Source organism: Bubalus bubalis, chromosome 16 (genome assembly GCF_019923935.1).
Source record: "Bubalus bubalis isolate 160015118507 breed Murrah chromosome 16, NDDB_SH_1, whole genome shotgun sequence".
Lineage (NCBI taxonomy): Eukaryota > Metazoa > Chordata > Mammalia > Artiodactyla > Bovidae > Bubalus > Bubalus bubalis.
In genome coordinates this window covers 3,859,593-4,003,771 of record NC_059172.1, presented here as the reverse complement: position 1 = coordinate 4,003,771, position 144,179 = coordinate 3,859,593, and the positions used below count along the sequence as shown (strand labels likewise).

The window sequence follows — 144,179 nt, the reverse complement described above, 5'->3', positions numbered from 1 at the left end:
ATAGTTTTTGGTCCCTCTCTATTGAAGGTGTAATGGGTTCTTCAGTAGTAACCAGAAGCTGTAGAACTCTAGGGGCTGAAAAACTTCCCATCACAAGGGTGGTCCCCAGTTTAGTGAGTATATTTCTTCCCAATAAGGGGGTAGGACACTCAGGGACCACCAGAAACTGGTGGGAAAATATTTGCCCATCCCAGCAATAAAGAAGTGCTTGGGTGAATCTTTTAGTAGTTGCTTTTCCTGTAGCACCCAAAATGGTACAGGTTTGGGAAGAGAAGCCTCCAGATTAGGAGATCAAGACAGAGTAGGTAGCCCCTGTGTCAACCAAGAAATTCTCGGACCTACCTGCCACATCCAGTTGCACCCTTGGCTCCAGCCCTGTGATGGTTATCTGTGACAGATGGGCTGGCTGGAGTGGGCCGCTTCAGTCCTCTTGAACTATCGTGAGGTAGGCTTAGCGCTTGACCTTGAGTCTCTTGGGTCCCGAGGGCAGAGTGCCACCCAATGTCCCAGTTGATGGCATTTGTGGCAAGCCGTTCTAGGAGACTTGTCACGGTTTGGACACTCTTTGGCCCAATGCCCCACCTGTCTACAGATCAGGCATCTGCCTCGTGCCTTGTCCCTCAAAAACTTGGGGTTTGCCATAGGGCTTCTCTGGAGGGCGGCCAGCATCTGGGCATGCCTTGTCTTTCTTTCTCTCCTTCTCCTGGGCCTTGGCCTCCTTCTCCTGTTCTCTGTTACAAAAGGTATTGGTGGCTGTCTGGACCATCTCGTCTAAAGAGGCAGCAGGGTCCTGCTGTTGTAGCTGCTGTAACTTAATTTTGATATCTGATGCACATTGGGACAGGAATTTGTCCTTTAAAATCACCCGTCCCTCGTAAGAGTCTAAGTCCAGGTTGGTAAACTTTTGGAGTGTCTCTTTTAGACTCTCCAGAAAGGCAGTGGGGTTCTCATTGGGCTCCTGAGTTATTGCTGAGACCCGGGCATAGCTAATTACTTTTTGTTGGGCTGCTTTCAGTCCTGCCTTCACACAGATTAGAAAATTATCTCTTCCCAGATGTGCTCAGGGTCATTATAATTTCAATTAGGATCGGAGGAGGGGACTGCAGTTTCCCCTACTGGGTATCTGTCACTGGACATGTGGAGCCCTGTTGCATACCTCTGGGCTTCCTTTAAGACTCTGGTATGTTCAGGATCAGATAAAGTTTGGCTAAATATGACCATGATGTCTTTCCACATCAAGTCAAAGGCCAAGGTAATATGTTGGAATGTATCTATATATTTGCCTGGGTCATCTGTATAGCTTCCCAGGTCTTGTTTGGTCTGCCTTAGTTCTAAGAGGGAGAAGGGCTTATGGACCAGGGTTGGTCCGAATTTTCCTCCAGTTTCAATTAAGGGACATACTCGACCTGGCTTTTGTGGAGGAGATGCTCCCGGATATGGAGGCACGTTTGGGTACGAGGAAGGAGCACCAGGCAACTCGGGAGCTGTGGGAGGTGAGCCTTCATGAGGGGGTTCCTTTTCTTGGTTGCCTGTGCCTAACACCATTTGCCTAGTGGGCTCACTTTTAGGGCGTACTACAATCCCATACTTAAGACAGAGTTCCTTCATATCTCTAAGTCGGAAGAAAATTTGGACATAAGGGATCTCTGTCCATTTCCCTCATCTTTTGCAGAATAATTCTAATTGCAGGATGGTATTGTAATTTAAAGTTCCATCCTCAGGCCAGTGTTCCTCGTCCCCCAGTGGATACTGTGGCCACGCAGTGGCACAAAAGAATTTCAAACGACTTCTCCTTAGAGCTAGAGGGTCAAACAGCTTCCAGTTATCAAGGATACATTTCAAGGGCGTCTGCCAGGAAGTGGATTGGTTATTTCCCATCTGAAAGACAGTCATGACAGGGAGAAAAGAAAAAGACCTCTTTCAATTTCCTTAAGGGTGAATCTTTCTGAAGCTTATCCTACCCAGAACTGTTGCAACCTGAGAGCCAGGCATCCCCGGGTCAGGGTGCAGATCCCCAGGCAGGCTGAGTCGTGACAGCCTCCTAGAGATCGAATTCCCAGGCAGGTCGAGGCTTGACGACCTCCTGGAATCCCTGGGACTAGAGGATCCCCGAGCAGGTTGAGGCGTGACAACCTCTCGAAGACTGATCCCTAGGCAGGTCAAGGCGTGATGACCTTCTGGGACCCCCCGGACTGGAGTTTGGGTGTCCCCAAGATCTCCAGTGTGACCAGTGCTGGGTAGAATTAAGAGGTTTGTAACTCATTGCTAGTTTGCCTACCATGGACGGGAATAGATATGATGTAAGTTCATCCTACCCAGAACTGGGCAGGTCGAGGCGTGATGACCTCCTGGGACCCCTGGGACTAGAGGATCCCCAAACAGGTTTAGGCGTGACAACCTTTCGAAGACCGATCCCTAGGCAGGTCAAGGCGTGATGACCTCCTGGGACCCCCGGGACTGGAGTTTGGGTGTCCCCAAGATCTCCAGTGTGACCAGTGCTGGGTAGAATTAAGAGATTTGACAGGAATACATATGATGTAAGTTCATCCTACCCAGAACTGTTGCAACCTGAGAGCCAGGCATCCCCAGGTCAGGGTGCAGATCCTCAGGCAGGCTGAGGCATGACAGCCTCCTAGAGATTGAATCCCCGGGCAGGTCGAGGCGTGACGGCCTCCCGAGGATTGGGTCCCTGGGCAGGTCAAGGCGTTATGACCTGTTGGGACCCCGGGACTAAAGGATCCCTGAGCAGGTTGAGGCGTGACAACCTTTTGAAGACTGATCCTTAGGCAGGTCAAGGCGTGATGACCTCCTGGGGCCCCCTGGGCTGGAGTTTGGGCGTCCCCAAGATCTCCAGTGTGACCAGTATTGGGTAGGATTAGGGGGTCAGATATTATAGAGTATTTCCCTCCCAAGGCCAGCTATTTTCTGGTTGTCTCTCTAGAAGATTGTAGAGGTAGTCTTGTGGGTCTGGATGGGGCTCAGGAAAAAAGCATGAAACAGGAGGGAAGGGGGCAGAGCACAACCTTTGAAAGAATGACATAGCACAAGGGTATAATGTAAACCAATTAAAATCAATTGGGTCCAAGATGACAAGTCAAATTCAAGTAAACCTTAATCCCCAATCTATAAGCCAACAGACCCACCCAGAGGTGGCAGGACAGCTCCAAGGCACAAGGTCAAAAGAGGGAGGAGTGGGTGGTTCCCCAATGGCTGGGATGATCCTCTCACTCATTAGCATATGAATTCCATCCCCTCACAAAACCTAGCCAGGCCTAATACCGTGGCCGCAGCCCTTGCCCTTGGCAATGGTTCACACCCTGAAGGGTGGCTTCTCTCTGGATCCTTACAAATCTACCTCGTATCACTTTGTCTCTCAATGAATTTTTGCAATGAGACATCAGAGCCTGAGTTTCATTAGTTTTGGCCGGGCTTGAGTCCTGGGAGTGAGCTGAAGGACAGGAGGAAAAAGCAGTGGGAAAAACGTGCCAAGGAATCCCTTTTATAGCCTGCCGGAAAATTTGCTAAATATCTGACCGGTGCTCACAGTTTCATTGGTCTGATCCTTGGCACAGAGAAGAAAAAGGACAGAAGAACGCCCACCGGCTTGTGTAACAGCTACTGGGGCTCAGCAGATAGAGCCTTTGGGACATGCTGAGGAGTAGCCTCTCCTGAGTCCCTCAATTGTGCCCCTGCCGCCTGCCTGTTCACGGGAGGTTTGAGGAAACAAGAAACGAGAGATTGTAAAGGTCCCTCCAGCCATAGGAGCGAGGACCTCTTACCTTAACCGGAGGTCTTCTGGAATCTGAGACTGGGCCACGTGAGCTTTCTGCTGAGTTCGTTTTTTGCTGTCCTATTTTCCAGCACGATGGGCCTTCCCTTGTGCTGGGTTTCTTCGCCTTCCGCTTGTAGCACAGGAGCTTCGCTGAGTTGGGCTCCTGTTGTGCTTGGCCTCTTCCACGCAGAGATTGTTTCAGCCAGGTTATATCCGAGTCACGGCACCATAGATGTCACGCGAGTGTATGTTCCTCGGTTCTTTGTCTTATCACAACAAAGATTTGGAGTGATGGACATTAAAGCCCTCGGCGTGTCACAGGTCTTGGGTCTTGGACCAACCGTGCTACAGCTCTTAGGCAAATCAGTGTTACAGCTCTATTTTATTTAGAAGATAGCAGGAGAGTGAGAGAGAGAGAGAGAGAGAGAAAAGAGCGCATGCACGCAGGAGAGAGAGTCCAAGAGAAAGTGCTTTGGCTCCTCCTTTTATATGTTTTTTCCTCCACCTGGGCCTGCCCTATGCAAATTGGGCTTAGCCAGGAGTGCTGTTTGTTCTGCCTGGAGTCTTCACTCTGGTCCTCGGACCTTCCTTTGACCTTCCTTGTCTTTTAGCCACCGCCATTTTGGACTCCTTTTCCCTATTCTACCTACCTAACATTTATATATACATATATAGCTTTGTATTATTAATATATGTTAAAAAGTAATAAAGTATACTTAGCTCAGAGAGCTATTTTTGAAAAAGTGGATTAAATAAAACATGCAAAATGCCTCCTATATATTAAGTGCTCACTAAAACTCACTGCTCCTTTTATTCTTTCATCTAGTAGGTTTTTCGTAAATCTGAGGTCACCATTTGTTTCTGATTCACTGTGATTCCATGGCATCATAACATACCTTTATTAAAGAATTTCAGATCATAATATTATTTCCCAACATAAAACAATGTGAGCTTCCCCAGTGCTTATCAGAGTACCTGGAGGGCGTGGGAGATGTGCTAGATACTTGAATAAATAAATTAGCAGTAGAGAAAATTAGCATTATAATTCCAACCATGCTTTCACCAATCACACATCATCCCTGGACAGTATCTTTGTGCAGTTATGAAGACAATACATATGTCTGATTCTCAACAAAGAAATATGGAGAGAGCAAGAGTACCAACAAAAGTACAAACAACAATAAAGTCAGTGACACAATCTTAGGTGTTGCTGTGATCTTACTGGAAATAGGAGCTTTAGGCTGGAGACAAGATTCAAAAACATGCCATCTTGTCTTCAAATACTGAAAGAGCTGTTATGACAAAGGGCTGTTGTGAACAACAATGGTTTCACTTTTTTCATTGAGCCACCCCCAAAGACAGATGGTATCCTTGAGGATTTCAGCCATAAGTTCATCTACTTAAGCTAAGAAGGTAAGGATATTTTCAACAATTAGAAAATTCCAAGAGTAGTTGCTTTTGGAGGTACAAAGATCCACAACATTTTAGGGGACCCAGACAGGCAGTGATTGGATGGCAATTTAACAGCAATATTTCAGAACCAATGAGGAAAAGAAGTTGAGAAATTATCAGCAGAACTTGAGCTTCTGTCATCTTATTAAGTACGTTATTCTAATTCAGAGTAACAGAATTATTTTATTTTCTCAATTCCATCTGAACATAATTCAAGATGTAATAGATACAGAGCCTATTAACATGGATAAATCCCTAATCAGTGTTTTCGACTCATCCAAGAGGAAAGGGAAAAGAGGAATGGATTATTTCAAATGACCAACAGAAAGTCAAGGCAGAGGACACTGGGAAGGTCATCTGAGCCCTGGAAGCCTCAGTACTCAGTGTGGGAGTCAGCTGCACCTGCATCGCTTGGAAGTGTATCAGAAATGCAGAATCTGAAGCTGTGCTCCAGCTTAACCGAACCTACATTTTAACAAGATCCACAGATGATACATACACACATTAAATATTTAAGCACAAGCATAATCACCCACATTTCCCTACATGTGAGCTTCCCAGTGAATCACCTGTGTAAACAAGGGTACTGAAATGTCATTGTCTTATGACATTGAACAATATTAAATATAAAATCGAATTCCCTTTATAGCGTAATCATGGTAGGCCAAAGTATTTGCAGTTGCATATTTTATCTCTGCCATAAATTATCTGTGGAAGATCCGTGGGGATTGTGTTTGCTTTAGTCAAATGGTGACTGTCATTTCATGATAGTTCTTACAGAAGTCTAAGCTTCCAACAGAAGCATGAGCCATTTCAGATTGTATTTTTATTTGCTTACAAATTAGTGAATATAATATAGGAAAAATAATGAAATACAGTTTTTAAATAATCAGTTTTGACAAAGCGTTTGTCAAAACACACCAGTAATGGAATACCAGTCAAGTTACATCCCTAGATCTTCATTAAAATGGAGAGATTTATGAATATTTTAACAACTCAAATAGGCCAAATTAACCTGCTATCCATGTTTAAGAATCACTTGTTTAGTGTGAAGCACACAAGAGAATATCTAAGTTAAGCTGTTCTGTTTGGAGGGCTTTTAAAACTAATTTTGGCCAAGTACTTATCATATCATTTTATGAATCTGGCTTATCAGCAAGCTCACCTCTTTGGTAAAGTCTTTTATTCATCTATTTTAATTACTTCAGAATGATACCAAAATGTGTGGACTTCTAGCCTTAGGCAAGCATAATTATCTCTAGTACACTGTTCTTTAAGCATCATCAATTCTTACTGTGTTCCCTTCAAGATGGGTGGCCTCTGTCCTGATTCACCTGGGTTCTCCTAACACATGCGAAATAATTCCTTGCCCTTTTCTGGCTCCCATACTGCACAGTATGATGCACATATTTTCCTTGAAAGTTTTGAGTCAATTGCACTTGTTCCCCAAAGAAACCTGAACCTCAAGGGTCTATATCCATAGAAGAGAAATTAAAGTAAAACAGATACAGAGTTTGACCCAACATTACCTCACAATAGGACTTTTTTTCTCAAAAGAAGATCTCTAAAGAAAAAAAATACTCTCATTTTGGGACCATCTTTGAAAAGTGAAGCAGATTTCTACTGAAAATGAAGCACTGAATGCTGAGATAAAAACTCAAAGTTAAAAAACTATTTCTGAAAGTTGATACAGATTGCTTTGGGAGATGGAACATAAATGAGGGAAAATCAAATATATAACACTAACTATACACAACACTTTGGAATATCTTGCTTTAGGTTTATTTAGACCGACTAGGGAAAGTCCATCCAGTAGTCATGTATAGATGTGAGAGTTGGATCATAGAGGCTGAGCACCAAAGAACTGACACTTTTGAACTGTGGTGTCAGAGAAGACTCTTGAGAGTCCCTTGGACTGCAAGGAGATCAAACCAATCAATCCTAAAGGAAATCAGTCCTGAATAGTCATTGGAAGGACTGAAGCTGAAACTCCAATACTTTGGCCGCCTGATGTGAAGAGCTGACTCAATGGAAAAGACGCTGATCCTGGGAAAGACTGAAAGCAGGAGGAGAAGGGGACGACGGAGGATGAGCTGGTTAAATGGCATCATGGAATGGATGGACATGAGTTTAAGCAAGCTCCAGGAGATGGTGAAGGGTAAGGAAGCCTGAGTGCTTCAGTCCATGGGTTCACAAAGTGTCGGACATGACTGAGCAACTGAACAACAACAGGGGAAATCCCCAGTTGAGGAATGGGCTCCCAGAGACCACTTGCCAATATACTTTTAAGTATATAATATACTCATACTAAGTTGCTTCAGTCATGTCTGACTCTTTGCAACCCTATGGACTTGTAATCCACCAGGTTCCTCTGTCCGTGGGGTTCACCATTCAAGAATAATGGAGTGAGTAGCCACGCCCTCTCCAGGGGATGTTCCCGATCCAGGATCAAACATGCATCTCTTGGGTCTCCTGCACTGATAGGCAGGTTCTTTATTACTAGCACCACCTGGGAAGCTGTTTGGGGTCAAAAACTTATTTTCAAATACACCACAGTACTTGGTACTTCTAGGAGAAACCAGTTAATCAAAGCCTAACTTGACAGGGTATTATTAGAGTTTAACTGACCTATGGGAAGGGAGAGGGCCCACTTCAGCTTCCTCTGAACTTCCACGTGGGAGAAGGGAAATACCCAACTCCAGCTCACTCTAACCTTCTTAGGCCAACTAATGGGCGTGAGGAGACCCTGTAAAACAATTGTGAAGTTTACAATTCAGATACATCAGTTCACTAAAAGACTGAGACCTAATCATAGGACATAGAATACTTCTCTCCCCACACACCTCACACCACAGTAGCAGAGACCTATTTACAGCAATTCCTTTTACTCAGTGCATTATGTCTGGCTATCAAGAGAGAAAAAAAAAAAAACACAGAATGTCTAAGGACTGTGGGATAACTCAAAAGGTGTAACACATGCACAATGGTAATATCTGGAGAAGTATTTCAAACAAAATGACTAAGAATTTCCCCACTAATGTCAGACACCAAACCACAGATCCAGGGAACTCAGAGAACAGAAGTGGGATAAATGCCAAAAATGAACGATAACTATACTTATAAAATTTTCAAACTTTGAAAATCAATAGTAAAGAAAAAAATCTGGAAAGAAGCCAGGGGCAAAAAAAATATCACCTACAGAGAAACAAAAGTAGGGATTACATCGGAACTCTTCTGAGAAACTATACCTTATGAAAATTATTACCTCCTCCCAGGCACTAGCACTGCCAATCAGGTGAATAAGTGTGTGGATGCCATAATTGACATTTAATTTTCCTGCTACTGATATTGAGACTCAGCCTTTTTTTTACAAAATAAGGAGAACCACTTACAGACTTATAGCGTGAACAAAAATGCAGCTCCAACTGAATTTCTGTCACTTCCTAACATGAAGAATCAGCTACAAACATTTCTCACTAATAAAAGCAAAGGAAAATAAAAATGATCTTAACAAACAACATGTTACACTTATAAAGTCTGAAGGAAAAGAATATGATGCTGTAAGGGAAAAATACAGACTGGCTCAAATGAGATTGAAATGTTAGGGTTATTCTCAGAATGAAAGCCACATTAGCCAGTATTTTTAAAAAGTAGTTATCCATGTAAATATGATACAAAAAGTATTCTAGACAGAAGATACATTAGGATTTCAGAAACAGCAACAGCTAGAGCTAGAGAGGACAGTTGGTTTTGAATATATTTGCATATACTTGGGGAAGGAACACAGAGACATTGAGAAAATTTATAATTATCATTTGTTTCCTATCATTCTTCTCTCAATCCCCTTTCAAAATATGTTGCATCATAAATATTTAAGTAAAAATTAAACAGACCTGAACTACTTCAGGTGTCATATTAAGAAATGGAAATCTCAAAAGGTAATGTGATTTGTGATATGCTATATAACAAATACACAGAACAGATGAATTTTAAGGTAAAATTTGATGGAAAAGAAGCTGTTGATCTTTCTAGATAAAAACAGGAAGAATGTATGTTTCCCCTTGTCATACCTTAGTCCACGTTTTAACAATTCTTGTAATATTTGTTTTATATTGGAGTATGTTTGATTAACAATGTGCTAATTTCAGATGTGCTACAAAGTGATTCAGTTATACACATACATATATCTATTCCTTTTCAAATTCTTTTCCCATTTAGGCTATTACAGAATATTGAGCAGAGTTCCCTCTGCTATACATAGGTCTTTATTGGTAATCCTTTTTAAATATATTTTAAATATAGTAGTGTGTATAGGTCAATTCCAAACTCCCAAATTATTCCTTCCCCCACCCACCTTTCCCCTTTGATAACCATAAGTTTGTTTTCTAAAACTGTGATCATGTTTTTGTTTTGTAATTAAGTTTATTTGTATCATTTTTTTTTACATTGTGCATATAAGTGATATCCTATGGTATTTGTCTTTCCCTCTTTGACTGTCTACACTTACTATGATAATTTCCAGGGTTAGTAAAATGATATTGGAAATTTTTACAAGACTGACAATTAGTGATGGTAGTTTCATATCTGGATAAACTTAAGATAATATTTTGTATACCATTCAAATTTCATATTTGCATTTTCACATGTTCAACAATTGTTGACTCACTTTCCATTGCTCAGCTTTTACCAAGGTCCATGAAACCTTTATTAATTAACTCTGGTGAACTTTCCCTTATACCATTTGACTTTCTGGGGAAGATTAGAATGTTATCAATCACTTTTTAATCAATTAATCACAATCTAATCAAAGATTAGAATGTTATCAATCACTTTTTAATCAATTAATCACAATCTAATCAAAGATTAGAATGTTATCAATCACTTTTTCTGTGACATTTCACCACTGCTTTCCCTAGCGTGCACAGACACCTCAGTGATTAAATGTACACTTTTCACCTTGGCTGGGGCAATAAGCATACTCAGTGGCCTGATCATCATGATCTCCTATGTTTGCATCCTGGTGGCCATCCTGAGGATCCAGACTGCCGATGGGAGGACGAAAGAATGCATTAATGTTCTTCTGGATTATGTTACATTTTTACTATATATATATATATATAATATTTTGTATTCCCTATTATTTTCCAAAGGAGAAGACTGAAGAAAAAACAATATAAACAGTAGTTTCAGTATATACAACTGTCAGACCTAGGGATTAAAAAGAGTCTATTTCTCAGTCCAGTATTCTTTTTACCACACATAATCAAATCAACATCTTTGAAGGAGCACAATTAGAATTCTATTTTATCCACCTTTAAAAATAGTTTTCCTTTCAAACTTTCTACTGAATGGATTCTTCACCTCTTTGTTCCTCAAGCTGTAGATAAAAGGGTTCAACATGGGAGTTAATACCGTGTAAAAGAGGGAAATTACTTAACTGATATCTAAGGAGGAACTTGAGCTAGGTTGAACATAAATGAAGAACAGAGTCCCATATAGGATGGAAACAACTCCCAGGTGAAAAGAACAAGTAGAGAAAGCTTTCCTCCTCCCATCGGCAGTCTGGATCCTCAGGATGGCCACCAGGATGCAAACATAGGAGATCATGATGATCAGGCCACTGAGTACGCCTATTGCTCCAGCCAAGGTGAAAAGGGTACATTTAATCACTGAGGTGTCTGTGCACGCTAGGGAAAGCAGTGGTGAAATGTCACAGAAAAAGTGATTGATAACATTTGGACCACAGAAGGGTAAGCAAAACGTCAGTGTGATATGGATCATAGAGCTTATAAGAGCCACAGGATAAGGGCCTATAACCAGCTACACCCAGGCCCTCTGGGATATAATGAGTGTGTACAAAAAGGGCTTACAGATGGCCGTATACCGATCATAGGCCATGGAAGCCAGCAGGAAACATTCAGTTGCCACAAAAAAAAAAAAAAAAAAAAAAAAAACAAGGAACCACATCTGTGCAGCACAACCCATGAAAGAGATGCCCTTTCTGTCCTCAAAGATATTACACAGCATCTTGGGGGCAACGGAAGAAGAGGAACACAAGTCTACAAAGGACAAGTAGCTAAGAAAAAAGTACATAAGAGTGTGGAGCCTGGGATCAATCCCTATGAGAGTGATTATCCCCAAGTTACCCCCTACTGTGACAAGATAGACAAAAAGAAGAATGAAAAAGAGAACAATCTGCTGATAGAGATGATCTGTAAGCCCCGAGAAAAGAAATTCAGTCACTGCTGTCTGATTCTGATCTTCCACTGGTCATTTGTAACCTATGTAAGAAATGAAAAACACATGGCTTTTTTTTAATCCATAAGCACATATAAAATAGTCTTTTAAACTAATTATAGTTTTTTTATTCTAATCTAGATAGGTGGCAGTTACAGAAATAGCATTAGACTGGTTGGCAATATTTCTAGGGACTAGACCCTGTCACTTGTGCACAGACCCTGTAAACTTGGGCAAGTTTATAGTTGATCTTTTTGGATTCAGCATTCTCTGCCTTCAAGAGTCTAACTGCAATATCAAAAACTCCCATGGGTTCTAAAATTGTATTCGATATGAGATTCAATCTTTGTATTTCATCTTTATTGCATGATAGAAAAGAACACCCCCTAAGAATACAGGTACCAGTGATATTGTAAGACACAAAAGAAAATTTAGATCTTGATAACAGACACTGGGATAAGCTAAGTAGAACAGAAATGAAACACTTTCAGTTCCTCTACTGATGGAATGAATAGTGTCATTCAGATATTATGAAGACAACATTCATATCTGTGTACATTAATCTATTCCCTTATGAAAAGAAAGTATTCTAAAGGTAAATGTATACAACTGCCAGAGTGTTGTTTAGCATGAAGAACATTATGTTGTAACACATGACAATTATATTTATGTTTATGTAGGGTTTTCTTGAAAATAGAGACTGGATTCGTTTACTCTTTGACAATTCTGAAGATAGGAGTGGCACAAAAAGCAAAAGGATTTAAAATCGGGGTTAGCCTGAAGAAAATTTCACCAACCATATAATTTGAATACTGGAATATAATGCCTTAGGAGAGACTTAGATGCCCTTCTTTCAAGATTAACTAATCTGTCAAAAAACACATAACAACTTTTTATGGAAACTATATTAAAAAAAACACCTGCATTAAGCTCATCTGACTTAATCTCTAGATTTCTTTTTTATAATTTTATATTATAAATTTATAAATTTATTATTATATTATATATTATATTATTATATTATATTCTAAATTTATAAATTTTATATTATAAATTTATATTATAATTAAATTTTATAATTTTAATTTTATAAATGTATAAATATATTCTGTTAACCAGAATAATAAGATTATTTCCAAAATTTTATAATATTTAAAAACATTTAAGATGTAGATTTTAACAGGTAATATCTCTGTTATTAGGAAAATGTATATAATGTCAAATGTTTAAAATTTTTATTTAGACACAATTTTTGCATGCGTGCATGCTAAGTCATTTCAGTCACATCTAACTCTTTGCAACTCCATGGACTGTAGCTCACCAAGCTCCTCTGTCCATCAGATTCTCCAGGCAAGAATACTAGAGTGGATCGCCACTTCCTCCTCCAAGGGATCTTCCCAAACCAGGGATCGAAACTGCATTGCCTATTATTCTGCTTTGGCAGGAGATTCTTTACCACTAGCACCACCTGGGAAACCCTGACACCATTTTAAGATAAATATTATTTTTCTGACTCATCAATTGAGGAAGACGATACCAAGCTGTTATAATTACAGTAAGAAGCCCAAGGTGTATCAGTATCCATAGCAAAGATTCTAGTTTCAAATCATGTGTATAATCAACTCACTTCCCTCTAAAAGTAAAACAAAACATACCACATTTTGAAGATACAATAATTAGGATGTGGAACATGAAATGCTATGGTATAAAACAATAGTTCAAAAAAGTCTACATCTCTATTTTATTTTTATAATTTAAGAAATTATCTATAGGATTCATTTCACAAGGCAATTGCCTATTAAATGTCAACTAATAATGTCAGTTATTATTTTTAGGAATTTAAACTTGGTTGGGGAGACAGGACTTAGAAAGAAAAAGAAAACTTACATTTCAGACAGATCCAAGACGAAACATGCCCTAGGGTTTCAGAAGAAGGAAGGGTCACTGTGAGCCGAAGTGGTTGGTGAAATTTCTCATCTGAAACGTTTCTCAAAGCATAGCTTTCAAGCAGTGGTTGTGGATGTTATGGGCATTGCAGGCAAGTGTGTGTCATGAGGGTAGGATGCCACACCTGCCACTAACCAGCATGTGAACCTGAACAGGACACATATCCACTTCTGCAAACAAGGAGAATGATCTCTATGCACTTTCCATTTCTGGCATCTATGACCTTAGAATTCTTCTTGGACATTATGCTATCTCTATAATGTTTAAAAAAAAAAAAAAAAGAACAAATTCAGTTTAAAAAGTCAGAAGATTAGTTGCTTAGTGCTCTGAAAAGCTGGACTAAACACCAAAGAGCACTCTCTTTGGAGTACTTGGAAGGTGAGTTTTATATTTCCTAAATCTCCAAGTTCATCCAAAGTCTTTCCACTATATTTCAAATTTTCTTTTTATTCCCAAACTATGGAATACTCACTTCATTAAAAGAATTGTTTTTCCATTCACTGCTTCAAGAGGAATAGCAAAACCCAGGGATTTCTGGTTTCCATCAGAAAGTCAGTGTGGAAGATTTAATTCCCAGCTTGGCAGACAGCTTCTGCAACAAGCACGACGCCCTCAACACTTGGTAAGGAAGATAAGTCTGGATGCTGATGAGTCTGCGGATCAAGAGAGGCACCTTGTCCTGAACACCGACTCACGTGCAGCGCAATTAAAGGATGCATGTCCCTATAGTTTTAACTGCTCTAAAGCCAGGTCTCTGAAGAACTAAGCCTCAAGAGTGTACACCTGAGGGACAAAATTAAAGCACTATCATTGGACTTTGTGCCAAGGTTATTTCCAAAATAATGTCTTTTCTCAAATAGAAGATTCCTGAGGGGGGGAAAAAATGTTTTTCCCCCTTTAAATACTCTTTGAAAAAAAACAGGACCTCATTTGCATCCAAGGAGAAGGCAATGGCACCCCACTCCAGTACTCTTGCCTGGAGAATCCCAGGGACGGCGGAGCCTGGTGGGCTGCCGTCTATGGGGTCGCACAGAGTCGGACACAACTGACGCGACTTAGCAGCAGCAGCAGCAGCATTTGCATCCATAGAGAGTGATGAGCTAAAAAACTGAGCACCGACAGAGATGAGTAGTGCTCTGCCTGGATCCTGAAGCCTAGGTTCAAATCACAGCTCCATGGCTTGTCCCTTTGAGCTAGTGGGGTTTTGCTTTTTTTTTTTTTTTTTTTTTTCTATTTTCTATTTGTTTTTAACTATCTGTTCCTCAGTATCCTTATCTATAAAATGGGGATGATGGATAGCTTGCTCACACTGGAAGAATTAGATGAATTATTACATGCAAAGCACTTACAAGATTACATGCCACATAAGCACTCATTAATGCCTAGAAAAAAAGATTCTATGTTTTATAAAAATAATTTCCTGAACGCCACATTGTTTTGATTAGGTCTTTGATTACTTAAGAATTCCATCTTGGCTAGACTTACCAAAAAAAAAAGAAAAAAAAGACTATGAGAGAAATGCAGTCTTTTAGTTTTACTACACGAAAGTAAGATTCTCTGTTGGCTTAGACAGTAAAGCATGTGCCTGCAATGCAGGAAGCTCGGATTTCACCCCTGGGCTGGAAAGAGAAGGGAAGGGAATGGATACCCAATGGGAGAAATATCAATAACCTCAGATATGCAGATGACACCACCCTTACGGCAGAAAGTGAAGAAGAACTAAAGAGCCTCTTGATGAAAGTGAAAGAGGAGAGTGAAGAAGTTGGCTTAAAGCTCAACATTCAGAAAACTAAGGTCATGGCATCCAGTCCCATTACTTCATGGCAAATAGATGGGGAAACAGTAGAAACAGTGGCTGACTTTTTCTGGGCTCCAAAATCTCTGCAGATGGTGCTTGCAGCCATGAAATTAAAAGACGCTTGCTCCTTGGAAGGAAAGTTATGACCAACCTAGATAGCATATTCAAAAGCAGAGACATTGCTTTGCCAACAAAGGTCCATCTAATCAAGGCTATGGTTTTTCCAGTAGTCATGTATGGATGTGAGAGTTGGACTATAAAGGAAGCTGAGCGCCAAAGAACTGATGCTTTTGAACTGTGGTGTTGGAGAAGACTCTTGAGAGTCTGCAAGGAGATCCAACCAATCCATCCTAAAGGAGATCAGTCCTGGGTGTTCATTGGAAGGATTGATGTTGAAGCTGAAGCTCCAATACTTTGGCCACCTGATGGAAAGAGCTGACTCATTGGAAAAGACCCTGATGCTGGGAAAGATTGAGGGAGAGAGGAGAAGGGAACAAAAGAGAATGAGATGGTTGGATGGCATCACTAACTCAATGGACATGGGTTTGGGTGGACTCTGGGAGTTGGTGATGGATGTGGGGCCTGGTGAGCTGCAGTTCATGGGGTCGCAAAGAGTCGTACATGACTGAGCGACTGAATTGAAATAAACTGAACCCACTCCAGTATTCTTGCCTGGAGAACAGGTTCACAAAGAGTCAGACACAACTGGGCAACTAACACTTTCAAAGTGAATTTAAAAGATTTTTTTTGTTAGAAACTTCCATGCCAATTCATTAGAAATAAACAAGGTCTTTTCCTACCATATAAGCTATAGTATTAAGATAGAAATAATAACAGAACAATTTTTCTCACTGTAATAAGTCTAAAATTTTGTAATCTTGTCCCTTGACACCAAGTTTTGCACTGTTAAGTAACGAGCTTTCACATTTTTGATAGAAAGCTTAAAATCAGAGAGGGGATTCTTTTTTTTTTTTTCATTGCAATTTTGTTTACAATAACCAAGATAGCCAAGACATAGAAACAATCTACATGTCCATCAGCAAATGAAAGAATAAAGAAGATGTGGTACATATATACAATGGAATATTACTAAGCTATTAAAAAGGATGAAATAATGCCAATTGCAACAACATCGACTTGGAGAATCTCATACTAAGTGAAGTAAGTCAGACAAAGACTTATATGATATTGCTTATATGTGGAATCTAAAAAGCATGATGCAAATGAACTGATTTATAAAACAGAAACAGACCCACAGGCTTAGAAAATGAACTTATACTAGGGATACTAGGGTTAAAGGGTGGAGAGACAGATGGACTGGGAGTTTTGGACTGACATGTACACACTGCTATATTTAAAATAGATAATCAAAGAGGACTTACTATATAGCACAGAAAACTCTGCTCAGTATTCTGTAGTAATCTAATTAAGAGTTTGAACTGCTAAGTCACTTCAGTCGAGTCCAACTCTGTGCCACCCCATAGACAGCAGTCCTCCAGGCTCCCCCATCCCTGGGATTCTCCAGGCAAGAACACTGTTGTGGGTTGCCATTTCCTTCTCCAATGTATGGAGTTTGAAAGTACATGTATAAATGAATCACTTTGTTGTACATCTGAAATTAAGACGACACTGTTAATCAACTATTGTGCATGTTCAGTCACTCAGTTCTATCAGACTCTGCAACACCATGGCCTGTAGCCTGCCAGGCTCCTCTGTCCATGGGTTTTACAGGCAAGAGTACTGGAGTGGGTTGACATTTCCTCCTCCAGGGGCCCTTCCTGACCCAGGGATCAAACCCATGTGTCCTGTGTTTCCTGCTTTGGCAGGTAGATTCTTTACCACTGAGCCATCTAGAAAGCCTGTTAATCAACTATACTCCAATATAAAATAAAAATTGAAAATAGTGCTAATAAAATGCTTAGAGAAACTTACGGTGTGAAACTTCAAACTACTGAAGGGCCAAACTTGTTTTGACGGCAAAAACCAACCAGTGCTTCTTCAGGATTCTGTCACCTTCCCAGGAGAAGACCAGGCTTGGCACATAAGAAATTGGTGGTCATTAACTGCTTGCCTTTGTAATAAAATAACTCACCTCTGAAATTTATTCTTTTTTTAATTAGGAAATTAAAGATTTTTTTAAATTGAAATATAGACTGACCTACAATATTACACTTGTTTCAGATGTATTGGGCTTCCCTGGTGGCTCAGCTGGTAAAGAATTCACCTGCAATGCGAGAGATCTGGGCTCGATCCCTGAGCTGGGAAGATCCCCCAGAGAAGGGATAGGCTACCCACTCCAGTATTCTGGCCTGGAGAATGCTATAGACTGTATAGTCCATGGGGTCGCAAAGATTCAGGCAAGACTGAGTGACTTTCAATTTCAGATGTGTGTTATATTATGTTGCTATCTGCCTACATTATGAAATTATCACCATGAAGATATGTCTAGTAACCATCTGGTCCTATACAAAGTTATTACATTGTTATTGACCATATTCCTTATGCTCTGTATCATATCACCATGACTTTTATATAACTGGAGGTGTGTACCTCAATCCCCTTCACTTATTTTGCCCACTCCTTTCAGCCTCTTTCCTTCTGGCATTTACCCATTTGTTCTCTGTATCTCTGAGTCTGTTTTTATATTGCTTTGGTTTGTTTGTTCATTTTATTTTTTAGATCCCATGTATAAGTGAGATCATGCAGTATTTCACCTAACATGACACCCTCTAAATCCATTCATGTTGTCACAAATGGGCACTTCATTTTTTATGACTGAGTAGTATTTCATAATGTGTGTGTATATATATACATACTTACATATCACATCTTCTTTATTCATCCATCCGTTGAAAGGCATGTAGGTTACTTTCATATGTTGGCTACCGTAAATAATGCTACAATAAATACCTTTTCAAATTAGAGTTTTTGTTTTCTTCAGGTAAATACCCAGAAGTGAAAATCCTGGATCGTATGACAGTTCTACTTTTAATTATTTGAAAAAATTCCATAGTGTTTTCCAAAGTACAATCGACACTAGTTTTCCAATCCACAATGCCACCAACAGTGCACGAGGGTTCCCTTTTATCCACATCCTTGCTAGCACTCGTTATTTGTCATCTTTTTCATATTAGCCATTTGGATAAATGTGAGGTGATGTCTCACTGTGGTTTTGATTTGCATTTCCCTGATGAATAGTGAGGTCTAGAGTTCTTAACTGAATTGATCTTTAAATCTGTAGCCAGTCTTTACAGGACAATATATGAGCTCAAGTCTTAAGTGATCTGTTCTTCTTGGAGTTCTTTCTTGAATTCAAGGGGTAAATAAGGACTAAAATTTCTTAGAGCAAGCCATTCCAGAAGGATAGTTTTCTGAAATTCAGTTTCCAAATTTTATCGGAAAGTGTTTTCCGTGTCTTTGTGTTAGAAATTCGCCGAACCATATATGTAAATAGATTGAGTTAATTCAGATTATTGAAATTATTCAGATGAAGCAGTGGCAGATTAACTATTTTAAAAATCCAAGCTTTCACCACATTAAACACTAATGTTTTTGTTTGTTTATAATATATGTAGAAAATTTTGTTTAGGTTTTGTAATTCTAACAACTTATCTTAGTAAATTGTTTGACTAGTTCATTCAGCAGATTCTTGGAATGGGATCCTGGAATCAGACCACTCACAGACAAATGGAAATGAGAGTCCATTGTTGGTGGAATGAGGTGGTCATAACCATCAGCATGCCCTAGCACAGCATTACTAAAACTCACCAGCATCGAAATGGGGTAGAGTACAGTTGAAAACTGTGCATTGGCTTTGGCAATTTTTTCTAACATGTGAGAACTATTGAGAGCAGTGGTAACCATTGCACAATGAAGCTGACAATTGTGAGATTCCACTAATATGATAAATGATGAGAAAATAACATTTAGGCCAGGTAATTTCCAACTCAAGGATGTAAGAGCAGAGAAGGTATTGGGTGACTATTTCCTGAGAAGGCATGTCTTCCACTAAAGGAATTTTTTAAAGACACTAATGGAAAGGACTCAAGTTTCATGAGAAACTCAGTGGTAGAAGGTTCTGTTGTGGATCTAAACTTCCTAGAGTCAATGGAGATGATAGGATTCCAGGATACTTGAAACGAGAAATTAATGCCTTCACCAAAGATATAAAGGCTGCTTCAGAGGTAGTCGCATTATTTCTCTATTTAATTCAGCAGTCTAGACCATCCAGAAACCAGATGACTCTAAAAGAATGCCTGTAACTGAACAACTACATGTAAAAGATGAAATTAGAAGATTCGAAGCACCAAATACAAAAATAAACCCAAAATGAACTAAAGACCTAAACGTAAGACTGGATATTCTAAAACTCTTAGAGAAAAACATAAGCAGAACACTCTATGACATAAATACATAAATTATAGCAATATTTTTTTCAAACTGCCTCCTAGAGTAACAGAAATAAAAGCAAAAATAAACAAATGGGACCCAATTGAACTTAAAAGATTTTGTAAAGGAAATGATAAAATGAAAAGACAGCTTATGGAATGGAAGAAAATATTTACAAATGATGTGACTGACAGGGGATTGACTAATTTCCAAAATATACAAACGTCTCATACAGTTTAATGTAAAAAAAAAAAAATCAAATAACTCAATCAAAAAATGGATGTGCATGCATGCTAAGTTGCTTCAGTCATGTCTGACTCTTTGAGACTCCATAGATTATAGCTATCCAGGCTCCTCTGTCCATGGAATTATCCACGCAAGAAAACTGGAGTGGGTTGCCATTCCCCTCTCCAGGGGATATTCCTGACCCAGGGATCGAACCCAGATCTCCTGCATTGCAAGTGGATACTTTACCTCCTGAGCCACTAGGAAGCCCTCACCTCAAAAAAAAAAAAAAAAAAAAAAAAATGGGCAGAAGACCTGAATAGACATTTCTCCAAAAAGGACATACATAGAGCCAACAGGCATGTAGAAAAACGCTCAGCATTGCAATTATAAAAGAAATGCAAATCAAAACTACAATGAGGTATAACCTCATGCCAGTCAGAATAGCTGTCATTAAAAAGCCTACAAATAATAAATCCAGGAAGTGATGTGGAGAAAAAGGAACTCTACTGTTGGTGAGAATATAAATTTGTTTAGCCACTATATAAAACAGTATGATGGTTCCCTAAAAGCTAAAATTAAAGTTAACATAAGATTCTGCAATAACACTTCTAGGCGTATATCCAGAAGAAAAAAAAAAAACATAATTCAAAAAATACATGTACCTCAATATTCACTGCAGCACTATTTACACTAGCCAAGAGGTGGAAGCACATTACTTGTCCATCAATGAATGGATAAACAAGATGTGATATTTATATATACAATGGAATAATACTTGGCCGTAAAAAGAATGAAATATTGCCATTTGCAGCAACATAGATGGGCCTACAGATTATCATATGAAGTGAAGTAAATAAGACAAAGAAAGACAAATATCATATGATATCACTGATATGTGGAATCTTAAGAGAATGTATGAAAATGATAAAAATGAATGCATTTAAAAACCAGAAATAGATTCACAGACTAGAGACATTATGGTTACCATAATGCAAGGAAAGTAAGGGCGTGAAACAAACGTAACATTGTAAATCAACTATACTTCAGTTGTTTTTTTTATTAATGAATTAAAAAAAAAAAAAAGGATGCCTGTAGACTGCTTCAAGTTCCAATAAGCATTAGTACCTCTGACAGTGCTCCACAAATACAGGATACTTTAATGGAGCTCCAGTACACGGCATGCAGTCATGATTTGAGGAATGTAGTCTTTTCCATTCTGATTAGAAAAAATAAATAATCAGAAACAGTTTACTTTCATGTAAGATGAACAAAAATATTCATTTACAATATTGCTTTAAGGCTGTGTTAACCCTATTTCATTGCTTGATATAGTCTGCAGATATCTGACCCCACTCCGCATCCACTACACTTAGTGGATACAACACTTAATGTCCTTTACACTGATAACATCACATTAATACAGCAGGTCACACAAACAGGTGCTCCAATATTGGAGGTCTTGGTAAAACGCATGTGGTACCCAGTTCAAGCTCGCTCTGCTCACTACATGACAGGCCAGTAAATCTGAGAGACCAGGAGTTGAAGCAAAGATTACTACTTTATTCACAAAGTCAGCTGACCGAGAACATGACTGACGTCTCAAAATAACCATCTTATTGTGGCCTGGATGCTAGTTTCTTTTATAGAAAAGAGATGAGGTAGGGAGAGGTGAGGAAACAAAGTAAAAAGACCATTAATCTTGTAAATATCTCTGGAATGGCAAGACTCAGGGAGGGGATGTGTTAATTTTTTCCTTCTTGTAGCCATTCACGGGTGGACAGGGTCCCAAACAAAGGCATTTTGGTTTAATTTTCTGGCAGAGGGGTAGGGTTCCCAGGCCCAGGCCATTAGGTATAAACAGTATCCTTTTAATAAACAAAAGGAATGGGAAGCAAGGTAAAAGTAAAAGAAACAGATCTAATGTGGAGTCACAATAGGCTCTTCCCAATTGGCAACATACATTCTCCAAAGGATGAGAGAAAACTCATTAAGATTCAGAAATTTGACACATTAGGTAAATATTTACAGATGTAGGGGTTAAGTCTAGTGCTCATGCTAGAACACCTCCTACAAAGAAAAATTCATGAAGAAAGAACTTGAGTGTCCAGGGAGGCTTCTTTCAGTTTGGAGACAGCATATTCCACAGTTGGGACTATACCTAGATGGCATATTGAAAAGCAAAGATATTACTTTGCCAACAAAGGTCCATCTAGTCAAGGCTATGGTTTTTCCTGTGGTCATGTATGGATGTGAGAGTTGGACTGTGAAGAAGGCTGAGCGCCGAAGAATTGATGCTTTTGAACTGTGGTGTTGGAGAAGACTCTTGAGAGTCCCTTGGACTGCAAGGAGATCCAACTAGTCCATTCTGAAGGAGATCAGCCCTGAGTGTTCTTTGGAAGGAATGATGCTAAAGCTGAAACTCCAGTACTTTGGCCTCCTGATGCGAAGAGTTGACTCATTGGAAAAGACTCTGATGCTGGGAGGGATTGGGGGCAGGAGGAGAAGGGGACGACAGAGGATGAAATGTCTGGATGGCATCACTGACTCCATGGACGTGAGTCTGAGTGAACTCCTGGAGTTGGTGATGGACAGGGAGGCCTGGCGTGCTTCGATTCATGGGGTCGCAAAGAGTCGGACATGACTGAGCGACTGAACCGAACTGAACTGAAGAGAGATACGATCCGTCACTTGGGTCACATGCATAAATATTCTCTTTTGTTTCATTATTTTTTCTTTAACACTGACTGTGGTACATTAAAGTTTCCTTGTAACATTGAGTTTTCCCAGTTTAAATAGAATTCACATATCCACAATTGTATAAATATTCAGTTTCTTCTAGTATATTTTTATATTTATATTCTCAATTCATTTCTATATTGTTTTTAAACCATTCTCATATGACAAAGAACAAGATTGGAACAGAAAAAAAAAAAAAAAAAAAAAACCTTGAGGACTACACCATTTCTCAAATCGTCTTCAACAGGCAGAACCAGGACTCACATGAAATCTCAGATTTCCAGGCTAGTGTTCTTATCACTAAATGTTCTGCACCAACATCTACACTAAAACATTAATAGACTTCTATTTCACCTACCAATTGGACAGTTTTTCTTTTCAAATTTTGTACTGAATGAATACTTCACCTCTTTGTTCCTCAAACTATAGATAAGGGGGTTCAACATGGGGGTAATCAGAGTGTAAAAGAGGGAAATCACTTTATTGATATCTAGGGAGGAACTTGAGCTAGGTCGAACATAATTGAAGAAAAGAGTTCCACCTAGGATGGAGACAACTGCCAAGTGAGAAGAACAAGTAGAGAAAGCTTTCCTCCTCCCATTGGCAGTCTGGATCCTCAGGATGGCCACCAAGATGCAAACATAGGAGATCATGATGGTCAGGCCACTGAGCACTCCTATTGCTCCAGCCAAGGTGAAAAGCACCAACTTATTGATCCAGGTGTCTGCACACGCAAGGGAAAGCAGTGGTGAAATATCACAGAAAAAGTGATTGATAACATTTGGACCACAGAAGGGTAAGCAAAAAGTGAGACTCGTATGAGTCACGGTGCTTATAAGAGCCACAGCATAAGGGCCTATAACCAGCTGCACACAGACCCTCTGGGACATAATGAGTGTGTACAACAAGGGCTTACAGATGGCTGTATACCGATCATAGGCCATGGAAGCCAGCAGGAAACATTCAGTGGCCACAAAAAGACCAAAGAAAAACATCTGTGCAGCACAACCCATGAAAGGGATGCTTCTTTTCTTTGCAAAGATATCACACAGCATCTTGGGGGCAATGGAAGAAGAGGAACACAAGTCTACAAAGGACAAGTGGCTAAGAAAAAAGTACATAGGAGTATGGAGTCTGGGATCAATCCATATGAGAGTGATCATCCCCAAGTTACCACCCAGAGTGGCAAGATAGACAAAAAGAAGAATGAAAAAGAGAACAATCTGCTGATAGAGATGATCTGCGAGGCCCAAGAAAAGAAATTCAGTCACTGCTGTCTGATTCTGATCTTCCATTGGTCATCTGCAATCTGTTATAAGAAAGATTTTTATTGATGAAAAACAATCATTGAGTTACAAATAACATATTAAGCCAATAAAAGGTTCTGTTAACTAGGTCTATAATAGACAATTACTGAAACACTCTGGAACTAGAAAATAATATTCCCAGATTCTAAGTTAGGCTTCCTAGTTGGTGCAGTGGTAAGGAATCCATCTGCCAATGCAGGAGACACTAGAGACGTGGGTTCAATCCCTGGGTCATGACGACCCCTGGAGTAAGAAATGGTAACCTGTTCCAGGATACTTGCCTGGAAAATCCCAAGGGCAGAGGAGCCTGATGGGCTACAGTATGGGGTCGCAAAAGTCAGACATGACTGAATGACTGAGCACACACACAGATACTAGATCAGGGCCGTTTGCCCAAGATCCTGTATAAACTTGGGTGATTCACCATTAATTCCTATTGTTTGCCACAAAGAGTCCAAGCCTGTTATCTAAAACTCTTTCAAGTTACAAATTTGTATGTGAACTACCTTTCATGTTTAATCTTATTGCATAATTGGATATAAAACCCGAGCTAGAAAAACCTTGCTAGGAATACTGTAAGATCAATGAGATATTCAGATCCTATTATATGACATCTGAGAAATGCAAAACAGGGAATTTCTTGATCTTACTGAATGATAACAACCATCCTAATATTATTAACATACAACTCACGTATGTGTTGATAATTCTATTCCCTACTCCCCCTTATACAAAGTTGTGGAAAGGGCAATATACACAAATGACAGTGTTTACTCATATATTTTATATCATATACAAAATGATATGATCCATGGAAGGAATGGGGATGCTTTGTCTGTAAAATCAAATTGATCTGACAATGTTAGACAGCAACTTGTCATGGAAATTTTATAGAAAATTAAGCATCTTTTACACCAAAATATCATAGAATTGTATTATGTGACTTACTTTTTCATATAAACTACTTTTTAGGGCACTTATCTTGAAATCTGTTAGGCAATATCAATTACAGAAATAATTTATGCAAAATATCAAATATATAATTTTTAATGCAGAGAATACATTTAATAATACATATGTTCTGACTCACTAGACAAGGAAGAAAATATCAAGTTGTTTAAAATTTCTAAGAGATTACTACATAGGTAATTCATATTTTAAAAATCTTGTTTTAAATACTATTTATTATTACTGTAATTAATTTCCTATTTAAGTAAAACAAAAACAGTGTACTATTATTCTTTATATAGTAATCATATGTGAAGTTTGATAAAAAAATCATGACTATATCTATTTGATTATTCATCATTTTCATGATTACTTGCTTAATGCTATGTGGGGTACAATTTCAGTGGTCACAAATACAATTCTAGGCTTGGATTAGGAGCATTAGCCATTGCATGAATGTTTTTGTTTATATCCATTCAAATATACCGATATAGGTGTATGGAGGTAAGGGGTTGACCATACTAATTCTATATTTGATCCAAATACTATTTATGTATTTTAATGTATGTCATGTTCAGGCTTCTATAAAACAAGGAGGATGGTCTTTATGCCACTTTACAGCTAACATTCTGTGACCTTAGAATTCCTTTCGTTGTATCTCTGTATTATAGAAAAATAAACAAGAAAATCAGTTCACAAAAAGTCACACACAAAAAAAGTTGCTTAGTCTGATAAAGATGTGAACAAAATGCCAGTCTGCTCTCTTTAGAGAACCTGATCCAGAATGGTTATATCCCCAAAGTTCAAACACAGCCTGAAGTTTCTCCATCACATTTCAAAAATGTGATCCAAAGCACAATGTACTCACTTCTTTAAGGATATCCTTTATGTAGGTCCTTTAATTGCTTCAAGGAATTAACCATTTTCTAGAAATAAGGATGGAACTTTCAACTTCGCTCATGGTGGCAACTTTTTCTAAAGAGGCATGACTTTCTAGGTACTTGGTGAAGCAGACAAATCCCTCATCTTGAACATCCTGGGAGTAAACAGATACTCGTTGACCTGCATATTGATTAACATACTGCATAGAATAAGGGACAGTTTCTTGGGAGTTTACAATAATTTAGAGCCATGTCCCTAAAGAACTAAAGCTTCAAGAGCTTATATCTGGAGGCACAAAACTAACATGATCTCAGTGGCATTTGGACCAACATTATTTCCTAACTGTATCTTTTCTCATAGGGAAGAGTCCTAGGAAAACAGTGTAGATGCTCTCCGTTGGGAGCCTCCCTTGCCAAAAAAGAGCTGTCTTTTTTATCCGTGAGGAGTGATGCATTAAGCCCCCAGCACCAGTTGGGATTTGCTGCCTGGGCATAGTCTTAATTTCATCACTTACTGCCTGTGTCAGTTGGAGCAAGTTTTTAAATCTCTCTGTAGCTTGCTCTCTTAAATATATAAAAGTGGTTTCTAGTTCACAAAGATGTTGGAATGATTTAATGAGGCAATAATTTTATTTAAAGGAGTATCCAGCACAGAATCAAAGTTTAGTATCAAAAGGGGTCTACAGGATAGTTAGGAGATAATAACTAGATATAAAAACAAAACATATGTTCAAAGTAACATTTGTCTATATCTAGGCAAAAGTAGAAAACAGTATCTGATTTAGGGAGCTGGGATATGGGGGTGGGGTGGAGTCCCAAGAAGGAGGGGATATACGTATACTTATAGCTGATTCACTTTGTTGTAAGGTAGAAATCAACACAATATTGTACAACAATTATCCTCCAACTAAACACAAATTTTAAAAAATAAATAAACAAAATAAGCAACAACAACAACAAAAAAAACACACACCAGTCTCTGGACTCCAAAGGAAGGACAGATCACTGCAAGCTGGAATAGACCAGAAATTTTTTAAAGAAGGAATTGGTCTGAAAAGATAACCATAATTTAGATAAATTGAAGTTAAGAGGAAAGGCATTCCAGGCAGTGCTATATGAGATGATCTGAAGCAGGGAAGCAGGACAAAGGAAAGAAGGTTATATGGAGTAGAAGGGTCACCAGAGAGAGAAGAATGTATAGAGTCTGATGACATGGGGTGAACTATCTCAATCACCATCTTCTCTGAGAACCTAGTTCTTTATACCTTCAAGAAGAGTGGATAATTCAATTTATCAACCCCCAAAACATTTCACTGATGGTTCACTTATAACTCTTATTCATTATCTATCTCAGAAGGCTGTCAATAATCGGTGTTGCATACATATTTGTTGAATTATTGGAAAACAAACCCATAAAATCTATATAATTCTTGATGGTTCATGTTTAGCAATTATGCTACATAACATTTTGATTAAAAATGTCAGGGGAAAAATATTTCTGCCTCTTATTCTTCTTAAAACCATTTAAAAACAATAAGAAAAGAGAAAAAACAGATTAAAAAAAAAAAGAAAATGATACTTCATTACACCTACCAAAAAATGGAATATAGAAAAAGAACAAGAAGAAGTTTCCCATTAGCAAAAAAAGATAGGAAAATAATTCTTTACTTCATTTTTATAAAAATCAAAAAATACGTTCTTTGAAACTGCAATATTGAAAAAAGAAATAGCAAACTTATATCATGTGATAGGAAGTTAACTGGCTAAGCCCAGAAAAGGAAAGACTATCAGAATTGTCAGTCACATGTAACAAAACAAAACAAAAGGAATATACGTACCGCTTAAAACAATGATGGAATATTTGAGAAATTAAAACACAAAATTTGAGTATAAACTACACATTTAGAGAGAAAATTATTAATATAGAGAAAGGAAGACATAAGATTCTAAAATCCATGAAAAAAGAACCAGAGGGTCCTGGAAGCTCTCTTTGCATTTCAGTGGCAGTGTATTCCACAGTTACGACTGTGTCTCTAGTCCATATGTTGAATGGCAGAGAAGGCTGCCAGTATTAAGCGAATCAGAGGAGGAAAGGGCTCTGTTGCAGGTCCCAGTCACAGTACAAGCAGTATGGCCACTTGGGCTACATGTTATAACAGACTCTGTGATCAAAGGTATACTGGGAAGAAAGAAGCAGTGTGGAGCTTATTACAAGCTTCAGTAAGGCAATAACTCAGGTCCTAGGGCTTCAGGAGCAATTCTATGCCATTTACAGCAAAGAATGCTATGGCTTCTGGAAAAGAACTTCAACACTTGAATAAATGACATCATGGGAATAAGCATACAGTCTGCCATAATAACCTGGAACCTGTCAGGTCCTCCCATTACCAGAAAGGCACAGCAGCAATCTGTAATAAGATGAAAGTGGTGCATCAAGATCACATCCAAGCAAGACCAGAGAGCATGTGCAGTTCAGTTCAGTAGCTCAGTCGTGTCTGACTCTTTGCGACCCCATGAATTGCAGCATGCCAGGCCTCCCTGTCCATCACCAACTCCCAGAGTCCACCCAAACCCATGTCCATTAAGTTGGTGATGCCATCCAACCATCTCATCCTCTGTTGTCCCCTTCTCCTCCTGCCCTCAATCTTTCCCAGCATCAGGGTCTTTTCAAATGAGTCAGCTCTTCGCATCAGTTGGCCAAAGTATTGGAGTTTCAGCTTCAGCATCAGTCCTTCCAATGAACACCCAGGACTGATCTCCTTTAGGATGGACTGGCTGGATCTCCTTGCAGTCCAAGGGACTCTCAAGAGAGCATAAATAAGACACAACTCAACTGCATATGTATAAGACCTCCTCAGACAATTACTTTGCCTTGGTTGCATTTCTTTTTCTTGGAGATGGTTTTGGATATCACCTCCTGTACAATGTTATGAACCTTGATCCATAGTTCTTCAGGCACTCTGTCTACCAGATCTAGTCCCTTGAATCTAGGAGGAGACCTTACAAATAGCTGAGAAAAGAAGAGATGCAAAAGGCAAAGGAGAAAGGAAAAGATATCTCCAACTGGATGCACAGTTCCAGAGAAATGCAAGGAAACATAAGAAAGCCTTAAGTGACAAATGTAAAGAAATTTTGGAAAACAACAGAATGGGAAAGACTAGAGACCTCTTTAACAAAATTGAAGATACCAAGGGAACATTTCATGCAAAGATAGGCACAATAAAAGACAAAAAAGGCAAGAACCTAACAGGAACAGAAGAGGTGGCAAGAATACAAAGAGGAACTATACCAAAAAGCCCAGTTAACCACAATGATGTGGTCACTTACCTAGAGCCAGACATCCTGGAGTGTAAAGTCACGTGGGCCTTAGACAGCTTTACTATGAATAAAGCTCCTGGATGTGATGGAATTCCAGCTGGGCTATTTAAAATCTTAAAAGATACTGTTGTTAAAGTGCTGCACTCATTATACCAATGAGTGCAGCAAATTTCCAAATTTGGAAAACTCAGCAGTGGCCACTGGACGGATAAGTTCAGTTTTCATTCCAGTCTCAAAGAAAAGCAATGACAAAAAATGTTCAAATTACCATACAATTGCACTCATTTCACATGCCAGCAAGATTATGCTCTAAATCCTTCAAGTTAGGCTTCAGCAGTATGTGAACCAAGAACTTCCAGATGTTCAAGCTGGATATAGAAAAGTCAGAGGAACCAGAGATCAAATTGCCAACAGCTGTTGGATGATAGAAAAAGCAAGGGAATTCAAAAAAAAAAAAAAAAAAAAAAATATATATATATATATATATATGTATACTTCTGTTTCATTGACTATGCTAAAGCCTTTGACTGTGTGGATCACAACAAACTGTGAAACATTCTTAATGAAATGGTAATACCAGACCTCATTACTTGCCTCCTGAGAAACCTGTATGCAGGTCAAGAAGCAACAGTTAGAACTGGACATGAAACCACAAACTGGTTCAAAATTAGGAAAGGAGTACATCAAGGCTGTATGTTGTCACTCAATTTATTTAACTTATATGAAGAGTACATCATAGGAAATGTCAGAGTGGATGTATCACAAGCTAGAATCAAGATTGCTGGGAGAAATACCACCAACCTCAGATATACAGATGATATCACGTTAATGGCAGAAAATGAAGAGGAACTAAAGAGCCTCTTGGATAAAGGTGAAAGAAGAGAGTGAAAAAGCTGCCTTAAAATTCAACATTCAAAAAAAAAAAATCATGGCATTTGGTCCTATCACTTCATGGTGAATAGATGGGGAAAATGTGAAAAAACAGTATCAGATTTCATTTTCTTGGGCTCCAAAATCAATCCAGATGGTGACTGCAGCCATGAAATTAAAAGAGGCTTGCTCCTTGTAAGAATAGTTATGACAAACCTTGGCAATGTATTAAAAAGCAGAGACATCACTTTGCTGACAAAGGTATGTATAGTCAAAGCTATGATTTTTCCAATAGTCAGGTATGGATGTTCTGAGAGTTAGACCATAAAGAAGGCTGAGCACTGAAGAATTGATGCTTTTGAACTGTGGTGTTGGAGAAGACTCTTGAGAATCCCTTGGACTGCAAGGAGACCCAACCAGTCCATCCTAAAAGAAATCAGTCCTGAATATTAATTGAAAGGACTGATACTGAAGCTGAAACCCCAAAACTTTGGCCACCTGATGTGAAGAGCTGACTCATTGGAAAAGACCCTGATGCTGGGAAAGATTGATGGTGGGAGGAGAAGGGGATGACAGAGGATGAGATGGTTGGATGGCATCACTGACTCGATGGACTTGAGTTTGAGCAAACTTAGGGAGATAGTGAAGGGCAGGGGAGCCTAGCATGCTGCAGTTCTTGGGGTTGCAAACAGTTAGATGCAATTTAGTGACCGAACACCAACAACAACTGTTTATGAGGAAGAGCTCTCCTTTCCTACCTCCAACGCCATTCACATTGAAATAATCATTGTCAGTAGCTCATTATATATTGTTTATAATTTTTCCTGTGCTCACTTACACCTACACACACATATACATTTTTTTCATTATATAGGTTTTGCTCTTTTCCTTAATGACCAGCATAAGCACTGATCTTCAACCTGATTTTTTTCTAAACTAGCAGTAGCCTGCCTGCAATAGGTCTTGCCAATTCAATCCATCAATACCTAATTCAGTCTTTATTTGCTGCACAACATTACACTGAAAAATATGTACCTTTCTTCCATGATTAGTATTCAAGTTATTTCTTTTATTTTATTCACCACAACACATAGCACTTAAATACGTGAAATCTTATGTTTTGGCATTTATACATCTGTAGTCTAGATTTTTTGGAGAAGGAAATGGCAACCCGCTCCAGTACTCTTGCCTGGAGAATCCCAGGGACAGGGGAGCCTGGTGGACTGCCATCTATGGGGTTGCATAGAGTCGGATACGACTGAGGTGACTTAGCAGCAGCAGCAGCAGTCTAGATTTCTAATAAAGGAATCTCTCAGTCAAAAGTCATATAAATGTATCATTTTAAATGAAAACTACCAAATGGCCTTGTGGAAATAGTGGAGTAGATTCTTGCTACCAGTAGAAAATAATGAATGCATCACTACATACCAAAAAAGATCTCTTCTTCCATCAGTGGCATGGAATGAAACTGTTAACATTTCACCTGCATTGAAAGGAACTGCCTTGGCATTCTAATTTTATTTCATTTACTTGACCAATCATGATGCTGAACATTTTCTCCATGCACCTTTGGCAGTTTGCATTTCCATCTTTGTAAAATGCCAGTTCATTTAGTTGACACTTACCTATTGTTTTTCTCATTGTGAACTTTAGACTTATTTGAATATTAGGGATATTATCCCACTCTTTGTTACAGGAGCACAAATATTTTCTCTCTTTTTTATTTGCCTTTTAATATTGTTTGTCATACTTTAAGCTTTCCATTATAACTTCTATTTTTCATGTCTAGATTAAACATGATTCACAGATGTATGACTGTACAATATTCACCTGAGTTCTCTTCTAGTATATTTATACATTTATATTCTCACACCATCTCTGTATTATTTTAAAGCCACTCTCATGTCACAGAGAACAAGATTGAAGCAGAAAATTATTAAAGAACTGCCCATTTCTCAGATTATCTTGAAGAGACAGAGCCAGGACTCACATGAAGCTTCAGATTTCCAGGCTAGTATTCTTTTTACTAAGCATTCTGTACCAATATCTATGGTACAATATAAGTAGAGTTCTACTTTACCTAGCTACTAAGCAATTCTTCCTTTCAAATTTCATACTGAATGCAGTTTTCACCTCTTTGTTCCTCAAGCTGTAGATGAGGGGGTTCAACATGGGGATCACCATGGTGTAAAAGAGGGAAATCACTTTATTGATATCTAGAGAGGAACTTGAGCTTGGTCGAACATAATTGAAAAAAAGGGTTCCATATAAGATGGATACAACTGCCAGGTGAGAAGAACAAGTAGAGAAAGCTTTCCTCCTCCCATTGGCAGTCTGGATCCTCAGGATGGCCACCAAGATGCAAACATAGGAGATCATGATGGTCAGGCCACTGAGCACTCCTATTGCTCCAGCCAAGGTGAAAAGCACCAACTTATTGATCCAGGTGTCTGCACACGCAAGCGAAAGCAGTGGTGAAATATCACAGAAAAAGTGATTGATAACATTTGGACCACAGAAGGGTAAGCAAAAAGTGAGACTCGTATGAGTCATGGTGCTTATAAGAGCCACAGCATAAGGGCCTATAACCAGCTGCACACAGACCCTCTGGGACATAATGAGTGTGTACAACAAGGGCTTACAGATGGCTGTATACCGATCATAGGCCATGGAAGCCAGCAGGAAACATTCAGTGGCCACAAAAAGACCAAAGAAAAACATCTGTGCAGCACAACCCATGAAAGGGATGCTTCTTTTCTTTGCAAAGATATCACACAGCATCTTGGGGGCAATGGAAGAAGAGGAACACAAGTCTACAAAGGACAAGTGGCTAAGAAAAAAGTACATAGGAGTATGGAGTCTGGGATCAATCCATATGAGAGTGATCATCCCCAAGTTACCACCCAGAGTGGCAAGATAGACAAAAAGAAGAATGAAAAAGAGAACAATCTGCTGATAGAGATGATCTGCAAGGCCCAAGAAAAGAAATTCAGTCACTGCTGTCTGATTCTGATCTTCCATTGGTCATCTGCAATCTGTTATAAGAAAGATTTTTATTGATAAAAACAATCATTGAGTTACAAATAACATATTAAGCCAATAAAAGGTTCTGTTAACTAGGTCTATAATAGACAATTACTGAAACACTCTGGAACTAGAAAATAATATTCCCAGATTCTAAGTTAGGCTTCCCAGTTTGTGCAGTGGTAAGGAAGCCACCTGCCAATGCAGGAGACACCAGAGATGTGGGTTCAATCCCTGGGTCATGACGACCCCCTGGAATAAGGAATGGCAACTTGCTCCAGGATACTTGCCTGGAAAATCCCAAGGGCAGAGGAGCCGGATGGACTACAGTATGGGGTTGCAAAAGTCAGACATGACTGAATGACTGAGCACACACACACATACTAGATCCTGGCAGTTTGTGCAAAGATCCTGTGTAAACTTGAGTAGTTTACCTTTAATCTCTATTGTTTGCCACCACAAAGAGTCTAACCCTGTAATCTAAAACTCTTTCAAGTTACAAATTTGTATACGAACTACCTTTCATGTTTCATCTTATTGCATAATTGGATGTAAAACCTCAGCTAAAGAAACCTTGCTAGGAATACTGTAAAACCAATGAGATATTCAGATCCTAACATATGACATCTGAGAAATGCAAAACAGGGGATTTCTTGATTTTAATGATCACACGCATCCTAATATTTTTAACACACAATTCACATATGTGTTTATCAGTCCATTCCCTACTACCACTTATACAAAGATGTGGAAAGGGTAATATACACAAATGACAGAGGTTACTAATTTAAAAGAATATGACCCATGGAAAGAATGAGGATGCCTTGCCTGTAAAATCAAATGATCTGGCAATGTTGGACAGCAAGTTGTCATGGAAACTATATATAAAATTTAGCATCTCTGCACCAAAACAATGGAGAATTATTTTATATGATATATTTTATATAAACTTCTTTTAGGGAATTTATCCTGAAATCTACCAGGCAATATCAATTATGGTAATGTTATGTGTAATATATCAAATGCATGAGACTTTATGCATGAAATACATTCAAGGATATGTTGCTTTCAGACTCATTAATTAAGGAATTAGGAATCAAACTGTTTAAAATTCCTACAAGAAGATCACTATGTAGGATAATTTATATGAAAAATAACATTTTAAATAACATTTATTATCACTACAGTGATAAATAAATACAACAAACTACTCGAATTATATAATAGTTATATGTAGAGCTTGACAAATGAAAAACAAAAGTGACTCAATTTGTGATTATCTATCATTATGATTTTCTGCTAATGCTAAGATGGAGTATATTTTCAGCAGTCACAAAGATATTTCTCAGCATAGATTAAGAGCATTATCCATTGCATAAATGCTTTTGTTTAGTTCAAGTTTTAGTCCAAGAACTTTTTATTTATTTGAATGTGAGTCAATTTAGGTCCTTTATAAAGCAAGGAAGATGGTCTTTATGCCACTTTCACAGCTAACATTCTGTGACCTTAGAATTCTTTATGGATTTTGTAGTATCTCTATATTATACAGAAATAAACAAGAAAATAAGTTCTGGAAAAAGTCACAGAAAACAGTTACTTTGTCTGTTTAAGGAAGTAAACAAAGTGCCAGTCTGCTCTCTTTAAAAGAGAACTTGGTCTGGAAGGGTTATATTCCCAACTTTCAAGCGCAGCCTGAAGCTTCTCCATCGTACTTCAGAAATGTCATATTATCTAGAATGCAATGTACTCACTTCCTTAAAGATATTATTTATGTAGGTCCATTGATTGCTTCAAGTAAATAACCATTTTCTTTATATAAGGATGGAATATTCAATTTCCTTCATGGTGACAACTTTTTCTAAGAGGCATGACTTTCGAGTATTGGTGAAGAAGACAAATCCGTCATCTTGAACATTCTAGGAGTAAAGAGATACTCTTTGACCTGCATATTGATTCATATACTGCCTAGAAGAAGATACTTTCCCTTGGGAGTTTACAATAATTTAGAGCCAGGTCCCCAAAGAACTAAAGTGACAAGAGTTTACACCTGGAGTCACAAAATTAACATGATCACAGAGGCATCTGGACCAAGTGTTATATCCTGTCTTCCCTGGAAAGAAGATTCCTAGGAAAACAGTGTATGTTTTTCCCCTTTTGGATCCTCCCAAAAGACAGCTCTCTTTTCTATCAGTGAGGAGTGATCCATTGAGCACCCAGCACCAGCTTGGATCTGGTGCTACCAGATAACAGTCTGCTATCTGATTCTAGAGCCACACTGCCTGGGTGTAAATCTTAATTTCATTGTTTACTGGCTGTGTCACTCTGAGCAAGTTTTTAAATCTGTCCATGCCTCATTCTCTTAATATGATAAATAAATAAATAAAAATGGTTTCTAGCTCACAAAAATGTTGGAAGGACTTAACAAAGCAAAACATTAAAAGAAATAAAAACAAGGTCCATCATAGAATCACTGTTCACTAGTCATTTACTATCATAAGGGAATGATAAGAGTATTTAGGAGACAATATCTAGATATAAAACAACAGAATGATCTTTGTTCATTTCCAAGGCAAACCATTCAATATCATGATACCAACTCTATGCCCAGACCAGTAGTGCTGAAGAAGCTGATGTTGAACGGTTCTATGAAGACCTACCAGACCTTCTAGAACTAACATCCAAAAAAGATGTCCTTTTCATTATAGGGGACTGGAATGCAAAAGTAGGAAGTCAAGAAACACCTGGAGTAACAGGCAAATTTGGCCTTGGAGTACAGAATGAATCAGGGCAAAGGCTAATAGAGTTTTGCCAAGAGAACACACTGGTCATAGCAAACACCCTCTTCCAACAACACAAGAGAAGACTCTACAGTGGACATCACCAGATGGCCAACACCAAAATCAGATTGATTATACTCTTTGCAGCCAAAGATGGAGAAGCTCTATACAGTCAGAAAAAAACAAGACCAGGAGCTGACTGTGGCTCAGAACATGAACTCCTTATTGCCAAATTCAAACTTAAATTGAATAAATTGGGGGAAACCACTAGACCATTAAGGTATGACCTAAATCAAATCCTTTACCATTATACAGTGGAAGTGAGAAATAGATTTAAGGGACTAGATCTGATAGACAGAGTGCCTGATGAACAAAGGACGGAAGTTCATGACATGGTACAGGAGGCAGGAATCAAGACCACCCCATGGAAAAGAAAGGCAAAAAAGCAAAATGGCTGTCTGAGGAGGCCTTACAAATAGCTGTGAAAAGAAGAGAAGCGAAAAGCAAAGGAGAAAAGGAAAGATATGCCCATTTGAATGCAGAGTTCCAAAGAATAGCAAGGAAAGATAAGAAAGCCTTCCTCAGAGACCAATGCAAAGAAATAGAGGAAAACAATAGAATGGGGGGGAAAATAGAATGGAAAAGACTAGAAATCTCTTCAAGAAAATTAGAGATACCAAGGGAACAAATATTTCATGCAAAGATGGGTTCGATAAAGGACAGAAATGGTATAGACCTAATAGAAGCAGAAGATATTAGGAAGAGGTGGCAAGAATACACAGAAGAACTGTACAAAAAGATCTTCATGACCCAGATAATCACAATGGTGTGATCACTCACCTAGAGCCAGATATCCTGTAATGCGAAGTCACATGGGCCTTAGGAAGCATCACTACAAACAAAGCTAATTGAGGTGATGGAATTCCAGTTAAGCTATTTCAAATCCTAAAAGATGTTGCTGTGAAAGTGCTGTACTCAATATGCCAGCAAATTTGGAAAACTTAGCAGTGGCCACAGGACTGGAAAAGGTCAGTTTTCATTCCAATCCCAAAGAAAGGCAATGCCAAAGATCGCTCAAACTACCACACAATTGCACTTATCTCACACGCTAGTAAAGTAATGCTCAAAATTCTCCAAGCCAGGCTTCAGCAAAACGTGAACCGTGAAATTCCAGTTGTTCAAGCTTGTATTAGAAAAGGCAGAGGAACCAGAAATCTAATTGCCAACATCTGGATCATCGAAAAAGCAAAAGAGTTCCAGAAAAATATATATTTCTGTTTTATTGACTATGCCAAGGCCTTTGACTGTGGGGATCACAATAAACTGTGGAAAATTCTGAAAGAGATGGGAATTCCAGACCACCTGACTTGCCTCTTGAGAAACCTATATGCAGGTCAGGAAGCAACAGTTAGAACTGGACATGGAACAACAGACTGGTTCCAAATAGGAAAAGGAGTACGTCAAGGCTGTATATTATCACCCTGCTTATTTAACTTCTATGCAGAGTACATTATGAGAAATGCTGGGCTGGAAGAAGCACAAGCTGGAATCAAGATTGCCGGGAGAAATATCAATAACCTCAGATATGCAGATGATACCACCCTTATGGCAGAAAGTGAAGAAGAACTAAAGAACCTCTTGATGAAAGTGAAAGAGGAGACTGAAAAAGCTGGCCTAAACTCTACCTTCAGAAACTAAGATCATGGCATCCAGTCCAATCACTTCATGGGAAATAGATGGAGAAACGGTGGAAACAGTGGCTGACTTTACTTTTCTAGGCTTCAAAATCACTGCAGATGGTGAGTGCAGCCATGAAATTCAAAGATGCTTACTCCTTGGAAGGAAAGTTATGACCAACCTAAACAGCATATTAAAAAGCAGAAACATTACTTTGTCAACAAAGGTCTGTCTTGTCAAGGCTATGTTTTTTCCAGTAGTCATGTATGAATGTTAGAGTTGGGCTATAAAGAAAGGTGAGCACCGAGAATTGATGCTTTTGAACTGTGGTGTTGGAGAAGAGTCTTGAGAGTCCCTTGGACTGCAAGGAGATCAAGCCTGTCCATCCTGAAGATCAGTCCTGGGTGTTCATTGAAAGGACTCATGCTGAAGCTGAAACTCCAATACTTTGGCCACCTGATGTGAAGAGCTGACTCATTTGAAAAGACTCTGATGCTGGGAAAGATTGAGGGCAGGAGGAGAAGGGGACAACAGAAGATGAGATGGTTGGAGGGCATCATCGACTAAATGGACATGAGTTTGGGTAAACTACAGGAGTTGGTGATGAAGAGGGAGGCCTGGCATGCTGCTGTTCATGGGGTTGCAAAGAATCGGACATGACTGAGCAACTGATCTGAACTGATCTAGATATAAAAATAAGACACCAGTTCAAAGTAGCATATTCTTATCTCTAGACAAAAGATGGGGAAAAAAAAAAAAAACAGTCTCTGGATTTGAAAGGAGGACAGGTCACTGTAGGAATAAAGAAGGAAATTTTCAAAAAAAGAAGTTGGTCTGAAAAGTACAATTTAGATATACTGAAGTTAAGAGCAAAGGCATTCCAGGCAGTGCTGATGAGTTGATAAGAAGCAGGGAGGCAAGAACAAAGGCAAGGGTTTTGTTTTGCATAGAATGGTTGCAGAAGAGAGAGAAGAACATGCAGAGTCTGATGACATTGGGTGAATTCTCTAAATCACCACTTCTCCGAGAATCCTAATTGCTCATCCCCCTCAACAAGGGCAGATATCACTGCCATAACACTTCACTATTAGTTCATTGATAACTCCTCTTAAGTATCTAACTCAGAAGGCTGTCAATAATTGTGTTCTGTACATATTTGTTGAATTTATGGAAACAAACCTATAAAATCTATATATTCATAATGGTTCATGTTTTGCAATTAAAATTATGCTATATTCTTTTTAAATTGGAGGATAGTTGCTTTATAATGCTGTGTTGATTTATGCTTTACAACAATGTGAATCAGCTATAAGTACACATAACTTTTGCTATAATTAAAGATACTGATGGAAAAATACTTCTGCTATTTTTCTTAAAATGATCTAAAATCAATGAGAAAGCAATGAAAACAGATTTTTAATAGAGAATGATAGTACATTAAACCAACCAAAAAAAGAATATGAAAAATAACAGAACATTTTCAATCAATTAAACAATTTTGGGGAAATCCTTGTTTGTCACATTAAAATAAAAGTAATATCTACTCAATGGAATAGCAAGGTTAAAAAAAGAAATAGCAAAATGATATCAGGTAATGCAAGGTGAGCCAGCTGAGCCCAAGAAAGAAAATTATATGAGAATTTTTTAGTCACATGAAACAAAACAAAAAAAGGAGCATAGATGCTTCTGAAAGCAATCATGAATGACACATAAGATCTCTGTGGAGTAAAAGTGTACAAATTGTCTTGAAAGAAAAAAATATAAATTAAATAGCTCATGGTTTATTCTAGTAAAGTGTGTGGACTTCATTTTTTTCTTAACTGTAGGATAAAACTCAAACTGTTCTCAGACTTCTCCACGATATCATTCCACACTACATTCTTTGCAATGAATACTCTTATTGATGGAACCAAGACTGAAAAACTCCGTTTACAGGAAATGGTGGTATGACAATAATAATTTAACCAGTAAAGACTAATAATATAGTAATATAATCAAACAACAAACTTGAAATAAAAAAGAAGGAATTTTGCAGGCACTCTGTACAGCCCACCAGCCTCCACCTCTTGTGTGTGCCCGACTCTGTTACCCCATGAACTCTAGCCAGCCAGGTTCCTCTGTCCATGGGATTTTCCAGACAAGAATACTGGAGTGGGTTGCCATTTCCTTCTCCACCTCTTGGTGTAGGAAATAGTTAAATATTGCTTAAGTGTAACACATATCATTTTATATGTAAGTATATTCTAAGATGGAAAATTTGCCACTGGGGCATTGAAAAGTGAAAGTGAGAGTGGCTCAGTCATGTCCGACTCTTTGTCACCCCATGACAAAGAGTAGCTTGCCAGGCTCCTCTGTCCCAATACTGGAGTGGATGGCCGTTCTCTTCTCCAAGGGATCTTCACAACCCAGGAATCACACCTAGTTCTCCCGCATTGCAGGTGGATTCTTTACCATCTGAGCCACCAGGGAAGCCCAAACATGGAGCCCCACCACTAAGAGCAGAGAATCCTAACCACTGAACTGCCACGGAAGTCCCTAGGGGCATTAGGGATAATAATGTAAACTATCAAAATCAGGCTATGGAAAGAACATAAAGAATGTAAATGTACTAATATTAAGATCTTTCATACCAATATGATCTTAAGGTAATAATTCTAGAAACCAAAATGTATAATATTGCTTCTAAAGATTAATATCAGAATGGATAAAAATGAATTGTAAAATTTTCAAATTACCAGAAGAAATTCACATATTTTATACATGCCAAAAACATGAAAAATTTATACTATAAAGTAAAATATTTTTAAAAGAAATACTAAAAGCAAAAAAGCTTTTAAATGAAATAGCACATTTAAAACAGAACGTATTTATTGTTGCAGCACAATCATTTATAATAACAAAAGATTGGGAGTATCAATAAGGGATATATTAAATAGTTCTCAAAATGAGTTAGAGCTATGTGTATTGATTCAACATAATATCCTAAAGTATTTGACTCTAAAAAGGAAGGAGTAGAAGTGTGTACAAGGCAAGCTTTCATTTGTGTTATTATAAAAGCACACAAATTTACATCTGTGTATGCTTTTACTCAATGGACATGGGTTTGGGTGGACTCCAGGAGTTGGTAATGGACAGGGAGGCCTGGTGTGCTGTGGTCACAAAGAGTCAGACACGACTGAGCAACTGAACTGAACTGATGCTTTTATATGCAGAGAAAAACTTCTTGATAGGAAATCTCTCCATAGGAATCTATGTAAAGTGGATGGGAAGCAGCATTTATTTACCTTTGCTGTCATGCAATTTAATTTTGTACTAAGTGCAATCATACTGCATAACTGAAAAGGAACAGACACTAAAAGTCTTGTTGGAAGTAATATTTAATATTTGATATTTAATATTTAATCAGATGTATTCATGTATTTATGAAAAACAGAAGAAGAAACAGCATGTATAATATGCATGATCAAAGGGATTTTATTCAAATTTACTATTTTACCTATGTCTTCACCTCTAAACCTTATAATTTACTTTCTTCCTACAGCTTTACCAAAAATAAATGTAACATGTAAGCTACCATCCCTAAAACAATAAATTTACTTTTCTAAAAAATGTATATGTGTTAGTAGAGGTGGTCCTAGTTTAGAGTGCTTCTGATTGTCAATTTCTCACATTACATCACCATCTTTAATTCTTTGCTCTATAATCCCTTTCATATTCACTATCTATTCTGGTATGCAGCCAAGTAGTAGTCATAAAGCTAGTGCAGCTGACATGATAAATTAAACTAATGCCACATCCTAATATTCTCAGCAGTTTATTGGAATCATATTTGTAGTTTCTTCCAAACTGAAACAATAATTTAAAAGAAGCCTCAGTTACTTACTCATTGGGCTGTCTACTACATCATGAGATTTCCTTTTCAATTATTAGCCAGTGAGATTTTAAAATCACAACTAAGTTAACTTCAGGCACTAAAGAAAGTGTAGTGCATACACTGCTCCCCATGGTTACATTGGTTAGCATGGCAGACTCGCTGTCTCACTCATCATTTCAGTGCACACCACCTGCATTTCTTTACTTGAGAATTTGTCTTCCCACTACTTTTCCTCCAGGGTTCCCAGGTGACTCAGTGATAAAGAATCAGCCTGCCAGTGCAAGAGACCTAGAAGACACAGGTTTGATCCCTGGGTCAGGAAGATCCCCTGGAGGAGGAAATGGCAGCTTGCTTCAGTATTCTTGTTTGGAGAATTCCATGGGCAAAGGAGCCTGGCAGGCTACAGGCCAGGGGGTCTCAAAGAGTTAAACACAACTGAGAAAACACAAACACATGTATTTCTCTACCACCCAACAAGCCAGATGTGCCAAAAGAATAAAGTTCTCAGGAATAAACTTCAGCCAAATACTGATTCAAAGAAATGAGAAAATGAAGCAAAAATGAACCAACTACAGATGAGGCAAAAAGCAAACAAGAAGAAAGAAGGCAGATTTAAGTCTAAGCATATCAATAATCACTCTAAATCAGTTCAGTTCAGTCGCTCAGTCATGTCCAACTCTTTGTGACCCCATGGACTGCAGCATGCCAGGCTTCCCTGCCTATCACCAATTCCCAGAGTTTACTCAAACTCATGTCCATTGAGTCAGTGATGCCATCCAACGATCTCATCCTCTGTCATCCCCTTCCCCTCCCGCCTTCAATCCTTCCCAGCATCAGGGTCTTTTCACTCTAAAGAGCCCCAACTGAAAGTCAAAATTTTTATCACTGTGAATAAAGCAAGATCATCAATACAAAAACTCCTAAGAAAAACCTACTTCAAATATGAAGACACCAATAGGTCATTAAAAGATTATACTATACCAAACATTTAGAGACAAGTTAACACTTATCCTTCTGAAACTATTCCAAAAAATTTTCAAAATAAGGTAGACTTCCAAACTTATTCTATGAGGCCACCATCACCTTGACACCAAAACCAGACAAATATGTCACACACAAAAAAAAACGAAAATTAGAGGCCAATATTACTGATGAACACAGATGCAAAATTTCTTAATAAAATACTGGCAAATGGAATCCAACAATACAGTAAAGAGATCATACATCATGATCAAGTGGGATTCACCCCCAGGGATGCAAGAATTGTTCAATATCCATAAATCAATCAATGTGATACACCATATGAACAAATTGAAGAATAAAACCTATATGGTCATTTCAGTTGATGCAGAAAAAGCTTTCGATAAAATTCAACATCCATTTACCATAAAAACTTTCCAGAAATCAGGCATATAGGGGATATCAGTCAGTCAGTTCAGTCACTCAGTGGTGTCTGACTCTTTTCGAACCCATGAATTGCAGCACGCCAGGCCTCCCTGTCCATCACCAACTCCTGGAGTTCACTCAGACTCACGTCCATCGAGTCAGTGATGCTATCCAGCCATCTCATCCTCTGTCGTCCCCTTCTCCTCCTGCCCCCAATCCCTCCCAGCATCAGAGTCTTTTCCAATGAGTCAACTCTTCACATGAGGTGGCCAAAGTACTGGAGTTTCAGCTTTAGCATCATTCCTTCCAAAGAACACCCAGGACTGATCTCCTTTAGAATGGACTGGTTGGATCTCCTTGCAGTCCAAGGGACTCTCAAGAGTCTTCTCCAACACCACAGTTCAAAAGCATATATAGAAAATCCTAAAGATGCCACCACAAAAAAAAAAAAAACTATTAAACCTATTAAATGGATTCAGTAAAGTTGCAGACTACAAAATTGATATACAGAAATCCATTGTGTTTTTTGATAAAAACTATCAGAAACAGAAATTAAGGAAGCAATCCCATTTACAATGCACCAAAAGAAGAAAATAACTAGAAATAAATATTACCAAGGAGATAAAAGACTTATACTTGGAACACTATAAGGCACTGATGAAAGAAACTGAAGATGACACAAACCAATGGAAAGCAACTGGATTAGAATAATTAATATTGTTAAAATGATCATACTACCCAAATCATTCTACAGATTTAGGGCTATCCCTATCAAAATCCCAATGACATTCTTCACAGAACTAGAATAAATGATTCTAAACTTTGTATGGAAATACAAAACACCCCAAATAGTCAAATCGATCTTGAGAAAGAACAAAGCTACAAATATCACACTTCTTGATTTCAACTTATTCTACAGAGCTACTGTAGTCAGTACCATATGGTGCTGGCACAAAAACAGACATGTAAATCAATGGGACAAAAGAGAAAGCTCAGAGACAGGCACACTTATATAGGCAATTAACCTACAACAAAGGAGGCAAGAATATACAGTGAGGAAAAGACATTCCCTTCAGTGAACTGTGTTAGGAAAACTGGACAGCTATATGCCAAAGAATCGTGGGCTACTTCCTTACACCACATTCAAAAATAAACACTAAGTGGAGAAAAGACTTATATTTAAGACCAGAAACCAAAAGTTTGCTAGTAGAAAGCATAGGCAGTGCCATCTTTGACACTGGTCTTCACAATATTCTTTTGGATATGTCTCAGGCCAGAAAAAAAGAAGCAAAATTAAACAGATAGGACTGTATCAAATTAAAATGATTTTCACAATGAGGGGAACTCTCAAAAAAAAAAAAATGGCAGCGTACTGGGTTGGAGAAGAAATGCAAATGAGAGTTTGATATTTAAAGAACTCATATAACTCAACAACAAAAACAAAATCTGATTTTAAAAGGGAAGATAAAAAAATAGATATTTTCCAAAGAAGACATACAGATGGCCAACACACACATGAAAAGATGCTCGACATTACTAATCAACAAGGAAAACCAAATGAGATACCACCTCACACTTTTCAGAATAACTATCAAGAAAAAGATAAAAAATAACAAGTATTGGTGAAGATACAGAGAAAACGAACACTTTGTGCACTGTTGGTGGGATTATTGATCAATGTAGCCATTATGGAAAAGAATATAGGCGTTGCTCAAAAAATTAAAAAAAATAAAGCTGCCATTTGATCTGAATCTTCTGGATATTTACCCAAAGGAAAACAAAAACTAATTCATAATACATATACAGGGAGGTGGGATGGAGGTTCAAGGGGGAGGGGATATATGTATGCCTATGGCTTATTCATGTTGATATATGGCAGAAAACCACTCAATAATGTAAATCAATTAGCTTCCAAATAAAAATTAAGTATAAAAAATACATACACACCCAATATCATTGAAGTATTATTTACATTAGCCAAGATAGGGAGACAACTTAAGTGTTCACAGCTTGGTGTATATACAGACATATATATATAGAAATATGTGTATATATACCCATACTCACACACTCAATGGAATATTATTCAGCCACAGGAAGGCATGAAATCTTGACATTTGTGAGAACCCAAATGGATCTAGAGGATATTATGCTAAATGAAATAAGACAGCAATAAACAAAACAAATACAGCATGATTTCACTTATATATGAAATTTAACCAAAACAAACCAAAATTAAAATAATCTCATAGAGAACAAAATGATTTCCAGAATGGAGGAGGGTAAAGTTGATATGGGTGAAACAGATGAGGCAGATTAAGAGGTATAAGCTTCCACTTATATAATAAATAAACCACAGTTCAGTTAAGTTCAGTTGCTTACTCATGTTAGACTTTGTGATCCCATGGACTGCAGCACGCCAGGATTCCTTATCCATCACCAGCTTCCGGAGCTTGTTCAAACTCATGTCCATCCAGTCGGTGATGCCACCCAACCATCTCATCCTCTTGTCATCCCCTTCTCCTGCCCTCAATCTTTCCCAGCATGAGGGTCTTTTACAGTGAGTCAGTTCTTCCCATCAGGTGGCCAAAGCATTGGAACTTCAGCTTCAGCATCAGTCCTTCCAATGAATATTCAGGATTCGTTTCATTTAGGATGGACTGGCTTGACCTCCTTGCAGTCCAAGGGACTATCAAGAGTCTTCTCCAACACCACTGTTCAATAGCATCATTTATTCGGCACTCATCTTTCTTCACAGTCCAACTCTCACATCCATACATGACTACTGGAAAAACAATCTAGCTTTGATTAAATGGACATTTGTTGGCAAAGTGATGTCTCTGCTTTTTAATATGCTATCTAAGTTGGTGAGCAAGTGTCTTTTAATTTCATGGCTGCAGTCACCACCTGCAGTGATTTGAAGCCCAAAAAAAAAAAAAAAAACAAAGTCTCTCACTGTTTCCATTGTTTCCCCAACTATTTGCCATAAAGTGTTGGGACCAGATGTGATTACCTTAGTCTTTTGAATGCTGAGTTTTAAGCCAGTTTTTTCACTCTCCTCTTTCACTTTCATCAAGAGGCTCTTCACTTCCTCTTTGCTTTCTGTCATAAAGGTGGTGTCATCTGCATATCTGAGGTTATTGATATTTCTTTCAGAATCTTGACTCCAGATTATGCTTCCTTCAGTCTGGCATTTTGCATGATGTACTCTGCATATAAGTTAAATAAGCAGGGTGACAATATACAGCCTTGTTGTACTCCTTTCCCAATATGCAACCAGTCTGTTGTTCCACGTTCGGTTCTAACTGTTGCTTCTTTACCTGCATACAGGTTTCTCAGGAGGCAGGTAAGGCAGTCTGGTATTCCCATCTCTTGAAGAATTTTATACAGTTTGTTGTGATCCACACAGTCAAAGGCTTTGGCATAGTCAAAAAGCAGAAGTTTATGTTTTCCTAGAACTCTCTCGCTTTTTCGATGATCTAGCAGATGTTGGCAATTTGATCTCTGGTTCCTCGGCCTTTTCTAAATACAGCTTGAACATCTGGAAGTTCTTGGTTCACAAACTGTTGAAGCCTGGCTTGGAGATTTTTGAGAATAATTTGCTAGCATGTGAGATGAGTGCAATAGTGCAATAGTTTGAACATTCTTTGGCATCACAAGATGAAATGTACAGCATAAGCAATATGGTCAATAATACTGTAATATCTGAGTATAGGTGCAGATATTAGACTATCATGGTGATCATTTAATAAGCATGCAGGAGGGAGGAGCCAAGATGGTGGAGAACACTTTCTCCCCCACAAATTCATCAAAAGAACATTTAAACATCGAGTAAATTCCACAAAACAACTTCTGAATGCCGGCAGAGGACATCAGGCACCCAGAAAAGCAACCCAACTCTTCGAAAGGAGGTAGGAAAAAATATAAAAGACAAAAAAAGCGACAAAAGAGGGAGGGACGGAGTTCCGTCCTGGGAAGGGAGTCTTAAAAAGAGAGAAGTTTCCAAGCACCAGGAAACCTTCTCACTGCCGAATCTGTGCCGAGCTTTGGATGCACAGAGGGCAACATAACAAAGAGAAAAAATAAATAAACAATTAAAACTCACAGATTGCGAGCCCTACGGTAACTCCCCCAGCGGAGAAGCAGTGCAGACGCCTGCACACACCATTAGCAAGAGGGGGCTGGGCAGGGAGGGGTGGCGCGGGCTGCATCGCTTAGAGTAAGAATCTGGCCTGAATACCCCGAGCGCTATCTGAGCGAAATAATTTGGGCTAGCAAACCAGACTGTGGGATATCTACCATGCGAAAAGCCAGCCCTAACCTAAGACACCGCCAGGCCTACGCACAGAACAAAGGACTGAACAGAGATAGCCGGCTGCAGACCTTCCCCCTCCGGTGATAGGCAGCCAGAGCTGGAAGGGGGCAATCGCAGCCCCAGAGAGACGTTATCTATAAAACTGTAAGCAGGCTTCTTTGCTAACTAAAACTTCTTGGGGGTCTGGACGGTCAACATCTGCCTGAGAAGGTGCACCGGTTTTACACCCAGATAACCAAGCAGCAGGGAGGCGATAAGTCGCAGCATTGGCGCTTGCCAAACACCTCATCACCTGAGCTGCTTGGACCTGGGAAGGGCACAAAACGCAGGCCCAACCGAGTCTGTGCCTCTGAGGACTACCCGAGTGCCTGAACCTGAGCGGCTTGGACCTGGGAGGTGCATGCAGCCCAGGGCTGGCCTCGGATTGTTCCCGGCGGAACAAACTAGAGCCCGAGCAGTGTGGGCAGGGAGGCTACACGCACCGTGAGCGGGGGCAGACCCAGTGTGGCTGAGGCACTGCGAGCACACGCCAGTGTTTTTGTTTGCAGAGTCCCTTCCTCCCCACAGGGCGACTGAATAAGTGAGCCTAAAAAAAAAAAAAAAAGTGTCCTCCACCGTCCCCTTTGTGTCAGGGCGGAAACCACACACTGAAGAGACCAGCAAACAGAAGAAGCTATAACAGAGGGAAACGCCTTGGAAGCCACAGGCAATAGATTAAAACCCTGTGGTTACTATGGACTACATAGGAAGAGGCCTATAGATCTTGAGAAATATAAGTTGGACCAAGGAACTAGCCAAAAATGAACTGAACCCACAATACTCACAACAAAACCAGAGAAAGTCCTAGATATATTTTTACTATTCTTACGATCATTCTTTCTTTCTTTCTTTTTTTAAATTTTTAAAAAAAAAAATTTTTAAGTCCTCTATTGTTCCTTTAATTTTCACTTTTATAACCTATTACTTTGCAAAAAAAAAAAAAAAAACTATTTTTTTCTTCTTCAGCAAACTTCATATATATATATTTTATAATTTTTTGACCTTGTTTTTTTTTTTGTTTTTTTTTCTTCTTTTCTTTAACATTGTATTTTTGAAATTCCAAACTCTACTCTCGATTTTTAATTTTAGCTTTTTGGTATATGTTATCAATTTTGTACCTATAGTTGTTTTTATAATTTCTGTGACTTTTTTTTTCCCTCTGTTTCTTTCTCTTCTTCTTTTATATAATATTGTATATCTGAAATTCCAAACTCTACTCTAGATTTTTATTTTATGCTTTTTGGTATTTGATATCAATTTTGTACCTGTATTTTCTTTATAATTTTTGTGACATTTGTTTTTGTTTTTTTGTTTTCTCTCTTTATTTTTCTTCTTCCTTTTTTTTAACATTGTATTTTTGAAATTCCAAACACTACTCTAGATTTTTAATTTTTGCTTTTTGGTGTTAGTTATCAATTTTGTACCTGTATTTTCTTTACAATTTTCGCAACCTTGTTTGTTTTTCTTTGTTTGTTTTTTCTCTCTTTCTTTTCCTTCTTCATATTTTTAACATCGTATTTTTGAAATTCCAAACTCTAGATTTTTAATTTTTGCTTTTATGTATTTGTTACCAATTTAATACCTTTAAGAACCCAATCTACAGGACCCATTTTTCACTAGGGAGCGAGATTACTGGCTTGACTGCTCTCTCTCCCTTTGGACTCTCCTTTTTCTCCACCAGGTCGCCTGTGTCTCCTCCCTAACCATTCTCTACTCTACCCAACTCTGTGAATTTCTGTGTATTCCAGACGGTGGAGAACACTTAGGGAACTGATTACTGGCTGGATCTGTCCCCCTCCTTTTCATTCCCCCCTTTTATCCTTCTGGCCACCTCTGTCTCCTTCCTCCTCCTTCTCTTCTCTGTATAACTCCATGAACATCTCTGAGTGGTCCAGTTGTGGACTGCACATATGGAAGTGACCACTGGCTAGCCCACTGTCTCCACTATTGATTCCACCTCATCTCATTTGGGTCACCTCTAACTCCCTCCTTCCTCTTCTCTTCTCCATGTAACACTGTGAACCTCTCTGAGTGACCCTCATGGTGGAGAAACTTTTCATCTTTAACATAGATGTTTTATCAATGGTGCTGTATAGAAGGAGAAGTTTTGAAACTACTGTAAAAATAAGACCGATAACTGGAAGCAGGAGGCTTAAGTCCAAACCCTGACTCCAGGGAACTCCTGACTCCAAGGAACATTAATTGACAGGAGCTCATCAAACTCCTCCATACCGACACTGAAACCAAGCACCACACAAGGGCCAACAAGTTCCAGGGCAAGACATACCAAGCAAATTCTCCAGCAACGAAGGAACACAGCCCTGAGCTTCAAGATACAGGCTGCCCAAAGTCACCCCAAAACCATAGACATCTCATAACTCATTACTGGACATTTCATTGCACTCCAGAGAGAAGAAATACAGCTCCACCCACCAGAACACTGACACAAGCTTCCCTAACCAGGAAACCTCAACAAGCCACCTGTACAAACCCACACACAGCGAGGAAATGCCACAATAAAGAGAACTCCACAAACTACCAGAATACAGAAAGGACACCCCAAACTCAGCAATTTAAACAAGATGAAGAGACAGAGGACTACCCAGCAGATAAAGGAACAGGATAAATGCCCACCAAGCCAAACAAAAGAGGAAGAGACAGGGAATCTACCTGATAAAGAATTCCAAATAATGATAGTGAAATTGATCCAAAATCTTGAAATCAAAATGGAATCACAGATAAATAGCCTGGAGACAAGGATTGAGAAGATGCAAGAAAGGTTTAACAAGGACCTAGAAGAAATAAAAAAGAGTCAATATATAATGAATAATGCAATAAATGAAATTAAAAACATTCTGGAGGTGACAAATACTAGAATAACAGAGGCAGAAGATAAGATTAGTGAATTAGAAGATAGAATGGTAGAAACAAATGAATCAAAGAGGATAAAAGAAAAACGAATTAAAAGAAATGAGGACAATCTCAGAGACCTCCAGGACAATATTAAACGCTACAACATTCGAATCATAGGGGTCCCAGAAGAAGAAGACAAAAAGAAAGACCATGAGAAAATACTTGAGGAGATAATAGTTCAAAACTTCCCTAAAATGGGGAAGGAAATAATCACCCAAGTCCAAGAAACCCAGAGAGTCCCAAACAGGATAAACCCAAGGCGAAACACCACAAGACACATATTGATCAAATTAACAAAGATAAAACACAAAGAACAAATATTAAAAGCAGCAAGGGAAACACAACAAATAACACACAAGGGAATTCCCATAAGGATAACAGCTGATCTTTCAATAGAAACTCTTCTAGCCAGGAGGGAATGGCAAGACATACTTAAAGTGATGAAAGAAAATAACCTACAGCCCAGATTATTGTACCCAGCAAGGATCTCATTCAAATATGAAGGAGAAATCAAAAGCTTTTCAGACAAACAAAAGCTGAGAGAATTCTGCACCACCAAACCAGCTCTCCAACAAATACTAAAGGATATTCTCTAGACAGGAAACACAAAAAGGGTGTATAAATTCAAACCCAAAACAATAAAGTAAATGGCAACGGGATCATACTTATCAGTAATTACCTTAAACGTAAATGGGTTGAATGCCCCAACCAAAAGACAAAGACTGGCTGAATGGATACAAAAACAAGACCTCTACATATGTTGTCTACAAGAGACCCACCTCAAAACAGGGGACACATACAGACTGAAAGTGAAGGGCTGGAAAAAGATTTTCCATGCAAATAGGGACCAAAAGAAAGCAGGAGTAGCAATACTCATATCAGATAAAATAGACTTTAAAACAAAGGCTGTGAAAAGAGGCAAAGACGGCCACTACATAATGATCAAAGGATCAATCCAAGAAGAAGATAGAACAATTATAAATATATATGCACCCAACACGGGAGCACCACAGTATGTAAGACAAATGCTAACAAGTATGAAAGGAGAAATTAAGAATAACACAATAATAGTGGGAGACTTTAATATCCCACTCACACCTATGGATAGATCAACTAAACAGAAAATTAACAAGAAATACAAATTTTAAATGATACAATAGACCAGTTAGACCTAATTGATATCTATACGACATTTCATCCCAAAACAATGGATTTCACCTTTTTCTCAAGCACACATGGAACCTTCTCCAGGACAGATCACATCCTGGGCCATAAAGCTAGCCTTGGTAAATTCAAAAAAATAGAAATCATTCCAAGCATCTTTTCTGACCACAATGCAGTAAGATTAGATCTCAATTACAGGAGAAAAACTATTAAAAATTCCAACATATGGAGGCTGAACAACACGCTGCTGAATAACCAACAAATCACAGAAGAAATCAAAAAAGAAATCAAAATTTGCATAGAAACGAATGAAAATGAAAACACAACAAGCCAAAACCTGTGGGACACGGTAAAAGCAGTCCTAAGGGAAAAGTTCATAGCAATACAGGCATACCTCAAGAAACAAGAAAAAAGTCAAATAAATAACCTAACTCTACACCTAAAGCAACTAGAAAAGGAAGAAATGAAGAACCCCAGGGTTAGTAGAAGGAAAGAAATCTTAAAAATTAGGGCAGAAATAAATGCAAAAGAAACAAAAGAGACCATAGCAAAAATCAACAAAACCAAAACTGGTTCTTTGAAAGGATAAATAAAATTGACAAACCATTAGCCAGACTCATCAAGAAACAAAGGGAGAAAAATCAAATCAATAAACTTAGAAATGAAAAGGGAGAGATCACAACAGACAACACAGAAATGCAAAGGATCATAAGAGACTACTATCAACAATTAGATGCCAATAAAATGGACAATGTGGAAGAAATGGACAAATTCTTAGAAAAGTACAACTTTCCAAAACTCGACCAGGAAGAAATAGAAAATCTTAACAGACCCATCACAAGCACGGAAATTGAAACTGTAATCAAAAATCTTCCAGCAAACAAAAGCCCAGGTCCAGATGGCTTCACAGCTGAATTCTACCAAAAATTTAGAGAAGAGCTAACACCTATCCTACTCAAACTCTTCCAGAAAATTGCAGAGGAAGGTAAACTTCCAAACTCATTCTATGAGGCCACCATCACCCTAATACCAAAACCTGACAAAGATGCCACAAAAAAAGAAAACTACAGGCCAATATCACTGATGAACATAGATGCAAAAATCCTTAACAAAATTCAAGCAATCAGAATCCAACAACACATTAAAAAGATCATACACCATGACCAAGTGGGCTTTATCCCAGGGATGCAAGGATTCTTCAATATCCACCAATCAATCAATGTAATACACCACATTAACAAATTGAAAAATAAAAACCATACGATTATCTCAATAGATGCAGAGAAAGCCTTTGACAAAATTCAACATCCATTTATGATAAAAACTCTCCAGAAAGCAGGAATATAAGGAACATACCTCAACATAATAAAAGCTATATATGACAAACCCACAGCAAACATTATCCTCAATGGTGAAAAATTGAAAGCATTTCCTCTAAAGTCAGGAACAAGACAAGGGTGCCCACTTTCACCACTACTATTCAACATAGTTTTGGAAGTTTTGGCCACAGCAATCAGAACAGAAAAATAAATAAAAGGAATCCAAATTGGAAAAGAAGAAGAAAAGCTCTCACTATTTGCAGATGACATGATCCTCTACATAGAAAACCCTAAAGACTCCACCAGAAAATTACTAGAACTAATCAATGAATATAGTAAAGTTCCAGGATATAAAATCAACACACAGAAATCCCTTGCATTCCTATACACTAATAATGAGAAAACAGAAAGAGAAATTAAGGAAACAATTCCATTCACCATTGCAACAGAAAGAATAAAATACTTAGGAATATATCTACCTAAAGAAACTAAAGACCTATATATAGAAAACTAAAAAACACTGGTAAAAGAAATCAAAGAGGACACTAACAGATGGAGAAATATACCATGTTCATGGATTGGAAGAATCAATATAGTGAAAATAAGTATACGACCCAAAGCAATTTATAGATTCAATGCAATCCCTATCAAGCTACCAACAGTATTCTTCACAGAGCTAGAACAAATAATTTCATAATTTGTATGGAAATACAAAAAACCTCGAATAGCCAAAGCTATCTTGAGAAAGAAGAATGGAACTGGAAGACTCAACCTACCTGACTTCAGGCTCTACTACAAAGCCACAGTCATCAAGACAGTATGGTACTGGCACAAAGACAGAAATATAGATCAATGGAACAAAATAGAAAGCCCAGAGATAAATCCATGCACCTATGGACACCTTATCTTTGACAAAGGAGGCAAGAATATACAATGGATTAAAGACAATATCTTTAACAAGTGGTGCTGGGAAATCTGGACAACCAACGGTAAAAGAATGAAACTAGAACACTTTCTAACACCATACACAAAAATAAACTCAAAATGGATTAAAGATCTAAACATAAGACCAGAAACTATAAAACTCCTAGAGGAGAACATAGGCAAAACACTCTCTGACATACATCACAGCAGGATCCTCTATGACCCACCTCCCAGAACATTGGAAATAAAAGCAAAAATAAACAAATGGGACCTAATTAACCTTAAAAGCTTCTGCACATCAAAGGAAACTATTAGCAAGGTGAAAAGACAGCCTTCAGAATGGGAGAAAATAATATCAAACGAAGCAACTGACAAAGAACTAATCTCAAAAATATACAAGCAACTCCTGCAGCTCAATTCCAGAAAAATAAATGACTCAATCAAAAAATGGGCCAAAGAACTAAATAGACATTTCTCCAAAGAAGACATACAGATGGCTAACAAACACATGAAAAGATGCTCAACATCACTCATTATCAGAGAAATGCAAATCAAAACCACTATGAGGTACCATTTCACACCAGTCAGAATGGCTGCGCTCCAAAAGTCTACAAGCAATAAATGCTGGAGAGGGTGTGGAGAAAAGGGAACCCTCTTACACTGTTGGTGGGAATGCAAACTAGTACAGCCACTATGGAGAACAGTGTGGAGATTCCTTAAAAAACTGGAAATAGAACTGCCTTATGACCCAGCAATCCCACTGCTGGGCATACACACTGAAGAAACCAGAAGGGAAAGAGACACGTGTACCCCAATGTTCATCGCAGCACTGTTTATAATAGCCAGGACATGGAAGCAACCTCCATGTCCATCAGCAGATGAATGGATAAGAAAGCTGTGGTACATATACACAATGGAGTATTACTCAGCCATTAAAAAGAATACATTTGAATCAGTTCTAATGAGGTGGATGAAACTGGAACCTATTATACAGAGTGAAGCAAGCCAGAAAGAAAAACACCAATACAGTATACTAACGCATATATATGGAATTTAGAAAGATGGTAACAATAACCCTGTGTACGAGACAGCAAAACAGACACTGATGTATAGAACAGTCTTATGGACTCTGTGGGAGAGGGAGAGGGTGGGAAGATTTGGGAGAATGGCATTGAAACATGTAAAAGATCATGTATGAAACGAGTTGCCAGTCCAGGTTCGATGCACGATACTGGATGCCTGGGGCTAGTGCGCTGGGACGACCCAGAGGGGTGGTATGGGGAGGGAGGAGAGAGGAGGGTTCAGGATGGGGAACACAGGTATACCTGTGGCAGATTCATTTTGACATTTGGCAAAACTAATACAATTATGTAAAGTTTAAAAATAAAATAAATTAAAAAAATAATAATAAAATGTGCTATGTCCTCAAAAAAAAATAATAATAATAAGCATGCAAATGTTAAATCATTAGTACATCTGAAATTAGCATAGTATTGTATATCAACTATATTTCAAAAAATAAAATATGTAATAAATGTCATTTTGTAAACACAATGAAAATTTGATTCCCATGATCAATCTTTGGCTAATTTTCAAATGGGAATATAACCATACAAAACCACTGGGATTTGTCCAGGATCATGAAGCAAATTAGTACCATTGTTGGAACTAGAATCCATGTCTCCTGATTCTCACACAGTGCAAAAAAGACATTGAGGAGAATGTTAAGATCTCTGGACAAAAAGTGGTAACTGGAGTGAATCTAAATCTGCACCTCAATGTTCATCGCAGCATTATTTAATACAGCCAAGATATAGAAGCAACCTAAATGTGCATCAGCAGAAAAATGGATAAAGAAGACATGGTGCATATAACGCAATAGAATGTTACTTAGCCACAAAAACCATGAAATCTTGCCATTTGCAACATCATGGATGGATCTAGTAGGTTTTTTCCTGAAAAAAATAAGTCAGAGAAAGACAAATACCATAAGATTTCACTTATATGTGGAATCTAAAAAGAAAAACAAACATAATAAAAACCAAAGCAGTCTCATATATAGAGAGAACAAACTTACAGACAAGAGGAGTGTGGTCAATTGAGCAAAATAAGTAAAGGGTATTAAGAGGTGCAAATGTTAGTCGCTCAATCACATCTGACTCTGTGATCCCATGGACCAGCAGGCTCCTCTGCCCACGGTATTTTCCAGGCAAGAATATAAGAGTGGGCTGCCAATCACTTCTCCAGGACATCTTCCTGACCCAGGGATCGAACCCGGATCTCCTGCATTTCAGGCAGATTCTTTACCAACTGAGCCACCAGGGTAAACTTCTAGTTATAAAATAAATAAATCATGGCGCTATATGGTGACTATAGTCAATATAATATTGTAATAATGTTGTATGGCAATAGATCGTGATTAGACTGACTGTGATGGTCATTTAGTAATAAAATCATTATGTGTATACCTGAAATAATATAATACTCTGGGACAATTATATTTCAACACACACAAAAAAGCCACTGAAACAGGAGCCTTCAAAACCTGATCAATGACAAGAAAAGACCAATAGATGGCAGTATATCCACATACAAAGAGGTCAGCTGTGCTTCCTTTCTTCAAATGTTTTTTCTCTCCCTTCTCAAAAACACAACAGAACATCCAAACTAGCCATTGATATCCTGACCACACCATAGTTTCTCCTTTGCCTGAGTAAGCTTCAGTTCAGTTCAGTCTAGTTGCTCAGTCGTATCCGACTCTTCACGACACTGTGGACTGCAGCACATCAGGATTCCCTGTCCATCACCAACACCCGGAGCGTACTCAAGTCAGTGATGCCATCCAACCATCTCATTATCTGTCGCCCCTTCTCCTCCCGCCTTCAATCTTTCCCTGCATCTGGGTCTTTTCCAAGAGTCAGTTCTTCGCATCAAGTGGCCAAAGTACTGGAGCTTCAGCATCAGTCCTTCCAGTGAATATTCAGGACTGATTTCTTTTAGGATTGAATAGTTTGATCTCCTTACAGTCCAAGAACTCTCAAGAGTCTTCTCCAGCACCACAGATCAAAAGCACCAATTTTTTGGTGCTCAGCTTTCTTTATACTCCAACTCTCACATCCATACATGACTACCGGAAAAACCATAGCTTTGACTAAACGGACCTTTGTTGGCAAAGTAATGTCTCTGCTTTTTAACATGCTGTCTAGGTTGATCATAACTTTTCTTCCAAGGATCAAGCGTCTTTTAATTTCATGGCTTCAGGCAGCATCTGTAGTGATTTTGGAGCCCAGAAAAATAAAGTCTGTCACTGTTTCCATTGTTTCCCCAACTATATGCCTTGAATTGATGGACCAGAGGCCATAATCTTAGTATTCTGAACGTTGAGATTTAAGCCAACTTTTTCTTTCTTTTCTTTCTTTCTTTCTTTCTTTTTTTTTTTTTTTCATTTAGCACCCATTTGGGATTGTCTCTATTTTTTATATAAATTTATTTATTTTAATTGGAGGCTAATTACTTTAAAATATTGTATTGGTTTTGCCATACATCAACATGAATCCGCCAGGGGAATAACACGTGTTCCCCATCCTGAACCCTCCTCCCACCTCCCTCCCTGTACCATCCCTCTGGGTCATCCCAGTGCACCAGCCCCAAGCATCCTGTATCCTGCATCGAATCTGGACTGGTGATTTGTTTCTTATATGATATTATACATGTTTCAATGCCATTCTCCCAAATCATCCCACCCTCTTCCTCTCCCACAGAGTCCAAAAGACCAAAAGACTATTCTATACATCTGTGTTTCTTTTGCTGTCTCGCATACAGGTTTATCATTACCATCTTTCTAAATTCCATATGTATGTGTTAGTATACTGTATTGGTGTTTTTCTTTCTGGCTTACTTCACTCTGTATAATAGGCTCCAGTTTCATCCCACCTCATTAGAACTGATTCAAATGTATTCTTTTAAATGGCTGAGTAATACTCCATTGTGTATATGTACCACTGCTTTCTTATCCATTCATCTGCTGATGGACATCGAGGTTGCTTCCATGTCCTGGCTATTATAAACAGTGCTGCGATGAACATTGGGGTACACGTGTCTCTTTCCCTTCTGGTTTCTTCAGTGTGTATGCCCAGCAGTGGGATTGCTGGGTCATAAGGAAGTTCTATTTCCAGTTTTTAAAGGAATCTCCACACTGTTCTCCATAGTGGCTGTACTAGTTTGCACTCCCACCAACAGTGTAAGAGGGTTCCCTTTTCTCCACACCCTCTCCAGCATTTATTGCTTGTAGACTTTTGGAGCGCAGCCATTCTGACTGGTGTGAAATGGTACCTCATAGTGGTTTTGATTTGCATTTCTCTGATAATGAGTGATGTTGAGCATCTTTTCATGTGTTTGTTAGCCATCTGTATGTCTTCTTTGGAGAAATGTCTGTTTACTTCTTTGGCCCATTTTTTGATTGGGTCATTTATTTTTCTGGAATTGAGCTGCAGGAGTTGCTTGTATATTTTTGAGATTAGTTCTTTGTCAGTTGCTTCATTTGCTATTATTTTCTCCCACTCTGAAGGCTGTCTTTTCACCTTGCTTATAGTTTCCTTTGTTGTGCAGAAGCTTTTCATTTTAATTAGGTTGCATTTGTTTATTTTTACTTTTATTTTCAATATTCTGGCAGGTGGATCATAGAGGATTCTGCTGTGATTTATGTCGGAGAATGTTTTGCCTATGTTCTCCTCTAGGAGTTTGTTTCTGGTCTTACATTTAGGTCTTTAATCCATTTTGAGTTTATTTTTGTGTATGGTGTTAGAAAGTGTTCTAGTTTCATTCTTTTACAAGTGGTTGACCAGTTTTCCCAGCACCACTTGTTAAAGAGATGGTCTTTTCTCTATTGTATATTCTTGCCCTCTTTGTCAAAGATAAGGTGTCCATAGGTGCGTGGATTTATCTCTGGGCTTTCTATTTTGTTCCATTGATCTATATGTCTGTCTTTGTGCCAGTACCATACTGTCTTGATGACTGTGGCTTTGTAGTAGAGCCTGAAGTCAGGCATGTTGATTCCTCCAGTTCCATTATTCTTTCTCAAGATTGCTTTAGCTATTCGAGGTATTTTGGATTTCCATAAAAATTGTGAAATTATTTGTTCTAGCTCTGTGAAAAATAGTTGGTAGCTTGATAGGGATTGCATTGAATCTATAGATTGCTTTGGGTAGTATAATCATTTTCACTATATTGATTCTTCCGATCCATGCATAGAAATGAATGAAAATGAAAACACAACAACCCAAAACCTGTGGGACCCTGTAAAAGCAGTGCTAAGGGGAAGGTTCATAGCAATACAGGCATACCTCAAGAAACAAGAAAAAAGTCAAATAAATAACCTAACTCTACACCTAAAGCAACTAGAAAAGGAAGAAATGAAGAACCCCAGGGTTAGTAGAAGGAAAGAAATGTTTAAAATTAGGGCAGAAATAAATGCAAAAGAAACAAAAGAGACCATAGCAAAAAATCAACAAAGCCAAAAGCTGGTTCTTTGAAAGGATAAATAAAATTGACAAACCATTAGCCAGACTCATCAAGAAACAAAGGGAGAAAAATCAAATCAATAAAATTAGAAATGAAAATGGAGAGACCACAACAGACAACACAGAAATACAAAGGATCATAAGAGACTACTATGAGCAATTATATGCCAATAAAATGGACAACGTGGAAGAAATGGACAAATTCTTAGAAAAGTACAACTTTCCAAAACTGAACCAGGAAGAAATAGAAAATCTTAACAGACCCATCACAAGCATGGAAATTGAAACTGTAATTAGAAATCCTCAAGCAAAAAAAAGTCCAGGTCTAGACGGCTTCACAGCTGAATTCTACCAAAAATTTAGAGAAGAGTTAACACCTATCCTGCTCAAACTCTTCCAGAAAATTGCAGAGGAAGATCAACTTCCAAACTCATCCTATGAGGCCACCATCACCCTAATCCCAAAACCTGACAAAGATGCCACAAAAAAAAAGAAAACTACAGGCCAATATCACTGATGAACATAGATGCAAAAATTCTTAACAAAATTCTAGCAATCAGAATCCAACAAATCATTTAAAAGATCATATACCATGACCAAGTGGGCTTTATCCCAGGGATGCAAGGACTCTTCAATATCCACAGATCAATCAATGTAATACGCCACATTAACAAATTGAAAAATAAAAACCATATGATTATCTCAATAGATGCAGAGAAAGCCTTTGACAACATTCAACATCCATTTTTGATAAAAACTCTCCAGAAAGCAAGAATAGAAGCAACATACCTCAACATAATAAAAGCTATATATGACAAACCCACGGCAAACATTATCTTCAATGGTGAAAAATTGAAAGCATTTCCCCTAAAGTCAGGAACAAGACAAGGGTGCCCACTTTCACCACTACTATTCAACATAGTTTTGGAAGTTTTGGCCACAGCAATCAGAGCAGAAAAAGAAATAAAAGGAATCCAAATTGGAAAAGAAGTAAAACTCTCACTGTTTGCAGATGACATGATCCTCTACATAGAAAACCCTAAAGACTCCACCAGAAAATTACTAGAGCTAATCAATGAATATAGTAAAGTTGCAGGATATAAAATCAACACACAGAAATCCCTTGCATTCTTATACACTAATAATGAGAAAATAGAAAGAGAAATTATGGAAAGGAAGAGAAATTAAGGAAACAATTCCATTCACCATTGCAATTAAAATAATAAAATACTTAGGAATATATCTACCTAAAGAAACTAAAGAGCTATATATAGAAAACTATAAAACACTGGTGAAAGAAATCAAAGAGGACACTTATAGATGGAGAAATAAGCCAACTTTTTCACTCTCCTCTTTCATTTTCATCAAGAGGCTCTATAGTTCTTTACTTTATAGCATAGGGGTGGTGTCATCTGTATGTCTGAGGTTATTGATATTTCTCCCAGAAATATTTATTCCAGCTTGTGCGTCATCCAGTCTGGCACTTTGAATGATGTACTCTGCACGTAAGCTAAATTAGCAAGGAGACAATATACAGCCATGATGTACTCCTTTACCAATCTGGAACCAGTCTGTTGTTCCATGTCCAGTTCTAAATGTTGCTTCTTCACATGCATACAGATTTCTCAGGGAAAAGATCAGGTGGCCTGCTATGCCCATCTCTTGGATAATTTTACAGTTTTTTGTGATCCACAAAGTCAAAGGCTTTGGTATAGTGAATAAAGCAAAAGTAGATGTTTTTCTGGAACTCCCTTGCTTTTTTGATGATCCAACGGATGTTGGCAATTTGACCTCTGGTTCCTCTGCCTTTTCTAAATCCAGCTTGAACAGTCGGAAGTTCATGATTCACGTAATACTGAAGCCTGGCTTGGGGAATTTTGAGCATTACTTTGCTAGAGTGTGACAAGAGTGCAATTGTGTGATAGTTTGAACATTCTTTGGCATTGCCTTTCCTTGGAATTGGAATGTCCTTGGAATTCCAGAACTGTGGCCATTGCTGAATTTTCCAAATTTGTGGCATATTGAATGCAGCACTTTCGCAGCATTCTCTTTTAGGATTTGAAATAGCTCAACTGGAATTCCATCATCTCCATCAGCTTTGTTTGTAGTGATGCTTCTTAACGCCCACTTGACTTTACATTCCAGGATGTCTGGCTCTAGGTGAATGATCACACCACCGTGATTATCTGATTTATGAAGGTTTTTTTTGTTTGTTTGTTGTTGTTGTTTTTTAGTTCTTCTGTGTATTCTTGCCACCTCTTCTTGATATCTTTTCCTTCTGTTAGAAGCATTTCTGTCCTTCATTGTGCCCATCTTTGCATGAGATATTCCTTTGGTATCTCTAATTTTCTTGAAGAAATCACTAATCTTTCCCATTCTGTTTCCTCTATTTCTTTGCATTGATCACTGAGGAAGACTTTCTTATCTCTCTTTGTTGTTCTTTTGAACTCTGCATTCAAATGGATATATCTTTCATTTTCTCCTTTGCCTTTCACTTCTGTCCTTTTCTCAGCTATTTGTAAGGCATCCTCAGACACCCATTGTGCCTTTTTGCATTTCTTTTTCCTGGGATGGTCTTGACCCTGTCTGCTGTACAATGTCAGGAACCTCTGTCCATAGTTTTTCAGGCACTCTATCATATCTAGTCCCTTGAATCTATTTGTCACTTCCACTGTATAATCGTAGGGATTTGACTTAGGTCATACATGAATGGTCTAGTGGTTTTCCCAACTTTCTTCAATTTAAGTCTGAATTTGGCAATAAGGTGTTCATCATCTGAGCCACAGTCAGCTCCCCGCCTTGTTTTTGCTGACTGTATAGAGCTTCCCCATTTTTGTCTGAAAGGATATAATGAGTTTGATTTCAGTATTGACCATCTGGTGATGTCCATGTGTAGAGTCTTCTCTTGTGTTGTTGGAAGAAGGTGCTTGATATGAACAGTGTGTTCTCTTGGGAAAACTCTATTGGCCTTTGCCCTGGTTCATTTCGTACTCCAAGGCCAATGGGTCCGGTCCCATCACTTCATGGGAAACAGATGGGGAAAGAGTGGAAACAGTGTCAGACTTTATTTTGGGGGGCTCCAAAATCACTACAGATGGTGACTGCAGCCATGAAATTAAAAGACACTTACTCCTTGGAAGGAAAGTCATGACCAACCTAGATAGCATATTCAAAAGCAGAGACATTACTTTGCCAACAAAGGTTCGTCTAGTCAAGGCTATGGTTTTTCCTGTGGTCATGTATGGATGTGAGAGTTGAACTGTGAAGAAGGCTGAGCACCGAAGAATTGATGCTTTTGAATTGTGGTGTTGGAGAAGACTCTTGAGAGTCCCTTGGACTGCAAGGAGATCCAACCAGTCCATTCTAAAGGAGATCAGCCCTGGAATTTCTTTAGAAGGAATGATGCTAAAGCTGAAATTCCAGTACTTTGGCCACCTCATGCGAAGAGTTGACTCATTGGAAAAGACTCTGATGCTGGGAGGGATTGGGGGCAAGAGGAGAAGGGGACAACAGAGGATGAGATGGCTGGATGGCATCACTGACTCGATGGACATGAGTCTGAGTGAACTCCAGGAGTTGGTGATGGACAGGGAGGCCTGGTGTGCTTCGATTCATGGGGTCGCAAAGAGTCAGACACGACTGAGCGACTGATCTGATCTGACCAGGTATCTTTTGCATTCCAGTCCTCTATGATGAAAAAGACGTCTTTTTTGGTGTTAGGTCTAGAAGGTATTGTAGGTCTTCATAGAACCACTCAGCTCCTTTGGCATTAGTACTTGAGGTATAGACTTGAATTGCTGTTATATTGAATGCTTTACATTGGAAATGAACAGAGATCGTTTTGTCCTTTTTGAAATTACACACAAGTACTGCATTTCAGAATCTTTTGTTGACTATGAGGGCCCAGTACAGTTCAGTTCAGTTCAGTCGCTGAGCCGTGTCCAGCTCCTGGAGACCCCATGGACTGCAGCACACCAGACCTCCTTGTCCATCACCAACTCCTGGAATTTACCCAAACTCATGTCCATTGAGTCGGTAATGCCACCCCACCATCTCATCTTCTGTCATCCCCTTCTCCTCCTTCCTTCAATCTTTCCCAGCATCAGGGTATTTTCAAATGAGTCAGCTCTTCACATCAGGTGGCCAAAGTATTGGAGTTTCAGCTTCAACATGAGTCCTTCCAATGAGCACCCAGGACTGATCTCCTTTAGGATAGACTGGTTGGATCTCCTTGCATTCCAAGGGACTCTCAAGAGTCTTCTCCTCACCACAGTTCAAAAGCATCAATCCTTCAGCACTCAGCTTTCTTTATATTCCAACTCTCACACCCATACATGACTACTGGAAAAACCATAGCCTTGACTAGACAGACTTTTAATGACAAAGTAATGTCATTGCTTCTTAATTTGCTGTCTAGGTTGGTCACAACTTTCCTTACAAGGAGTGTCTTTTAATTTCATGGCTGCAGTCACCATCTGCAGGGATTTTGGAGCCCAGAAAAATAAAGTCTGACACGGTTTCCACTGTTTCCCCATCTATTTGCCATGAAGTGACTGAACAAAATGCCATGATCTTAGTTTCCTGAATGTTGAGCTTTAAACCAACTTTTTCATTCTCCTCTTTCAATTTCAACAAGAGGCTCTTTAGTTCTTCTTCACTTTCTGCCATAAGGGTGGTGTCGTCTGCATATCTGAGGTTATTGATATTTCTCCTGGCAATCTTGATTCCAGCTTGTGCTTCCTCCAGCCCAGCGTTTCTCATGATGTACTCTGCATATAAGTTAAATAAGCAGGGTGACAATATGCAGCCTTGATGTACTCCTTTTCCTATTTGGAACCAGTCTGTTGTTCCAAGTCCAGTTCTAACTGTTGCTTCCTGACCTACATATAGGTTTCTCAAGAGGCAGGTCAGGTGGTCTGGTATTCCCATTTCTTTCAGAATTTCCCACAGTTTATTGTGTTTCACACAGTCAAAAGCTTTGGCATAGTCAATAAGGCAGAAATAGATGTTTTCCTGGAACTCTCTTGCTTTTTTGATGATCCAGCAGAAGTTGGCAATTTGATCTTTGGTTCCTCTGCCTTTTCTAAAACCAGCTTGAACATCTGGAAGTTCACAGTTCACATATTGCTGAAGTCTGGCTTGGAGAATTTTGAGTGTTACTTTTCTAGCGTGTGAGATGAGTGTAATCGTGCAGTAGTTTGAGCATTCTTTGGCATTGCCTTTCTTTGGGATTGGAATGAAAACTGACCTTTTCAAATCCTGTGGCCATTGTTTAGTTTTCCAAACTTCTCACATATTGAGTGCAGCACTTTCACAGCATCGTCTTTTAGAATCTGAAATAGCTTAACTGGAATTCTATCACTCTGCTAGCTTTGTTCATAGTGATGCTTCCTAAGGCCCACTTGACTTCACATTACAGGATGTCTGGCTCTAGGTGAGTGTGAGTGATCACACCATCATGATTATCTGGGCTGTGAAGATCTTTCTTGTATAGTTCTTCTGTGTATTCTTGCCATCTCTTCTTAATATCCTCTGCTTCTGTTAGGTCCATACCATTTCTGTCCTTTATTGAGCCCATCTTTGCATGAAATGTTCCCTTGGTATCTCTAATTTTCTTGAAGAGATCTCTAGTCTTTCCCATTCTATTGGATTTCCTCTATTTCTTTGCACTGATCACTGAGGAAGGCTTTCTTATCTGTCCTTGCTATTCTTTGGAACTCTGCATTCAAATGGATATATCTTTCCTTTTCTCCTTTGCTTTTCACTTCTCTTCTTTCACAGCTATTTTAAGGCCTCCTCAGATAGCCATTTTGCTTTTTTGCCTTTCTTTTCCATGGGGATGGTCTTGATCCCTGTCTCATATACAATGTCATGAACCTCCTTCCATAGTTCATCAGGCACTCTGTCTATCAGATCTAGGCCCTTAAATCTATTTCTCACTTTCACTGTGTAATCATAAGGGATTTGATTTAGGTCATACCTTAATAGCCTAGTGGTTTCCCCCACTTTCTTCAATTTAAGTCTGAATTTGGCGATAAGGAGTTCATGTTCTGAGCCACAGTCGGCTCTCGGTCTTATTTTTGCTGACCGTATAGAGCTTCTCCATCTTTGGCTGCAAAGAATATAATCAATCCGATTTCAGTGTTGGCCAGCTCGTGATGTCCATGTGTAGAGTCTTCTCTTGTGTTGTTGGAAGAGGGTGTTTGCTATGACCAGTGTGTTCTCTTGGCAAAATTCTATTAGCCTTTGCCCTAGTTCATTCTGTACTCCAATGCAAGATTTGCCTGTTACTCCAGGTGCTTCTTGACTTCTTACTTTTGCATTCCAGTCCCCTATAATGAAAAGGACATGTTGGTTTTGTTTTGTTTTGTTTTTGGGCGGGGGGGGGGTGTTAATTCTAAAAGGTCTTGTAGGTCTTCATAGAACCGTTCAACTTCAGCTTCTTCAACATTACTGGTCAGAGCATAGACTTGGATTACCATGATATTAAATGGTTTGCCTTGGAAATGAACAGAGATCATTCTGTCGTTTCAGAGATTGCATCCAAGTACTGCATTTTGGACTCTTTTCTTGACTATGATGGCTACTCCATTTCTTTTAAGGGATTCCTGCCCACAATAGTAGATATAACAGTCATCTGAGTTAAATTCACCCATTCCAGTCCATTTTAGTTTGCTGATTTCTAGAATGTTGACGTCCACTCTTTTCATCTCCTGTTTGACCACTTCCAATTTGCCTTGATTCATGGACCTGACATTCCAGGTTCTTATCAATATTGCTCTTTACAGCATCGGACCTTGCTTCTATCACCAGTCATATCCACAACTTTGTGTTGTATTTCCTTTGGCTCCATCCCTTCATTTTTCTGGAGTTATTTCTCCACTGATCTCCAGTAGCATATTTGGCACCTAATGACCAGGGGAGTTCATCTTTCAGTGTCTTATCCTTTTGCCTTTTCATACTGCTCATGGGGTTCTCAAGCAAGCATACTGAAGTGGTTTACCATTCCCTTCTCCATTGGACCACATTCTGTCAGACCCCTCCACCATGACCCGTTCGTTCATCTTGGGTGGCCCCACATGGCATGGCTTAGTTTCATTGAGTTAGACATGGCTGTGGTCCATGTGGTCAGATTGGCTAGTTTTCTGTGATTTTGGTTTCAGTCTATCTGCCCTCTGATGCCCTCTCTCAGCACCTACTGTCCTTACTTGGGTTTCTCTTACCTTGGATGTGGGGTATCTCTTCATGGCTGCTCCAGCAAAGTGCAGCCTCCGCTCCTTACCTTGGAAGTAGGGCAGCTCCTAACAGCCGCCACTCCTGACCTTGGATGTGGGATATCTCCTCTCAGCCACTCCTGTGCCATGCAGCCACCGCCCCTGCGTGACACAGCTGCCACTCCTGTATAATGGTATAATTGTCATCTGAGTTAAATTCGCCCATTCCAGTCCATTTTAGTTTACTAATTCCTAAAATGTCAATGTTCACTCTTGCCATCTCCTGTTTGACCACTTCCAATTTACCTTAATTTATGGACCTAATATTCCAGGCTCCTATGCAATATTGTTCTTACAGCATTGACCTTTACTTCCATCACCAGTCACATCCACAACTGGGGGTTGTTTTTGCTTTGTCTCTGTCTCTTCATCCTTTCTGGGGTTACTTTTCCACTCTTCTCCAGTAGCATATTGGCCACCTACTGACCTGGGGAGTTTATCTTTCAGTGTCATATCTTTTTGCCTTTTCATACTGTTCAAAATTTGTCTTTGGAAGCCAGTGGGATTTGATTACAGAACTTACACAGGACTAGGGAAACAGACTCTTGGAGGGCACAAACAAAACCTTGTGTGCACCAGGATCCAGGAGAAAAGAGCAGTAATCTCACAGCCTTGACATATTCCTTTTCCCATTTGGAACCAGTCTGCTGTTCCATGTCCAGTTCTAACTTTACTTCTTGACCTGCATACAGATTTCTCAGGAGGCAGGTAAGGTGGTCTGGTATTCCCATTTCTTGAAGAATTTTACATAGTTTATTGTAATCCACACAGTTAAAGGCTTTGGCATAGTCAATAAAGCAAAAGTAGATGTTTTTCTGTAACTCTCTTTCTTTTTCTATTATCCAATGGATGTTGGCAAATTGATCTCTGGTTCCTCTGCGTTTTCTAAATCCAGCTTGAACATCTGGAAGTTCACAGTTCACGTACTGTTGAAGCCTGACTTGGAGAATTTTGAGGTGCATATGAAAGGAATGAATTCAATGAGTCCAAAAAGCTTGCATCTTCCCATACATAGAATGCTACATTTTTTAACTTGATACCTGATCTTTGATTTTCAGACTGCCTGCTCCCTCTGTTGCAAAATTCTATATATCCTGACTTCTCCTCCTGCCTCCTTGGAGCAGCTTTCTCAGAGTTGCTGAGCTGTTGTCTCCTCAGAGTCCTAAACATTCCCACCAAATAAAATAACTCTACTTTCAGGTTGTGACCATATTTTTTAGATAACAGAATTTTACAGGCAAGAATATTGAACGGATTGCCATTTCCTACTCCAGGATACTCCCCTACCCATGGATAGAACTCCCATCTCTTGTATCTCTTGCAATGGCAGATGGATTTTTTTACCACTTCACCACCTGGAAAGCCACGATGGAAAGATCATGATGCCATGATTTTAGTTTTCTGAATGTTGAGCTTTAAGCCAACTTTTTCACTGTCCTCTTTCACTTTCATCAAGAAGCTTTTTAATTCTTTGGTAAGGGGTTTTCCCATCTGTAAAACAAGTCATGAAAAGCCCATCTGATACTGTTATCTATACAGTAGACACTTCTGGAGAGATGCTAAAGCACATAATATGGGGGAAGGCCGGTCCCTGGAAGGGCACATAGGGTCCTGTTTGGGTACAATTACAGAAACTGGGTGCAAATCATCTATCAGTATCGTAGTTTGTTTTTTTTTTTTATTTCATTTATTTTTGACTGTGGGTCTTCATTGCTATGTGGGCTTTTCTCTAGTTGCATCAAGTGGGACCTAATCTCTAGTTGTGGTAAATGGGCTTCTCATTGTAGTGGCTTCTCTTTTTGTAGTTCCCAGGCTCTAAAGCAGAGGCTCAAAAGTTGAGGTTCATGGGTTTAGTTGCTCCATGGGATGTGGTATCTTCCTGAATCAGGGATTGAACCCATGTGTCCTGCATTGGCAGGTGGATTCTTAACCTCTGAGCCATCAGGGAAGCCAGTGCTTTTTTTTCTTGTTTGTTCCTATGAACAACATTAATAAACTAGCACAGACTGCCCACCATGTCTCTGTCAGACCCTGGCACAGGAATATCTATCACTAGCTAGTTGACTTTATCCTGGGTTAACCAGGAGCAGCACCTTGGCTCCAGGTGTCCCTGAAATAAGCACAGAATTCTAACAGGTCAGCTGAGATTAATTCTGTACTCACATATGTAACCTGCACTTTCAGGCCACGGGGAGACAATTAAAAATGAAGTGCTAAAACAATGATAGGAAATGCTTTTGGCTCCATCCCTATAACTCATCCCTACCTGTCCCTATTCAAACATTTCCCTTTCAGCTCTGGCTAACATTCTGAAGATCCCTGAAATCTTCTGGCCACTGACTGCAACTGAGCCTGGGACCTGCTTTTCTTCCTGGGACCCGACTTGGTTGCCACTAAGTACATCCAAACAGTATTAATACATCCAATTGATGGTTGACTACTCTCGTCTCTGTTGCTGGAGATAGAAGATTCTCTTTCCAGCCTCAATGATGATGGCTCATCAATGATGAGCCACATTGATGAACAACATCAATGATGATGTTCTCAGACACAAAAGGGAGAGTCACTGTTTTATTCCTGCCAGTTAAGACTGGACACTCTGGACCTTGGCTGCTAATGTGGGACTGGCCACATAAACGCTCAGCACCACTGTTGTAAGTGGTTCTCTACTCAGATTAAAGGACTTCACTTGGTGAACTTGCCACAGCTGAAATGAAAAGGATTTTGAGTCAAGTTAGAACATAAAGCAAGCAGTGCCTATAATGTCTCTGTGAAGGTGTGCTTGCAAGGTCTTCTCCTATGTTGCTGCTGATGAACTCAAATCCACTAAAACTGCTGCTTCTCTGAAAGATTGCCTTCTCTATTTAAGACGATGTTTATCAGGGTGGACAGTCACTAGGATTCAAAGGACAAGTTAGCAATTCAGGTCCTGACTTGAAAAGCCACTGTAGTAAGCCCTTCTCCAACCACAGTAGAAAAATACTTAGAAGCTTATAAGGAAGCAACCTGGCTTTTTGATTGAGCAATATATTGTCAGGATTAACTAAGCAATGTTGAGAATTATTCCTATACCAAGAACAAATTTATTTTTCCAGGTCAATTGAGAAACAATTAGCATTGCATAAGTTCAAGATGTACAACTTGATGATTCGATTTCCACATATTGTGAAATAAAGATCGCAATCATTTCAACTAATAGCCGTCATCTCATATAGATACAAGAGAATTAAAAGAAAGAAGACGGTGAAAAAGAAAAAATTTCTTCCTATGATGAGACCTTTTAGGATGTACTCTCTTAACATTTTTCCTATATGTCATAGAGCAGTGTGAACTATCGTATTGTCAAGAGCCAACTATTAATTGGATCAGGATGTAGGAACACAAGGGAGCAAATCTCATGCACAATATAATGGAGAACAGAGGGATGAAATTTAAGGAGGGCCCAAGCAAGTAAGATGAGTAAACACGATCCCCACCCCACAGCCAGCCTAAGTGAAGCGTGGAGTCTGCATGTCCCTGGCTCCCTGCCTGTGGAACACAAGGGGTCAGAAGGGGAACGGTCAGAATCACACTGATTGACACTCAGTCTCTGATTAATTGTGAACCCAGAGGACATGGACTCGATCCCAATATGTTAGAGATGGAGATGGCTGTCTAGTGTCTGCTTTCCTCCTAGACCCCTTTCCTACTCACAGCAGAAAGCCTGGTCTTGGAAAGGGAGCCTGAATTCTAATTCTGATGAATTTGCTCCTGGACAAAATTATTCCCAGCCTCCAGGCTTTTCCAGGAGGGACTGTCTTCAGCCAAGCTCCCCTGAGCAGCAATTTCAGATCATGGTAGATGATACTTTGATAAAAGGCTAGAGAAGCGAGCTGCTTATTAGACATTGCTCCACAGGAATATACAAAGATGGATCAGGGTGACAGTTGGACAGATAAAAACAGTCAGATAGTCAAAAACAGAGTCAGAGAGGAAAAAACCTCATTGTATGTAGGTTTGCAACCTTCTCTACTCAGCTCCCCAGCCCAAATAGAGCATTTAGTCATAGCCTATTTGCAAATATAAAAGAAAGATCAGTAGTGGTGTAAGTAGATCTGGAGGTGGGGGGGTGGCGGGGGGAGGCAGGGGTGTCGGGGAGGGTAGTGGGGGATGAATTACCCTTTCCAGAGAGCTGTGACCCTGTGAGAGGGTCATCATGAAGAATGCAGGGATCCAATGGGAGAACAGAAGGAGAAAGGAGAACAGAGATGGGATGGCATGAATGAAAAGGAAAATTCAGGGACTTCCCTGGTGGTCCAGTGGTTGGGACTTCCAATGCAGGAAGTGCAGATTCTATCCCTGACCAGGTAGTTATCCTACATGCCTCAGGGCCAAAAAAGCCAAAACATAAAACAAAAATAATATTATAACAAATTCAATAAAGACATTAAAAATAATCCACATCAAAAAAATATTTGTAAAAAAGAAAATGATAATTCTTCTCAAGTGGAAAACTCAGTGACTCCTGGAAGTTGTAAGTGTTAGAAAATGAGAGCGATGACAGAGGAGAATATTGATCTTGAATTTAAATTTGGTAGGCCTTTGGTAAATGTGAAAGCCATAGTTCCTTCCTTTGAAGAGCTAAAGATTTCTTTAAAAAAAAAAAAAAGAAAAAGCAAGCTGTTCACAGAGGAGGTATGAATGCCTATTAATACATGAAAAATGTGTTAAAACAAAACTGCATTAAACTAAAAAGACTTCATTGACCTATGGAAATGGCAAACTGCAGCAGGAATCTAATGAAGTAGCCACCCCTGTGGATCTCAGCCTTAGGAGGTTCATTACTCCAACTAAAATTTTCTGCTGTGTAAATTTGTGGTTCATTTGCAGCTTCTACACTCCCGGTTAGAAATGTTCTGGCAGGGATGCTCTTGATACAAGTGTATCCCCTAAATGATTAACATGACGCTCATCTTTATATCAGTACGAGAATGATGGAAGTTTAATTATAGAAATAGAAGACCTGTTGCCATTTGGAGGTTTGTGAGAATGAAAGCATCATATTTATAGGTTTATGGCCAGCCCTACTCTATGCAGCCACTTTTATTGTCTTATGTTACAAATTTTTAATCACACTGTAAGAGAGTTCTCATGAGACAATCTAGCCATGATAAACCTCCTTTTAGGAAGAAGTAGATATGATAGCTCAAATGGTAAAGAATCCACTGCAATGCAGGAGACCTGGGTTTGATCCCTGGGTTGGGAAGATCCCCTGGAGGAGAGAATGGCAACCCACTCCACTATTCTTGCCTGGAGAATCCCATGGACACAGGAGCCTGGTGGGCTACAGTTCATGGGTCACAAAGAATAGGACACGACTGAGAGACTAACAAAAAAATAATAATAATAATAGAGAGAGAGAGAGAAAGCCAGCTTCTAGTATTGGAGATGGATGTGAAGAATCTGAGAAAATAAGAGTCCTCAGCCTGAAAGCAAAAGGTTTGCTTGAATGTAAAATCAGAATATCAAGTTTAGTAATAATTCACATCTCCAAGGTGAATATTCAAGTCCAAGTACTCTCTAGACAGAAATACAGGAATTTAACAGAGCTATTTCAGTTAAGTGTTGTCACCAGAGGAAAAAACTACTCATCAAGTGAGAGAAATGATTGTAGTGGAAGCTGAAAAGGTGGTCGACTTGTCATGAGAAGATAAATACAGGAAACAAATGCCTCTCAGTAAGAATGTACTTCAGGACAAAGTCGGGAATATGTAAATACTCATTCTTAAACTATAAATGATAAAGGTACTAATGCATCTGCTGAAACGAAGTTTACCACTGAGTAAAGGTTGGTGGGAAATTTGTAAGATTCATTTTAGCTTGCTTAATGAAAATTCAATCTAAAAAGGAACATTATTTTTTTTTTCTAAATTGAAAAGCTGAAAAAGTTCATTGTGGAAAAAGTGTGGATAAGGATATATGCTCAACATATATCTAACATATCATCTAATCCAAGACAAAATATACTTGTATTAGATGAAAATGCTTTGGCACACAAAGATATCCAAGGAAAAATGAGCCCCTGAGGTTAGCAAGTTAGAGCCAGCTAACTCAGTTTTGGAAGGTGATGCTACAGTCTTTATTATTAAGCTGGATGTGTCGCACCATCAAGAAAGAAAACTCTCCAGCACTGAGGAATAATAAGAAGAACTTACTGCAGGCATGTTGGCTGTAAAAAACGAAAGAATGGAAAAGAAAAGGGAAAGCAAGGAAAAGAAAAAGAAGCTTGGCCAGAGCCATATTGAATAAATTTTAATAATATTTATCTTAGTAACTTTATATACCACTTCAGTCACATATTTGTACAATTTATTAATATGCAAAGGAACCAAATCCCAATTGAAAAGTAGAGAACAGAAAGTTTTCAGAAAATGAAATATAAATGCATCCCAAAACATATGAAAAGTTCTCATCCCTCTCGTAAAATTAAAAATGAAAATTAAGACTATGTTTAAATGACATTTCTCACCTACTTGACTGGCAAAAATGCAAAAGTTTAACACTATACCAGCTTCTGCGGAAGCTGTGGAGAAATAGCCATTCACTTATATTACACTGCTGGTGAAGATGCAAAATGTTTCAGTATCTAAGGGGTGCACTTTTATAATATATAGTAAAGTTGTAAATAAATTACTCTTTGACTCTGATACTCTACTTCTGGGACTTTATCTGATAGATATTCCTGCAAGTGTATCAACTCATATTACTGGTTATTTGCTGAAGTACTGTTTGTAGGAGAAAATATTAGAAATTACCCAAGTGTCCATCAGTGTGGGACTAATGGACTATATTGCAATAAAAAAATTAATGAAGACACTTTCTATATTAAGTTTGAAATATGCCCAGGATATAGGAATAAAAGCAAACTGAAGAACTAATGGCAACTACATCAAGGCTGTATATTGTCGCCCTGCTTATTTAACTTATATGCATAGTACATCATGAGAAACACTGGGCTGGAGGAAGCACAAGCTGGAATCAAGATTTCTGGGAGAAATATCAATAACCTCAGATATGCAGATGACACCACCCTTATAACAGAAAGTGAAGAAGGACTAAAGAATCACTCCCTGAAAGTGAAAGAGGAGAGTGAAAAAGTTGGCGTAAAGCTCAACATTCAGAAAACAAAAATCATGGCATCTGGTCCCATCACTTCATGGGAAATAGATGGGGAAACAGTGGCTGACTTTATTTTGGGGGGCTCCAAAATCACTGCAGATGGTGAGTGCAGCCATGAAATTAAAAGACGCTTACTCCTTGGAAGAAAAGTTATGACCAACCTAGACAGCATATTCAAAAGCAGAGACATTACTTTGCCAACAAAGGTCCGTACAGTCCAGTCTATGGTTTTACCAGTGGTCATGCATGGATGTGAGAGTTGGACTATAAAGAAAGCTGAGCACCAAAGAATTGATGCTTTTGAACTGTGGTGTTGGAGAAGACTCTTGAGAGTCCCTTGGACTGCAAGGAGATCCAACCAGTCCATCCTAAAGGAGATCAGTCCTGAATATTCATTGAAAGGACTCATGTTGAAGCTGAAAATTCAATACTTTGGCCACCTGATGTGAAGAGCTGACTCATTTGCAAAGACCATAATGCTGGGAAAGATTGAAGGTGGGAGGAGAGGGGATGACAGAGGATGAGATGGTTGGATGGGATCACCGACTCAATGGACATGGGTGTGGGTGGACTCCGGGAGTTGGTGATGGACAGGGAGGCCTGGCGTGCTGCAGTCCATGGGGTCACAAAGAGTCGGACATGACTGAGTGACTGAACTGAACTGAAAGATAACTAAAATCTATTTGCATGATCATGGCCTTACCTTCCTTTTATCTCTCTAATCTCATTTTCGATTTTTATTCTCTTGACTCATTACTTTTGAGCCCCACTGACCTTCCAGTTCATTCACCATCTACCTGAAACAGCCCGACCTTCTCTCTGAAATTATCTTCCAGATATCCATGTGGTTCACTTCTTCATCTCCTTAAGTTTTTGCTCAAATGTCATCTCAGTGAGATGTTTTCTGATCAAACCAATTAAATTGCAATGCCTTCCCCATCCTCCTTAACAGCATTATTTTTTTTCTGCAATAGTTGTCACCAGTTAACATACTATAAATTTCATTTAGTTATTTTATGTATTATCTGACAACCATTCTTGAATATATGCCTCATGAAGTTAGATATTTGTGCCCGTATTTTTCTTCTCCTAACTCCACAACTCTCACTCCACTGATTTTTCCCCAGTGTCTAGAAGAGTGTCAGTACCTGTTGGCTCACATGGTGAAGAATCTGCCTGCAATACAAGAGCTGCTCCTCCTAAATCTCTTCAGTCATGTCCGACTCTGTGTGATCCCATAGATGGCAGCCCACCAAGCTCCCCCGTCCCTGGGTTCAATCACTGGGTCAGAAAGATCCCCTGGATAAGGGAATGGCTACCAACTCCAGTATTCTTGCCTGGAGATTTCCATGGACGGAGGAACTTGGCAGGCAACAGTCAATGGGGTCGCAAAGTGTCGGACATGACTGAGTAACTTTTATTTTCACTTTAGTTCTTTCACATCATAGACATTTAATAAATATTGGTTTTTATTTTAATTACTCTAATTTCTCATAGCACACTCACTCTACCCCTGAATTTACAAAACATTTCCCTGGGATAGGTCAAGAGACTCTGAGGTTCACAACTCTGTGTCAAAGCTAGGTATTTCTCTGCAACCAATATCCAGCCACTACCCTGAAGAACCAAAGGCCCTCAGTGCTTGCCTAACTCAGAAAGGTCACTTCACCTATATAAGGCACACTCTGAGAAGATAAGTAGTACACAGAGAGGTTTTATTATCCTCTTTGCATAACTTGGAGTTCACTGACCCTGTGGCCCCTCTAAAACTGACTGTTTAGGATGCTAATCAAATCCTTCTTCAAGAGTAACTGAGTACTCCCCCTAAATCCCTTGACTAGCCAGGAGAATTTTCATCATTTCCTCTCCCTTTCAACTCTGTAAGCTCAATGGAAGCTAGTTTGAAGAGATGTGATAAGTTGGGATGCTGGGTAAAGGGTGCTCCCCAGGCCTGACAGTATTAATAGAAACAGCTCAAGGTCTGTTTTGCTTTCAACACTTAGGAATACAGACTCTATCTTTGGACTGAACTGATAGGCACACAGCCCCTTCCCAGATCTCTGCACTTATTTTAACCAATGTCATCATCACCAGGTCTTCCCAGGTAGCTCAGTGGTAAAGAATCTGCCTGCCAAGCAGGAGATGTAGGTTCAATCCCTTGGTCAGGAAGATGCCCCAGAGAAGGAAATGGCAACCCACTCCAGTATTCTTGCCTGAAAAAATCCCATGGGCAAAGGATCCTGGGGGGACTGCAGTCCTTGTGGTTGTAAAAGAATTAGATCCCCTGGAGAAGGACATGGCAACCCACTCCAGTATTCTTGCCTGGAGAATCCCATGGACAGAGAAGCCTGGTGGGCTGCAGTCCACAGGGTCTCAAAGAGTCGGACACGACTGAGCAACTTCACTTTCACTTAGTGACTGTTGTTGTTCAGCACTAAGTTGCGTCCAACTCCTTGTGACCCCATGAACTTCAGCACACCAGGCTTTTCTGTCCTTCATTACCTCCTTGAGCTTGCTCAAACTTAAGTCCATTGAGTCAGTGATGCAATCCAATAATCTCATCCTCTGTCACCCACTTCTCTTCCTGCCTTCAGTCTTTCCCAACATCAGGTTCTTTTCCATTGGGTCAGCTCTTCACATCAGGTGGCCAAAGTATTGGAGTTTCAGCTTTAGCATCAGTGCTTCCAATGAATATTCAGGGCTGATTTCCTTTAGGATTCACAGGCTTGATCTGCTTGTAATCCAAGGGACTCTCAAGAGTCTTCTCCAGCACTACAGTTTGAAATTGTCAGTTCTTTGGTGCTCAGTCTTCTCCATGGTCCAACTCTCACATCCATATATGACTATTGGAAAAACCATAGCTTTGACTAGATGAACCTTTGTCGGCAAAGTGATGTCTCTGCTTTTTAATACACTGTCTAGGTTTGTCATAGCTATTCTTCCAAGGAGCAAGCATCTTTTAATTTCATGGCTGCAGTCACTGTCTACATGGATTTCAGAACCCAATAAAATGGAATCTGACATGATTTCCACATTTTCCCCATCTATTTGCCGTGAAATGATAGGATCAGATGGTATGATCTTCATTTTTTCAATGTTGAGTTTTAAGACAGCTTTTTCTTTTTTTTTTTTTTTTTAATTTTATTTTATTTTTAAACTTTACATAATTGTATTAGTTTTGCCAAATATCAAAATGAATCCGCCACAGGCACACATGTGTTCCCCATCCCGAACCCCCCTCCCTCCCCCCTCCCCACACCATCCCTCTGGGTCGTCCCACTGCACCAGCCCCAAGCATCCAGCATTGTGCATCGAACCTGGACTGGCAACTCGTTTCACACATGATACTTTACATGCTTCAATGCCATTCTCCCAAATCTTCCCACCCTCTCCCTCTCTCACAGAGTCCATAAGACTGTTCTATACATCAGTGTCTCTTTTGCTGTAAGACAGCTTTTTCACGCTCCTCTTTCACCTTCATCAAGAGGCTCTTTGGTTCCTCTTCACTTTCTGTCATTAAAGTCGTATCATTTGCATATCTGAAGCTGCTAATACTTTCCTGGCAATCTTGACTCCAGCTTGTGAGTCATCCATGCTGGCATATTGCTTGAGGTACTCTGCAAAGAAGTTAGATAAGCAGGGTGCTATTAATTCAGCAAAAGTTAAATAAGATTGCCAAGGTAATCTCTCCAATCTGGAGCCATGGTATATTACCCCAGCCATCATTCATTCATTCGTTCATGTTTCTTTCAAACTTTACAGAAAAATGAGGGCAGCAGAGGCAGAACAAGAAGAATCAACTGAAATATGGAAGAGCTTTTGCCAGCCCTCATAGGTACTAATAAATACCTGCTGTATGTCTCCAAAACTCAGCAGTGGCCACAGGACTATAAAAGGTTTGTTTTCATTACAATCCCAAAGAAAGGCAATGCCAAAGAATGCTCAAACTACCACACAATTGCAGTCATCTCACATGCTAGTAAAGTAATGCTCAAAACTCTCCAAGTGAGGCTTCAACAGTATGTGAACTGTGAACTTCCAGATATGCAAGCTAGATTTAAAATGGGAGAGGAACCAGAGATCCAACTGCCAACATCTGTTGGATCATCAAAAAGCAAGAGAGTTCCAGAGCAACATCTACTTCTGCTTTATTGACTGTGCCAAAGTCTTTGACTGTGTGGATCACATTAAACTGTGTAAAATTCTTGAAGAGATGGGAACACCAGACCACTTCACTTGCTTCCTGGGAAATGTTTGCAGGCCTAGAAGCAAGTTCGAACTGGACATGGAACAGCAGACTGGTTCCAAATTGGGATAGGAGTACAGTAAGGTGGCTTATTTACCTATGTCACCATGTTTATTTAACTTATATGCAGAATACATCATGTGAAATGATAGGCTGGATGAAGCACAAGCTGGAATCAAGATTGGCAAAAGAAATATCAATAACCTCAGATATGCAGTTAACACCACCCTTATGGTAGAAAGCGAAGAAGAGCTAAGGAGCCTCTTGATGAAGGTGAAAGAGGAGAGTGGAAAAGTTGTCTTAAAACTCAATATTCATAAAACTAAAATTATGGCATCTGGTCCCATCACTTCATGGTAAATAGATGGGGAAATAATGGAAACAGTGAGAGACTTTACTTTTGGGAGCTCCAAAACCACTGCAGATGGTGAGTGAAGCCATGAAATTAAAAGATGCTTGCTCTTTGGAAGAAGACCAATGACCAACCTAGACAGCATATTAAAAAGCAGAGACATTACTTTGCCAACAAAGGTCCATATAGTCAAACTATGGTTTTTCCAGTGGTCACATATGGATGTTAGAGTTGGAGTATAAAGAAAGCTGAGCACTGAAGATTGATGCTTTTGAACTGTGGTGCTGGAGAAGACTCTTGAGAGTCCCTTGGACTGCAAGGAGATCCAACCAGTCCATTCTAAAAGAGATCAGTTCTGAATATTAATTAGAAGGACTGATGCTAAAGCTGAAACTCCGATACTTTGACCACCTGATGCAAATAACTGAGTCATTGGAAAATACCCTGATGCTGGGAAAGGTTGGAGGCAGGAAGAGAAGGAGATGACAGTGGATAAGATGGTTGGATTGCATCACTGACCCGATGAATGTGAATTTGAGCAAGCTCTAGGAGTTGGTGATGGACAGGGAAGCCTGGGGTGCTGCAGTCCATTGGGTTCCAAAGAGTCGGACACAACTGAGCAACTGAACTGAACTGAGCTGTGACTTGGAGCAATTTCTTAAATTATCAGTGTCTGTTTCCTTATTTGCAAAATAAGGATCATATACTCATACTTTGTTCTACTGGCACTTGTATTAAGTAATAAATATTAAAGACATGGGTGCATTTCAAAATGCTTTTTAAGCTGAAGCCATTGCTATTATGGATGCTGAAACATACCATCAGTTGATTGCCCGCTATATGGTACTGAAGGTGCAAATCTGAACAAGGCACATTGCCTGCCTTGTGCAGCAATGCTGTTACAGTTCACCTGATTTACTCTCTGCTTACTGCTCTGGCTTAGCAGAAATCAGTTTTCTTCATGCTGGGGAAAAAAAGATTCCAATTGAGGACAATCAGAGGGTTTGATTTCAGTCCCTTACCTTGAAATGAATCATTTGATCATCTCCAGCTCCCTGACCCATGAAAGCAGCACCCGCACAAAATTCTATTTCCTCGCACACCAGGTAGGTGAGAAATATAACACACGCAGGGCGATGGAAATGGATCTCACAGAAACAAATGTCTCTCCAAACTCACATCTTGGACATCTCTGCTAATCTCTTAAGTGCAAAGCAGAATCTTTAAAGACTCCCTTGATAATGTCTGTAATCTTGTTCACCTCATTAATTCAGTCTACATCTGTGTAGTGGGAAACTGAAGTAATCAACCAGATAATGAACACCTGAAAATTTGCCATTGAGAGGCCTGAATTACTCATCTAAGCTGGTGACATTAGGCAAAATGATTGGGAAAAAACGCTTCTCTCCACCTCATTATGCTAAAGCTACACACACACAGACACACACAGACATACACATAAAACGTTATGTAATATGACATCATAATATACAGTTTAAGTTAAGCCTCCCTCTGGCCCCAGTGAGCTTGGATAGGGAGAAATGGAATTCAAAGGAAGAAATATGTGAATTAGAACTTAGTTTACACCACTGCACACATACTGGGGTTCCCTGATAGCATATTGTGTTTAGGGTCTAAGTACTTTAAATATTTCTCTATAAAATCAGAAAACCAGGATTTTAAAAAAAAAAAACTAATTACATGAAAAAGGAAAAAATACATTTTTTCTCTCTCTCTCTTCTGCTTCCCCAAGGTGAAATTAAGCTCAAATATATTACTTTTATTAGGGAGGGGGGGAAATGTTTTCCCTCTGGAGAATTTGTAGAGGGAGAAGATAATTAGACTCGTTTCTGATAAGATATGCAGATGAATTATAAGTGATTATCTGACACCAAGGTGCAACCAGCTACAAAGCTGCTCTCCCCCTGAGTTTGCGTCTTAGAGAGGACATGGTTCTTTGGTTTCTGTCTGTTGTGGAACAAAACCAGAGTGAGATTGCAAAGAGGCAGGGGAAACACTGAAAGTCTTTTTAAATGTAGAAGGTTGATCTAGGGAGCAGGAAAGTGGCCTTTCTTTGAGAAAGTCTTTAAATTTTATTAAATTCTTACTCCAAATGTGACTGAACAACAACTCAAAATGCTTTCTATATGAGGCAAGTCACGCTGTTAAGGTTAAACAAATAACCTAAGAAAGGACCTGAAAAAGTATTTGAAGAGATATAATAGCTTCCCTAAGTTGAAAACTTGAAAGATGAAAACTTGAAAACTTGAAAACTTCCCTAACATGAGAAAGGAAACATTCACCTAAGTCCAGGCAGCAGAGTCCCAGGCAGAATAAACCCAAATAGGAACATGCTGAGACACATAGTAAGCAAACTGACCAAATTTAAAGAAAACTTATTAAAAGCAACAAGGGAAAAGCAACAGATAATATACAAGGGAAATGCCATAAGATTATCAGCTGATTTATCAGCAGAAACACTATAGGCCAAAAGGGAGCAGCATGACATTAAAATAATGAAATGAAAGGCCCTAGAAGAAAGAATACTCTAATCAGCAAGGCTCACACTCAAGTTTGATGGAGAAATCAAAAGATTTACAGACAAGCAACAACTAAGGCAATTCAGCACCACCATCACAGCTTTGCAAACAAATGTTAAAGGAACTTCTCTAAGCACACACACACAAAAGATCACAACCAGAAACAAGAAAATTACAAATGGAAAAGCTCACCAGTAAAGGCAAACAGAGTTGTTGCCATTGTTTAGTTGCCAAGTTGTGCCTGATTCTTTGTGACCTCATGGACTGCAGAATGCCAGACTACCCTGTCCTTCACTATCTGTCAAAGTTTGTTCAAACTCCTGTCCATTGAGTCAATGATGCCATCCAACCATCTTATCCTCTGTTCCCCCTTCTTCTCCTGCCCTCAATCTTTCCCAGCACCAGGGTCTTTTCCAACAACTTGGCTCTTTCCATTAGGGCCAAAGTATTGGAGTTTAGGCTTCAGTATCAGTCCCTCCAATGAGGGATTTCCTTAAAAATTTCCTCTCCATTCCCTCCCAATGAGTTGATTTCCTTTAGGATTGATGGGTTTGATCTTCTTGATGTCCAAGGGACTCGCAAGAGTCTTCTCCAACACCACAGTTTGAAAACATCAGTTCTTCGGCACTCAACCTAGATTATGGTCAAACTCCACATTGCTACATACTACCGGAAAGGTGTGAACTCATTTGCACACAAATATAATATGAAAAGCAGCAACTGTGATAGAGGAGAGCAGAAATGCAGTATATTGGAAATGCATTTAGAATTAAAAGACAAACAACTTTGTTTATATGCAGACTGCTATATCAAAACCTCATGGCAACCTGAAATCAAAAATCTATTGGGTTGGCCAAAGAGTTCATTCAGGTCTTCAGACAAACCCAAATGAACACTTTGGCCAACCCAATACAACAGATACACACACAGATAAAGAAAAATGAACACAAACATGACACTAAATGTAGCCACCAAATCACAAGAGAAGAGGACAAAAGAGGAAGAAAACAGGCCTACAGAAACAAACCTGAAACAGTTACCAAAAATGGCAATAAGAACATGGATATCAATAATTACTTTAAACATAAGTGGATTAACTGCTCCAACCAAAAGACATAGACCGGCTGAATGGATAAAAACACAAGACCTGTATATATGTTGTCTTTAAGAGATCCACTTCAGTCCTAGGGACAAATACAGACTGCAAGTGAAGAAATGGAAAAGGGGATCACATGCAAATATGAATCAAAGGAAAGGTGCAGTAGCAACACTCATGTGAGACAAAATAGACTTTAGAATGTTGCTGCTACTGCTACTGCTACTGCTAAGTCCCTTCAGTCGTGTCCAACTCTGTGTGACCCCATAGACGGCAGCCCACCAGGCTCCCCTGTCCCTGGGATTCTCCAAGCAAGAATACTGGAGTGGGTTGCCATTTCCTTCTCCAATGCATGAAGGTGAAAAGTGAAAGTGAAGTAGCTCAGTCCTGTCCGACTCTGAGCGACCCCATGGACTGCAGCCTACTGGGCTCCTCCGTCCACGGGACTTTCCAGACAAGAGTACTGGAGGTGGTGCCATCGCCTTTTCCAAGACTTTAGAATAAAGACCATTAAAAAAGACAAAGAAGGACACTACATAATGATCAAGTGATCAACCCAAGAAGAAGATACAATAATTGTAAACATATACACACCCACGAAATTAAAAGATGCTTACTCCTTGGAAGGAAAGTTATGACCAACCTAGATAGCATATTCAAAAGCAGAGACATTTCTTTGCCAACAAAGGTCCGTCTAGTCAAGTCTATGGTTTTTCCTGTGGTCATGTATGGACGTGAGAGTTGGACTGTGAAGAAAGCTGAGCACCAAAGAACTGATGCCTTTGAACTGTGGTGTTGGAGAAGACTCTTGAGAGTCCCTTGGACTGCAAGGAGATACAACCAGTCCATTCTGAAGGAGATCAGTCCTGGGTGTTCTTTGGAAGGAATGATGCTAAAGCTGAAACTCCAGTACTTTGGCCACCTCATGCGAAGAGTTGACTCATTGGAAAAGACTCTGATGCTGGGAGGGATTGGGGGCAGGAGGAGAAGGGGACGACAGAGGATGAGATGGCTGGGTGGCATCACTAACTCAATGGACGTGAGTCTCAGTGAACTCCGGTAGTTGGTGATGGACAGGGAGGCCTGGCATGCTGCAATTCATGGGGCCGCAAAGAGTCGGAAACGACTGAGCAACTGAACTGAACTGAACTGACACACCCACTGTAAGAGCATCCCAATACATAAGTCAAATACAGCCAAAATAGGAGAAGGGAAAATGACAGTAACACATTAATGGACAGATCATCCAGAAAACAAATAAGGAAACACAGACCTTAAATAACATGTTAAGCCAGATAGACTTAATTGATACTTATAGAGCATTCCACTCAAAAGTAGCAGAATATACATTCTTCTCATGTGCACAAGGGAACATTCTCCAAGATTCACCACATGCTGGGCCACAAAGCAAACCTCAGTAAATTTAAGAAAATCAAAATCACATCAAGCATCTGCCCCAACCACAATACTATGAGATTAGATATCAACTACAAGAGGAAAAAAAAAAGTGTAAAGCAGGCGGCAGCTAAGTAATATGCTACTAAACAACCAGAGGATCACAGAAGAAATAAAACAGAAAATCAAAAAACACTTGGAGACAAATGACAATGAAAGCAGAATCATCTAAAACCTATAGGATTCAGCAAAAGCAGTTCTAAGAGGGAAGTCCATAGTGATACACTCTTACCTCAGGAAGGAAGAAAAATCACAAACCTAAGAAAACCTGACATTATACTTAAGTGCACAGAAAGAACAAGCAAAACTCAAAGTTAGCAGAAGGGAAGAAATCAAAAAGATCAGGACAAAAATAAATGAAATAGAAATGAAGAAAATGATAGGGAAAAACTCAGTGAAACTAAAAGTGGTTCTTTTAGAAGAAAAACAAAGTTGATAAACCTCTAGCCAGACTCATCAAGAAGAAAAGGAAGTGGGCTCAAATTGGTGAAGAGATAAATGAAAAAGAAGTTACAACAGACACCTTAGAAATGAAAAGAATCATAAGAGACTATTACAACCAACTACAAACAACATGCCAATAAAATGGACAACCTGGAATAACTGGACAAATTCTTAGAAACAAACAATCTCCCAAAACTGAAGCATGAAGAAACAGAAAATATAAACAGACTAATCACCAGTATTGAAATTGAAACTGTGATTATAAAATTCCCCCTATATGCCACATTTTAATCTATTCATCTATCTATGGATGGGCATATAGGTTGCTTCCATAGCTTGGCAATTATAAACAAGGTTGCAGTGAGCATTCCAGTGCATATATCATTTTGGAATTAGTGGTTTTGTTTTCCTTGGATATATACCCAGGAGTAAAACTAATGGTTAATGTGGTAGTTCTACTTTTACTTGGTTGGGTTTTTTGTTTGTTTGTTTGTTTGTTTGTTTGTTTTCCCATAGATGTCAGAAATTGAAGAAAGATTCCTTTCTGAAATATCCAATGGCTCTGCTCAAACTCAGGGGGAAAGTCGGAGGGTCATTAGGATGCAGGTTGACAATAAACTGGTATGTAACAAAATTAGTCATAGTGGAATAACACTGTGTCAAAACAGAAAGAGCTTCAGCTATGAAGCCAACCACAACCAAGTTCAAATCCTAATTGAGTCACTTTCCAGCTATGTGACTTTGAGCTGTTCATATCTATGCTGAAACTCATCTGCAATGGGGCTAAGGATCAACTGTTAAGACTGACTGAGAAATTGCAATTAACATTTTGGAACACAGCAGTTGTGCAATAAAAGGTAAAAACATCTATGAGAATCAGAAGGTCAACTGCAGTACTGAATGCAAAGACATGAATCTGCCACTTGCAACAGCAAATGCTTCTTAGAAAAGCACAGTTTGGGTCTTTAGTTTTTCACCTGAAGAGTTTGTTAGACATTCAGAAATCACCTTTTGCCCTTCATGAGAATTTACTTAGCAGACTTTGCAATTATCACCAGACTTAAAGATTATGTAAATGATACAAGAATGTAAACAGCACATCAAAAGATAAATGAGTGCACCTAGAATTAAAGACCTAAGGACACTCATCAGGTGAGAAAGAACAATCAGGGATAACACTGAAATCAGGCACAAGGCTTGGCACTGCACATCATCTAAGAACGCCTAGCAGGATGATTGGCACACATGTTCACAGGAGATAAATATTTATTATGAAATGTTATATTATCTGAAGATTTAATCTGATATAAAACAGAGACAAGCATTTGTTATGAAATCTCATATTATCTGAAGATTTAATCCCATACGCAATAGAGCAGAATCAGAAGTACACTATGTCTATGGTTAAGGGAGAACAGTGAAGACCTAACTTTACCAGAGCAAGGAAAACAGACAGGGCTTCTTTTCATCTAAGAGCTGGAAAAAAATCTCAGATATTATCCAATGCAATGTTCAATGATCAGCCAAAAAATAGCTTTTGATTTCTAATTCAGTATTCTTTGGGATCACTGAGTTTTTGAGAACAACATTAATGCATCACACAATGTGATATGAAGACATGGAGACGCCAAAAAGAAAAAATGGTTGTGCAATGCATCCAGCTAATCAGCAATGTTCAAACTACTGTGCAATTGCACTCATTTCACAAGCTAGCAAGGTAATGCTCAAAATCCTTCAAGCAAGTCTTCAGCAGTATGTGAACCAAGAAATTCCAAATGTACAAGCTGGATTTAGAAAAGGCAGAGGAACTAGGGATCAAATTATCAAAAGCTGTTGGATCATAGATAAAGCAAGGGAATTCCAGAAAAACATATACTTCTGCTTCATTGACTACACGGAAGCCTTTGACTGTGTGGATCATAACAAGTGGGTAATTCTTAAAGAGATGGGAATACTAGACCATTTTACCCACCTCCTGTATGTACGACAAGAAATAACAGAACAGGATGGGGAAATGGACTGGTTCAAAATAGGGAAAGGAGTACATCAAGGCTGTATATTTTCACCCTGCTTGTTTAACTTCTATGCAGAGAATATCATATGAAATGCCAGGCTGGATGAATGACAAGCCAGAATCAAGATTGCCAGGAGAAATAACAACCTCATGCATGCAGATGATATCACTCTAATGGCAGAAAGAGAAGAGGAACTAAAGAGCTGCTTGATGAAAGTGAAAGAAGAGAGTGAAAAAGCTGGCTTAAAATTCAACATTCAAAAAATGAAGATCATGGCATACAGTTTCATCACTTCATGGTAAACAGGGGAGGAAACAGCAGAAACATTGACAGATTTTATTTCCTTGGGCTCCAAAATCTGCAAATGATGACTGCAGCCACAAAAGTAAAAGATACTTGTTCCTTGAAAGAATAGCTATGACAAACCTAGACAGTGTTTTAAAAAGCAGAGACATCACTTTGCCAACAAAGGTCCATATAGTCAAACTATGATTTTTCCAGTAGTCATGTATGGATATGAGAGTTGGACCATAAAGAAGGTTGAGCACCAAAGAATTGATGCTTTTGAACTGTGGTTTTAGAGAAGCCTCTTGAGAGTCCCTTGCACAGCAAAGAGATCAAACCAGTTGGAAAGACTGATGCTGAAGTTGAAGCTCTGATACTCTGGCCACCTGATGTGAAGAGCTGACTCATTGGAAAAGACCCTGATGCTGGGAGAGATGGCAGGTGGGAGGAGAAGGGGATGACAGAGGATGAGATGAGACAGAGGATGGCATCACTGGTCCAATGGACATGAGTTGGAGCAAACTCCAGGAGATAGTGAAGGACAGGAAGCCTGGGGTGCTGCAGTCAGTGGGGTCACAAAGAGTTGGACACGACTGAGTGAACAACAACAATCAATAATGAGGGTTAGAACCCAGACGTCTTGATTAATATTTGCTTTATCACAGTTTAGGCACCACCTGTTTGAATAACAACCATCAGCACCATGACTCTCAGGATCTCTAATTACAGGCCCATTCACAATTCACAATGGTACAATTTATGTTTATGGGCAGAGTTTCAGCTTCCAGTTTATCTTGAATAAAACTAAGTCTGTGGAAAGCAAACAGAAAGTGTCAGGATAAATGAGACCAGCTTACAATGATGAAAATATGGTTTTTGAAAAACCTACATTCTCTGGCCTTGTCATATTACTGATTCATGCCTTCACACATAAAAGCGGGGTTTGTCTTACATTCTGATTAGATGGTACCTTGAAACTTCTGAGCCAAAAGTAAGAATTGTTGTTTTCTTCATTGAAGGATGGTGGTAACTGATTTTTCACCAGGAAATTTTAAAAGCAGAGCAATCATGTTCTTTACATATATTTGATCCTTTCATCAGTAGTCCCTGATGAATGGCAAATTGATGTTATCTAAAACACACTTAATGGAACAAAGAGTCTACTACTAGAAGTGGGAGATGAATGAACCATAGGGTGTGGCAATTCAAGTAACTCTAAAAACCTATTTGTTCAGTAAAATCATCTGGGAGACTTAGAAAATGCAGAATCTGGAAACCCCATCTTGAACCAACTGAATCAGAATTTCCACAGGCTGATACCCAGAATTCAACATTTACAAAAGCTTTCCAGGTAACTCATGATTATCTAATCCACCCAAGTAAATGTTTGCAACATTTTTCAGAACGTAAGATTCTAAGTTCAAATAATGGCATCAACTATGGCAATCAATCACAATTCTGCATGATATAAGAACTAGACCTGCTGCCCTTTTCCTTCCTCCAGGTATTTCATCTTTATAGGACCCTGCCTACTTATTCATTGAACAATAATTATTAAATGCCTATTCTGCTAGACTTGAGAATATGATAGTGGACTCAATAAAAATGATTATTTTCTCATGGAGCCTGTTGCTGGAATACTACAAGAGATCTATCCAGGAAATTTTCCTGAATTTATATCTTGACTTTTTTTAGTCTCACTTTTTGCACTTGCCACAGATAAGCCTTTGGGCTTCCTGGTCCAAGTGGTGGAGAGCAACTGTGGTCAATAGCTTTTAAATTTACATATCCTCCATTCAAGATAATAGCTAATTCCAAAAGAAGTTCTCTGGCTCAGCTGGAGTTGAGTAGCTCTCCTGAATCATCCTCTGTGGTTTAGAAGAGAAGGGTCACATTACAGAGACAGAGTTGCTCCAACTGAACTACATCATCAGAGGCTGGGGCAATACTATTAGAAAGAGATGATGGATAGACAATTAAATACATTTCAACAGCACTTCGGAGAAGGCAATGGCACCCCACTCTAGTACTCTTGCCTGGAAAATCCCATGGACAGAGGAGCCTGGTGGGCTGCAGACCATGGGGTCACGAAGAGTCGGACATGACTGAGCGACTTCACTTTCACTTTTCCCTTTCATGCATTGGAGAAGGACATGGCAACCCACTCCAGTGCTCTTACCTGGAGAATCCCAGGGACGGGGGAGCCTGGTGGGCTGCGGTCTATGGGGTCGCACAGAGTCGGACACGACTGAAGCGACTTAGCAGCAGCAGCAGCAGCAACAGCACTTCTCTGAGGACAATTCATTTGGGCTGCTTATTGTCTGAATTTTGGCATTGCTCAAATAATTAAGCTCTTATAGTCATTCTTTCATTATTCACTCATAAAACATTTATTATGCATTGACCTGGTGCCAAGGATTAAAGAAGCAAGAATTGTGTAGAGATTAGCAGTGAATGCAAACAGGCACATAATGAACATTAGTGTGTAGCGAAATATTCTAAGTACCAAGAAAACACAAGAGACTTAAAGAAATCTCCACATTTTCCTTAAATGAGTCTTAATAGATATATAGACGTTGTCCTGGCCAGGTAAAGTAAGAAGATTCTCAAACAAAGCATACTATAGAAACAAAGTTTTTGTGCAGCAGAAGGAAGTTTCATGGTTGAGAAGTGTAACTATGGCTAGAAGACTAGTCATTGTGTAAGTGATTTTCCAGTCCTGCCACTGTGAGCTGTGAAAATAAGGGCAAGTTACTAAAGCTTTTAGTGCTTGTCCCATAGGAGTGTTGTGAGGATTAACTTTTCTAATGCACATGAAGGGTTTAGAATACTGCTGGCACATCTTTGGTGCTTAATAAATGTTTTATTATTGTTACCATTGTCAAATCATTATCACCATCATTTCGAATAAATGTGCTGTTCCTGGGGTTTTTCTTTTACTTGTGAGAGGAGACCCCATTTTGTTTATCATCATACCACAAATATTGTGGTTTGGACGTGGCCCACGGTGCAAAGGAGTAAGTTCAAAGATCACGTACATTAGGTTACTGATAAGGTCATGGTAGATGCCATAGACTTAGCTGAGGAAATTCCATTCTTCAAAAAACCACGTGCTGTTTTTACAGAATCATATACTCCACCATGAATTACCAACTCTACTTGGTTCTACTTGGAGTGTATAAACCAGAATCCAACTTCATTCTTTCAGAATAATGTTCCAAAGCACGAACCAATCTCAAAAACAACATCACACCACAGAGACAGCTAAATTCCAACTTTAGAATTATTTCCTGTGTATTCTTAAGACTTTGGCTCAAGAGATGAGACCAATGCTCCCTTGTTTTAGTAGGAGTTATAGAATTTTTTCTATTCCTGCCAATCCTTTATCTCTTCAGTCAATTGCCAACCATGAGGACACTATCATTTTGAACCAGAAAAAGCCATCCCCAAACCACTATCTTTGTGGATTCTTTTATTTCTAGCTTTGCCAAGGACCCCAACCTTGCTTCTTCTGTACAAATAGGGCTCTTTCTATTAAAATTTGCCAGTCACTGTATAGGTGGTTAGATATAAAGGTCATGGTCCTTAGTAAGTGTCCCTGGGTGAAACTCAGATGATTAAAATGAACACATACAATGTTGTAGGAACCAGCACAAGGCTGGCACAAAATAGATGCTCATTGTGAGCATGTTCAGATGAATTTTGTTTCTTATACTGAGCCATAAGGCACTAATTATATTTGACTGGCTTGATGTTTAAAAAACAGCAATTATATGTGATTCAACCTAATGAGGGTTCTGATGGGATTAATCATTGGGTATTGTTGGAGTATGGGGAAATAGCTACATGGACTAAGGACCTGGCTTTTAAAAATTCAACTTTTTTCCTTGTTGCTGCTGCTAAGTCGCTTCAGTCGTGTCCGACTCCATGCGACCCCATAGACGGCAGCCCACCAGGTTCCCCCGTCCCTGGGATTCTCCAGGCAAGAACATTGGAATGGGTTGCCATTTCCTTCTCCAATGCATGAAAGTGAAAAGTGAAAGTGAAGTCACTCAGTCATGCCTGACTCTTAGCAACCCCATGGACTGCAGCCTACCAGGCTCCTCTGTCCATGGGATTTTTCAGGCAAGAGTACTGGAGTGGGGTGCCATTGCCTTCTCCATTTTTCCTTGTTAGAAAAGCAATATATCAGAGAAGAATCTTAAAGAATAAGTTCATTTGCACAATCTCTCCACTTTTACTGCCACTCCTCACATGCGATCCATCATCACCTCTCCCTTGGAGTACTGCAAGAGCTTCTCAACTGGCTTCTCTGCTTTCATTCTTCTTGAACTTGGGCATAAACTTGGGTAAGCATACATGTACACATGTACAATGGACATGAGTTTGAGCAAGCTCCAGGAGATGTCTAAGGATAGGGAAGCCTGGTGTGCTGCAGTCCATGGGGTCACAAAGAGTTGGACATGACTGAGCAACTGAACAGCATAAAAGAAATAAAAGCAAAACTAAACACATAGGAGACTTCCCTTGTGATCTAGCAGTTAAGGGTTCACCTGCCGATGCCGGGGACACAAATTCAATCCCTTGTCCAGGAGGATCCCACATGCCATGGAATAATTAAGCCACACTACACCACAACTACTGAGCCCACACTCTAGGGTCTACAAGAAAACTGCTAAAGCCTGTGTTCCTAGAGTCCATACTGCACAGCAAGAGAAGCCACTTCAACAAAGACTACCCCTTGTTCACTGCAACTAGAGAAAGCCCATGCTCAGCAATGAAGACCAAGCACAGTGAAAAATAAAATAAATAAACAAAAATAAACCCATGGGACCTACTTAAAAGCTTTCCACAGCAAAGGAAACCACCAAAAAAACAAAAAAGACAACTTACTGAATGAAAGACAATATTTACAAATGATATGAGCAAAAAGGGATCCAAACAACATAAACAGCTCATATAACTCAACCTCCAAAAAACAAACAACCCAGTTAAAATATGCGCACAATAAATGAATAGACATTTTTCCAAAGAAGATATGCAGGTGGCCAACAGATATATGAAAAGATGCTCAACATCATTAGTCATCAGGGAAATGCAAATGAAAACCACAATGAGAATTAAAGAAAAGGAAAAAAGAAAGAAAAGACAAAACCCCAAATTGTAAATAGAAACAAGAACAAAGTGATATATACACAAAAGAAATGAAAACAGAACCAAAAACAAAGCAAAACACAAGAGAACTAAAGAAACCAAAAAAGAAATCAAACAATTTTTAAAAAGCTAAAAATAAAAAATAAAAAAACCAAAGCAGAGTGCCAACTGAAGAATAAAACAAAGAAAACAAAACAGACAAAAATTATCAGAAATCATTAAAAAAATAATTAAAATGAAAGATGAAATCTTCACACTTTTGGAAATAGGGATGGCCCTTGAGAATTTGGGCTTCCTTGGTGGCTCAGATGGCAAAGCATCTGCCCACAATGTGGGGGAGACCCAGGTTCAATCCCTGGATTGGGAAGATCCCCTGGAGGAGACGGCAACCCACTCCAGTATTCTTGCCTGGAAAATCCCATGGACAGAGGACCCTGGTAGGCTACAGTCCATGGGGTTGCAAAGACTTGGACACAACTGAGCAACTTCATGTTCTTGAGAATATTATACTAAGTGAAAAAAAATCGAGCAGCGAAAGACAGCTACCATATGATTTCACTCCTTTCTGGATACAAATGTGAAATGTTAACAACAAACATACAGTGCAGAGGCTACTCAAGTGGAAGTGTTGGGAGGACGGTAAAACGGGTCAAGAAGGTCACCTGTATGCTGACTAATGGAAAATAAAACTTTTGGTGGTGAGCATGCTGTACTGTTTCAAAAGTTAAATTATAATATTCCACACCTGAAATGTATATAATGTTATAAACCAACGTAACCTCAATAGGGTGTTACAAACATTTTTAAGTCAAAAATGCTTTTTTCAGAAATGTAAAACCCTTAGGGAGAAATAACAGCTGTCAAAAGAACAATTTGCTGTATGACTGAGGGAATTCAAACAGAGATTCTATGATAGTCTAAAAGGGTGGGATGGGGAGGCAGATGCAAAGGGTATGGTCGTACCTGTGGCTGATTCTTGTTGATGTATGAGAGAAAGCCACAAAATTCTGTAAAGCAATTATCCTTCAGTTCAAATTAAAAAAAAAAAAAAAATTTAAGTAATCTGAGAAAAGCAGAATAAAAGGAAAATTTCCAATCTTAACAACAACAAAGAACGAACATTTCACAATTCCAGGAGGCGTCCATATCCTCCTACAGGTTTTGCAAGCTTCTGCTTATGTGTTGAATTAAAACAACTCTTCCTTTCAATGCGGGAGAGCTAATGAACCTGACCCAGAATGATGCCAGTGCAGGCAGTCAGCAGAGAAGGAGCCCAGCCCCTCCTCCCAGAGGTCAGGCCACACCATCCTCTGGGCTGTGATTGGCTCCAGCTCTTGACTACGAGACACTTAATGATGAATAAGAACGCTGCTGAAAGATCAGCCAGCAGAGAGAGAGAAGAGAGAAAGGTAGACTAATCCTCTTGGGTCCAAGGAAAGGTAGTACAGTCTTCATCAGGACAAAAAAAGACTCAGGACAGAGAAGTGAGAAGCTGGGAAGGAGTTCACTATCAGGTTTGCCAAGAGTCAAGTAGGCTAAAAAGTTTTCTGTGTAGGCTTCTTACTTCATGGAATAAAAGGAGAAGGAAAAGGTCATTCTGTAGTTCAATCAGGTGAGAATTAGAAATTCCAGGTGTCAAGTCAGAAATTCTAAAAGTACAAAGACAATGACGTTTGAAGAAAAGCCTGAGGGCAATGGGAGCCTTGTAGATGAGAACCAGCTAGACCTGAGTGCGAAGCATCAGGCAAACGGGAAGCCAGGAGCAAGTGGGAGAGCCAAGCTCCCTGCAAGGCAGGAGGCAAACACGAAGTCCGGCTTGCCCAGAAAAAGCCTCAGCACGTACACCTGGCAGGAAATCCAGAGACACAATCAGGAGACTGACCAGTGGCTGGTGATCAATCGCAAAGTCTACGATGTTACTGGCTGGGCGGACAGGCATCCCGGTGGGCGGCTGGTCCTCAACCATTGCGCTGGGGAAGACACCACGGTAAGGAGCTCAAAGTCTGCCCTCTCTCTCTCTGTTCCAGCTGCTGGGTGGCTGGGACCTTGACTGTCTTTCCAAAAGCATTTCAAGTACGCGTTCAAGCTCCATGATCACTCATCTCCTCCCAAACCAATTTTTTCAGGATTCCTATCCAGCAAAACCTTGAAAGCTAATTAAGCCTCAAGATCTAGCTACTATTATCTAGCTATTATCTAGCTATTATTTGCACTAGCTTTGGGGTGGGCTCAGATGCTGACAGTAGATACTATGTGTATTTCAGGTTTTAGTTTTTGTTCTTGGCATTATGGTTTTTTGTTTTGTTTTGTTTTGAAATGTAGTTATTGTCTTATAAGAAGAAAATTACAAATAGGTGAGTAAAATCTGGAAAAGAAGTCCTCACCCAAGTAGAAATTTCTCAGACTCCTACAACTGGAGTGCATGAAATAGACAGCAACTCATCTGGCGAGCATCAAAATGTCGAACAATGTTTAAAGCGTACAGTGACACAGGCTTTTAGACTTTGTAGAGTTCTTTTTTGTCCTGTAGTTCATTCAGTGTGATACAGGTAATACAGCCCACTTTTATGGAAGAAGTAACTGAAATCAGAGTGGTTAAGTGACTGACCCAAGTTCACCCAGCCAGCACATCTCAGATTCAAAACACTTATCTTTCTGAACTTTCAGTCTTAACCACTTTCCTTCACTGTTTTTCCTCATAACTTTCCTCCACCAAAATAGCTAAAAAAATAGACTTTCAGTGGATGCCTAAAATACCATGCATCACATATGTTAAGTAGCTTTCAGTTCAGTTCAGTTCAGTCGCTCAGTCGTGTCTGACTTTTTGCAACCCCATGAATCGCAGCACGCCACGCATCCTTGTCCATCACCAACTCCCGGAGTTCACTCAAACTCAAGTCCATTGAGTCGGTGATGCCATCCAGCCATCTCATCCTCTGTCATCCCCTTCTCCTCCTGCCCCAATCCCTCCCAGCATCAGAGTCTTTTCAAATGAGTCACCTCTTCGCATCAGGTGGCCAAAGTATTGGAGTTTCAGCTTTAGCATCAGTCCTTCCAAAGAACACCCAGGACTGATCTCCTTTAGAATGGACTGGTTGCATCTCCTTGCAGTCCAAGGGACTCTCAAGAGTCTTCTCCAACACCACAGATCAAAAGCATCAATTCTTCGGTGCTCAGCTTTCTTCACAGTCCAACTCTCACATCCATACAGCCACATTCAACTCTTTGCGACCCTATGGACCACATCCCACCAGGCACCTCTGTCCTTGGGATTCTCCAGGCATGAATACTGAAGTGGGTTGCCATGCTCTTTTCCAGGGGATCTTCCTGACCCAGGGATTGAACCTGTATCTCTTACCTCTCTAGCAATGGCAGGAGTGCTCTTTACCATTAGCACCACTTGGGAAACCTTAAGATACCATAGACACATTCAAAGGCATGACCTCACTTAAACCTCACCATAAGGAAAGTGAATGGTATTCCCATATTAAAGATGAAAAAACTGATGCTAAAACATGAAAATAATGTATCTCACAGTCCACAAATAACAGTGACAAATTTTTAAATCAGATAGGTTTTTTTTTACCATAAAGCCCTTTATAGCTGATCTTAAAAATAAAATTCCCATTTAATATTGAAGAGGGATATTTCTCAATCCTTAAATACATTTAGGAATCCCTTCTAAAATATTCTATAAGAAAGTTGGTTTTAGCCCAATTAGGAACTTTTTCTCCATATTATACACATGAGGAAATGGAGAATAAAAGGTGTTAAATAAACTAATTCAAGATCAGAAAATTAGCATATTATAGAGTAGAAATTTAAACAGATTATTTTTATGTTACCCTGGCTCCAAGGTTAAAGCGTCTGCCTGCAATGCGGGAGACCTGGGTTCAATCCCTGGGTTGGGAAAATCCCCTGGAGAAGGAAATGGTAACCCACTCCAGTATTCTTGCCTGGAGAATCCCATGGACAGAGGAGTCTGGTGGGCTACAGTCCACAGGGTCGCAAAGAGTCGGACACAACTTCACTTTCACTTTCGCTTATTGTTTTCATGTTAGTATATAATTTTTCCAACTGGTTTCAAAGCATAGGATTAAAAATACTGATTCATGAAGCTCTGCTCTGTGAGTGTTACCTGACAGATAAAAACAGAATACACAAACATATGGCAAGTTTGCAAAGTAAGGAAGATTTTGGTTTTTGACACTAGCAACATCTTCTTTCCCCGATTCTCATTTCCCCCTAATTTCTCAACTTCTCTGTCTAATCAGGGTCTTCTACCATCTTCTCATCTTGATTCTGCAGTCAGGGGAATGCCTTTCTGAGCAGACCCTTCCACATCCCCACCACTCTGGTCTAATCTTATGTTTTTAAAACAAAGCTCAACCTTTTCCTGGGAAAGTGTGCATGAGCTTGTAGTCCATGATGGGATTCTCACATGTGTCAGGAAGACCCTAGGAAGCCAGAGAGCTGAGGATAGAAGAAGCCAAGTTACAGGCATTTGTGTAAGAATCGGGAGAAAAATTAACAAAAATAAAGGGGAAAAATACTTGTTGATGAATGACAGAAAACCACAAAAATCTGTAAAGCAGTCCTACTTCAATTAAAAAAAAAAATAAAGTGGCAAAAAAGAGGAAAAAACACCACAGATCTCATCTCCACAACACAAAGGAAATATGGACGATGCTTTTCTAACACAAGTCACAGAATCAGCTCAGAAGATATGTTAGAAAATATGTACCTTCAACCATCTTGCATGTAACTGGTAGACATTGCTTGCAGAAAGCAGCTCAGCTGATGAATTTGCAATTTGCTGGTGAGTTTTTATCTTCCAGAAGTTAGAGAAAGACCATGATTCTGCATCCAATTCTAGTCAACAAGGAAGAATTAATTAATAAAATAGAAACAATCAGAACCTTATGGGAAAATACCCACAACACCTCAGGATTTGTGTCTTAAGGATGAACACCCTAAGTGTGATCAGTCATGTACCCTGGACTTTTAGAAGGCAGATCCAGAATGTTCAGAGAAAAGTCTCCAGAGGATGGCTAGAGATGAATGAAAGGGGTGCCAGGAGAATTCTGACAACCACGGTATTCCATGGCCACTCAGAGTACATGGAGTCTGAGGTGTGGTATACTGGTTATACAAGCCTGGGAAAGTCCCTGAAATGCTCTGGAACTCAGCTTCATCATCTGCATAATGGGAACAGCCTTACACATCTAATTAGGAAATGAGACTAAAGTTTGTAAAGTGTTTAGCATAATACCAGATGCACTTTTCATTAAATCATAGCTATTGTTATTCATATCACACCACCATAGACTCAGAGGTGTGAGTCACATTTCCTGTTTACCACCTGCTTAGAAATCCTGATTGTTTGTTGCCAACTGGGAACAGAGGAGTATGTGGTGGAGAAACCGCATGACTCTTGAGAAGGAGGAAAGAACATGAAGTCAGAGAACCTGAGGTCAGACGCTCTCTCTCTACAGCCTAAAGTGTTTGCAGGCTGTGCCCTGAAAGGCAAATGTGCACCAACATATGATCTCTGTGCACAAGCCCTGGCCCATAGCTACACCTGCCCAGAGTGGGGCATCTTTCCTTATTTACACAGAAACTCTTCTCCAAGCCTCCATCCTTCTCATGAAAAGTACATAATGATACCAAGGTAGCTTGTTTCATAGGGTCACTCATTCATTCAGTCATTCATGTGGTCAATCATTCTAAAACTTTTTTAGGTGTCCAGTCTAATGACTAAGAGTACAAATTTGAAAATGAAATGGGTGTGGTTTCCATCTGGGCTCCACCACTTACTAGGAATGTGCTGAGGAGCTTGCTGAAGCCTTGGAGCCTCAGCTCCTTTATCTAGAAAGTGGGATAATGATACTTCTATCTTAGTATGGTTGTCAAAGTCAGCAGAGATAAAATAAAGGTTTTCTTCTTATACCTGGCACAGATTAAATATTCAAAAAATGGTGTTTAGTATTACTTAGATAAGTAATTACTGAGATAAGTTGTCATTTTGTCCAAGGAATTTTACTAGGAAAAATAAGTCTATTGTACAAAACACAGGCACATCAATTCCTGTTACTGCACACATTATTTATCTGATATTTTCAAAGTATATGGTTTAAAACTAATGCACAGTGCTAAAAACTAAAGTCTAGGCTCAGATCTTCTCACCTAGAAAAGCTTACCTAGGAAAAGCCAGAAACAACCTATAAGCCCAACAAGAAGAGTTAGTTACATAGATTACAATATGCCCATATGAAGCATGCTGCATGCTAAGCTGCACTAAGTTTCTTCAGTCATGTCTGACTCTGGGCAACCCTATGGACTATAGCCCACTAGGCTCCTCTGTCCTTGGCGATTCTCCAGGCAAGAATACTGGAGTGGGTTGTCCTGTCCTCCTCCAGGGGAATCTTCCCTACCCAGGGATCGAACCTGCATCTCATATGTTTCCTTCATTCACAGGTGGGTTCTTTACCACTAACACCACCTGGGAAGTCCCAAGTTTTATAAGTAAGTCAACAATATTTCTGGACTCCACAAAAGAAGCAAGCACAATCTTGTGAGGTATGCACAGGAGCAACATGTTCAGAACAAAGAAGTCAGGGTTATTATCCAATGTGCACAGCCAGCCACCTCCTTGTGTCTGAACATCGTGCTCTGAGAGGGACACTGAGAAACTCAATCTCTTCATCAGAGTAAAAATCCAATATGACAGGAAAAAGATGACAAAAGCCTAGAGGAAATATAGCAAAATGTGTTTCAACTGCTTGGAAGACTGCAAGGCGGAAGAGGTTAGAGCTGTGTGCAAGTCCAAAAGACTCACGTGGAATCAACAGAAGCAAGGCTGGGGCGGGGCAAGAGAGGATGTGTACAGAGGTGGAATACAGATCAGGTTCACATCGTGAATAAGCACGAGCAGAATTTGTGTCCCAACTTGGCCACATCCTTTGCTTAGCACAATCCTGGTCGATATGATGGCTTGAGGATGAGAAGAGGGGAAGGAGGAAGAGAGGATGAAGGGTGTGGGAAGTAAAGAGACAAGAGAAGGAGGAGGGGGAGAAAGGGTCTTGAGTCTGAGCGAAGGACTCTGGATTTCACCATCACTGTAGGTCTTTCTCTCCTCCCACTGCAGGTAATGAAACTTCTCTAGCCCAGCATCCCTCCCTACACCCAATCCTACAAGGAAGCCTAGCTGTTTGCAAAAGGAAAGTTGTCATCAGTAATAGCTGCATCTTTTGTGGGCTGTCAACATTTTTTTACTTTAAAATTAAATTTTAATTTGATTCTCATTTGAATGATGCTTCAAGTTGAAAAATAGGTACAAGAGCAAAGAGACAAGTGCACTTAAAGGGCTAATGGGTGACAATGGCCATGAAGAGGGACTCTTTTTCAAACATCAGCCTGGTGGTTAAGTAAAGGTTGAGGATCAGGAAGCGTTAGTCAAGGCAGAATGGATACAGGTATCCGTATGGCTGAGTCCCTTTGCTGTCCACCTGAAGCTATCACAGCATTGTTAATAGGCTATAGTCCCATGTAAAATAATTTTTTTAAAAAAGAGTCAAAATGAAGGAAGGAGTCCAGGGAACATGCTGAAGTCCTGAATAAGGCACTGACAACAGAAATGAGGAAGAGAGGATGGGTAACCAGGAGACATAATTTATAATAGGGGATAAGTGGCTGGGTAAGTAAGCAGGAGTAAGGAGTCTGAACTGTCTGATGGATGCCTTATGTAGGTAGGTGGGTGGCAGTTGCCATTACAAGATAATGAAGCCAGGAAGATGAGCAGGTTTGGTGAGGACAGTGGAGATAGAGAGAGTCTGGCCTGGAGCTTAATTAAGTATATCACAGGAAAAAATCTCAACTAAGGAAAGTTCTCAAACGATAGAGTGAGTTATTGCAAAAAATAATAATAATAATAACTCTCTGTTTATCTGTGTGGGTGGAGGGGAATCTTGGTGACTTCACGTAAACATTCTCCACTCCAAAGTGGCTCTTTTCCACAACGAAGGCAAAGACTATATTCTCCCCATAAATCAGCCTGCTCAAAACTTGTGATCTCCCAGAAATGCGAGGGACCTTGATTTAGCATTTGCCTTGAAACAGGTGAGATCTGAGAAGGAACTAGAAGAGGAACTAACCAAAGGTATAGGAATGGGTGTCCCTGGTTGGGTATTGAATATTCTGGTGAGTTTTTTTGTTGTTGTTGTTTTTTTTTTTTTTTTTTTTTGGCTGTGCTGCAAGGTGGGTAGGACCTTAGTTGCCCGACAGGGATGGAACCCACACCCTCCATTGGAAGCATGGAGTCTTAACTACCAGACTGACAGGGAAGTCCCTTGTGAGCTTTTTGAGATAAGTAAATCAACATCTATGTCCTAGTTATATTGTTTTGTGACTATATACATATATTCACCATGGGTGGGTGTTTTATTTTTCTGAATTTGGGGAAGTTTCAACCCACTTCAGATGAACCAAATAATAATAATTTAAAAATATCATCATTTAATGGCATCTGATTCCAAAGCTTAAGCTCTTTGATGCTAGGCTAAGTCTTGAGCAAGGTTTTGTAATGACTGAATAAATGAGCCTATGGAGCAGACTAAGTAGTGTCCACAGTTAGAAAACAAATCGAAGCTTCAGAGATTAAGCAAATTTCCCAATATAAACAACATACTGCACTGCTCCCTATACTGTATTTTGGTGTAAATTTAATAGGCACACACTTTGATTGATTGCAGAACAATATTTGGCAAATGGAGTGTCTCCTGAATTTCAACCCACACATGCCCTCTAGGCCAAGTGCCTTGATGTGGGGCACAGCCTGTATACAGTAGTTAAGATGTAAGGACATGATCCTTCTCAGGCTTTCTCACTTTACATACTTGTCTCTCCCACTAGGGATCATACTGCTCTTCCAATAATGGACATCTATCCAGCCCCCTTTAAATAACAGCAAAAAATCAGCAGGATTTCCAAAGTCACTGTGAAAGCAAAGATAATTACATCTTTCCTCTGTGTTGATACTGTTTGGGAAATAATCAGTGTTAAGAAGAGCTACAGTATAAATTTATGAATAGGTTAGGAAACAGAGATGATGGTTGAGAAGTGAATCAAAAGATAACAGACAAAAATGAGAGATGATAAAAGGTCAGATAATAGAGATGCTGAGGTTGGGGAAGAGACAGCAGTGCTTAAGACCCATATCCTTTGAACTCAATACTTCTCAACTTTCTCCTTTTTAGAGAAGTCATATACTGCTCTATTCATTCACCCTTTCCTTGTTCATCAGACATCTCTTGATTACATGTCATATTCCAGGCATAGCGAAAAACATCAGGTATAATTTAATCAATAGTGCATGTTCCCAGTCTTCCAAAAAGTCAAAAGGCACTAGAGAAGGCCTTTGTGAATACAAAGATTCACTGCAACATCATCTGAAAAGCTTTAGGAACAAAATGTCATGGGAGCCCAGAAGAGATCATAAATAACTTTCCTGACTGTGTTAGGAAGGCATATTTCATCTGGATGTTCAAGAATGAGAAGGAACTTTTAAGCAGAAAAAAAAAAAAAATGGAGGAAAGCAGTCAAGGCAAAGGGAGCAGTATGTATCACAAAGCTTCAGAACTATACAGGGTCATGGAATGTTTATCGAGTAGGGAGAGTTCCATTGGACAAGATGAGGCATGAAGGGTATGGTGAGAGGTAAACCTGGAGAAGTAGATTGGGGCCACAGACAAAGTGATGCACGTCATTAAAACCTAACTTTACTTTACTAACTGCCTAGCATGCATATACTGATCTTAACATCCTCCCAAAACAATCTTGTGTCATCCTTCTTTCAGGAAAAGAACTGTACATGTTAAGGCTGGAATGGACCTTTATGGCTTCCTGGCTTTAGAGCCACATAGCCTTGAGTTCAAATCCTGGCTCTCCCACTTACTGTAGCAATGTTCTGAGATTTGGAATCTTTATATGTATAACAAACATGATAGAACCTCACAGAAGTAAGTTGATATTGATGAGTTGGCCCATAGAGCACCTTGTACACAGGATACACTAAAAAAATGGTATTACTCCCTCTCCCTTTCATTTACCCCTGGACTTTCTTCAGGAGGAACACACATGCCAAATAATGTTAATTGAAAAAAAAAAACAATAACTCATTTTTGAAGGTCTTTTGAGAAGGAGATTTCACAACTTACTCAGTATCTAGACTCTAATAGGGAATTCCTTCAAACAATATTCTAAGACTACCTAAGCCGCTTTTGTACTGCCCATTAATACAATGAAAAGAGTTCCACACAGCAGGGAAATTCTTACTCTTCTGGAAAACTCTGTAGGTCTTCAGGCTCTGTTGTCGCAGTATTGACCTGTGAATCTTGCTGAAGAACAGAAGAAACAGTGAACCCAGAGGAATATTAGCATCAGCACACTGTTCCAGGGCTCTGGATGACTGCTCAGAGTAAAATGCAGGGCCTCACCCCTCCTCTACACTCTGATCTTGATCCCTCAGAATGTTTCTCACCCTCATCTCTTCCTTAACAGCAGGCAGAACATGATTTTTCAGTATGGGCCACCCTGAAATGTTTTAGTCACATTGTTAATCACCGAATGACTCTCATCCTGGTTAGGTAAACTAACTTTAGGGTCATTGAATGTGACAATGAAAACACATCTTTGAAAGCAGCATTTCCCAAGGGGGTCAGAGAAAGTGTACAAAGGCAGAATGAACAGTAGAGCCTGGACTGGTTCTAGCAGATACAAATCCCTTCTTACATCACTGAATCTAGAAAAGGGAGTCTAAAGAGTTGATATTGCACCCTTCTGAATAACCTCATCCATTACATATATGCACATACAAGCCTACACATATGGACATGCTTTATGTGTAGGCTTGTATGTAGTTCTAGATGTATCTAAAGTTGCTTTAGATTTTGAAGATGGAGGGTTCATTGTATTCACTAAAACAATTCAGAGCTCACTCTGAGTGGAGTATGGAAAGAAACTCTCTGAACTGTTATATTTTACTGAAGAGAAGGAAGGCAGGTAGCTCTTATCCAGGTGTGTCTTAGTCGCTCAGTCATGTACAACTCTGTGCAACGCCGTGGACTGTAGCCCACTAGGCTCCTCTGTCCATGGAATTCCGCAGGCAAGAATACTGGAATGGCTTGCCTTTCTCTCCTCCAGGGGATCTTCCCAACCCAGGGATCTAACCGGGGTCTCCCACATTGCAGGCAGATTCTTTACCATCTGAGCCACCAGGGAAGCCTAGAGGTATACATATAGGAAAGAGAACTAATATGTTTGAGAATTTACTATAAACCACTCAGATTCTAATCAATTCACTTAATTTTTATAATAACTTTATAAATTGAGTAGCTATTACCGTCACTCCCATGTTAAGGAAGAGAAAACAGGAGCATGGACTGGTCAAGAGACTTGTCCACAATTACACAGCAAGTGTAGAACTTAGGTGTAGGAAGGCTGCTCGGGGATCCAGTTTCCTAATAAGCACTACGCAACACCACCACTCCAGGGTATTGTGTATGGGTTCCACATATTCAAATTAAAACCTTGGTTATTTTTCTTCATATTAATCATTCCTATTCTCAAAGCCATAATAGCAAGAAGTCCAGTATCTTACTCTTGGAGAAGCCTCCTTCCCCCTAAAGCAGTTTAAATCCCTGGAGGAAAAAAAAAGTCTATCTCTTCATTCCAAACTTAAGCAGGACATGAGAAACAACACTGCTTCTCATAGCCACTTGGAGTTACTACTTAACATGGGAATGGAGTTGGAAAAAATATAGTTGGTCAGCTCTATTTTGTGCCTGTCTCCAGCCCCTACAGAAAATGCTATGGTTTTTTGTTTTTGTTTTGAAAGAGTGCTAAGGCTTCTTCAGTGATAAACTTAGCCAAGAAAGTGCCACTTTAGACAACTAAGGGTTCAAGGGCTTTGCTCCCATGCTCTCTTAGACGTTTGTTATCATCACCAACTTTAACTTGTCTTTCCTTGGAAATAACTTAATTCAAGTGTCTCTGTCCCCTGGTCCTTGATCAAGAACTAAAAGGGAAATTCTGATAGATGTGATTTGCATAGGCAGTCTTGGTTGCTGCATGCTCCAAACAATGTGGGCAACTCCCACACTAAGCCTGAGGTTTGACCCTAAAGATTCACCATGGCCCATAATCTCAAAGCCAACTACTTCTTCTGGGCTCAATAAAATAAACAACGATCTCTTCCAATGCTTGGAGATCAACTTTCTACCCAGGACTTGCCTAGTAAGCCATGCACTCGGTGGGATCTGCAGTGTGAGGCTTTCATAGAGGAATTTCAAGGGTAATTCTAATCAACGAACTTGAAGTGTCAACCTAGAGTTAGAAGTAAATGCTCTATAACATAGTCTGTGCTGATTCGTAAGATTGGTACAGAATGAGGTAAGAAAGGGGAGATAATCTGTGTGTAAGCGTGTCATTTTTAAGCCTCTAACAGTTCTCTCTGATTCACAGGACGTCTTCAGAGCCATGCATCCAGACCCTGATATTGTGCGGTTGTACCTTAAACCACTGCTCATTGGAGAGCTTGCTCCAGAAGAGCCCAATCAGGAGAGAAACAAAAACGTGAGTGAGGTCTCGGGACTCAAGAGTATGTGGAGGGTTGGGGACGAGGTATATTACAGGGCCAATTTATCATTTTCTGTGGGAAACCAGCCATCCTGCCTGGAGGGGCCTGCAATGGCATAAATGAGAGGATTCCAAGTATTTCAAAGCAATGTCATCCTCCTGAGATCCTCAGAATTCTTAAACCTCTGAGAAACAAAGGAATGGGATGCGTGGCCCTGTGCCAAACAGTAATTCCATGTTTCTAACCACCTACTTCTTGGCATGCAACTTACACATAACTTCTCTTTTTCCATGACTGCTTATAATTCTCTGATGTTCCCTGTTAAACCAGTTTCCATGAGAGCAGAGACTATGTCAGTTTTGCTCATCCCTGAGTCCTCAGTACCTAAAGGCACAGGATTGGACCTGTAGTAGGAATTCCACAAATAGCTGTTGAGTCAATGATGTGACTATATCCTAACTATAGTTCTTTTTACAATTGGAGAAATTACAGTTCCAGGAGAATAAGCTACCCTCTGAAAAGCAAAGAACAGGAACTCCAGTTCACCTCTTTCTGGCTCCAAACCTTTGGGTATCCCCCACGAAAAGCACCACTTTTCTTTTGCCAAGACTTTGGTTGACTGAAAAACTGTCTTCAGGAGGCAGGGCCTCCATAAGACTAGACTTCACTAGAATGGTTGCACTTAAAAGGATTTTAGGTAATATTAAGCACTGAAGTTTTTTGGGGGGTTTTTTTGCACTTCATGTTTTAAAACAGCTTACAATTGTACCATTCTTTTGAAATACTTTGTACAAAGTGGTGATCCAGATATCACTGTGCAGCAGAAAGAATAAGAATTACATTTCCACTTAAATGAAGAAACAAACTCACAAAGGGATAGGAGGAATCTGAGGAGAGAGGACTGGTTACGTGCAGGCCCAAGACGAATACTTAGGCTGACTCCTGAGGCCCAGGTGCATCCCTCAAGGCTGTGTGTCAGGAAGCAACGCACTGTACTGAGATGAGTGGGCCATCAGGCAGACAGCCTGGGCACATAGCCCTGTTCCTATGACAAGGTGTAGGAGCCGAGATATTGTTCAGTCAGTAAGTCATGTCTGACTCTTTGTGACCCCGTGAACTGCAGCATGCCAGGCTTCCATGTTCCTACACTATTTCCCAGAGTTTGCTCGAACTCATGTCCATTGAGTCCATGATGCCATCCAACCATCTCATCCTCTGTCACCCTCTGCTCTTCCCGCCCTCAACCTTTCCAGGCACCAGGGTCTTTTCCAATGAGTTGGTTCTTCCCATCAGGTGGCCAATGTATGAGCTTCAGCTTAACCATCAGTCATTTCAATGAATATTCAGGGTTGATTTCCTATAGGACTGACAGGTTTGATCTCCATGCTGTCCAAGGGACTCTCAAGAGTCTTCTCCAACACCACAGTTCAAAAGCAACAATTCTTTGGTGCACAATCTTCTTTCTAGTCCAACTCTCACATCCATACATGACTACTGGAAAACCCATAACTTTGACTATATGGACCTTTGTTGGCAAAGTAACGTCTCTGCTTTTTAATATGCTATCTACGTTTGTCACTGCTTTTATTCCAAGGAGCAAGCATCTTTTAATTTCATGGCTGCAGTCACCAGCTGCAGTGATTTTTGGAGCCCAAGAAAATAAACTCTGTCACTGTTTCTATTTTTTCACCATCTAGTTGCCATGAAGTGATTGGACTGAATGCCATGATCTTCATTTTTTGAATGTTGAGTTTGAAGCCAGCTTTTTTACCCTCCTCTTTCACCTTCATCAACAGACTCTTTAGTTCCTCTTCACTTTCTGCCATTAGAGTGGTATGATCTTCTTATCTGAAGTTGTTGATAATTCTCCCAGCAATCTTGATTCCAGCTTCTGCTTCATCCAGCACAGCATTTCACATGATGTACTCTGCATATAAATTAAATAAGCAGGGTGACAATATACAGCCTTGATGTACTCCTTTCCCAATTTTGAACCAGTCCATTGTTCCAAGTCTGGTTCGAACTGTTGCTTCTTGAGCTGCATACAGGTTTCTCAGGAGGCAGGTCTAGTACTCCCATCTCATTAAGAATTTTCCACAGCTTGTTGTGATCCACAAAGGGTCAGAAGAAACAGTAAACCCAGAGGAATATTAGAGTAGTCAGTGAAGCAGTTTTTTTGTTTTGTTTTGTTTTGTTTTAGAATTCTCTTGCTTATTCTATGATCCAACAGATGTTGGCAATTTGATTTTTGGTTCCTCTGCCTTTTCTAAATCCAACTTGTATATCTGGAAGTTCTCAGTTCATGTACTGTTGAAGCCTAGTTTGAAGGATTTTGAGCATTACCTTGCTAGCATGTGAAATAAGAGCAATTATGTGGTACTTTGAATGTTCTTTGGCATTGCCTTTCTTTGGGATTGAAATAAAAATTGATTTTTCAAGTCCTGTGGCCACTGCTGAGTTTTCCAAATTTGCATATCGAGTGTAGCACTATAATAGCATTATCTTTTGGGGATTTAAAATAGCTCAGCTGGAATTCCATCACCTCCATTAGCATTAAATCACCTCCATTAGCATTGTTCATATCAATGCTTTCTAAAGCCCACTTGACTTCACACTCCAAAATGTCTGGCTCTTGGTGAGTGACCATAACATCCTGGTTACCTGGGTCATTAAAGCTTTTTTGTATAATTCTGTTTATTCTTGCCACATCTTCTTAATATCTTCTTTTCTGTGAGGTCTTTACAATTTCTGTCCTTTATCGTGCCCATCTTTGCCTGAAATGCTCCCTTGACATCTCCAATTTTGTTGAAGAGATCTCTAGTTTTTTCCATTCTATTGTTTTCCTCTACTTCTTGCTTTGTTCACATAAGATGCTTTTTTATCTCTACTTGCTATTCTCTGGAACTCTGCATTCAGTTGAGTATATCTTTCCTTTTTTCCTTTGCCTTTAACTTCTCTTCTTTTCTCAGCTATTTGTAAGGCCTCCTCAGACATCATTTTGCCTTTTTGCATTTCTTTTCCTTGGGGATGATTTTGATCACCACCTCCAGTACAATGTTACTGTAATTTGTCATGAAATCATGGCACCGGATGCCATGATCTTCATTTTTTGAATGTTGGATTTTAAACCAGCTTCTTCACTCTCCTCCTTCACCTTCAAGAGGCTTTTTATGTCCTCTTCACTTTCTGCCATAAGGCTGGTGTCATCTGCATATCTGAGGTTATTGGTATTTCTCCCAGCAGTCTTGACTCCAGCTTCTGCTTCATCCAGCCTGACATTTCGCATTATACACTCTGCATAGAAGTTAATTAAGCAGGGTGACAACATGCAGCCTTGATGTACTCCTTTCCCAATTTGGAACTACTGCATTGTTCCATGTCTAGTTCTAACTAGCTTCTTCACCTGCATACAGGTTGCTCAGGAGACAGGTAAGGCAGTCTGGTATTCCCACGTATTGAAGAATTTTCCACAGTTTGTTGTGATCCACATGGTCAAAGGCTTTAGCATAGTCAGTGAAGCAGAAGTAGATGTCTTTTGGAATTCCCTTGCTTTCTCTATGATCCAACACATGTTAGCAATTTGATTGCTGGTTCCTCTGTATTTTCTAAATCGAGCTTGAATATCTGGAAGTTCTCCGTTCATGTACTGTTGAAGCCTAGCTTGGAGAACTTTAAGCATTACTTTGTTAGCGTGTGAAATGAGTGCAATTGTGCAGAAGTCTGAACATCATTTGGCATTGCCTTTCTTTGGGATTAGAATGAAAATTGATTTTTCAAGTCCTGTGGCCACTGCTGAGTTTCCCAAATTTGCTGGCATATTGAGTGCAGCACTTTCACAGCATCATCTTTTAGGATTTGAAATATCTCAGCTGGAATTCCATCACCTCCACTAGCTTTGTTGGTAGTGATGTGTCCTAAGGCCCACTTGACTTCATATTCCAGCATGTCTGGCTCTAGGTGAGTAATCACAACACCATCGTGGTTATTTGGGTCATTAAGATCTTTTTTGTACAGTTCTTCTGTGTATTATTGCCACCTTGTCTTGATATCTTCTGCTTCTGTTAGGTCCATAAGGTTTCTGTCCTTTATTGTGCCCATCTTTGTATGAAACTTTCCCTTGGTATCTCTAATTTTCATGAAGATATCTCTAGTCTTTCCCATTCTATTGTTTTCCTCTATTTTTTTGCATTGATCACTGAGGAAGGCTTTCTTATCTCTCCTTGCTATTCTTTGGAACTCTGCATTCAGAGAGGTATATCTTTCTTTTTCTGCTTTGCCTTTCACTTCTCTTCTTTTCTCAGCTATTTGTAAGGGCTCCTCAGACACCACTTTGCCATTTTGCAGTTATTGTCCTTGGGGATGATTTTGATCACCACCTCCAGTACAATGTTATGAACCTCTGTCCATAGTTCTTCAGGCACTCTGTCTATTAGATCTTATCCCTTGAATCTATTTCTCACTTCCACTGTATAACTTTAAGGGATTTACTTCAGGTCATACCTGAATGGCCTAGTGGTTTTACCTACTTTGTTCAATTTTAGTCTGAATTTTGCAATAAGGAATTCGTGATCTGAACCACATTCAGCTCCTGGTCTTGTTTTTGCTGCCTGTATAGAGCTTCTCCATCTTTGGCTGCAAAGAATATAATCAATCTGATTTCGGTATTGACCATCTGGTGATGTCCATGTGTAGAGTCATCTATTATGTTGTTGGAAGAGGGTGTTTGTTATGACCAGTGTGTTCTCTTGGCAAAACTCTGTTAGCCTCTGACCAGCTTCCTTTTGTACACCAAGGCAAAGCTTGCCTGTTACTCCAGGTATGTCTTGACTTCCTACTTTTGTATTCCAATCCCCTATGAGGAAAGAAAGCTAAGTGCTGAAGAATTGATGCTTTTGAACTGTGGTGTGGAGAAGACTCTTGAGAGTCCCTTGGACTGTAAGGAGATCCAGCTAGTCAATCCTAAAGGAGATCAGTCCTGGGTGTTCATTGGAAGGACTGATGCTGAAGCTGAAAGTGCAATACTTTGGCCACCTGATGCAAAGAACTGACTCATTTGAAAAGTCCCTGATGCTGGGATAGATTGAAGGTGGGAGGAGAAGGGGATGAAAGAGAATGAGATGGTTGGATGGTATCATCAACTAAATGGACATGAGTTTGAGTAAGCTCTGGGAGTTGGTAATGGATAGGGAAGCAGCGTGCAGCAGTCCACTGGGTCTCAAAGAGTCGAACACGACTGAGTGACTGAACTGAACTGATGATGAAAAGGACATCTTTTTTTGGTAATAATTCTAGAAGGTCTTGTAGGTCTTCTTCAGCTTCTTCAGCATTAGTGGTCAGGGCACAGACTTGGATTACTCTGATACTGAATGGTTTCCCTTGGAAGTGAACAGAGATCATCTTTCTTTTTTGATTTTGCACCCAAGTACTGTATTTCGGACTCTTTTGTTGACTAGCACACTTGTGTGATCTATTAAAGTTATCTATGGCCACCAGAATTATGATGTTCATGGGGCCTTTCAAGATGAGCCCATCCAGACTTTTCCAAGGCATTGGATCATTTAAAAGTATCAGTGAATTTTGAAATGAATTTTCTTCCTTCTAGGATTATGTTCATATCTCTTTTTTATTATTATTTCAAATTTTTCTTCTCTTTTACATCTGAACAATCCAGTTTTCATTCTTATACCCTGGTCACTTTCTCAACAGTCTGAGTTTCAAACCCATTATAGTCATTAAGCTAAGGAGATATTTCTTCCCAGGCCTTTCACTGACTCTTGAGTATGATGTGCAAGTTTGTAAATCAGTGCTAGCACTTGACCTACATACATAAGCACAGTGCATGTACACAGAGTCAGGACTCCTCCAGCCAATGGAAAGTGAAAGTGAAGCCGCTCAGTCATGCCTGACTCTTTGTGACCCCATGGACTGCAGCCCACTAGGCTCCTCTTTCCATGGGATTCTCCAGGCAAGAATACTGGGGTGGGTTGCCATTTCCTCCTCCAGGGGATCTTCCCGACCCAGGGATGGAACCTCGGTCTCCCACGTTGCAGGCAGACGCTTTACCATCTGAGCCACCAGGGAAGACACACTCACTAATACCACATGAGACCCTGTCTCATTCCTGTAGAGCTCCTGAGCATCTCACAGGAAATGCATCCTTTGGGGTAATCTAAGTGAACTCTATCTTTCATAAAGGAGTCTTTTGCACACGCTAAAGACTGGCATATTGATATGCCAGTCATAAAGCCACTGCCTGGGCTTAGGACACCTACTTACCTGAGCTGCTGTGAGAAGAAAAGAAATGAATATTGTGATAAGCCAGGCACTTATCTATGTTATCAGCTGATAACATAGAAAGTAACACAGATCCATGTAGATAGCAAAGTTGCCCAAAGTATAATCAGAGTTCAAACAACACATTAATTTAAAAAGGCAACTATTATTAATAGATACACACTTCTACATATAAAATAGATGAATAACAAGGACCTACTGTATGGCAGGGATCTATATTCAGTATCTCATAATGATCTACAATGGAATAGAATCTGAAGAAACAAATTTTTTGTTCTGATAAGTAGAAAATTAATTTTGGGGGTTTTCCCCTGGCAGCCCAGTCGTTAAGACTTCTCTTTTCAATGCAGGGGGTGCAGGTTTGATCCCTCATCAGGGATCCAAGATTTCACATGCCTCACAGCCAAAAAAATAAATAAATAAATAAAATAAAAGCAATATTGTCACAAATTCAATAAAGATTTCAAAAGAAATGATCTGCATCAAAAAAATTTTTAATTAATCACTTTTAAAAAGAGAATTGTTAGAGATATGTATCTCTTCATTGAACCCCCCCCACTCCCCAAAAAAGAAGTAAATTATAAGTCCCATAACAATTTGAGGACAGTTTACAAATCACTACTCATCTGTCTCTTCTCCAGAAAAAAAAAAAAATTTTTCATAACTTGTTGTAAGCATTTTGCTTTTATGTTAATTTTTTAAGGTTTGGGGTTTTTTTTATTAAATTATGCCTAATTATACTTATTAAATAAATAAATGTCTATTCATAAAATTAAGGTATCATAGATTAAATTATTAAAATAGATTAATAATTATGTTGATCTGTACTCCCTCTCCACTGAAGGAACTAATTCTTTTCTTGCATATTTATCTCACAGTCCCAGCTGGTAGAAGATTTCCAAGAACTGCGGAGGACGTTAGAGACCATGAATATGTTCAGTGCCAACCTGCGGTTCTTCTTCCTTCACCTCGCCCAGGTCTTGATTTTGGAGGCCCTGGCTTGGGTAATAGTGTGGCATTTTGGCAGTGGCTGGCTTATCACAATATTCATTTCTTTTCTTCTCACGGTTGCTCAGGTGAGTAGGTATCCCAAGCCCAGGCAGTGGCTCTATGGGAAGCCTCAGAATTTTTTCTTCTCTCTTTACACTGGTGTCAGCGGCTGCCTGGCACTTCCTGGCAAGCTAGTCATCGGTGTCTGACACCAATAAGTTTTCAAAACCCACAGGGCCCCAGTTCTCTTATCTGTAACATAGGGTAACAATTTTTTATGGAAATATTCTGAGGAGAACTAAACAAGTTACTCTGTAGAGTACCTAGCACAGAGGCTGGCACGTGGTAAATATCCTTGACAGTTGTTGCTCTTTGCCCGCCATTATCCACACAATGTCAGTAACTGAGGTTCCGTTCTAGGCCATGTAACCTTCACCTTTGTCTTTCGTTCATTAACCATTTCGTCCATCAACCATTAACATTTTTCATGGTGGTTCAATGATTTTATTAAGACTATAGGCATATACATGAACTTATTTTGTTTTCTTTTTAATTGCTCAGTTGTTTCCAACCTTTTTTGACCCCGTGGACTGTAACTGGCTCCTCTGTCCATGGATTTCCACAGGCAAGAATACTGGAGTAGGTTGCCATTCCCTTTACCAGGGAATCTTCCTGACCCAGGGATCAAATCCGAGTCTCCCACATTGCAGGCAGATTCTTTACCATCTTAGCCACCATGAAGAAAGGAAGCCTCACATTAATTTATACCTATATGTGTGTGTGTATATATATATGTATATATATATATATATATCACTATTTATACATGATGTTTCATAATAAAAGATTCTACTAAAGATGTTATCTATCTGTATTTTTTTTAATTCCCTGAGACCCTAGCCAAAATCTTCATTTCACCAATACTTATCAATACATCAGTCTATGAAGAGAGTCTATTTATTATTACATGATAATAGGATCGTGTATTCTGCCAGAAATGGCAATCAGCAACTGGCATGTAACAGGGCAATTGATAAATCCTTTGAATGAAGCACAGATCTCTGAAGATGGCCTTCTATGACCACAACACTGTATTGTGGACACAAAGGGAAACACACCTGACCCTGCCCTTGGGAAACAGTCATCCAGGGGAGGAGCTGGTCATTTAAATATCTAGACAGGATACAAGGCAGAAGGAAAAGAAACAAGCATGTGCTGTGGGAGCAGAAAGAGGCATCTAATTCTAATTGAGGCAATTGGAGATGATTTCATGGAGAATTAACATCAGTGTTAATTACAAAATTTTATATGCTCATTTTTTTTTTGAAAAGTCAACTTGCTTTATTCTTTGAAAAGCAACTTTTAGAATCAAGAAAGGAAACAAATATTTGTTTGACTGCTTAGCATTATCAGGAATTTTACATGTATTTTGGCTGCACGACAGCTGAATGAGCAAGGTTTATTATAATCCCTGCTTCTCAGACAAAGAACTGAGTTCAGAGCTACCGACTAGCTTGCCAAGAGTTGTATAACTTGTAAAGTGGTGAAGGACAGTTTAGAGCCCAAGTTAGCCTGACTCGAAAGGCATCCTCTTTCCATTCCACACTGGAAGATTCTGACAGTGGAGAGAAGAGCATTCTAGGCTGAGAGAACCACCTGTGCAAAGGCACAGAGATGGGAAAGAACTCAGCAAGTGTGACACACTTGGTTTGAGGTCAGACAAGATCTCCCACTGTTCTCATGGGTTCCCGAACCTACCAGTGGGCTCACTTACTACTTTCTTCTTATCTTGTCAACTTCTTTGACGGTAACCCTGTCTCTTCCAGGCTCAGGGTTCATTTCTGCAACATGACATGGGACACCTTTCCATATTTAAGAAGTCCAAGTGGAACCGCCTGATGCAAATATTTTTGATGGGTCATCTCAAGGTACTGAATGTTCCAGGAGTATGATGGGATTCTGAAAGTCATTTCACTAAGCAGTGGTTTCTACATACACTTATCAGCAAAAAATGTTACTACACACCACACAAGTAAATGTACATATACTAACAATGTAGTGACTATACATATTATATATATATAATTATATACATATATAATAATTATATATGCATATAATATATTATATAATTATATATATTAGTATTATATATATATAATTATTATATAAATATCAGTTTAGTTTAGTTCAGTCGCTCAGTTGTATCCGACTCTTTGTGACCCCATAAATGGTAGCACGCCAGGCATCCCTGTCCATCACAAACTCCGGGAGTTCACTCAAACCCACGTCCATCGAGTCAGTGATGCCATCCAGCCATCTCATCCTCTGTTGTCCCCTTCTCCTCCTGCCCCCAATCCCTCCCAGCATCAGAGTCTTTTCCAATGAGTCAACTCTTCACATGAGGTGGCCAAAGTACGGAGTTTCAGCTTTAGCATCATTCCTTCCAAAGAAATCCCAGGGCTGATCTCCAGAATGGACTGGTGGGATCTCCTTGCAGTCCAAGGGAATTTCTTGGACTGCAAGAGTCTTCTCCAACACCACAGTTCAAAAGCATCAATTCTTCGTTGCTCAGCCTTCTTCACAGTCCAACTCTCACATCCATACATGACCACAGGAAAAACCATAACCTTGACTAGATGAACCTTTGTTGGCAAAGTAATGTCTCTGCTTTTGAATATGCTATCTAGGTTGGTCATAACTTTCCTTCCAAGGAGTAAGCGTCTTTTAATTTCATGGCTGCAGTCACCATCAGCAGTGATTTTGGAGACCCAAAATATAAAGTCTGACACTGTTTCCACTGTTTCCCCATCTATTTCCCATGAAGTGATGGGACCGGATGCCATGATCTTCATTTTCTGAATGTTGAGCTTTAAACCAACTTTTTCACTCTCCACTTTCACTTTCATCAAGAGGCTTTTGAGTTCCTCTTCACTTTCTACCATAAGGGTGGTGTCATCTGCATATCTGAGGTTATTGATATTTCTTTTGGCAATCTTGATTCCAGCTTGTGTTTCTTCCAGTCCAGCGTTTCTCATGATGTACTCTGCATATAAGTTAAATAAGCAGGATGACCATATACAGCCTTGACGTACTCCTTTTCCTATTTGGAACCAGTCTGTTGTTCCATGTCCAGTTCTAACTGTTGCTTCCTGACCTGCATACAGGTTTCTCAAGAGGCAGGTCAGGTGGTCTGGTATTCCCATCTCTTTCAGAATTTTCCACAGTTTATTGTGATCCACACAGTCAAAGGCTTTGGCATAGTCAATAATCAGAAATAGATATTTATACACACACACACATAACATTATAACATATATGCTAAAACTAGAATTTTAAATGTTTAGGAGAAAAAGTTTATTTTTATTAAAAAGTTCTGTTTTTTTTCTTAGCCAATAAATTATTTGGCCCATTCCCTGGTACACCATTGGAGGAGGCAATGGCACCCCACTTCAGTACTCTTGCCTGGAAAATCCCATGGACGGAGGAGCCTAGTAGGCTGCAGTCCATGGGGTCACTAAGAGTTGGACACGACTGAGCGACTTCACTTTCACTTTTCACTTTCATGCATTGGAGAAGGACATGGCTGCCGGGAGCCGGCATATTGCATATTGAGTGCATATTGCATATTGAGTGCAGCACTTTCCACAGCATCATCTTTCAGGATCTGGAATAGCTCAACTGGAATTCTATCACTGCCGGGAGCCAGCTTGAGGAGCTCCACCCATGACAAAGGTCATGAGGAAGGAGGCTCGGCATACGCAAAGGCGGGATCGAGCCTCAGGAGTCCCCCTGGAAATTCTCGAGCATCTACCCCCAAACCAGAGTCTGCCTACTTTCTGCTTTGTGCTTTCACCTACACCTCTGACTTTACAGGGGGCTGTCCCCCACTACCTCTCTCTGGAAAAAGAGTTAGCTTACAGCTCCAGTTAATAATTCCTGGGTGTGACAGTGTTTCAACCTACAAACTCCTTTGGAAATCCTCTAGCCTGCCTGAATAGGTTTTTCCGGCCACATGTGATTGTTCAGAGCCTCCCAACTGTGAGAGGCAGGAGATGTTCTAAACTGCCTAAACACAGATTCCTTTGAGTAGTTAAAAGATTGATTAGAAATTGTATTGGTGAAGGGTTTTTCACTTGTTGGGCCAATGTTTGCTGCTAAGTCTCCATACTCCTTACCTACTGTGTCCTTGGCAGTGTATTGATTGATATAATGGGTGTATAGAAATGTAAAATGCAGCTTTGTCCAATGCTTTTTGGGAGGCTGGTGCCTGACTTTGGAATAATCACCTTTAGAGAAAAATAAGTTTCTTAAAATGTTAACAGGCCTCCGGGCCAGAAGATGATGTCAATCACCTGAACTTTTGCATATGATAAGTTTGCAGGAAGAAAGCCTGGCTTGCTGCATGGCTCTACCCCTTCCCCCATTATCCTCTATGCATAACTTAAGGTATAAAAACTACTTTGGAAAATAAAGTGCGGGCCTTGTTCACTGAAACTTGGTCTCCCCATGTCACTCTCTCTTTCAACTTCCGGCTGAGTCTCCATCTGGAGCGCGGAACCCGCCATGCTTGCTAATTATGCCTGGGCTTCTAAGATCTGACCGGGGAGGCCTCAGTGTCTCCTCTCCTTCGGGAGAACGGAAGGACGCCTGCAGCCTACGTAAGTGGTGCAAACTTCTTGTCTTGAAGTTTTATTGGTCTCCCGCGTAAACCAAGCTACTCAGCCTCTTTTCTCCACTGAATTTTCCTACTGAGCTATCCTTATTTCAGCCACTTTTCTCCACTGAATTTCCTCACTGAGCTATCCTCATTCTATTACTCTTTGTATCCTTAATTAAAGTGTAATTAAGCAGTTGTTTCCTGACCCTCGCCTATGCCGTCTCTCCTTCGAATACCCTGGATCAGCCTGTTCTTGCCTGAAGAGTCCCAGGGATGGGGAAGCCTGCTGTCTATGAGGTTGCACAGAGTCGGACACAACTGAAGTGACTTAGCAGCAGCTGGTACACCATTATAGAACCACCTCTCAGGAGATATACCCTATAAAGTCATGAGTAGGGATATTCTTAGAAGGGGTCTGGACTTGCACTTCTGGAAGGCTATGGGAATCCAGCAAACTATTTAATCCTGGGAGGACTATGTATAAATAAAAGAAAAGATGCATAACAGATAAAAGTTTAACAAAAGAGAGATCCAAGGGAAGTTAGATTGCTCTGTTTAAGAGTTGAGGGTTGCAAAACCCAGATTGCTGGAAAAAGCAGGGGCAATTGGTCTTATCCCCCTCAGATATGCTCCAGGAGGACAGACACACTATCCTATGCACCCCTGAAATGCAGTGCCTAACAGAGTGTCTAACACACAGTAGGCCTTCAATAAGCATTTGTTGAATGCATGAAGGAATGGATGGATGGGTGGAATGATGGATGGATAGAGGGACAGATGCTAGATAATAGCACAAGGATTGATGAAAGTAGGTTTTAGCCCTGGCTCTGATAACGCTTACTGTGAAGCCCTGAACAAGTCAGATTCTATCTCTGTCTCTCAGTGTTCTCATCTCTAAAACTAGGACTTCAACTGGATATCAGCCTTTCTATGATGTTCTAGGATTTGGTGAGAAACCAAATGACAGAATGATCTCTGTTCGTTTCCAAGGCAAACCATTCAGTATCACAGTAATCCAAGTCTAGCTAACTTTGCTAGCCTTTGCCCTGCTTCATTTTGTACTCCATTTCAGTATTCTTGCCTTGATAACCCCATGAACAGTATGAAATGGCAAAAAGATATGGCATTGAAAGACGAAGCCCCAGGTCGGTAGGTACCCAATATGCTGCTGGAGAAAAGTGGGGAAATAACTCCAGCAAGAATGAAGAGACGGAGCCAAAGTGAAAACAATGCTGAGCTATGAATGTGACTGGTGGTGGAAGTAAAGTCCAGCGCTGTAAAGAGCGATATTGCATAGGAACCTGGTATGTTAGGCCCATGAATCAAGGTGATTTAGAAGTGATCAAACCAGAGATGACAAGAGTGAACATAGACATTTTAGGAATCAGTGAACTAAAATGGACCAGAATGGGCAACTGTAATTCAGATGACCATCATATCTATGACTGTGGGCAGGAATCCCTTAGAAGAAATGGAGTAGCCATCATAGTCAGCAAAAGAGTCCAAAATGCAGTACTTGGATGCAGTCTCAAAAATTAAAGAATGATCTCTGTTCATTTCCAAGGCAAACCATTCAATATCACAGTAATTGAAGTCTATGCCCCAAACACTAATGCCGAAGAAGCTGAAGTTGAATGGTTCTATGAAGACCTACAAGACCTTCTAGAACCAACACCAAAAAAAAGATGTCCTTTTCATTATAGGGGATTGGAATGCAAAAGTAGGAAGTCAAGAGATACTTGGAATAATAGGCAAGTTTGGCCTTGGCGTACAGAATGAAGCAGGACAAAGGCCAACAGAATTTTGCCAAGAGAACACACTGGTCACAGCAAACACCCTCTTCCAACTTTATTACTCCTGTATATATTCCAAATATTTTCATTTTAACGTGAAAGAAATATAAAAATTATTAACATATGTTACATTTCTTTTTTCATTCTGAGGCTTTGAATCTAGTATGTATTATATCCTTACACAGCCCGCCTCAATTTGACTGGTCACATATTAAGTGCTCAGTGGCCATACACAGATAAGGGCTACTCTATTGAGCACTTCAGATCTAAAATACACATTAATCAATTTTTGAGACATGTCAAATATGCAATAAAAACTATGACTATTGCTTATTCTTCTATAAATGATTAACATAATAGGGGAAGAGAAGAGAAATTGAATGTCTCAGTATGCCAGCATTCTACATACAGCATCTCATGTCTCCTCAAACAACCCATGCAGGTAAATGTCATTATATTATACTATATTTACTGAAGATGAAATTGAACATCAAAGGGTAGATAATTTTCCCAAACCACACAGAAGCATTTATACATCTAGTGGATGCAACTAAGTTGATGTGCTTCCAAATCCTTTTCTCTGTTAAAACCTTCAGATTTTCATTGAAAGAGAGAAAATCCCAAACAAATTAATCAGAGATGACATGAACTCGGCATCAACTAAAATTCTTTTATTCTCATTTATATTTAATGAGATCATTGAAGCTTGAACATGTGATGATCAGAGGCAAGCCCCCATAGGAGATGACTTCAGATCCATGACTCTTTAAAATATTCATTGAAGAAGGAACCCTGGTGCCATTTTCCCCCCAGAACTAATTAGTTTTAGAGCTGAAGTTTCTTTATTTATAAAATAAGAAGTGTACTATCTGCTCTACCTATTTCATATTTCTTTTTAAATGAGGACAATAAAAAGATAGATGGAAAAACATTTCATTTCAATGGTTTTTATTCTTCTTCATTATCAGGAGTTCTTTTAGCCTGGAATTTATGTTCCTGGATAAGATAATTATTTGCTGGTAGGCTTTTAGAGCCTCTAGCCAATGAATCATTCTGTGACCCAGGAATGGGGGGCGGCATGTTCCAGGAATCTATATCCTACTTAAACTTTGGAGATGTAGGCAGAAAACTCTGATTGTTACTATTCAAGCACTGCTGCTGCTGCTGCTAAGTCGCTTCAGTCGTGTCCGACTCTGTGCGACCCCATAGACGACAGCCAACTAGGCTCCCACATCCCTGGGATTCTCCAGGCAAGAAAACTGGAGTGGGTTGCCATTTCCTTCTCCAATGCATGAAAGTGAAAAGTGAAAGTGAAGTCGCTTAGTCGTGTCCGACTCCTAGCGACCCCATGGACTGCAGCCCACCAGCCTCCTCCGTCCATTGGGTTTTCCAGGCAAGAGTACTGAAGTGGGTTGCCATTGCCTTCTCCAATTCAAGTGCTAGTCATGTCCAACTCATTGCGACCCCATGAACACAGCACACCAGGCTTCCCTGTCCTTCACCAATTCATAAATTTTGCTCAGGCTCATGTCCATTGAATTGGTGATACCATCCAACCATCTCATCCTCTGTCATCCCCTTTCCCTCCTGCCCTCCATCTTTCCCAGCATCAGGGTCTTTTCCAGTGAGTTGGCTCTTTGCATCAGGTGGCCAGGATTGGAGCTTCAGCTTCAGCATCAGTCCTTCCAATGAATATTCAGGATTGATTTTGTTTAGTTTTGAAAAACTCTGATAATGAAAGATATTTCAGGAGAGAAATCTTGCAGCTAATGAATGTTCTCTTCTCCTCAGGGCTTATCTGCAAAATGGTGGAATAACCGGCATTTCCAACACCATGTAAAACCAAACATCTACCCCAAAGACCCAGATATTGATGTAGGCCCACTTTTTGTTATTGGAGATTTACAGCCTGTCAAGGTATGTTTACAAATCCTAAGCACTAGAGAAATATTCCAGGAAGTGGTTCTTGGAAAGGTCTACACCTTTGTCTTGAGGAGATCAGGCTGGAGATTCTGGCTTCAAGCATGTTTTCAGAGCATCTCTTCTTTTAACTCCAGGATATAAATTTTAAATAAGTGAATCTGGTGTTGTAAGAAAAGAAGAAAATGTGGAATGAATAACTCCATGATCTTAAAAGTCATTCAGGCTAAATCAGTCATAGAAGGCATGGCAGTACATTCAACAAGTGCTAAATCATGAACCATCTACATATCTAGTTATGTCAACTAATTCTAGCTGTTGGAAGAAACTAAGCTGTTATTTTAATTTAGGTCCATTTTTGCTCATTTATACATGAAACTCCGGAGAAGGCAATGGCACCCCACTCCAGTACTCTTGCCTGGAAAATCCCATGGACAGAGGAGCCTGGAAGGCTGCAGTCCACGGGGTCGCTGAGGGTCGGACACGACTAAGCGACTTCACTTTCACTTTTCACTTTCATGCATTGGAGAAGGAAATGGCAACCCACTCCAGTGTTCTTGTCTGGAGAATCCTAGGGACGGGGAAGCCTGGTGGGCTGCCGTCTATGGGGTCGCACAGAGTCAGACACGACTGAAGTGACTTAGCAGCAGCAGCAGCAACATACATGAAACTCAGCTCAAATGCTTCATAATACACAGGACCTCGCCTCTAGTTCAGACTTCTTAAGGAAAAGAAAAAGGAAGGCAAACTCCAGGATGTCTCAGCTGTTTACTTTCTTAAACCTCAGCTTAAAAACCAGCATGTAAGGATTATTACCAAGATGTTTATAGTCTGCTTTCAACACAGAAGGTATAAGGATAATCACAGAAAGGTATTTTTCCTTGAGAAGAAATGATGGATCCTGAGAATTAAGTGCTTAGGAAGAGGTTCTGTCTCCTTCTGGAAGAATTTAGGAGCTTTCTAAAAACAAAGGAATGTAGCTTTGTCACTTGCTGCGTGGACTTTGTGGTAACCAGGATTGTGTAACTTTCTCAAAATAGGTTTTCCCAGTTTTGGAAGACAACCTTCTTCCAATTAGGGAAAAGTCTTCTGCCAAGATATAAAGAAAATAAAAGAAAGAAAGAAATCTTGACTGTAGTCTTCAGTCAGTTGTACTTCCAAAGATTCCACAAACAAGTCAGAGCTCTCTGAAGTTTGCAAACTCCTAAAGTGAAGTCATTCAGTCATGTCTGAGTCTTTGCGACCCTATGGACTGTAGCCCCCCAGGCTCCTCCACCCATGGGATTTTCCAGGCAACAATACTGGAGTGGGTTGTCATTTCCTTCTCCAGGGATCCAACCTGGGTCTCCCACATTGCAGGCAGACTTTACAGTCTGAGCCACCAGGGAATCCCTGTGAACTCCTCGGCTGATCACTAAACTTATGACACTTTGACTTCTCTCCTCAGTCCCTCACAGCAATGGAGACTTGTCTCACTGGAGTTCATGAGGCAGCCTGGCCCCCTCCAGAAGCCCCTTCTGTAGAACTGTATCCAGTTCACATGCTGCCTCTTCACAGAGGATGGAGACATCATCACTTCTCCATCATTCGAGAGACATATCCCACGAGCCTTAGGTTTCTGTTTACTATAATTTCAAAGTCAATGCACACCACATTACTTACAATCATTTAATCTCTAAACTCAGTTGTTTTGCAACAAAACTAATTCTGATAAGCCCTAAATGTTTCTGTTCTTCCCATTTTACTGTCAGTCTTTCTACCACTTTCTTCAAACATTCATTCCTTTAACAAGTATTAATTTAATCCTCTAGGGCCAGGTCCTGTGCTCATACTCTGGAAAAGTTCAACTTCTTCTTTGGAGCCATACTCAAAAGTCAGTCCTTCACCTACATTTGCCATCTCTCCAAAGTTTCCCACCGACTCCCTCTTTCAAGTTTCCTACCGCTTAAATATCCAGAAGCTTGGGAGTAACTGCAAATAACTATCATTACTTTATCACCATGACATTTATTTTTATTTATGATAGTAAGAGAAACAAGGGTCAAGTCTTACATCCAAATAACAGAAGAAATATGTAGAAGGGAAGGTATCAAAAGAATGGGAAAAGCAAAAAATTAAACATGGCTCACAGTGTTTTAACTGACTGAACATAAGGTAAAATTATACAGGAAATTTGAATTATCATTCATTCATTAATTCCTTCAACTAAACATTTATTAAGTGTCTCTTAGGAAATAGAGATAAACCATTACATCTATGCCTCCTCTCAAGATATTTGCTGCCTTCGTGCATTTGGGCACTGACTAAATTAACTAAGAATACCCCTAAAAAATGACTCAAATTCCCGGTGGTAAGATTATATGTTCAGTTCAGTTGCTCAGTCGTGTCTGACTCTTTGCGACCCCATGAATAGCAGCACGCCAGGCCTCCCTGCCCATCACCAACTCCTGGAGTCCACCCAAACCCATGTCCATCGAGTTGATGATGCCATCCAACCATCTCATCCACTGTCATCCCCTTCTCCTCCTTCCCTCAATATTTCCCAGCATCAGGGTCTTCTCCAATGAGTCACCTCTTCACATCAGGTGGCCAAAGTATTGGAGTTTCAGCCTCAACATCAATCCTTCCAATGAACACCCAGGACTGATCTCCTTTAGGATGGACTGGCTGGATCTCCTTGCAGTCCAAGGGACTCTCAAGAGTCTTCTCCAACACTACAGTTCAAAAGCATCAATTCTTTGGTGCTCAGCTTTCTTTATAGTCCAACTCTCACATCCATACATGACCACTGGAAAAACCATAGCCTTGACTAGACGGACCTTTGTTGGCAAAGTAATGTCTCTGCTTTTTAATATGCTGTCTAGGTTGATCATAACTTTCCTTCCAAGGAGTAAGCATCTTTTAATTTCATGGCTGCACTCACCATCTGCAGTGATTTTGGAGCCCCAAAAAATAAAGTCAACCACTGTTTCCACTGTTTCCCCATCTATCTGCCATAAAGTGATGGGACCGGATGCCATGATCTTCATTTTCTGAATGTTGAGCTTTAAGCCAACTTTTTCACTCTCCTCTTTCACTTTCATCAAGAGGCTCCTTAGTTCTTCTTCACTTTCTGCCATAAGGGTGGTGTCATCTGCCTATCTGAGGTTATTGATGTTTCTCCCGGCAGTCTTGATTCCAGCTGGTTCTTCCTCCAGCCCAGTGTTTCTCATGATGTACTCTGCATATAAGTTAAATAAGCAGGGTGACACTATACAGCCTTGACGTACTCCTTTTCCTATTTGGAACCAATCTGTTGTTCCATGTCCAATTCTAACTATTGTTTCCTGACCTACATACAGGTTTCTCAAGAGGCAGGTCAGGTGGTCTGGTGTTCCCATCTCTTTCAGAATTTTCCACAGTTTATTGTGATCCACACAGTCAAAGGCTTTGGCATAGTCATTAAGCAGAAATAGATGTTTTTCTGGAACTCTCTTGCTTTTTCGATGATCCAGCGGATGTTGGCAATTTGATCTCTGGTTCCTCTGCCTTTTCTAAAACCAGCTTGAACATCTGGAAGTTCACAGTTCACGTTTTGCTGAAACCTGGCTTGGAGAATTTTAAGCATTTCTTTACTAGCATGTGAGATGAGTGCAATTATATGTTATCATGCCTTAAAATGAGTAAAGCACAGCACGAGATCCACTGATGGAAATAAAGGAGGAAAGATGAGGTAGATACTAGAGGTTATGACTATGTGTTTTATAATGTAACCATTCAACAGATATCTGTTAAATGGATGAATGGATACAAGCAGACTGAGCTTCAAGCAGAATTCTAAGCACATAGGTTGAAGAAGACCTTGAAAACTTATCAGAAATATTTCTCCTCCATCACCATTCCATTCCACACCAAGAAAAAAATTTTAAAATGGCTCCCATGGGAATAACAATAAACTATCGCAACCCCTGAATTCAAATGGAATAAACCATCCCTGCAAGAATTGCCCACATTTAAATAAAGAAAAAGTCACCAAAATATTTCCTCCCCATTCCGTTCTGGTTCCTCAGTGCCTTCAGTTTGACAGTAAATGAACTCTGACCAGATGGCTCTTTCTATAAAGACTCTACACACACACACACACACACACACACACACACACACGTGCAAACACACACACACAGATACACACACACACAGATGTGCGCACACAGACACACACACACACAGACACACACACGCACATGCACACACACAGAGACACACATGCACATGCACAGGCACACACACAGAGACACATGCACACACACACAAACCCACGTGCACACACACAGAGACACTGACATACGCACATCCACACAGACACACACACGCACACACACACACACACAGACATACATGCACATGCATGTGCACACACACACACAGACAGACACACATGCGCATGCGCGCACACACACACACACACAACCTTGAGTATAATAACAGAAGTCTATATTGTTCTTACTTTAGTTTTATTCTCTCTTCATTCAGTATGGCAAGAACAAAATCAAATTCATCAACTACGAGAAGCAGCACCTGTACTTCTGCACGGGTGAGTCACCAGGAAGCCACAATCCTTATCATCCCATTTCCTTGAAGCAAACAGTTGTCAAGCCAGAAGGCATGACTGAAATCCTCCCACAGAGAGACGATCCCAGGTCTTGTGCCTCAAAAAAGCAGCATGTTTTATTTCAGACTTACTTGGGTGAAATCTGAAGAGGAAAACAGAAGAGTGATTAGGCATTCTTAATGGGCATCTCATCACTCTGGCTACTGTACAAGGAAGGAGATGCTCCAAGAAGGATGGGAGGCAGGATGCCAATCAAGGGGTCTGGTACCTGTGACTCTCATCCTGGATAAATGAAATACAATACTTATCAAGAAGAAAAGGATAGTGGTGTATGGATAGGGGGGAAATTAGGAAAAGAATGCTCAAGCACTGACAGTAGGTGCCCGAAAAAGCAGAGTCTCACGATAAAAGTCACCTTCCACACACCTTCTGTGTGGAAGAAAGTTGACTGTTCCCACAGCTTACATACAGCTGTAGAAGGTATTTTAGTGGACAGATACACACACACACACACACACATAATAAGACAGGTCTGGATATGTTCTAGGCTTGAGAGAAAATAGGATAGCTTAATGCTAATATCAATAAAAATATTAGAAGCAAAAATGTTTTGCTCTTAACCAAGTCAAACTCATGAAAGCCCACAAAGAAAAGTTTAGGACCCCAAAATATGCTCATCTGAAACATGCTTACTCATTTGGAAAAGAAACCCAAATTAGAGAAGATTGCAAACATTTCCTGTAGATCAGTGGTTCTCAACTAATAGCATTGCTGCCCCCAGTGGGACATTTGACAGCGTATAGATCCTTTTTTGATTATCGCAACAAAGAGGGAGGAATGGTATTGACACCCATGGGGCAGAAGCCAGGGATGTTATGAAATGTCTTACAGTACACAGAACAGCCCTGAACAATAAGAATTATCTGACCCTAAAATGCCAACAGTGTTAAGATAGAGAAAGTGTTGCAGATGATCTGGCTTGCCCAAACATTGGCCACCAGTGGTCATCTGTCTTGTGCCTGACCGGGATGGCCTGTGAGTCCTTATTCTGAGACATGAGGCTCAACCACCACTGCAGCCTCTTCCAGAGCTAGAATCCTGAGGACTTATCCTAATGCAGTTATTCTCTTTCATGACCAAAAAGGGTGTGGAGGTCATTGGTGCCCCAGTTTGAAAGGGAACTCTTCCAGCCCAGACAGATGTGTATTCATATAAGAAAAAACTGCTGGAGTCTCTTTTCTGAACTCTCCTCCTGTGTATAGTGAAACAATACAGCCTTAGCTTATGAGGAATGGATGAATATTGTGGCTTCACTGCAGAATGCCCAGCTTAAAAACCACATCATCCTCAGGAGCTGTTTCATTTTGTCATTTTCTTTCAAATGTCTTCAGTGTAGTATGACAGGTACAAATGAGTCATACTCAACCTGTCAGAGAGTCTTGACATTTGATAAAAGTGGCGAGACAGCTTTCATGCAGATTGCTGTAGTAGGGAAAGGTAATTCAGTATAGGCTGAGCTCAACTCACCAGAAATGAAAGGTGGGAGACTTTTAAAACACGGACACATGCTAAAGGAAATTAGTGAAAGAGGATAAAAGGAGGGGAAGCTGGTCATGTGGTTAAGCCACGTGTGTCTTCTCACTGGTGCTTATCAAAGTCAAATTCCTACCCTCCCAGAGGCTGCAGGACAGAGCCAGATCCTCAAAGATTGTACTTCAAAGGGATGACTCCCAAGTCCTTGAGAAAGACACTCTGGATCAGGGACAATCCATCCCAGAGGGACACAGTAAGAATTTTATAATTGTAAGTTTTCTAACAATGATTGAAGAAAAGGAGGTCAGAAGCCTACTGAACAAGCAGTAAGTTCTCTGGACAGTCTTGAACTTTCTCAAGAATTTTAAGGGTGCTGGAGTCATCCCAGGAGCACAGCCTTGAATTGTTCTTAGAAACTATTTCTAGCATTTTTGCGAGTCTCTTAGTGTGTAGGGTGGACAAAATCATTTATGCTGACAGTTTGCAGGCTTTGAAAGTTTACAGGTCAAGTTTGAAGCCTCATCAGGAAGGGGGCTCTAGAGCATCTGACTCAAGTTTGATCAAGAAGAGAGTTGTCGAAATGTGAAGGGTCTCCATGAGACTCCTACCTGCTCCAGGCAACTTCACTGGTCCTGGGGGAGAGGCAGGTAAATAACTATCTGGCCAGACTCAGTATGCCTGCTCTGTATCTGCCACCTCGACATATTGTGACAGGGCCCAACACAAAGGATCGTGAAGGATTGAAGGATTCCAGGGACCTTGAGAAAACTTGAAAGCTCACAGCAGAAGCCCTTCCAGGATGCCTTCATCAGGAATGACTTAGATCTTCAAACCTTCCCTAGTCTCCTTAAGGGAGCTTGAACCAAAGTCCCGGTTCACCCTCAGAGACTCTAAAAGCCCAGCAGCATCCAAGATGTGGTTGTGGATCTCCACCTTGCATCCTTCTCAGGGGCAATATTCCAGGGGTAGCATGTTAAGGAGATCAACTCCCACTAGCTTCCACAGGAATATATCTGCTCATTTGTTCACCATCTTCTTGTTTTTGTTTTTTTTCAGTTGGGGCCGCCCTTCTCATGCCAGTATATTTTAACCTGGATTCCATTCGAGCGATGTACTGCAGAAGGTACTGGGAGGTGAGCAACTCGATTGTTTCTCTAGAGCTAGATCAGGCTGGTAGGAAAGGGGAAAGGTAAATGCTTGGTCCTTTCCAGACATAGCTTCCTTGAGTATCAGGATATAAGATTTAGCCAGTTTTATTTCCACTAGCTTAACTTTCAAGCACTTCTTTCCACAGGACATTGCCTGGGTCAGCAGCTTTTATATCCGCTATTTCATCACATTTGGCCCTTTCTATGGAATCTTCGGAACCCTGGTGCTCATATACTTAGTCAAGTAAGAAAACAATAATATCTCCTACTCTTATTACCTGGATGTTCCTCTTACCTTTCTTACTTGATCTATTTATGATTAGCAATGATTAGCAGATTATGACACCAGGCTGCATTCTTGTAGCTGAGACATTTCCAAGAAAATCTGGGATGAAACAGCTGAAATAGTTGAATGAGTTTCTTGGAAACTGCATTTGCCCAATCTTGCCTTTTTTCCCATGTGATTAATTCCCAATTACAGAAGGCAATGGCACCCCACTCCAGTGCTCTTGCCTGGAGAATCCCATGGATGGAGGAGCCTGGTGGGCTGCAGTCCTTGGGATCATGAAGAGTCGGACATGACTGAGCGACTTCACTTTCACTTTTCACTTTCATGCATTGGAGAAGGAAATGGCAGCCCACTCCAGTGTTCTTGCCTGGAGAATCCCAGGGACAGAGGAGCCTGTTGGGCTGCCATCTATGGGGTCGCACAGAGTCGGACACGACTGAAGCAACTTAGCAGTAGCAACAATCCCTTACCATCTGAGGAGGATTAGTCCCTGGACCCACCTCAGTTACCAAAACCCAAAGATATTCAAGCTCCATAGTCATCTATCCATATATGTGGTTTCACTACTGTGGATTCATGCAACCAGTAATCTTGTAGTACTCTGGATTTACTTAAAAATATCCACATTTAAGTGGACCTGCGTGTTTCTCAAAGGTCAACTGTATTCTGCCTGATCACCAAGTCCTTCAAACTGTAAGCCAGCTGGACATCATAATTCTTACCAAAGATAATAGGAGGCCAGTTTTTTAAAAAGTTACTTTACGACTAGAGATTTTCCCCAAATCAAAATGACTTTAAACTGAATAACCCTCTTCAACTTCCCAATTTATTCCTTCCTCATTCATTTGCACTACTATTCATAACAATAACGGTAGCTACTATGCATCAGGCAATTTGCTAAAGGCTTTACATGCATTATCTTATTTGATGTAATCAAAAATGCACAACCAGGCAATGTAGATAGTATCAATTTCATTTGTCTGATAAGAGAACTAAAGTTCAGAGAAATTAAATCACTTACTCAAGAGCAAGGGCCAGTGGCAATGCCAAATCAAAACTTGTACCCAGTTCTATCTGATGACAACAGCCAAGCTGTTAATCACATTGCACATATCCTTAAATTGTTGTTGCTTTAGTCGCTAAATCATGTCTGACTCTTTTGTGACCTCATGGATTGTAGCCTGCCCGGCTGCTCTGCTCTGGGGATTTCACAGGCAAGAATACTGGAGTTGGTTGCCATTTCTTTGTCCAGGGGATCTTCCCAACCCAGGAATCAAACCCGGATCTCCTGCATTGGCAGATGGAATCTTGACCACTGAGCCACCAGGGAAGCCTGACCTTCAGTTATCTAGGTATCTTCTGAGCCTTGCACCAATGCCTACAGAAAATACTGGGGACATGCTCTGGTACAGTAGGCTGCAAGACAGGTAGTGTGACTGAATACCTAGTATGTCATCTTTAGATATAAAGGCCTGCAAAGATGAAAAACAAACAACCACCACATGATTGGAACCTTTGAGTCACTGCCATTTCCTCTACTGCTCAGCCAGATCTGCCAGTGGTTACGCAAGCCCAGTGAGTGGAACTGAAACTCCCCAAGGAGTGATCATATCTTCTTCTTATTTTCTTAAAGGCTTCTTGAAAGTCCCTGGATTGCATATGTTACCCAGGTGAGCCACATACCAATGAAAATGAACACAGAGGAGAACCAGGACTGGTTCAGCTCTCAGGTAATAATGCTGTTCCAAGAAAGCATCCACCAAAGCATCCTGATTACCATCTGCTGACCTCAAATGATGTTTATTGGAGGCTTGCCAGGGGCCAGGCACTGTCAACTGTTTTGCTACATCTCATGTAGTTATGTGCTCAGAATATTCCCACTTTGCAAATGATAACATTCAGGTATGAAGAAGTTGCACAACTTGTGCAAGATCACAGAGCTAATAAGTGGCAGAAGCAGGTTTTATTTATTTATTTGGCCACACTGTGTGGCATGCAGGGTCTCAGTTCTCCTACCAGGGATCAAACCTGTGTCAGCACACAGTCTTAACCAGTGGACCAGTGGGAGTTCCCTAGAAGTAGGTTTTAAACCTCGGCAGTTTGATTTCAGAAGCTTTGCTCTTAGCTAAGGCTTAATAAACTACAGTCCAGGGGCCAGTCTAGCCCAGTCTGTGTTTTTGTAGTTTTATTGGAACACAGCCACACTCATACATTGCATATTCTCTAGGATAGCTTTCATTCTAAAAGAGCAGAACTGCGTAGTTGTGATGAAGAATTGAAACATTTACTGTGCCGCACTTTACAGGCAAGGTTTACTAAACCTGCTTCAACATGATACAGTCTTTCAATGAATCTCACACTCCTAGAATAACAGAAGGGAGAACCCTGGAATCCCCCTCATTTCATTGTATAGATAGTGGGGCCCAGAGAGGAGAGTCAGCATTCTCGGCAAGTGTGCTGTTAATGATTAAAAGATTCATGACCCATGCAGAATACCACTGCCTCCTAAGCCTGACACTGGCTGTGCCGTGATTAACTGGAGAATCCAGTCATCATACTGCTTCCTTCTCCATGCTCATTTCCAAATTCAGTGGACATTCCACACAGTAGTGGTTCTCAATCTTTTTGGTCAAGAAACCATTCTTTCTTTTTGGTCAAGAAACCACTCTTAAAACTTATTGAGAACATCAAAAAGCTTTCGTTTGTGGAGGTTATATCTACTGATACTTACTTATATCTACTGATATCTACTGATACTTTTTAATTAGAACTGAGAGTTTTAAAATATCTATGAATTAATTTTAAAATAATAAGATAAATCCAATAAAGGTTAACATCAGAGTGATGACATCACCCCATGCTTAATAGCCCCTGGAAGAACCGATGCTATAAGCATGCATGAGTGAGAATGAAAAAGCCAAATACTGCCTCAGAAGTATTATGGGAATCATTTTGACCTTGAAGATCCCCTGAAAGTGTCCTAGGGAACCCCAAGGTGCTCTAAAGCACACTTCAAGGAACCCTGACATAGAGCAACTTCAAAAATAACATTCAAAATGCCAACAACCCTAACAAGAATTAAATCTTAGAAAGGCACTGAATAAAAATCACATTCATAAGCATTCTAAGTAGTCTGGAGAATCCTATGAACTTCTTCTCAGTCTGTCTTTGTACAAAATAAAATACATTAGATTAAAAAGGAAGCTACTTGTATATATTAATAAATGCATTTCTATGCACAAAACCCTTGATTAAAGCCCTTGCATGCTTTATTCCCCATTTAGAAGTCCTTTACATCTATTCTGTGGTAATAATATTCAAAGTCCTATAATTTCTACCAAAGTCCTACAATCCTGCTTCCATTTGCCAAAGTCCTTACTCATGATACCTTAGTCTTCTGATTTTGAGGGCTGATAGTGACTTACTCCTCTCAAATCCTATTTACTTCTTCGTATCTATTGCCTTATCTATACTTCTTAGCAAAATGTCTTATTTACTTCATAATTGTAAGGTCCTTGAGACCTGGGATTTATTTTTATCCCTCATGGTTTGTTACACAAAATATGTACTCAATCAGTACTTGTTGCATGATAGATAAATAAAAGAGTAACAATCTCTTGTTTGACATGTGTTGATTTACATCTAATGTAAGCTTTTTCTTTGCAGGTCTTGGCCACCTGTAATGTTGAACAGTCCTTTTTCAATGACTGGTTCACTGGGCACTTGAACTTCCAAATTGAGCACCAGTAAGAGAAATAGTTTATGATAAAGGGCAAGGGCTGTCACTAATAACTGTCCTCCATATAGTCCAGAGCACTAGACTTGCAATCTTAAGGGGAAAAAATGAACCAGGATTCTCTAAAGGATGCTATTTTTCAATTAACAACAATGATAAAGAAAGGAAGAAAGAAATGAAGGAAGTGTCACAATTGCGAGTTCAGTTCAGTTCAGTCACTCAGTCGTGTCCTACTCTTTGCGACCCCATGAATCGCAGCACACCAGGCCTCCCTGTCCATCACCAACTCCCGGAGTTCACTCAAACTCATGGCCATCGAGTCGGTGATGCCGTCCAGCCATCTCATCCTCTGTCGTCCCCTTCTCCTTTTGCCCCCAATCCCTGCCAGCATCCGAGTCTTTTCCAATGAGTCAACTTTTCGCATGAGGTGGCCTAAGTACTGGAGTTTCAGCTTTAGTGCCATTCCTTCCAAAGAACATCCAAGACCAATCTTCTTTTTTTTTTTTTAATTTTATTTTATTTTTAAACTTTACAATATTGTATTGGTTTTGCAAAATATCAAAATGAATCCACCACAGGTATACATGTGTTCCCCATCCTGAACCCTCCTTCCTCCTCCCTCCCCATACCATCCCTCTGGGTCTTCCCAGTGCACCAGCCCCAAGCATCCAGTATCGTCCATCGAACCTGGACTGGCAACTCGTTTCATATATGAAATTATACGTATTTCAATGCCATTCTCCCAAATCATCCCACCCTCTCCGTCTCCCACAGAGTCCAAAAGACTGTTCTATACATCAGTGTCTCTTTTGCTGTCTCGTATACAGGGTTATTGTTACCATCTTTCTAAATTCCATATATATGCGTTAGCATACTGTATTCGTGTTTTTCTTTCTGGCTTACTTCACTCTGTATAATAGGCTCCAGTTTCATCCACCTCATTAGAACTGATTCAAATGTATTCTTTTTAATGGCTGAGTAATACTCCATTGTGTATATGTACCACTGTTTTCTTATCCATTCATCTGCTGATGGACATCTAGGTTGCTTCCATGTCCTGGCTATTATAAACAGTGCTGCGATGAACAGTGGGGTACATGTGTCTCTTTCCCTTCTGGTTTCCTCAGTGTGTATGCCCAGCAGTGGGATTGCTGGGTCATAAGGCAGTTCTATTTCCAGTTTTTTAAGGAATCTCCACACTGTTCTCCATAGTGGCTGTACTAGTTTGCATTCCCACCAACAGTGTAAGAGGGTTCCCTTTTCTCCACACCCTCTCCAGCATTTATTGCTTGTAGACTTTTGGATCGCAGCCATTCTGACTGGTGTGAAATGGTACCTCATAGTGGTTTTGATTTGCATTTCTCTGATAATGAGTGATGTTGAGCATCTTTTCATGTGTTTGTTAGCCATCTGTATGTCTTCTTTGGAGAAATGTCTATTTAGTTCTTTGGCTCATTTTTTGATTGGGTCATTTATTTTTCTGGAATTGAGCTGTAGGAGTTGCTTGTATATTTTTGAGATTAGTTCTTTGTCAGTTGCTTCATTTGCTATTATTTTCTCCCATTCTGAAGGCTGTCTTTTCACCTTGCTTATAGTTTCCTTTGTTGTGCAGAAGTTTTTAAGTTTAATTAGGTCCCATTTGTTTATTTTTGCTTTTATTTCCAATATTCTGGGGGGTGGGTCATAGAGGATCCTGCTGTGATGTATGTCGGAGAGTGTTTTACCTATGTTCTCCTCTAGGAGTTTTATAGTTTCTGGTCTTATGTTGAGATCTTTAATCCATTTTGAGTTTATTTTTGTGTATGGTGTTAGAAAGTGCTCTAGTTACATTCTTTTACAAGTGGTTGACCAGTTTTCCCAGCACCACTTGTTAAAGACATTGTCTTTAATCCATTGTATAATCTTGCCTCCTTTGTCAAAGATAAGGTGTCCATAGGTGCGTGGATTTATCTCTGGGCTTTCTATTTTGTTCCATTGATCTATATTTCTGTCTTTGTGCCAGTACCATACTGTCTTGATGACTGTGGCTTTGTAGTAGAGCTTGAAGTCAGGTAGGTTGATTCCTCCAGTTCCATTCTTCTTTCTCAAGATAGCTTTGGCTATTCGAGGTTTTTTGTATTTCCATACAAATGTTTGCTGTGGGTTTGTCATATATAGATTTTATTATGTTGAGGTATGTTCCTTCTATTCCTGCTTTCTGGAGAGTTTTTATCATAAATGGATGTTGAATTTTGTCAAAGGCTTTCTATCTTCTTTAGAATGGACTGGTTGGATCTCATTGCAGTCCATGGGACTCTCAAGAGTCTTCTCCAACACCACAGTTCAAAAGCATCAATTCTTCAGCGCTCAGCTTTCTTTATAGTCCAACTCTCACATCCATACATGACCACTGGAAAAACCATACCCTTGACTGCTGCTGCCGCTGCTAAGTCGCTTCAGTCGTGTCCAACTCTGTGCGACCCCGTAGATGGCAGCCCACCAGGCTCCTCCGCCCCTGGGATTCTCCAGGCAAGAATACTGGAGTGGATTGCCATTTCCTTCTCCAATGCATGAAAGTGAAAACTGAAAGTGAAGTAGCTCAGTCGTGTCCAACTCCTAGGGACCCCATGGACTGCAGCCTACCAGGCTCCTCCATCCATGGGGTTTTCCAGGCAAGAGTACTGGAGTGGGGTGCCATTGCCTTCTCCCATAGACTTGACTAGACGGACCTTTATTGGCAAAGTAATATCTCTGCTTTTGAATATGCTGTCTAGGTTGGTCATAACTTCCCTTCCAAGGAGTAAGCATCTTTTAATTTCATGGCTGCAGTCACCATCTGCAGTGATTTTGGAGCCCAAAAAATAAAGTCTTGAGTAAATGGAGTGAAATCTTGGAAAAGTATCAGTGACTCAGTTTCCAGATTTCTATGGGCTTAGGAATTGGTGATTTCCTTGCATTTGCTTTGTTGGCAAAACCTAAGAAAAATCAGGATACTTGGGTAACCAACTTGTGTTCAAATTTAACTATGCTATAATTCAAATATTTACTTATCTGTGTCTTTAGAGCCAAGTTTACAAAATAACTAATGAAGTAGAGTCCCTGCTGCAATTTCTAAATGGTATCTGGAAATACTTAACCAATGGGTCAGTTACAGAGAGGAAACGGGTAGTTCACACCTTGATGCAAGTTAAAACATTGAGAGTCAATTTCTCCAGAGTATCAGGGAAAGGCTTTCCACATTCTCTTTGTCTAAGCCATGTGAGTCTATGACAGTCAAAGAAGGAACAAGACCTTTATTTGTTCCAGGAATTTTTTTCATTCTATTTCTCATATTAGGGCTTGAAAATTTCAGCAAAACAAAAAAAGGACTATTACTCATAGTTTTATTAAAGGAGAGGTTTACATCCAAGACGGTCATCTGGCTGACTAATGAAAACTTGTGATTAAAAATCCATGTCTCCTCACTTCTTATTCTTTTCCTAGGACTTTTAGCTATTTACCATGACTTAATATACATCCATCTATTCTTGCTAAGGAAGTTAGAAAGACTAAGACAGAGATTAGCAGGGGTAGGGTGGGCGGTTCATTCTCTCTAGTTCTGTGGGTAGTTCTAAAGAGTGGGTCATTTTAAATGGTAGAAAGTTCTAAATGATATACTTTCATTGGATCAGGCCAAAAATAAACAGTTGATGGAGCTAAAACATATTCCCTTAGTTCTTCCTAAACATCTACCACCCACAAGGCTTGTAGAGGTTTAAGGGATAAGATGAGTCTGCCAGCAAGTTTTTTAACTTCCCAAAACAAAAGTATTGTGGAAGGTCAAGGTTGGGTCTGCGTGGCTGATACCATTTTATTTTGTAAAAGGGGAAAGGGAACTTTGGGTTTCTCCTTAGGTCTGAGAAGTTTTATGTCTCCTTTCTCTGTTTCCTAGTCTATTTCCCACAATGCCACGCCATAATTACCACAAGGTGGCACCTCTGGTGAAGTCACTGTGTGCCAAGCATGGACTACCATATGTGAATAAGCCCATATTGAAGGCATTTGGAGATATTATCAGGTAATAACAGTCCCTCAACCCACAGCTCTCATTTCCCTTCACTGTTGGTCCCCAGACTCTTCACTGCTTTATGAATCATTCAGCCAATAGCTGTTTATTATGGAGCATTCATGTGCCCAGTATGGAAATGAGGCTCTATACAGAACAGCACTAACACAGAAATGATAACAGTCATTCCTACCATTTAGCTTCTGCCTTCTGGGTACTTAGTGAAAATACCTTGATGCCCTACTAAATTTCAAGCTTCTTATAAACCAGGGTTCTGTATTATTTGTCTCTGTATCACCCACCTTGACATGCTTTAGAACTTAACCGGTGGGAGGGACTCTCAAATCATCTGGTCCAGGGTTGCAAACTAAGATGCTTGCAGGGTCTGGTGGGGCAGGCAGGGGTGACTCTTCCTACAGGAACTGAGAATCCATAATCATCCTGAAGCATTCACAGTTCCCTGGAGGATCCTTTGCTCATCAAATTAACAGCCAAAGCCTTGGTTGTATAATTTATCTTAAAATTAGGAAAAAGAAAAGCAAAAGCATCTTTTTAATATGAATAAATAAACCAGCAAGCCTAGAGCTGGTCAGATCTGATCCCTGAACAGTGACCCATCTTCACTCTCCACCACTGCCCTCCTCCTTTCCTGCCCTCCCGATATCTGGCCTCCCTTCAGGCACTACATAACTCCCTGCCCCTTGCCATGACATATCCTTGGTCACCTTTTCTCCTACCTAGAATAATCTCCCAACTTGCCACCCCCCTCCTGTCACCTTCTCAAGTTCCGTTCACTCTCCAAAGCTCACCTGAAAGGTCTTCTTCATCTCGGTCCTCCCTTGCCCCCAAGATTAAACCCGTCATGTGCTCTCACAGCACCTGCTCTCAAAACACCTGTTTCTCTTCATTTCTGATCCTTATTACAATCATGATTTAATAGCATATTGGGTAATAAATTATGTAATATGTGTCTCCCAATGTAGACCACAGCTCCAGGTGGAAAGACTCTCACCACTCCTACTCACAGCTGTATCACCAGAGCCTAGAAAAGTCTTTAACTTTATAAAGTAGGAGAGGTAGGTGGATACAGGTTAGGTTGGTATAGGTATATGATTTACCTTGTAGAAATTCAGTAGAGATTTTTCTTTTAATATGGAGAAAAGAACAAGTGATGCTTTGGAGTACAGAAGAAAAATAATTGAAAGAAAAACTCAATCTCTTCCATATAGAAATGCTGATGGACTGTGGGCTGCCAGGCTCCTCTGTCCATGGGATTTCCTAGGCAAGAATATTGGAATGGGTTGACATTTCCTTCTCCAGGGGATCTTCCCAACCCAGGGATAGAAACTGTGCATCTTGCATCTCCTGAATTAGCAGGCGGATTCTTACCAGTGAGCCACCTGGGAAGCCAGAAAAGGTGGACTCACCTTCTAATACATAAGTCAGTGTATTTGATTCTCCACACTGGCAAGATAGAAAGACATTTTTCAGATATAGCTGAAAATGATAATGTTGCCCTGAATTAAGTAAAACAGCAAATGTTCCATGAAGTAGCTCCTTTGACCTGAGTGTCGCCTACTCACAATTTTGTCTGCTCCTCTCGCAGGGCCCTGAAGAAGTCCGCAGCCCTCTGGATGGATGCTTACTACAGCCATCCAGAAACATAATGTGGATGTGCGTGAGTCTGTGTTAAAGAGAAAGCCACATGCCCCAAGGTGTCACTTGTGCTAAAGCTCATGATACCAAACCTCTCTAATGCCTGACTTACTTGCAGTTTTAACCTTCCCCAAAGTGAAATTTTAATCAACTGTCTGTAATTTTTCCGGTCAACTATCTGTATTTTTTTTGGATCAGCTATCTAGGAGGTAATCTGTTGTCCTCCATCCCTGACCCCAGCCCAGAGGAAGAAGAGGATAAAACCCTTGTCATCCCCTCCCCGTCACTAAAAAGGGTGTCTGCCCTAAATATACTTTGCTGAGAGCTTCCTTGCCCCTCTCTTCTTCTGATAAAAGCCTTCCATTTGCCCAACCCCTCAGAGCCCCATTTGATTAACTTTGTTCATAAATCACTGAATAAAGCCGATTCAATCATCAAATATACTCAGTTGAATTTTTGTTTTCTAAAAGCTTGTTCAATAATCTTCCCAGAGGAGAAGACCCAAGGCCTGCTACTTTCACGACTCCCCGGATCACTGAGCACTGGTTAGAATTCAGATGATCCATCCTGCAGATCATTTCTGCCCTCTACTCTTTGGCCACAGGAATAAAGATGGCTTGATTGGCCAGACCTCTGTCTCTGTAACCAAGCAGGACCCTATGGGGCCTCCTGGCAGCAGCTCCCCCCAAAAGGCAATCTTGGCACATCCTCTGCTTTATTTCCTCTCTGAGGCACCAGAAAATAGTACTTGATGCAAATTTCCTGAACAGTTCTGCATATAGGAACCCATCCCCCCACCCCCACCACCAAAAGGAGGAACTACTTTTTGACCATGAACACATAGCCCAAGGCCACCTAGAGCCTAAGAACTGAAGATGGGAACCCCTGTGCCTCACCATCAGCCAGTCAGAGAACTGTACACAAGCTGATCCCAAACCCCGGGACCTCCCCTTCACGTGCCCTTACAAACTGCTTTGACAAAACCCTTCTGGGAGTCTAGACTTTTCAGGGCATGAGCCACCTCCTCTCCTTGCACAACCCTGCAATAAACCTTTCTCTGCTCCAAACTCCATTTGAGTTTCTTTGGCCTCACTAGGCATCAGGTACAGGAACTTGTGTTGACATCCCTGTACACTAAGCGGCTCATGAAAGTCATGTTACAGCCCTACCTGAAGCTCTTCAGTGGACTCCCATGGCTGCTCTTGGAATGAAGACGAAACCTGGTGACTGCCAACAGACTATACATGTTGGTCCTCCCCAACAGAGCCTGCCCCACCTTAGACTACTTGCCTCTTCTTCAGCCCAGGTGGTTTCCTTCCAGGCTCACACGCTCTTCTGCTAAAGGGTCTTGGCTTCTGAATCCAGTGTCTGAACTGCTCTGTCACCATCCCTGCCCTTACTCCTCACCTGGTTAGTTGCCACTTACCTGCAATCCTGGAACCACAGAACCACCCCTAACTGGTTCTGTTTCTAACAAGTCACTGAGACTTCTTCAAAGACAAGAGAACCAAATGCAAGCCAGGCAGCCAAGGTGAGTGCAGAGGAGAGAACTGTTGACCTCAAATAACACCCAAAACCAAAGGACCCACCACAACCCCCAGGAAACCAAAGGATCAGGGCATGGCTGAAACTTGAATGCCAGAATCCTTTTAGAAGTGAAGGGCCCACGGTCCTTGAGGATCCCATGTTGAAGCCTGAAGCACATTTTACCAGAGATGACCATGTTCTGAAGCTCACTAATGGCAACCTGCCCCACCAGCATTTATGCAGACCAACCCAGCTACCATTAATTCATAAAAGTTTAACCAGACCGCAGATCAAAAACACAGATTTGAGCCCTGCCCCCATCTCCTTGCCAGTGAGCCTCAAAGTAAAACCTCAAAAGCTGGTACCAAAATGGCAACCCACTCCAGTACTCTTGCTTGGAAAATCCCATGGACAGAGAAGCCTGGTGGGCTACAGTCCATGGGATCACAAAGAGCTGGACATGACTGAACAACTGAGTATATATAGTATTGGCTTTTATGCACATCAAGCAGTGAGTCCTTTGCTTGGTAACAGTTTCAGGGAAGCTTCCCTATTAAGTCAAGGCCTCCTGTGATATACTCTGTAGCTCTGTAGTAATTACTAGAGATATAATCTTACATCCATTTGTGTAATTACTTTAATAATTTGTCTTCTACGGTAGCCTGCACCATCCATGAGATTAGGGACTGCCTCACATGATAGAGATGCTCAGTAAAGACGTGAATAAGGAAGGAAGGAAGAAGGGGGGGGGTGAGGATAGAAAGGATGATAGGAAAAATGAAGTGTCAACTTCTGGCACTTGCCTGCTACCTCTACAAGGAATGAATCATGAGCCATTGCAGCCGCTGACCTTCAACACGACCTGAAATGAATTCAGGGAGGGGATAAGGAATCAGGCACTGTGTTCTGGGAAAAATTGGCAGAAGGGTTACTCAGATAGTTAGATATTTCCAGAAGATTTTATGAGCCCAAATCTTGCATCTCCTCACATCTGAGAAAAACACTAAGATCATTAATGGTGACATCTGCTCCCTGTAACTAGCAGCAAGCTTCTGCCAAAATGTGTGCTTGACGGCATGTACCTTCTTCACTCAAATCACGTATATACTGACCACCCCCCCCCCCCTTTCCTCTTTGGTGCAGTTTCTCAGAGCTACCTGAAATCCTGTCTCCAGGGCAATAGTCCTCATTTTGCCCCAGTAAAACTTAACTCACAGCTCTCATGTTGTGTCTTTTTTTCAGTCTACAGGACAGAAGGAAAGAGGGAAGCCTGGGAGGGAGGGAAGAAATGAAGGATAGAAGAGGGAGAGAAGGGGGGGAGGAAGGGAGGGAAGGAAGGAGGAAGAAAAAGCTGTGTGTAAGAAAATCTTTCTCCAGGGGATTTTCCCCACCAGAGATTGAACCAGTATCTCCGGCATTAGCAGGCGAGTTCTTTACCAATAAGCCACTGGGGAAGCCCAGATAGTAAGATGAATTTTATCAAGTACATGAAGAGTACTTTTATATTTTAACACTGAATTATTAAAATTCATACCAATACTTATGAGCATCTACCAAGCAGTAAGTACTGAGTTGCACCCTTCATGTGTGGAATGGGTGTTATTCCATTTAACCCTCACAAAAGCTCCACAGGACAAGTCCTATAATTAATCTCACATTATAAATAAAAACATGCTACTTTGGGAGGCCAAGCAACTTGCCTGATGGCACAGGTAGGAAGGGGTGAGTAGAGTTTCAGACCCACGGATCTCTGATTCCATAGTCAATACTCATTAACATTCATACCAAGAAACCAAAAATAAAGGATATTAAGTGGTATTACAAGCCGTGAGCAGTGGACACACTTGGAAAGGGCACACCCTTTCCTCATAAAAAGGCACACCCTTTCCTACCTGTGCCATCAGGAAAGTTGCTTGGCCTCCCAAAGTAGCATGTTTTTATCTATAAAATGAGATTAATTATAGGACTTGCCCTATGGAGCTGTTGTGAGGGTTAAATGGAATAACACCCATTCCACACATGAAGCGTGCAACTCAGTACTTACTGCTTGGTAGATGCTCATAAGTATTGGTAAGCATAAGCTTCCTGGGAGCTGGTGGAATAAGCACAAAGGTAGTTATCTTTCCACCTCAGCAAGAACAGGCACGTGGGGAGGGGAAGACTGGAGGAACATGCGACAGGCATAGAAACAGTCCCCGTTGACTGACTATTCCCCGTACTAAGAGTATTATCCAGCTCAGAGAAATTCACTAGGGGAGAATCAAGCAGAGATTTAACTTTTCAAGGGGGAGACACTGCATTAAACATGGAAGAATGGAATGGAGAAATGGATCGGAACTTTGGTAGTGACATGGCATGAATTCAACCCGGGGAAAGTTCACCTTACCTGTGGCTACCTTCACATGGCTTTTCCCTGGTATCCTATTTCCTCCAAAGCTTCACTCTTTTCCAAATGTGAACCATTCTGGCAGTGAGAAGTTGTATTTTCAGTTGGGCATGAAGTAAGGATGATCGACTGGATTAGAAGGCGGGAACCTCAGTCCTAATTTCAGCTCCTCAATGCCCTACTGTGAAATTGGCCATGTCTCTCACACATTGCCTCAATCTGTAAAATAGGTGGGGTGTATAATATTACCTGGCCTATTTGCATCATAGCTTTGTTGGGACAGCTGAATAAAGAAAGCAAATAGAAATACTTTCATAAGCCAGAAACACCCATTCACATGATGGTTGTTGTTATTAATGTAACTAGGTTCCTTCCATCCTGGCCCCAACAACAGCAAGAGCAGCCACAAAGTCAAATAGACTCGAGGGACAGAAAGACACTGAACCATTTTAATGACGACAAGGGCACATTTCCTTAGATGAGAGGACTGTGAGTCACAAGTGAGAAAATTATTTCTCCTGTTACAACAGATAACACCTGGGCATCACCTTCCACTTCTGACTTTACTCAGTCCCCTGGAACCAGCAGCCAGATCTCAGGCTGGAAGAATAGAATAGTAGAGAGCCATGGGCTCTAGTTTTCCAAGCTTCCAGTCAATCATGTAAGTACACAATTCTCTACTGGAAATCATGCCAAATAGAACTATATCACTTGTTGCTTAATCAGTATATTGTAAAGGATTTTCTTGACTATTCCCCTGCTAATCATGTACCCTAAAGATACAGAAAGTACTAAATTAAATATAAAAAATTTAATGTGCTTTATTAACATCAATAAAGATTAAACATAAATTCTGTTGAGAGGAGGAACACTCAGATACCCTTTCTTTCTAAACTTCATTTATGAAAATGTGCAGTGTTGAAAGGATTTTACAATGAACATCTGTCTAACCATAATCAAAATTTTGAAGTTACATTTTTAGTAAACTTGTTTTATTTTATATCCATCTACCTCTCTATCCATTACTCTATCCTTTTTATGTGCTTCAAAGTAAATTTCCAGAGGCTTTTTAAAACTAAAGCTCAGATTACACAAACAACAAAGTTCATTTCTTGTCTTCAGTAAAGAATTGTGTAGCAGTTTCATCTTTGAGGGAGTTTTATGGGAATTTTGCTATGTGAAGGGAATATAACATGGTTAACATTGTGCAAAAGAAATTATTAACTCAAAACAGAATAAACCTTCTTGTGCATGCATTTATCCTCTATTTTTTGATTACTGATGTATATGTAACTCCTTCATTCTCTCTCACTTGGCAGTATTTATTGATCACTTACCATGTGTCAGACTCAGGCCAAGTGATATGAACAAGAGTTGCAGCGGCCTGGGCTCTTGGAGCATACAATCTAGTGGGGGAAAAAAAGTCATTAAGAAAAGTAAATGGAAGAAAAACCAAGATCATCACAAATGAAGAAAACAAAAGGCTGTGTGAGAGAGTGATAAGCAGGGACTAGTTTCAATAAGGGGGTTATGAAAAAGTGACTGTGAGGATGTGAAGAAGACTCCCATGAGGTCTTGATGAGCAGCATCATTAGAAGCAAAGTGCAAAGGCCCTTGCTTCTAAGTAACAAACTTCTGTTCAAAGAACACAGCTGCCTGTATGACTATGAAATAGTGTCCAAGGTTTTTCCCTCACTTTCACTTCAACTTCATTTCTTCAGTGTATTTTGCCTTGGCTCTTCAGAGGCATTCAAAAACAATTTTCCAGATAAAGAACAAGGAAATTGCATAGCGCATGAAATCATAGCCATTATCTTGTAATAACTTTTAATGGAGTATAAACTGTAAAAGAGCTTCCCTGGTGATTCAACAGTAAAGAATCTGCCTGCCAGTGAAGGAGTTGCAGATTTGATCCCTGGGTTGGGAAGATCCCCTGGAGGAAATGACAGCCCGCTCAAGTAGACTTGCCTGAGAAATACCATGGACAAAGGAGCCTGGCAAGCTAAGGCCCATGGGGTCACAAAGAGCCAGATACAACTTAACAACTAAACAACAGCAACCAAAAAAAACTATAAAAATTCTTAAGTACTGTGATGTTCACCTGAAACTAACAGAATATTATGAATAAACTATATCTCAATAAAAAAAATAATAAAAGTAAATTTCTATTACTTTATTAATATGAGCATAGATTTCTGTTTGGAAAGCCTCCCAGATTTAACTGACCAAGTTAAATTTCCTTTTACAAGCCCTTGTGTCCTGTGCACCTCACTAACACAACTTGTTTTCTGCCTATGTGCCCACTGAACACTGAAAACTCCATGAGGGCAGTCGCCACCCTGTATGCTGCTACTCACCATTTTATCACCAGCCCCTCTCCAGTGTTTAGCACTGGCCAGGTATTCAATAAATGTTTTAATAATAATTAGTTAATCTATCTTCTCATGACAAGCATTCCAAAAATTGCTTGTAATTGCTGCCTAGACTCCAGCTGTCATTCTGATGCTCTCTGTTCCATATGGCGTCTACCCCTAACAAAAAAAAATAAAAAATAAAAAACATGCCTTGTTTTTGTTGGTGACTCAGTAGTGTATAACTCTTTGCAACCCTATGGACTGCAGCATGCCAGACTGCCTGGTCCCGAATCATCTCCCAAAGTTTACTCAAACTTATGTCCACTGAGTTGACAATCTTCTGTCACCCCCTTCTCCTCCTGCCCTCAATATTTCCCAGCATCAGGGTCTTTACCAATGAGTCAGTTCTTCGCATCAGGTGGCCAAAGTATTGGAGCTTCAGCTTCAGCATCAGTCCTTCCAATGAATATTCAGAACTGATTTCCTTTAGGATAGACTGGTTGGATCTCCTTGCTGCCCAAGGAACTTTCAAGAGTAGTCTCCAACACCACAGTTCAAAAGCATCAATTCTTTGACACTCAGCCTTCTTTATGGTCCAACTCTTACATCCATACATGACTACTCAAAAAACCATAGCTTTGACTATATGGACCTTTGTTGGCAAAGTGATGTCTCTGCTTTTTAATATGCTATCTAGGTTTGTGACAGCTTTTTGCCCAAGGAGCAAGTGTCTTTTCATTTCATGGTTGCAGTCACCACCCTCAGTGATTATGGAGCCCAAGAAAACAAAGTCTGTCACTGTTTCCATTTTTTCCCCCATCTATTTGCCATGAAGTGATGGTACTGGATGCCATGATCTTAGTTGTTAGAATGTTGAGTTTTAAGCCTGTAATTAGGAACCCTCTGCTCAGTCAATTGAAAAAGGCTACAAAGAGTGACTTAGGTCTACTTCTCACTGGTACAAGTATTGGCTTACACTAAAAGAATTTGCATTCTGCTAGATGATTTGTTGGAGAAGGACTAGGCAGAGCTGAAGAGATGAGAGAGTAAGGCTGCCCTAAACCACAATGTGAAGTTTCCAGCCCTAGACTTGGGCTCTCTTAATAGTTACACATTTATCTCTCACTTACTCTCTGATCATGAGCTTGCTCCTTCCTTTCTAGAGAGTACCTCCTTTATTCACAGGTAATCTAATGAAATACAAGGAATTATTTGGGGTTATAAAGAGTCAATATGTTAGAGTGTCAGTACCTTGCCTACCCCGATCAGCTTTCATGGGCTACTGCATCAGCTTCCTAACTGTTCTCATTATTTACCCTCTTCTTCCAACATCAGCACAGTTGAACTCAGTGTCCTAGCTACCTGGGATCTCCCAGATATCTGCACGACAGGTATCTACTTATTCTCATGGTCACCTTCCATCCAATCCAATTCATGCACAGAATCCCTGTTCCTCCCTCACCAGGAGAACCTATAATTCCCTAAGCACTAATCTGTTTTTGGTTCCTTCATAGTTTTCAACACCATATGAAATTATTTGTTATCTTATTGCATTGGAATATAAGCTTTAGCATAAAATCTGGTAAGTGAATGAATATAAGTATACCCTTGTCATTTATAAAGTGTAAAGAGAGTGGGAAAATATCATCAGGTCCTTGAGAGCAGTGGTTTTGGACTAATTTGTTATACCTCCAGCACCAAACCTACCCTGAGTGCCTGTTCAATCAATACCTGTTCTTCAAGGACTGCTGCTTTTCTATTCAAGCAGTGAACACATCTCAGAGTAGTCCTGCAGAGGATACAAAGTCCAG

At 39.9% G+C, this 144,179-nt stretch overlaps 3 protein-coding genes, 2 long non-coding RNA genes and 1 pseudogene across 8 annotated transcripts; 1 reads left to right on the top strand and 5 right to left on the bottom strand.

Annotated features, from left to right (window-relative positions):
* Positions 1–1,516: 1,516 nt before the first annotated feature.
* On the bottom strand, positions 1,517–4,365 carry LOC123329584. The gene is made up of 2 exons (XR_006545144.2): positions 3,780–4,365; positions 1,517–1,878 (listed from the first exon to the last, which is right to left on the bottom strand). It is a non-coding gene; the product is annotated as an uncharacterized LOC123329584 (long non-coding RNA).
* A 6,163-nt stretch (positions 4,366–10,528) lies between these two features.
* On the bottom strand, positions 10,529–13,652 carry LOC102403772 (annotated as a pseudogene).
* A 9,257-nt stretch (positions 13,653–22,909) lies between these two features.
* On the bottom strand, positions 22,910–23,854 carry LOC102390656 (olfactory receptor 5G3-like). Its single transcript, XM_006080712.3, has one exon. It carries the CDS (start codon positions 23,852–23,854, stop codon positions 22,910–22,912), a length of 945 nt encoding a protein of 314 aa, XP_006080774.3.
* Positions 23,855–31,834: 7,980 nt separating this feature from the next.
* On the bottom strand, positions 31,835–32,952 carry LOC102404111 (olfactory receptor 5G3-like). The gene has a single exon (XM_025266300.2). It carries the CDS (start codon positions 32,902–32,904, stop codon positions 31,960–31,962), a length of 945 nt encoding a protein of 314 aa, XP_025122085.2. The 5' UTR covers positions 32,905–32,952; the 3' UTR covers positions 31,835–31,959.
* A 43,788-nt stretch (positions 32,953–76,740) lies between these two features.
* On the bottom strand, positions 76,741–96,042 carry LOC123464996. The gene is made up of 3 exons (XR_006640066.1): positions 95,829–96,042; positions 95,578–95,705; positions 76,741–76,863 (listed from the first exon to the last, which is right to left on the bottom strand). It is a non-coding gene; the product is annotated as an uncharacterized LOC123464996 (long non-coding RNA).
* LOC102404433 (fatty acid desaturase 2-like protein FADS2B) lies at positions 92,207–136,544 on the top strand. Of its 4 annotated transcripts, none has more exons than XM_025266040.3 (12): positions 92,207–92,820; positions 103,353–103,463; positions 110,640–110,738; positions 112,578–112,679; positions 118,996–119,121; positions 123,637–123,697; positions 126,305–126,381; positions 126,543–126,640; positions 128,319–128,415; positions 130,352–130,431; positions 134,332–134,457; positions 136,052–136,544. In XM_025266040.3, the coding sequence occupies exons 1-12, from the start codon at positions 92,500–92,502 to the stop codon at positions 136,110–136,112; spliced, it is 1,359 nt and encodes a 452-aa protein (XP_025121825.1). In that variant the 5' UTR covers positions 92,207–92,499; the 3' UTR covers positions 136,113–136,544. The 4 variants fall into 4 exon arrangements, with proteins under 4 accessions (XP_025121825.1, XP_044785041.1, XP_025121826.1 ...); XM_006080788.4 differs by having other exon boundaries at positions 92,208–92,820; positions 110,640–110,837; XM_044929106.2 differs by lacking the exon at positions 118,996–119,121.
* The last annotated feature ends 7,635 nt before the right edge of the window (positions 136,545–144,179 follow it).

Excerpts from the sequence above, each read along its gene's own strand:
- LOC102390656 (XM_006080712.3), bottom strand. The coding sequence starts at position 23,854 with ATGGAAGATCAGAATCAGACAGCAGTGACTGAATTTCTTTTCTTGGGC.
- LOC102404111 (XM_025266300.2), bottom strand. The coding sequence starts at position 32,904 with ATGGAAGATCAGAATCAGACAGCAGTGACTGAATTTCTTTTCTTGGGC.
- LOC102404433 (XM_006080788.4), top strand. The coding sequence starts at position 92,500 with ATGACGTTTGAAGAAAAGCCTGAGGGCAATGGGAGCCTTGTAGATGAG. Across the intron at positions 110,838-112,577 it reads TTCTTCTCACGGTTGCTCAG|GCTCAGGGTTCATTTCTGCA; the intron begins GTGAGTAGGTAT and ends TGTCTCTTCCAG. Across the intron at positions 128,416-130,351 it reads AGGACTGGTTCAGCTCTCAG|GTCTTGGCCACCTGTAATGT; the intron begins GTAATAATGCTG and ends TTTTCTTTGCAG.